This window comes from Chenopodium quinoa, unplaced genomic scaffold (genome assembly GCF_001683475.1).
Source record: "Chenopodium quinoa cultivar QQ74 unplaced genomic scaffold, ASM168347v1, whole genome shotgun sequence".
NCBI classification, from domain to species: domain Eukaryota; kingdom Viridiplantae; phylum Streptophyta; class Magnoliopsida; order Caryophyllales; family Amaranthaceae; genus Chenopodium; species Chenopodium quinoa.
In genome coordinates, this window is record NW_018742577.1 from 1,334,301 (window position 1) to 1,455,498 (window position 121,198).

The following is a 121,198-nucleotide window of genomic DNA, read 5'->3' on the forward strand; positions in this document are numbered from 1 at the left end:
TGGTTTGACTCGAAATTTGGGGGCTCGTTGTATTTGGTGGTTCCCTAGAACTACTACTACGGGTAAGTCGGCCTTTCGCCCTAGACCTAGATGATGGGTTGTTCGATGCCATAATTAACAATTAATTTTTTAATAAAAAGTGGTTAACTATAATAATAATAATTAATAACAACAATTTTAACAATAAAAATATCAATAATAATAATTAATAACAACAACTATAACAATAACAATAACAATAACAACAAAAATAAATAATAACAACAATTGTAACAATAATAATAATTAATAACAACAATTATAACAATAATAATAACAATTAACAACAATAATAATTAAATAAGATTATTCTAATAATAACAATAAAACAATAATAAATTTAAGATTAGTTTAGATCTTACAACCGTGCTTCAACGCTCCACTAATTACGATTACGAACTTTTTAATTTTTTCCGATATTAGGAAAATAATTAGAGAATTTAAGAGAATAATTAGAGAATTTAAGAAAATAAGGATTATTAGAGATTTAGAGAATATAAGAGATAAGAAGAAGAGATTGTGATTTTGTGATTTGGGAATGAAATGAAGGTGGGTATTTATAGAATTTATGGGGAGCAAATTGGAAAAAATATAGCCGTTAAGTAGCCGTTTATTTGGCTAATTATGCAACTAGCCGTTGCTTTTAAACGGTTATATGACCGTTGGCCCGCGGGCCAGCACGGCGGGCCCTGGCTGTGCTCGTGCCGGGCCGTGCCTGGGAATTCATAACCCTATCCGTGGCACGACTCGTGGCACGAAGTTCAACTTCCGTGCCGTGCCATGTTGGAGTTCGGGCCGTGCCGGGCTGCGTCGAACGGCGGGCCGTGCCGGGCGGCACGCGGGTCAACCCGGCCCGTGCCCTGTTTTAATGAAAGCGGTGATGAGTACGACCTCAACACCTATGTGGCCCCAGACAGGTCCTTCAGAACAAAGCACAGCCGTTCCAGGGATAAGAAGGAACGGGAAAACATCCAAGCTGTTCCAAGCAACCCAGCCGGCAACATGGTTGGGGCTGCCCAGGCGGCAGAGGATTCTGCTCCCATTACTAGGAACGAACTCATGACCTTCATGAATAGTTTCAAGGGTGAGATCCAGAACCTCATCCGGTCGGCTACTCCCAAGAAGAGTCAGCCGGCCAAGAAGCCTTCTTCTAGCAAGAAGGCTATTAAAGACCGGGGTTCCTACCCCTCATCCAAACCCGAAGGGGGAGGGCCTCAAGTTCGATCAAAACCGGCTCCGCTTCCCACAAGCGGAGCTCAGAAAACCCATCCGACACTTGCAGCCGGATGGTTCAAAAAAGATATTCTCTGACTCCCGAACGTTTCTCCAAGAAAAGAGAAGTCTGGCGTCTGCGTCGGCTTCAACGTCGACCTTTCCAGATAGTTTCCGTGACACCTCTAACAGGCGTTCGGGAACAAGTCTAGGGAGTCAGACGGGCGAACCATCCACCCGGTCTGGACCCAAAGTGATCCAACCTGGTCTGTTCGGTTCGCCGAATGGGCTGGGTGGATCCCTTTTTACCCAAACGGGTCCGTTTGGCAGAAATGTGCAGCAGCCGTTCCAACTCATGGATTGGCAGCAGCGCCTGCTAAACCTGGGAGAACAGCCCTCGGCGTTCTCCCCTGAGATAACCCAGGCGGCACAGCCGGCCAAGATAAAAAACGTGTTGGTAGGAGCCTATGATGGTACCTCCAACCCAAAAGATAATTTAATGGCTTATTTCAACCTCATGTACCTATAGGGGTTGGATGATGCCGTCTGGTGCCGATGCTTCCCGGCTACCCTGAAGGGCATTGCCCAACGGTGGTTTGGTAACTTACCAGTCGGCTGCATCAACAGCTTCAAGACCTTGGCGTACTTGTTTACGTCAAACTTCTCAATGAACATCCCGGCTAAAAAGACAAGCCTCGATCTGGGGGCAATACAGCAGGGTGACAGAGAAGGGCTCCGGTCGTATGTCAGGCGGTTCAATCTGATGAGAATTCAGATTCAAGGATTGTCTGATGAGGTTGCTTACACAGACTTCTTTAAAGGTCTGAAGGATGGGTCGACTTTCAAGTTTGACCTCGTCCGGAAAAGGGTAGCCACCCTCCAAGAGGCGTTAATGGAAGCTGAAGCCTACATACAGGTGATGGAGCTTTGTGCTGTAAAGCAGCCGTCGGATTTCAAAAAATCTGACAGAAGAGACAGCCGGCAACAACAACAACAGTCGGCTAAAAAGGAAGAAAAGAAGAGAAAGGAGGTCTGGGCCGCAGACCGATCTGGTCAGCCGACTCAGAAGCTCAGACGAAAATCTGAACCGTACGTCCCCAAGTACGAGTTCACAAAGGACTGCTCCTCCATCCTCATGGAAATCAAGGACCGGATGTCTCTCGACAAGCCGGCTGCTATGAAAAGTCCCGTAGGCAGCCGGGACAAAAGCAAATACTGCCAGTACCATGAGGATGTTGGCCATGACACTAATGGTTGCTATAGCCTCAGGCGGCTATTAGACCGTCTGGCTGATGAAAGGGCTCTAAAGTCTTATCTGCCCAAAGCCAAGGGCAACACCCTGGCCAAGAAAGGGCAGGCGGCAAAAGCTGTTCTTGCAAATTCAGAAACGGATGAAGAGACTATCTTCACAATAGCAGGAGGCTTTGCCGGAGGGGGTCCCACTATCCGAGGCACCAAAGATAACATCAGGAAGCTGGTTAACTCAGTTGAGGAGACCCAGGCGTCGAAAGACATATTTCCTGAGGTCCTTATTTCTGAAAAGGACTGGGGCAAGGTCAGACGGCCTCACGATGACCCCATAGTCATCGAATGCAAGGTTGCCAATCAGAGAGTTGGCCGGATCTTAATAGATACCGGGAGCTCGTCTGACCTAATCAGTTATCTGTGCTTGACCAAGCTCAAGTACAAATCCGGTAGCATGCACCAGGCGCCCCACCCGCTTGTTGGTTTTGGGGGAGGTGTAGTGCATCCGGTGGGGAGCATAGATCTTCCAATCTGGCTGGGTGAAAAGGGGGAAGGACGCCACATGGTGATTAAATTCCTGGTTGTAGAAGAGCTTGCCGCCTACAACATGATTTTTGGCCGTCCGACCCTCAATGAGTCCAAAGCTGTCATCGTTCCTTCTCTCATGCTTGTAAAATTTGAAAAGGACGATGGTACAGTCGGTTCCCTTAAGGGGGACCAGAGGACGACTAGGGAGTGCTATCTCTCTAACGTCAGACCCACTATGGGGGCAGCCGGAGACGACAACCCCATATACCTTGATAACTGCGATGCAGCAGTCCCGGCTCCAAGGGCAGCCGGTAAGAAAAGAAAGGCGGGCCAGACGGACCCTGTCAAACAAGAAAAATAGCAATCACTAGCCGGGGAAAGGTCAGATGATCTACGACCTCAGCCGGCTGGTGACTGCATTGATGTCGTCCTCGACGACAGCCGTCCTGACAGAGCTGTCAAGGTTGGGACGGTTGGTTATGAGCGGTTGGGTGCAGACCTGCTCCAACTTCTAAGAGAATTCAAAGACATCTTTGCCTTTGAAGTGGAAGAGATGCCAAGCGTCAACCCGGATCTAGCTGTCCACAAGCTTGCTGTGGATCCTAAAAAAAAGCCGGTTAGGCAGAAAAAGAGGGATCACGGTGAAGAGAGATCTCAGGTGGCAGCGGCTGAGGTAAAAAAATTGTTAGATGCTGGGTTCATCCGGCAATGCTACTACCCGGATTGGGTAGCAAACGTTGTCCTCGTGAAAAAGCCGAATGGTACCTGGAGGATGTGTGTAGACTACACGGATCTGAACAGAGCATGCCCAAAGGACAGTTACCCACTTCCAAAGATCGACAATCTGGTCGATTCTACAGCCGGTCATGCTCTGATGAGTTTCATGGATGCCTATTCAGGTTTCCACCAAATACCCCTATGGAAAAAAGATCAAGAGAAGACGACCTTCGTCACTGATCAGGGGTTATTTTGTTACAAGGTGATGCCGTTTGGGTTAAAAAATGCACCGGCTACATCCCAGCGCATGATAAACACCGTTTTCATCAATCAGATTGGCAGGAATGTAGAGGCGTACATTGATGACATGATAGTCAAATCCAAGCTACAGACGGATCACCTACTGGATCTCCGGGAAACATTCACCACACTCAGGCGGCACCGGGTCATGCTTAACCCAAAGAAGATTGTATTTGGTGTTGAGTCTGGGAAGTTTCTCGGATTTTTGATCGATCAAAGGGGCATAGAGGCTAATCCGGAAAAAGTCCAGGCGGTCATTGACATGCGGTCTCCCCGCACTGTGAAAGAAGCCCAGAAATTGACCGGTTGCCTGGCGGCGTTGGGAAGATTTCTCAGCCGGTCAGGTGACAAGTGCCTTTACTTCTTTCAGTCCATCCGGAAGAGGTCCAGATTTGAGTGGGGAGAAGAGGCGGAAATGGCATTCCAAAAGCTAAAGCATCATCTGTATTCATTGCCAAGGCTAGTGATCCCCCTTCCCCGGGAGGTCCTTTACATGTACCTCGCCGTCTCTGATCATGCCCTTAGTGCCGTTCTCCTCGCTGAGAGAGACGGTAATCAGCTACCGGTGTATTTCATCAGCCATGTGCTTAATAATGCTGAGCTCCGGTACCCCATGATCGAAAAATTTGGGTTGGCCCTGTTCGTCGCAGTCAAACGGTTGAAACCTTAATTTTTGGCTCACCCGGTGATTGTATATACAGACCAGCCGCTCAAGCGCCCAATGACCACCATCGAGTCATCCGGCAGAATGATCAAATGGGCTGTTGAAATACAGAGCCTTGAGATAACTTTTGAACCCAGGCGGGCAGTGAAAGGTCAGGCGTTTGCCGACTTCATTGTCGAAATGACTAGGTTGGTGCAACCGGAAAATCCTGATCAGGTTTGGAAGTTATTCGCAGACGGTAGCTCTACGGTGAACGGCTGTGGTGCAGGCGTTATATGTCATTCTCCGGAAGGGGACAACTTTGAGTATGCACTACGGTTCCGGTTCCAAGCCTTTAATAACGAGGCGGAGTATGAAGCCCTGCTAGCCGGTATACGCATGTGTAAGGCAGCAGGGGCAACAAAGATTGCCGCCTGCTCAGACTCTCAATTGATTGTTAGCCAGTACAATGGTGACTACGAGGCCACCCATCCGGCTATGATCAAATATCTGAAGGCGGTCAGAGAGGAGGCCGTGTCACTTGACGAATTTCATCTAAGTCAGGTGCCCCGGTCCGAGAATAATCAGGCGGATGCCCTTTCCAAGTTGGCATCATCCGCCTCCTGTGATGCACCTAAAACGGTTTTTTGGGAAGTCATTGAGAAAAGAAGCATCGATCATGACCCCATAGGTATCCTGGATCGAAGTGCCACTTGGATGGACCCCATCCGGGCTTACTTGGCAGACGGTACCTTACCGGATGACCTTTCTGAAGCAATGGCGCTCAAGAAGCGTGCTCTGAGTTTTGTTATGCATCATGGAGAACTTCTCCGGAAGGGTTATCTACAGCCGTTTCTAAAGTGTGTAACCTCTGAAAGGGGAAGAGAGGTTCTAGAGGATCTGCACGCGGGTTTTTGTGCCTCACACATAGGCGGCAGGTCCTTGGCAAGAAGAACCAGACGGCATGGTTATTTTTAGCCCACTCTTGAGGCAGACGCCATGGATTTGGTGAAACGGTGTGATAAATGCCAAAAGTTCGCCCGGCTGATACATCGACCAGCAACTGACTTGACAGCCATCCATAGTCCGGTTCCGTTTGCAAAATGGGGCATGGACATTTTGGGTCCGTATACGCCTGCATCTGGCGGTCGCCGATATATTTTGGTGGCAGTAGACTACTTCACCAAATGGATTGAAGCAGAGGCGGTCAAAGGCATAAAAACAAAAGACGTGATCTCCTTCATTTGGAGAAATGTCATCACCCGATTTGGGGTCCCAATGTCTATGGTCTTTGATAACGGACCTCAATTTGAAACGTCTGTCCTCAAGAGCTGGTTGGGAGATCAAGGAATCTCCCATTGTTTTGCATCCGTTGGCCGTCCTCAGGCAAACGGCCAAGTTGAGGCCTTCAATAAACTGATCTCAGACGGTATAAAGAAGAAGGTGGAAAGAGCCGGTGGACTATGGGCAGAGGAACTACCTCATGTCCTTTGGGCCATCCGGACTACTAAAAAAGGGGCAACCGGTGAAACCCCATTTCTCATGACATACGACACTGAGGCGGTGCTCCCCATTGAACATTATGAGCCAACGCTTCGCATCATGCTATATGATGAGGCAGCCAACTGGGAAGCCTTCGGCTTGCACTGGATGCTCTCCCAGAGCGAAGGGGCAACGCAGCTCTGCGCCATGAGATTTACCGCCTGAGAATGACACGAGCCTACAACAGCGGGTTCACAAACGACCCCTGAAAGTAGGAGATTTTGTGCTTCGCAATATGGAAGCAACCGGTAGGGCCAATGAACAAGGCAAACTGACTCCAAATTGGGAGGGACCCTACCGGATATTTGAAGAAGTACGAGACGACACATACCGCCTGGAAACCCCGGACGGTAGAAAGCTGCTTAGAACTTGGAATGTAGATAATCTCAAAAATTACTACTTCTAGAAATTGTATAGTTTTTGTATATTTCTATATAATTAATGAGAAAGATTTACTACATATAGTGCTTACATGCGCCATGTCTTGTGCTTAACACAAGCGACTCCCTTTACTTATTTCCCATGCGCCATCTTGTGCCCAACACAAGCGGGCCCGGAAAGTTAATGAACCAGCCGGTGACGCCCATTCGGGTGAATTCATCGAAGAGAACATCTCCCATTTGGGTGGAAAATTGTTCTAGTGATAAAAAATCAGGCGGCCCTAACCGCCTGGTTGATCCATAGCACCAAAGAATTGCGGGTTAGCATTCCCAAACATGCATCCGGCCCCCTCTTTGGATCGAGTACAATTTAAGGCTGAACTCAAACAGATAGCCGGTACCTAATGTCCCGCCTAATCAACTAAGAGAAGGTGGGAAGGCAAACATCTGGGTTAGGCCAAGAATCTATGAAGGGTGTTCTTGCGAAAACCCAACCGGCAATTGTTAAAAACGGTTGACAACTAGCACTTAGCTAAAGCTTTAGCATTTGCGCTATAGCATATGGATAGCCGCCTGGCACCATCTCGTCTATACCAGTCTCCTATCCAGGGGCAATTACCTACCCTAACCCCAACAAGTCATGCGGAAACACATTCATCCAAAAAGCATGCGGAAAAACATTCATGGTTTACACAAGGCAAAAAATAGAGTTGCTTGCGAAGACCCAGATGGTAATGGTACCGCCTGGGTTCTCTTGTCTACCCTCGCAAATTTCTTTGCCTACCTTCAAAAATTTCTTTGCCTAGTTTGCGAAGACTCAGACAGTAATGGTACCGCCTGGGTTCTCTTGTCTACCCTCGCAAATTTCTTTGCCTACCTTCACAAATTTCTTTGCCTAGTTTGCGAAGACTCAGACGGTAATGGTACCGCCTGGGTTCTCTTGTCTACCCGCGCAAATTTCTTTGCCTACCCTCGTAAATTTCTTTGCCTAGTTTGCGAAGACACAGACGTCAGTGATGCCGGCTGGGCTTTCTTGGCTATCCTTGTAAAATTATCAAAGCAAGAAAGATGCGACATTCAAAACATCCAAAACAGCAAAAAGGAAAAGAAGCAAATTCGTTCAAAACCGGACCAACCAGTTGAAATATAGCAGAAATAATCGGCATAGCCGGTGAAAATGTTAAAATTGTTTACAAAAAGATAAACCGGCACAGCCGGTGAAAATATTAATGCTCAAAATAGAAGACAATAGCAGAGTAGTCCGACCCTTCCGGCGCTATTACAAGATAATGAACGGCGCGCAGGCCGGGAGGTCGTTGCTACTCTACATTAACTGTTACCCGGTCGCCCTGACCTTGGCCCCGTTCCGGATGAGCTAGGTCGGTGTTGGGGACGGAGCCGGGAGCAACCTCATCTTCGACTGTCGTCTCCAAAGCAGCCGCTTCCGCCTACATTCGCTGGAACTCGGCTTCCACCCACTGCTCATACGGTTCTGGCCCCGGCTGGTCCTCCTCTTCAGCCAGAATGACCAGGTCTGTATATTTATAGGCGAGCTCCCAGACGTTGAAGTTTGCACCCGGGTGGATGATGGAGAACGCCCTCTTCATTCTTTTCTGGCAGTCCTGCTCATTCTCCTCTATGTGCCGGTTCTGATCAGCCTCTAAGGTGGACTGGAAATTGCGCTGAGCATCGGCAGCCTCCTTGACCAGGCGGTCATTCTCTAATTGCAGCCGCTTGCTGCTCTTCTCCGCCTGGTCGAGCCGCTTGAGGGGCTCTTCATGCTTTTTAAGCTCATCTTCAGCGTTATCCAAGGCCGCTTGGAGGTTATCGATTTTGAGCTTGGACTCGGAGAGGGCTCGTTGGAGGGACTTGACGTGATCTGCCTGTTGCATGATTATAGCTTTAGTTTCTAAGTCATGCACAATCATGGAATAGTGAGCAACGCTATGTGCGTCATCCGCAGAACGTTTGGCTCTTCTTACCTCTTCCTGTTTGCGGATGTAGGCCTTCTTAAGCCCCTCCACGCGGAGCAGTGCCTGCAACAAAAATGCAACCGGTATTAGTTGTAAGACCGGATGGGTTTATTAAAAATTATATGCTGGGTGGGCACTCAGTGACTTACATCGGCTAGGTCGACCATAACCCGGTCGGCGTTGAAGGTATTGATTCCAGGAATCGCCTCCTTCTCGTCCCGGGGGACGGCTTTCTGCATGGCCCGGACGTATTGAGCAGCGTCCGGCCAGCGTGGTGAGTTATCTGCACCAGAAACAGACGGTGAGAATGCTGCGTACGCTCCACCAACGGACAGCCGGCTGATCGGAGAATCTCCCGGCTGCGAAGAGGAGTACGATTTTACCCGCATGGGTATGTCGAGCGATGTGAGATCAAAGGGGTTTGTACCTTTTTGGGAAGCCTTTTGGCTTCCAGAAGCAGATGGACCGGTTGCGGTCCTTATTGGAGTGGACTCTAAGGCCTTCTCAGTGTTAGACCCGCCTGGGGTCTTTATTGTTTTACCGCCGGTAGTAGCCCGGTCGGTAGAAGCAGTTCTTGGCACCTTGAGTGCCGGTTCTTCTACAGACGGCCTTGGCCGGATCTGTTTTTGCAAGGAACGGGGAATAACACCCCCATCCTGAAACAAGACCACAAGCGGTTAGATGAATAACTAGCCAAAGCAACATCAAAAAGCCAAGCACATAGAGAAGGTCAGGCGGTCTAACCTTTTTAGCCGCCTGAGCGGCAAGTTTCTTCTCCAGATTCTCCTTGCGGATATCTGAAGCCTTCCTTGCGGGTGTCTTGGCGGAAGGTAGCATCTTCTTAGCTTCTTCTGCAAAACAAAAATACATCCGGTCAGAAATATGAATCACATTGCAATAGAGAAAAAGGTCAGCCGACAATAAATTAACCGGCTAGGGCTCGTAACCTTTGGTTTTCCACATGCTGCTAAGCCCGCAAGCGGATAAGAAGCACTCATCCTTGAAAAATTCGTGTTTGGGCACCCAGTTCTTGGGTACCCTTATTATCTCTCCGGATGTGAGAGAGGTAGAGGTCAGCTCGAAGAAACCAGAGTCCAGAATGGCCACCCGGTCGGTATCAGGAACAGGGGGCAGCCGACACTTTTGCCTCAAAAGCTCTGGCTTCCGGTTGTAGGTCCGGTACTCCTTGTTCTCCTCTTCAGACGGAGCTTTGACCAGATAGAACCGGTTCTTCCAATCCGACCATTTGGACGGCTTGTCCAAGGTCATCATATATTTGGGGTGAGTAGTCAAGGTATACCAGGCCCTCCAGCCGCCTGGGCTCCGGCTCAAATAGTGCATATGGGAAAACGCCTCCCAGCCGGGGTTGAGACCCTGCATCTCGCAGGCGGTGATGTACCCTAAAATATTCACCCAAGAATTTGGGGTGAGTTGCCAAATTCCAAGGGCATACCCCCTAAGTATGGCCCTGATTGTGTTGTGAAGGGGGAAGCGGACGCCGGCTAGGAAAGCCGCCTCGTAGCATCCAAACCAGCTGTTAGCGTTGGGCTGGTCATCCTCCCATACAACCGTCCCGAACTCCCCCGGCACGGTCATCCTGTACCCTTCACCAAGCGGCCGCCTGGTAATAAAGTCTAGAAGGGAAGACCGCATGAGGGCACGGTCCTTTAGGGATACGGCGATCATGAGAGGGTCGTTTTGGCTTTGCCACGAAGGCCTCTCCGCCTCCTCGCTATCCTCTGATACGGTTAAGTAGCTAGAGCCACTACTTTCAGCCCGTCCGTCATCGGAACCGGCTGGGGAGTTGGGAGCATCATAGGCTGCTCTTGGCTGCTCAGCCTCCTCAGCCGGAGAGGTCTCCTCGTTGTAGGAGCCCAGAATGCTATCGCTTGGGGTGGCGGGGGTACCGCTAGATGGTTCTCTAACCTCCCCGTCTGGGCCTCGAGTTTCAGGCGATAACTCGTTCGAGTCCCCGCCTCTGTAATTGGGGTCCATAGCTGTTCCCCTAATTCTGGCCATGGTGTCCTGCACAGACACGGAGTCGGTCGATACAGGCGTTGAAAAGGGGAAATTCCAAAGATCAGAGGCGGCAGATCCAGTTCTAGACTCAACCATACTAATTGACCGACTGAGTTCACAACTATGGTCCGGGTATGGGTATAAAGGGTCCATCTACCTATGGGACTTGTAAACAAAAATGCAAGCAAAAGACTCAAACGGAAATACATGGAAAAGCAAGAAAGAATAGAGACGGTACCTAAAGTAAAGTGTTGAAAACCTCAAGAAATTTCTTGGGGATGCTTGCGAAGACACAGGCGGTTTGAATACCGGCTGGGTTCACTGAGGTACCCTCTCAAAAATCTTTTTCTTACTTGCTACTGCACAGGCGGTCTGAAAATCGGCTGCTCTTAAAACAATGAAGTCTCCGAGTGCTCTGAATTTCAAGTGCCGGATGCTCTCAAAATTCAAGAAATTTCACGAAGTTTGTAAATGAGGCTTCGTGTGCTTCCTCCCCTATTTATAGGGTTTGTCCCGGAAGGCGAAGGGGCGCGACCCTTCCCCTTCTGCTTTTCCCTCTTCCTTCAGTTAGAATTTGAAGGGATTTCAAAAAAAAAAAAAAAAAAAAATATATATATATATATATATATATATATATATATATATATATATATATATATATATATATATATATATATATATATATATATATATATTTTCGTCAGCTCTATTCTCAGGTGCCACGTGGCACCTTGCCACGTCAGCACCTGAGAGGGGCAAATGTTTGGGGGTAAAATTACCCCAGCCACGTGGCCCAATGACAGCGCGACACGTGGCATTTTGCTATTGTTCAGCAGAGCTCCAATCCCCTGCTGACACGTGTCCTAGGAACCCTAAATGGGGAACCAATGCTCCCCACTATAAATAGTGGGGGAGTCCTCATTAATGGGACACTTACATTCAATTGGTATTTAATACAATCAAAAATACAATTTACACAAAACCCGAGCAATCGTAATTGCGGAATTCTCCCATTACGCGAGAAGTAATTACCCTTTTTACGCACTTTCTTCCTCCCGTACAATCACTGACTTGATCGTCGGAGGCGGAGCTCCACCCAACCGGAGTCTTCGTGGTTTTGCAGGTACAGACGGTCGAAGGGCATTCTTGGAATTGTAACTCTCCCGCAGGACACATCAAAAAACCCCGAAACAGTGATCATACAAATTAGACAATTAGGCTCGTTCTTTGATAGAGTCTTACTATGTAATCTGTATTACGGTATCCCTACCTTTTAAAAAGTATGGCATAACTCTTATTAATAGTGTTTGAATAATTATACCCTCTAATATGTTTACTAACTTAATTGCCCTCATTAATGTTAGTTTTCTCGATTTTTACTTCTTAAGAATAGTGAGCAGACATTTATACCCCTAAAAAAAATATTTGTTTACATATTTCCTTTCACTAATGCTACTAACAACTAAAATTGTGACGTAAGGTCAAACCGAAAGTGGTTCCCTAATATTACTAGCTATGCGCGCATTGCGCGTGTTAGCCACCCTAATTACCTATAAAATTATAAATAGTAGAAGTATTACCAATATTTTAATTTTATAGTTGACGAAAACAACGTTGTTGTTAAATTCGTGACAAACAAGCACACCCAAAAAATACAGTGGATTTTTACATTAAAAACCATCTTGATTTATTAATTTTGTATAAATGTCTTAGAATAATACAATTAAAACATAAATAACCGATTTATTAATTTTGTATAAATGTCATAGAATAATACAATTAAAACAAAAATAACCATTTTAAATCTTTTTGTCTCAAAAATGTAAATATAAAAACTTACTTAGATGATTTCTCATGGTTAAAACGTTGTTTTTATAAAATTTGATTATATTAAAATTAGAGTTTGTCAATGAACTTGAGGCACATAAAAAATAAAAATTAGAGTCTGTCAATGAACTTGAGGCACATTAAAATTAGAGTACTTTCATCGATACTGTAATTTCATTTGATAATAAACCAGTACTTGCGTAATTTTAGTTTTTTAATGGCCGGAAGAGGAACATGATATAGCAATCAGAATTCATGTCAGAATAAATCAAATTGTCAAACCCTTAATAGGCAAACATTTACTCCATATAATTTAATTCTAAGAAATTCGCAATTGAAAATCTTTATCATACCATAAATTTCTACAATTCTACTACATTAGAAGAAAATATGAAATTATGTAAATTGTAATGTTAGAATTACATATGCAACAAGTTTATACAATCTTCCTTAACAAACCTTCATATCAATTCCAAAGTTTCCGTAAATAACTAAATAAACTCTAATGAAGCTTCTCCATTTGGTAGCATGTATAGAAAGTTTGAGTTTACTTTTCGAATTTGATCGAAGTGTCAAGAGCAGGAATCAAATGAAGTATACTAGAGATGGTGATTTTTGTTCCAAGGATTAGTAACTTTGTATCGATCATTCCTTTACAACAGTTGTTTTTCTCTCATTAGAGATGTCATACCTGCCAAATGCCAATTCATCAAAATTATCATCAATGAAAATGGCAAAATCACTTTTTAAGAATGTAAAAAATTTGGATCCGGTCAATTGAAGTGGTTAGCTTAGTCCATCTGAAAAGATATTCCACCCATCTCTAAATAATAGGCCACATTTCTATTTTAGTTTATCACAATCTCGACTAACATTCTATGAAAAGTGAAGAATAATTATGTTATCTCAACTAACTTCCTTTCAATTGACCGTCGATCAAATGTGACCTAACTTTTAAAAATAGAGGGCTAGACATTTCACATTTGGGTTACAAATATGTAAACTCCAAATACACAAAGACAGTGGTAAAAAGGAGTAGAGATAAGAGTAATGATTCATAAAATTACCCAATCTTCCTAGTAAGTTGACACAACCCTGTCATTGACATTGCAAAATTTACGCTACACAAATTCCAGTTTCTCTGCAAATTAAACACAAAACTTAACATAAGAAGAGTAAGAGATATAGAAACCAGTATGAGAATACTAAACAGTCTTACCGGTGTAATAACCATGTCATACCGCGTCCAAATAAGTCCTGAGGCTGCTACGACTGTAAGCAAAAATCGACATGATCTGCCGTACCCTTAGACTATTGAATTGGGACTAAAAGTCTATGTAACATAAGACCAAATATGCAAGAATACTTTATATCATTAACAATGTGTTTGGACGATGGGATTTTAGTAGAAAGGGGAGGGGTCGAGAGTAATGCTCTCGCTTTCCCTTCCCTTTTGCTACCACATTGCTATCCAAACACGTCGAAAATAAGTGTTATATAGGCTAACCGATTTGCTGAGGGTACGAAATCGTCTCAGGTGGCTTGGCAAAATCCGCAATATTTGCTATGCTAAGGCCCCATTTGAACGTTGGTGCCCAGAAGTGAACTGTATTGTTTATATGATGGATCAAATACTAGTAATAATGAGTATTATAACCAAAATTCATTAACAATTAAGCAAGAGATTGTTATATAAGCATAGTACACCCATAAACATTTTGTTTAAATTTTGATGATTGATTTTCATTTAATCATGAAATGAAAAGCTAAAACTAATTTTGAATTAGTTGGTGCATGGTACGTCAGGATTTGTATAAAATATTTCACAATTAGGCACCACACTGTCACACCTTTTTATCAATAGTAAAAATAGGCCCATCATTGTTTTTTTTTTTTTTTTTTAAAAAAAAAAGGAAAAAAAAAAAAACACCATCAATAGTAAAAACAACCATCAATAGTAAAAAAATGGGATTTGTTAAACATCGCCCACAAATTACTACATAAAGCCCACAAAATTTACTTGGTTTGACAAAATTGTCCTTGACCTTAAAAAAAAAACACTCACACTCTCATCACTCACACTGTCATTGCTCATCTTCTTTCAACCTCTCTAAAAAAAAAAAAAATTTCAAACAACGACAATGTCGAGGCGGCAAGGCAAGGAATTGACGGCGGCGGCGGAGGGAAGGATGTCCCAAGGAGGAAAGGTACAATTTGTAAAAAAAAAAAAAGGGAAAAACCGCCGTGACGGCGGTGGGGCGCCCTGGCTGGACGCCCAGCCAGCGGTGGTGGCGCCAGCTGCAGACGCCGCCACCAGTAGGCTGGCGCCTGGGCTGGACGCCACAGCCACGATAGTGGCGTTTATTCAAGGCGCCGCAGCCGTGGCTGTGGCGTCCAGCCCAGGCGCCAGCCCACTGGTGGCGGCGTCTGCAGCTGGCGCCACCACTGCTGGCTGGGCGTCCAGCCAAGGCGCCCCCCCCCATTTTTTTTTTTTATATTTGTTTTAAAATATTGTTTTTTTTTTTGTGTAATATATTTTTGAATTGTTTTTATATTTTGTTGTTTATTTTTATAAAATTTTTCAATTTCGTTGTATTTTTTCTATGTTTATATTTTGTTTACAATTATTTGTATGTTTTTAATTTATTTGATTTGGGAGTGGTAGCTATTTATCGTATAAATTTTTGTATGTTTATATATTTTAAAATTTTGTGTAGAATTCACTGGGTCGTCATGGTGCGGGGAAGAATATAGAGCTTCTTAGTAGAAGCTATTCAGTGGAGAGGTCGGGGCATAGACATGTCAGATCCCGTGGTATTTCGGCCTCAGCTCGTAGAGAACGGATCCACCGTCGGGATGAGGATGACGATGACGATGATGATGCTGAGGAGGGTGACCAGGAGGAGGAGCAGGAGGAGGGCGCAGATGAGGATGAGGATGTGGACGATGGCAGTGGACCGTATGATGATTACGGTCCATTTAGTCAGAGGGTTGATGACATGTACGAGACACATATGGTGGAGGTGCGTAAGGGTAGGGGTGGTAGGTTTGTTAGTAGATCTGGCACATCATCTGCGTCCACTGTATCTGGGGCAAGCAGGAAACGGTCGAGGGCCGGTAATGATTCTTGGGTTGTTAGGAGTGAGGTGCCCGGTGGGCCTGTTGACGGGAGTGTGATTCCTAGCTTTCTAGGACACATAGTTGCCCGTATTTGGGAGGACCAGGAGAGGCCTTCAGTTACGGGGTTGTTGAAATGTCATACCCGGGAAAAGACTTGTAGCTTTTTGCGTACATGGGCTGAGGCCTGGCCGGCGGAGAGCGAGATGTTCGAGCGACTGGAGGGCACTGGGGTGAATCACGTTCCTGCCACCATGCACGATAAGATTGACAGTACGCTGATCACGACTTTCATTGAGCGATGGCAGGCGGATACAAACTCTTTCCACCTTCCGTTCGGTGAGATGACGATCATGTTACATGACGTCGAGGCCATTCTGGGGATTCGTGTTGAGGGTAAACGACTTTGTGCTGTGGCTGATGCGGATCAGACAGATTTGCTGGCGGAGTTGTTGGCGGTGGACAGGGTTGCACTGTACACCGAGGCGCTAGGTGTTTGGGAACACGGAGGTGTGAAGATCGCATCCGTGTTGCAGCGGTGTTTGTACCCCAGTGCACGTAGGACGCACGACGCACAGCTGAGTGCTTATGTTTTTCTACTCCTCGGATGTACCTTGTTTCCGGATAAGAGCGGCGGAAACAAGATCAGGCCACGCGACATAGTAGAGGCGTGTGACCCCGACAGTGTAGGCCAGTTTTCCTGGGGATCGGCTACGTTGGCGTATTTGTATCGCCAACTAGGATTTGCGAGTCGGGCTGACGCGGCAGGTATCACTGGGTGTCTGACTCTATTGCAGACCTGGATATACGAGTACTTTCCTGCATTGCGACCACATCGTGACCCAGTTCCTATTGATGAGGGGATGCCGCGTGCTTGTGCGTGGAGTCCGCGCTCGGAGAAGAAGTCCGTTGACCGCCTCCGATCGATACGGTTATTGCTGGACAGGCTGTCCCCCTTAGAGGTAACGTTTATAAATTGTTTCTACATTTTATTATTTGCACATATTATATTCATGTTATTAAATTTTATATGTTGTTATTGTACAGGTGAACTGGATGCCTTTCGGCCCGAACCCTAGTGTTAGATTACCCAGGACCCTGTACACGGGACTCATTCAGTATCGTGAGATCGTCGAGGCGTACATGCCCCAGCGTTGTCTTCGCCAGCTTGGATTTGTCCAAGTTGTCCCTCCTCCCCCGGCATGCCCGATGAAGGCGGTCCGACCTGCATCGTCGAGGGACTACGTCGTGCAATGATCGGATATCATGACCGGGACGTGGGACCAGTTTCCGATGGTGGCCCGCTTATGGACTGCGGAGTTGCAGCGGCCGCCCTCTGGGGTTACTCCCATGTGTGACCATTACTACATGGAATGGTTCAACCGGTATTCGCACCCGAGGTTGATCGCAGATCTCGACCACAGCGATGATGATTATGTGCCACCGCCTACTGCCACGGAAGCGGTATGTCTTTTATTATATTTATCGTTGTCTTTTAATTAAGTTTTATATGTTGTTATTGTATTTCATCTTCTGTTTTTTGTTGTATGCAGTGGATGGGAAAGATAATGCAAGACGTACAGAAACTCTCTCTTGAGAAGGACAGCATGAGTGCAACAGGGAGAGCTGTTGTTGATAGTCTGGAACAGACCCTTGCGCAGTGGGAGTCGTCGTCGAGGAGGGATTACTGATGGTTTTGTCATTTTATTTATAGAGCATTATGTTGGACATTATGTTGTAAGATTGTAACATTTTAGATTGTTCTTTTAGCTTCCAACTTAAACATATTATCAGTGCTGTTTTTAAATTTTGATATAACCGTTCGTGGATCCGCGCAACTTACCCATGCAACATATAGAATGCAGTAAGCAATACAATATAAAATATTAATGTTCTCATTAAAAGAGCAACGTACAAATAAGATTACAAATAAAGAATGTAAACATGAAAAACTAAAATGCAGCTAGGGTGTTCCATTCGTGGATCCGGTCATGATATAGCGCATCCCAACCAGTGGGAACTTGTACTTGTTTGTCTTGTACGTTGATTCGATCAAAATCACAAATGGCCAACACTTGATCATATCAGCACAATCAGGATGCACAAGGAAAAGATGAGTCACCTCCGCTGTATCTTCATCAGAATCAAACCAGAACAGGTAACCACGTGATTGTGCCTGGTGTAGCAGCTGCTGTATAGGGTTCCTTCCCTCTGACCGTTCAAACCTGAGTTGTTGTCTGACGTTGTAGATGTGTCTTCGGTTTGGATTAGGGGTGGCAAAAACTGACCCGACCCGAAAACCCGACCCGAACCCGACCTGAAAATAGCGGGTTTGGGTTGAGATTTTCGACCCGAAAACTTAAATGGGTTGACACGAACCCGACCCGAAATTAAATAGGTTAGGTTAAGGTTGAAAATCTCAACCCGAAAATGACCCACTTAACCCGAAATTATTTTCGAGTCAAAATCAGGTCGGGTTCAGGTCGGGTCAATCCGAACCCAACCTTAAAAAAAAGTCTTACAAAAAAAAATAAAAAATGAAAAAGAAACTAAAACTACTACTAGGCCAAGGCCCCAAACCCCAAGCCCAAATCTTTAAACAAAAACCGTAAGTGCCTTATATTGAGCTTGAAACCCTAACACTCACTCTTACTCTCATTCTCTCAGCCTCTTATCTCATCTCAGCCGTTTTCACATTTCCCTCTCTTAAAAAATTTCATTCTCAATTTCTCTGTTTCTCCTCAAAACCCTAACCCTAAATCGGTTCAAGCAATCAAGCTTAACGTCTCAGCTCTTAATAGATCAAAGGTAATTTTTAACTTTTAGTTAATTGTTTTTGTTTTCGTTTCGGTTGTTTTTTTCGATCTCAAGTTCTCTATATTCGATTTTTTTGAATGATCTCCAGTTCTCCAACTTCTCCTCCAAGCCGTCATCTTAATATGCCTAAGATTTTTGTTCTTAATTTCTATTTTTGATTTGTTTTTTTTATGGGAAAGGGTAGATCCGTAGATCGATAGATTTGTTGTTGACTTGTTGTTTAATTTATATTTTTGTTTTCTTTTTCTAACATTTGCAAATCAGATATTAAGATTAACATTTTCTGTTGTTGATTTGTTGTTCATATCCTCAACTACACTTTTCGGTTGATCTGCAATTCTCCATCTTCAAATCTTTCACCTTCATCTTCAAATCTTCCTCTACTTCTAAGGTAATTTTCTGTTTTACTTTTTCGTTGTTTTTTTTTAAAATTTTTTTTTATTTCAGTTTTTGTATTCGATTGTGTTGATGTTCTTGGTTAATAATTGTAATATGATAAATTTTTTGTTGATTTGTTGTTTGACGAGAAAAAGTATAGTGCATGTCTTTTTAATTTTTGTTTTTTTCTGATTTGTTGGTGATTTGTTGTTCTTGATTTTTGCTGATTTGTTGTTGATTTCTTGCTAATTTTTATTGCTTTCTTACTGATTTGTTCTTGCTGTTTTGGTTGTTTTTCCTGAGATGTTGCTAATTTGTTGTTCTTGCTAATTTGGTTGTTCTTGAGTTGTCTTTTTAATTTTTTTATTTTGTTATATTTTTTTTGCAGCAGTTATGGACACCCATCAACCCCTTGTACAACAGCTTTCTTCTGGGAATATGAGAAGATTCAGGAGATTGTAACTTTAAATACATTTGTTTCTTTTTAATTATGGTTTGTAATTTGTTAAGACTTTATTTTGGTATGTAATAGTTAATTAGGCATTTAGACTTCTTATACTTTATTTGGTTTTTATTGAAAATTTAAGTTTGAAAATTAAGTTTGAAGACATTAGGTAAAAAAAAAATCAGGTTTTATTAACGGTTAAGTAGTCAATCAGGCTAAAAAATCAGGTTATTCAAGTAAAAAAAAAAAAAAAAAAAAATCATGTCAAATCAGGTCGTTTTCAGGTTGACCCGAACCTGAAAATATCAGGTTCAGGTTGGGGTTTTCAACCCAAAAACTTAAATGGATCAGGTTCAGGTTGGGGGTTAGCTGACCCGAAACCCGAAAACCCGAACACGAACCCGACCTGACCTGATCCGTTTGCCACCCCTAGTTTGGATGGTCTTCTGGAAATTTCTCTAACACAGATGCTAATATTTTAGCAGGCTTCACTTGAGCATCACTCATTTCTTTCACAACTAGTTTCGCAGCAGGACTTAAGTCGCTCAGTTGTCGATGACCCTCTTCATATACTATCATCTCATGGTTGTGATACCCCCATTTAGAGTAACCAATCACTTCCCAACCGTCACGACTCCGTAGTTGTCGAACCTTTACTCTGAACTCACACCCACAACCTTTCCGCTTTGTATCAAACCGAGTGGCTGGACGAAAATCTCTTTCTTCTCTTTTGCGATAACGGTCACATCTCAAAATGCGATCCATTCTACCATCCCGTTGAGATTTATGAGTTACTACTACCAAGCAAAATCCAGCTGCAATTGCAACCTGTTTTGCCCAATCAATCGCCTGTTGAGCTTCTTCGAATGGACCATCATGTCCAAATATCCCACTGTAATCATTTCCGTCTCCACCATATTCCTGCATCAATTATATATTACAATAAATACATTTAACAGATAATACATTTAATTTCTATATTTACAGAGAATTAACACAAAAAAAAGCATAATTATATATAATCAAACTTAATTTTTATAAAAACCCAATTCGAATTTTCAAACTAAATTTAAAAATATACCATTTCGAATTTTCAAATTTAATTTTAAAAAAACCTATTTCGAATTTTCAAATTTAATTTAAAAAAAAAACCCATTTCGAATTTTTTTTAAAAATCATTTTCGATTTTTTTTTAAAAAAAAAAATAAATAAAAAACAACAACAAAATCAAAAAAGAAAAAAAAAATAATTTATAAGGGTGGCGTCTGCCAGGGCTGCCACAGCCACTGGACTGGCGCCTGGCAGGGCCGCCTCACCCAGTGGAGTGGCGCCTGGCCAGGACGCCAGTCCGGTGGTCTGGGCGTCTGGGCTGGACGCCACTCTGGTGGTTCTGGCGTCTGGCTTGGACGTCCAGGCTACGGTTTGGGAGTCCATGCTAGGCGCCGGAGCCACTCCGACGGTAAACCGTGAATTTTAACGGTGACTTACCTCGTTTTCCGTCGACGACGACGTACCTCCGGCGTCCCCCGCATCTCTGGCCTGCCCTCCAGTCTCCCCCGGCGAGCCAGTACGGCTCCACATTTTTTACACCGAGATTAATTCAATTTTAGAAAATGGGCATAATGGTCAAACCATATCATATTTGTGGGCTTTATATGGTAAATTGCGGGCGATGTTTAGCGTTTCACAAAAAAATAGGCACCAACTTAAATTCAAAGTAGGATTAAAATCGAAATAAGATTCAACAACTAGTTATATTAACCGTTATTGATTATATCTCATATTTGTAATACAATAAGAACAATATTTTACCTGGACTTATCACGAGTAATTAAGCATTTACACAATTACACGCTAAAAAAATGAACAGTATTTAGAGATGTAAAAGAAAGTGGAATAGAGGGGAAAACAAACTTGTTTTGAGACCGGCTGGATGATTCCAGAAAGCTTTAAATTTCGAAGACGCCATGATTTTCTTGCGCAGAGCAATTTTACAGATCTTTTCTTTTTCTTTTTTTCCTTTTTTGTGGGTATTTTTAATAAAAATTATTTTGTAGTGGATCCAATCAAGAAAGGGTGGCTAATGGCTATGCATTTATTATTATATATGTAATGAAGTTTGGCCACCAAGAACTTAGGTAATCTTTAATATAAATAAAAAAAAAATACTATTATTAATACTTTATATAGGAGAAAAAGATTCTCATAATAAGAAATTTGAATTCCGTTGAAGTATGGTTGTCAAAAAATAATGGCAAGTAAATAAAAGTAGTAAAGCTTTAAGAATTGACTAGGAGATAACTCAGATAAGAGTCGACTAAAGTCTAAAACTTATCCAATTAAGTTTACGTATAACTATAGTTTTAGAGGAATTATCAGCTTATAATAATTTGAGTCATGAATGACTCTAATAACACGTGTTAGTATTAAATTATATTTTAAATGGTATTATTATGATACCAAAATACTTATTCAGTGGTACCTTATTAGAGTCATTGATGACTCAAATTATTAGAGGTACAGAATTCCTCATATATTTAAGTGTAATACTGTAATTTAGAAAATGAATAAATATTGTGAGAATTTTATACCATTACTAGATTAGTGGCCGTGCGATGCACGGTAGTAATAATTTTTTTTTTTCTTATAATTAATTTGTGAAATAATATAAAAATAAGATAATTCATGTATAATATACAAATGCAATGCATATAAGAAAGATGAATAATAAGGCAAAATTTTTTTAAAACTACAATTGAGAAATAAAAAAATTATTTTTGATTAGTTGTGTTGAAAATATCTAAAAATAGTATACATCATATTACATTAATGATGCATGTTATTCCCAATAAAATTATCAATGTTGATGTCGTATGACTTTTTATTAATGAATTAGTTTAGTTTAAAAAAAAAAAAAAAACCTATACAATGTACTTCCAAAAAATAAGCTAAGTAGAATAATTATTTTTAAAAAAAATTTAAAGCTGACATCGACCTCTTTTATTAATATTTAATAGATTTTTTGAGGGAAACAAAAGTTATAAGTTGGTGAAATTATTATAGAAACCTACCAATTAGTTGTTGGTGTAGTGGTGATTGAGGCTGCACTTGGTAGGGAGGGCCGTGTGTTCGATACTCCCCAACAACAATTGGGAGGGGACTGAAACCTAACCACTCATAAATGAGCCCCGAATCCGGATTAGCCCAAAGGGTGAATCGGGTGGAATACCAAAAATAAAATATTATTATTTCATAAGATTTCAAATCAACACCATGAATAGAATTGTCTAATTTTTTTTTATTATTTTTTTTTTCAATTGAACCTCACTATTGTACAACTATATAGTGGTAATTTAATTGTTAATATTATATTTTTGGCTCCGGAATCTAAAAAGGGAGGGGGGGAGTTTTGGAGGGAAAAAACAGTACCAGGAAGTGACACATGTCATTTCTGATGTTTGTTTTAGTATTATGTTATTATGTTATTGATTGATGATTACCATAAGCAACATGACATCAGAGTTCCTAAGGTTTCGTTTTGAAGATTTACTAAACTTAGAGGACTTAACGTGGAAACCTTATCTAGGAAATATCCATTGGAAAGGTTGAAGGTAATGGGTATCGAACCCTTCATCTATGAGATCCCATTTTATTTTCATCATTATTAATTTGTCTGGATAAGGTAATTAAATTCCGGTGAATAAAAAAGATGGATATGATCATTTAATAAGTGCAAGTAAATGATTTAGGTTGCATATAATTATGGAGCTCTAAAAGTTGAAATACTTGTATTAAGTTAAATCCATAATGAATGATGCATAAAATTTTCATATTTTTCTAAATTAATGTCAATTTAGAAAATGTATTTTATGCTTTCGGGCTCTGTATATATTAGCCTAGATAACAATTTATCTATGTTGTCACTTTTTATTACCGATGTTGCTGACAATTACAAAGTAGATTTTATCAATTTATATCAATGGTCATTAGGTTTTTTCATCCAAATGAGTCAATAGGGCAATACAAATTACAAATGGAGGTGAAGAAATTTAAACCGGTTTGTGAGCTTGTCATACACAAACCTTCAGTCTTAACCATTAGGTTAAAACCTCATTGGTTATAGTCATTTGTCATTTAGTCAAGAATTGTTTCTGAAATACCAATTAGTAGAAAAATGACAATCATATTCTGATAAAAAATAAGGAATTCTGGCTAAAAATCTAACTTGAGCACCTATTTTTGCTAATCAGGCACAATTAGCTTTTTGATAAATATGTTATAGAATACATCTAGTACATCTCTGAAAGACTTAGAAATTCCCTGAAGCTCATCTAAATTTTACAAAGACACTCAAGATCTTGGAGATTGAAATTATTTCATACATGAAAAATTTGCCAAAAATTGCATCATTAGTTCCCTTACAAGAAGACGACTCTTTGAAGTTTATATATGTTACTGAACTGTAAAGATCATGCCACTAATACATTAAGTGATTCGAGTATCTTATCATCCAACTCGAACTTCATATCTTTCTTGTCTCTTCCAATCTTTACATACTCCTCATACCGCTCCTTAAGATCTTCCGGTAGGTAGGTAGTAGCCTGCCATCCGAGGATATCCTTAGCTGCTCTTGGTTCCGCGTAAAAGTGCTGAGTAAAGCATAATAGATTCACAAGAATGAGTTGCCACTAGAAAGATGGAACACAATTATTATGTCTATTAGAGTATTAGTGTAGTTATTTACCATGTTACGGAAAGGGAAGGCTTTCTTGGCATCAACTCCGACTGCCTTTGGATCATAATGCACGATTTTGACAGGGCGACCAGCTGCTTGAGAACAGAGTTTGGCCATTCCATCAAGGGTCACTGCTCGATCACTCACACAATTGAATATGTTTCCGCTTGCTGCAGATGGGTTTTCGACTGCTGCAGTAAGCATGGATGATAAGTCCCTTACATGAGTGATGTTAGTGAGCTGCATTCCTGAGCCGGGAATAGGAATTGGCCTGTCTCGGACAATCCCTGACATTAGACACATAAAATGAGATGCAATTAGAAAGTATTAGTATTAATCAGTTAATATAATTATCTTCAAATGAATCAAAGCTTTAAAACGCAGTGATAACAGGCTAAAAAATTGTAAGTGAACAGAACATAGTCTAAGAATATTGTCTGTCAGAATGAAGTAATGAACAAAATCAGAAGAATGTAATGATGAACGTACGATCAAAGAACCATTCTTCACAATCCTTGTTGTTTCCTGATCCAATCATATACTGAGGTCGGAAGGCTGCCCAATTACTGAAAGTTTTAGCAATACTCTCTTCTACTGCAACGTGCGAGGCACTAGCTTTAACAGCATCCTAAAACAAATTGATCATAGTTTGTTCACAAATCTTACTAAGATAAACAATTTTTTGTACAAACAAGTATGCAACAATATTTTTTATGGACTCGAAATGCAAACTTACGCCTTCAACATGAGGAGGCTCATCTGTAGGGTTATATATTCCAGCACTGCTGATAAACAAAAATTGTTCCACTCCAGAGCTTTTCGCCCAGTCTATCACAGGACTACATGTCACAGCTGATTTTATCAGTAAATTTGTTATAATTAACACAAACATCATTTTAATCGAAATTATTTGACAAGATTATTAGCTAAGAGTTCATGATCCTTGTCATAAATATAGAAGTAGTTTTGATAACGCATATTACTACATGAATACCTCACAGCTTCAAGGTCCTTGCCATTATTATCGAGCACCACATCAAAGGTTTCTCCTCCCACTACGCTCCCAATGTCAGCCGGATTTCCCCATATCGTTTTTCCTCCAGCACTTGTAATTTCCTAATCATACCATAATAAGGATAGAAAGTGTCACAATCAATAACTTCATCAATTCTAAATAGACTTCATTTCGAGTTGATCAATATGATCAACTCGAAATGCTAGTCAGGGTTGTATACTTGTATGTGAGGTGTGCCTAACACAGCACATGTACAACCAAATGTACCACATTATATATAACAGACAGTAATCTGATTAGAGTAAATAAAATATAAACATTCAAAGGAATTAAACTTAACAGAAAAGCGGGTGAAAGGCGGTTTTTTCATCTTGTCAGAGCTTTCATCTCCAACAGTAAGGACTGTGACTTGATGACCGGAACTCAGAAGCTCTTTAGCAAAGTAGAAACCAATAACAGCATGTCCACCACTATTGGTGTTAACAATAAGCACCCTTTTCTTGTCTGAAGCACTGGCATTAATACTGAAACTGCTACTGCAGACATTGCTGCTGTTTCTGAACATCAGAGGAAAAACAGCGCGATTTGATGAAAGTGAGGGACTCATTAGAGGGGAGAAAAAGGAGGATTTGGAGGAAGAAAAGCAGGAAGATGAAAGCGAAGATGGTGGGAGTGTTTGAGAAGGATTGTTGGCATTGATGTAAGATTGTTGAAGTAAAGAGGAAGAGATGAGGGAATTGGATGAAAGAGCAGCAACAAAAGTTGCCATTTTTTTCAGTGTTTTAGCTAGTTTCTGGTGCTAGTGATCTTGTGATAGCTAGCCCAACAACTTTATTAAAAGAAATTGTGAACTTTTTATTTGAATTGAAGATGGGAGGACTATCTTAATTCTTTAGGATCAAAATTTTTGAGAGGCTATATATGTGGTAGGAAATGAGATGGATAAGGGGCCTACTTATCCCAGTTATTCAGACCAAGTGAGTCACCTTAATACAAGTATATTGTACTGGGCTCTTGCTCTACCGGCCTGCTCGAAACGGGTTGGACCGTATAAAACTCCCCCTGCGGTCCTCCCCCGCGAATGCCCAGTAGTATATCGGTCCTAACAACTTCAATACAATAATGCAACGCGCGCTCATTGTGTCATCAACGTCTTTACTGACCAAACTAATCGAAAAGAAAAGCAACATCAATTACATTTTCTTTTTTCATAATTATATTCCATATACAAGAATATCTTATACTCCGTATTTGTTAGCATAGTTATCTTGGTAAACAATAGGTCATACTAAGCATAGGTTATGCTATTTGTCCCCTTCGTACCTATTTGTTGCCGCATTTGACTTTTCATGGTCTTGAAAACACGTCAATATCTCCAAATTCGTTTAGCAAAATTTTTAAAAATATCATAATGTAAGAATAGATATTGCAACAAATCCAACAAGATCTCACGAGTATGTATTACCTTCTTATAGGATAGAACAGTGAAAATTTGTGATCAAATTAAAATTTGACCCACAAGAGAGCAATGGGATACTGATGCACTTTTCAACTTTTTGATAATAATGAGTAATTACTTCGTATTGATCATGTATGTTACATATTGAATAACTTTGAATATTCAATCACAGAAGAAAAAAAAGTGTCAGAATGAATTATGTTGAGGTGGAGAGAGTCTGAATGATGGTCTTATGCCATGGATCAGAAAGATGCTCCACAAGATTCTCAATTGGACCAGCATGTGTTACATAAGCTTGCACAAATATGCCTAACATAGCTATCATCGCCAATCGTCCTGAAACACATTTCAATTCACACTTAATTTTCAGAATCTGTAGACAAAATCTATATTGCACAGACTCGGATTTGTGTGTTGTGTCCGACACTCCATATTTTATATAATTTTATTATGTATTTAGGTGTCGTGTCGTGTCAAAGTATCAGAGGATCTGACACGCAACACTCAACGTAAAAGAAAGTGTCGAAATAACATAGGATATAGTTCAAAATTCGAAAAGCTTATATAATTATTATTGAAACAAAATAAACATTAAGCATTGATATTGAGAAATTAGAACAATGAACTAAAACTTACCATTTTTAATTTCTTTGAGCTTCCAATCATGAGCGTTCTTTATATCTTTGGCTAGGCCAAGAGGGTTTAACAGGGGGCCACCTGGGTACCTGTTTTTCCAATTTATAAATCATCTAAGCCAAACCAGAAAAATTGTACTCATTAATAACTTTTTTTTTTTTTTTTTTTTTTTCTTTTTTACAAGAATAACTTTGATTTTTTGGTGCATATATATTGCTCATTTTTATACACGGTTTTTAAAAAGTTTGGGAAAAAAAATAATTGAGCTTAATGTGTGCACGTTGGTATGTGTATGTAAAAATAATTTAAATAATGTAAAAGAATGAGTGGTACGGTATAATGTATAACGGACGATATTATAACTTATTCCTTATAAGACAGTAAAAAATATAAAATTAATAAATGTAAATTAAACTTATTGAAATACCTCAAAACGAAAAATGAGTCGAATTTTTATAACAAATGAAATATGAAAGATGATTATAATTAAAATTACCCAGGTTCTAAGCCCCCAAATGCTGATTCCATGCCAAAGAAAGGACCATCAACTTGTGATCCAGGATTAACGAAGTCCATATACCTTTTAGTTTCCACAAATCTGGCAATAGTTTATAATTAGTAAGGGACTTGAGTGAAATCAATGCAAATGAAGAGTGCAAAATCTTGGTAATCTATTAAAAAGAACGGAAATTTCATGATATACCACTGAGTTTCTTCAAAATTCACCATATACCACACAACATTTTTTAATTCACCATATACCATTGAGTTTATGAACGTTAGCACAGAATACCATTAGTGGTAATTGTCGTTAGTCTTCCGTTAACGCCGTTAGTAATTAAGGTTAATTGTGCCACGTGGCTTTCACTTATTGGCTCTTATTAATATTATCTAATTAATTACTTAAATAAAGAATTAAAGAATAATTAATATTAATAAAATTGAAAATAAAAATTTTAAAAAATAATTATTAAAAAAAAACCATCAAACCAACCACAACCACCAGATCCTTCTGCCACCCACCTCTTACCACCGGCGAAGCTCAGACCCAATCAACCACCTCCCTTAGCCGGTTCCCCGAACCTCCGCCCGCAGCCGGCGTCGCCCCTCCCCTGCCATCACCCTCCCCCTTATACGACGATCCCCCACCTTGAACTATCTTTCCTTCAAACGAAACCCTAGAAAAACACATCTCCCACCCTTGAAACCCCAGAATCGACTCTCGCCCACCCCCGAAACCCATTCGCTGACAGCCGATTTGGGTTCACCGGCGCAGGGAGGGGGGCTTTAGACGCCGACGGTGGGTAGGGGATGGGATTTCGAGGGAGAAAGGGGTAATAATGCCAAACGGGTCTTCAATTTGATGCAAAATTGGTGCAATTGGGGTAATAAGGTGGAGTGGTGGTTGATTGGTGGATAAAGTAGGGACGGTTTAATGGTGGTGCGTCCCCTCCTCCCTAGTCTCACCGAAAACCCATCCCCCTTCCACAGCCGCAAGCCCACCATAGCCAACCTCGTCCTTCGCACCACCATCAAATTCTCTATCCTTCGTCGCAAGCCCGCAACCACCAATCCACCATAGCCAACCTCGTCCTCTCCTTCGCCGCAAGACCGCAACCACCAGTCCACCATTGGGGCAGGTGAAGGGAGGGGTAAGCAGCCGGCCGGCGGCAGGTGGAGGTGGTGGTTGGGGTTACGGTGGCCAGGTAGGGGATAAGGGTTTTTTTTTTCTTTTTTTTTTATTTTTAATGATTAATTAAATAATTATTTTAAAGTTAAATAATTTAAAAGACAACCAATTACAAGCTGCCATGTGGCACAATTAACGTTAATGACTAACGACAGTTGCCATTAATGGTATTCTGTGCTAACGTTCATAAACTCAATGGTATATGGTGAATTAAAAAATGTTGTGTGGTATATGGTGAATTTTGAAGAAACTCAATGGTATATCATGAAATTTCCGTAAAAAGAATTACCCCATTAAGACTAATTGGATAAATAACAAGGTTCTTGTGTTTGCAAAGTCGAATTTGGTTGCACCAGCCTCGTACCACACTGGCAAACTACTGATCCCTGTAGTTCGAAGCAACTGCATAGTGTAGAATAGGCTTCACGCGTTAGTGTAAGATGCATAGTCTAGTTCAAGAAATAATATTCCCTTCATCTCATTTTACTTGCCTCAATGACCTAACAAAATCTATACGAGTTAAAAAAAAATTAGTCAACGTGCAACAACTATGTTATTTGGCGAATAGAAAAATTACAATTCATTTGCCAAGTTTTATTCATCATCTACATTGTTCAAGTACTTACATCAGTGAAAAGAATGCCAGCAATACCAGCCATAGCAAAACGGGCATGAACCAATTCAGCTTGAACATACCACTTTAAGCTATTCGGGTCCTCTCCCAATCCAAGTGGGTCAAACCCAAAATCTCCTGCCAAACTATGCAAACCAAATCCCATTAGGAGAAAATTATAAATACAAATGGACCGACCTTTTTTTTTTGACAAAGTTTCACTCCAAAGAAAACAGACTAAAAACGATAATAAATAAACTGACGTTTCCTGGCTGAAGTCGCTAACTGGTGGGTAGGGAACACTGCATCACGAGAGACTTTCTTAATAAGACAGACGGTAAAAGCAGGAAGAATGTCTCTGAGTTGTTGATGGAGCCATACAGACGAAATATCCCTAGTGCGATTGTCCCCAAAAGCATAAAGAATAGCCACACAGTGTGAATTTGCAGACGGGTAAAACCCTGTTGAAGCGCCATTCGTAAAGCAAAAAGTCAGGCAAGCAGTTATGCTTGAAAGGCTGAAAAAGTAAAGCAGGCTTGAGCTCCACCCCCTAAGTGGCTATTAGTGGCTAAAGAAGAAAAACACCAACCGGTGCCATCACTGCATTGGAGTCCCAAGCACCATCAACCGTAAGAACCACAGTAGGTAATTCCTGACCACAACTCCGAAGAGAAATGGAAAGCAGTTAAGGACAAAATCCTGGAGGAATGGTAGAGTCTGAAGGAGGACTGAATTCCTTCGAAGCAGCATAACGTCTAAGCCAATCATTTGCAATTTGAAAAACTGCTGAAGGGGAGTAAGATGAATTTCTAAACCTAATGCTGTTTCTGGAAACCCAAATAGCCCAAGTGAAGGAAAGGGTTGAATCTAAAGTCGAACATTCCCGAAGAGCAACCATAGACGTAAGCAAAGACGAAAACCAACTTGGGAAAGGAGGAGGATCATTCTTAGGAATCCGAATACCAAGAGGACCACAAACCAATAAGAGACGACGAGAGAACGAACAATGCAAGAAGAGGTGATCAATTGTAGCATTATGACAGAAGGAGCACAAAGGGTCAATAGGTATGCCTTTGGAATGTAATTTTGCAGCAACAGGAAGCGCATCATGCAATAATTTCAACACGAATAGCTTCCATTTTGGCAGAACAGGTAACGCCCAAAGCTTTTTCCATCATGCGGAAGAAACAGGAAGACTCGAAGAGTAAGGGAGACTAGAGTGTTGAAATAAACATGCAAAGGCTGTCTTCGTTTAAAAATAACCGTCCTTGGTGTATTTCCAGTATACAAAATCATCCATAGGCTGCACAGGCCTTTCAAGGGCTAGAATCTTAACTGCTGTGGAAGAAGGAAATAAAGAATGGACCAAAGTAGAATCCCATGCATTAGTACATGGATCTAGAAGGGAAGACACCATGTTCGGCTGAACCAACCCAGCCATAGTATCCTTGAATCACACAGAAGTCTGTGACACCCAAGAATCCCGAAGAATACGTACTTGAGAACCATTTCCTATCTTCCATTGAAGCCTCAACCTAAGAGATTTAAAACCTTCCAATAAACCCCTGCATCCCCACAAAGGTCGTGTAATGCGGCCTGAAGAAGAACAGTGTACCAGTGAAGGGTATCTACCTTGATAAACGTGTGAGACTGGAAGCTGGGGATTCTACATAATTCTCCAAGATTGCTTAGCCAACAAGGCTGAATTAAAGAGACCTAGGTGTCTCATACCCAAGCCTCCCAACCTTTTAGGTGTAAAAAGAAGAGAAGAGGGAGTCATCGCAATTCCTTTAGAACGAGAATTCGATTTCCACCAAAACCGAATCATAAGATTATTTATTTTGTCACAAACAGAAGATGGAATCTTGAAGACCGAAAGAACATGGTTGAGAGAAGCAACCACAATAGAATTAAGAATTACCAATTCTGCAGCTGCTGAAAGATGAAGGGAGGCAAAGTTGCTTAACCGATAGGCAACTTTATTCACGAGGGGTGCAAATTGTTTACATTTACTTCTGCCAATATCCACTGGAAGGCCCAAGCACGACCCCTAAGACGGATGAACTTTCAGTCGCAAAACAGAAGCCAAATATTCTCTATAATCATTAGAAATATTAGAAAAACGCACAAAGGATTTCTGCAGGTTTATCATCTGGCCTGAAATGTCACAAAAGGTATGAAGTATGTGCATAATTTCTTCACATGTCGAGGGAGAAGGCTGGAAGAAAAGCAGAGAGTCATCCGAAAAGAAAAGATGTGTAATAGATTATTTCTTTCGGCTTTACGGATCTTGTAATAGAAAAGCAGGGAGAAGGCTGGAAGAATAGCAGGCGCCATTGAAATCTTAAGACCCCGAAATAAATTATTTCTTTCGGCTTTACGGATCATAGCCGAAAAGATTTCCATACACAAGAAAAACAGGTAAGAAGAAAGAGGATCTCCCTGTCGTAGGCCCCGAACTGGTCTAAAAATCTTTGCAGGATTGCCATTTATCATAATCTGATAAGAGACCGTGGAAACACATTGTTGAATAATATGAATCCACTATGGGGGAATACCAAAGGCGCGAAGAGATTGCCACAAAAAATCCCAGTTGACCCGATCATACGCTTTATTCATATCAAATTTTAAAACCTGTCTAAGTCGATTCGAAATTCATTTTGCAATGCATTTGTAAAGGACGTTACATAAGCCAATTTGTCTGAACTGAGAAGGTTGCTGAGGATGATCTACCTTGGGAAGAAGAACAAGGAACGGGTGATTCCATTCTCGAAGCATATGACCATGGAGAAAGAAATACTGAACAGCCAAAATAACCGGAGGGCCAACAGTAGACCAATGCGACTTAAAGAGGCCGAAGTGAAACCATCTAATCCAGGAGGTTTAGAATCAGCAATGCAGAAGATAGCTTGCTTATTCTCTGCAGCTGAAATTGGGACCATAAGGTGTTGTTTATCACCGTCCGAGAGTTGAGAAAGACCCAGGGACTCCCAATCGAAATCTGAACGGGTTAGCTGATCTTAAGAAGCACAAAAAATATCTGAGTAATAATCAAGAATAATTTTCTGAACACCCTTCTAATCATGAACCCAAGAACCATTCAAATCCAAAAGACCCTGGATTTCATTCTTTCGATGCCGAGCCTGAACATAGGAAAAGAGCAAGTGTGAATGCGAGTCGCCCAAAGCATCCCACTTAACTTTAGCTCGTTGTTTCCAGTATAAAAAAGCAGCCTGTGATTAAGCTCTTTTCTCATCTCGAGTAAAAAGCAACAAATGTTTATGAAGTTTGGATCCCAAGTTTGGAGCAAAAAGAGCAATAGAAGCATGTAGCTCGCTCCAATTGGCACCCCACAATTTCTTATGATTAATACTCCAGGAAAGCAATTTTGTCCGCAGCGTTTCAAGTTTCCTCGAAATGGAAAACATAGGGGATCTTGAAAAATTCAGAGACCGGGTTAAGGAAATTATACCCGCAACTTCCTTAGAAAGGAGACACCAATTATCTACTCTGTAAGGCCTACGCCTGACAGGAGGATTTTTTTCTTGCAAAATTATAGCAGCATGGTCTGAAAACGGTATAGGTTGGTGTAGAAGGAGGACATCCGGGTGATCCTGAAACCAAAGTTGTGTTGCAAATTCCTTTCCCAAACGTTCGAAAGTTGGATCTCCATTATTATGTCCATTTTTCCAAGTAAATGGGGGTCCAGAAAAAGGAATGTCCATCAAACCATTTTCAAGCTTCCATTCCTGAAAAGCTGATATCCCTGCAATTTTATCAGAACCTCCAACTTTATCAGAAGTATATTCTACTTGATTGAAATCCCCAATTAGAACTACATTTGGATATGATTGTAATAATTGTTTCAGCCTAGACAATAGATCGACCCGACAAGTGAGGCGACCCATACACAAACATTATATATTTTATTTCAATATAAGGAGTACAAACTTCACACAAAATTACATGCGATGAAACCTAAATAGGAACAACCTTAACCAAGGGAAAACCAAAAGACCACTAAACCACCACTAAGACCCTACGAATCCACACCACAAAAGCCATCAAACCTTAAAGGAGCTAGTTTTCCTACAACATCATTTACATCAACAAAAGTTTCCATAATAAACATAATAATTACTGAGAGGGACCGGACAAGGGAAGCCAAATAAGGAACTTTAGGGGAGTTCGTCGTTCCGATGCCCTACAGTTCTAGGCATCAACATTCATTGCCTTGGAGGTGACCCTTGGAGGGGGGCCATCGAACCCTGATCAGAAGTATCTGGCGAGGTCGAGTCTAGAAACCGGCTGTCCCAGCATCCCCTTGCGCTTCTTAAGAGGTTTGATACATGAGAAATAGCTTGGAGAAGCAATCGCTGGAGGAGTATGTGGTTCAGAGAAAGAAGTGCCACGCTTGGTAGGGCACGCCTTCTTCATTCACCCATTGCCACATCTTATCCTTACTTCGTACCATTTTTAAACGTAAAAGGGAGGGTTTCTTACCATTATTTCCAACTGAAACCAGAGGAGAAGCAGAGTCAAATTAAAGTTATGAGGTGAAGTCGGAGAATATTGAGGAGAGTAATCCATGGAGGTCGGCTTGTCGGAGTCTACTGTCATTTCCATGAGTGAAGATAAAACAGATGGCTGAGATTGTGAGAATTCGAATCCACCAGAAGAAGAATCAAGTTGGTAGTCGGAACTTTCAGGAGTAGCCAATGGAAAAGAAGAAGCAAGAGATGGGGTTAGAGAACCCAACTGTTGTTGATCTAATTCGAATTGAGGAGTGGATTCTCCTCCATCCCAATTACTAGGGCCTGCTCCAAAAGGATCTGAAATATTGGGCCTAAGGGCCCTAAAGGAGGAGGTGAGAAAATAGAGACTGGATTCATAGCTGAGTGACCCAGATCTTGAAATAAAACCCCATGATAGTTCGAATCTGCCTAAAGCCCAGGTAGAATAGGCCCACGTGAAGCTGAAGCTATGACATAAGGATCCGAAGTTCTAATTTGAGTGCGTGGAGGCCTAGAAAGAGATGAATAAGAATTCGGGTCCAGACCTTATTGCTGAGAAGTCACGTGACCATGGAAGATTTGATAAGGCAGCAGGAAGGGGACACGTGGAGGTATAGGGACTTGACCATGAGGAGTACCGTGGTTAACCCTCTAACCAGATGCCGATGTTTGCCAATTTCCCATGTAACTCCAAGAGTGACGAGGATTGTCTACATGAAGGACACGTGGACGATTTACATTAGAAGTCGGTGTTGGGTCGTCGATCTCCAGATCCTCCTTGATGCACCAACTAATTCCTAATTCACGCTGCCACACTTCATCTTTACTGTTCCGATACCCACTTTGCGGAGGACCAGGAAATAAACCCGACAGAGAAGCTGGAGGTTGTTGCGGAGGTGATAATGATGTCGAAGTTGTTGAGAAATTATCAATTATGCCACTAAAATCATCCCAATTAGAAGGATGAGAATCAGGAGGATATTCAAAGGGATTGTCTTCGTCATTATCTCCAAACCATAATTCCGTGGTCCAATTATCAGGATTAGGAGCAATACCTCGAATGGAATTAGAGTATAGAGAAACATCCGTTGGACCAAATAGGACACGTGCGCCACTTTCGTGTAGCTTACGAAAGCGGCGCTCCAAGTGAAACTTACTTAATTCGTATGATTTTGGACCGCTTCCACGACCGTGTCCGACAAAACCACACTTTTTGCAAAAGCGAAATATTCCCTCATATTTAAAACGGATCCAAGTAACTTGATTGCCATAGGTTGTGAAGAAACTACCCGCAATCAAAGGTAACGATAAATAACTAAAATTTTAACTCTAAGCTTAGGGATAGGGAACTAACCATTATGTTCCCTTCTTCCATAAGTAAGTCACCAACATGATTTAGAACTAAAGATGTGATCTCCGGAACTGAGAAGCGAATAAGTAGGCCTTGAACTTGAACCCACATCGGAACCAAGTGCAAATTTAAATTCTCAAGAACATCATGACCTCGTAAGCGTTGTAGGACCATAAGACTTCCTTTAAAATGAAGCAAACCGGCCACGACGATCCAAGTCCTCCGCATCGTTTTCATTTCCACAACTGAACACGAACTCGGAACCATAGGGAAACACCTTAACTATAGCCCGGAGATGCCAAAACCTTGAAACTAAACGTTGAACCAGAGCTACTGAAAATTTGCGGTCATCCCAGAATTTTCCAATAACACTACACTGCCAATTTATGTCAATTTCTTTAAAAGTAGGTGGAGGATATTCATAACTTCCTAAAATATGAGGAAAAACAAAGGTTCTTGGAAAGACTCTATCGGACATGATGATAGATTTAGGGAAAAGTTAGAAACTGAGAAAGGATAGTTATAAGCAGAGGAAAGGGAAAGCGAAGAAGAGAGATTCTCTCACCAGATTTTCTCTCACTAGAAAGCTTTTTTTTTTTTTTTTTTTTTTTTTGATCTGGACCGACCTATTTATATTCCATAAAAACAATGCACTAGTTATTAACCCAATTTTACTTTCAAGAGTTTCAACAATCAACGTATTCATATTAATACGTCTAATCTTTGGTCTAATCTAATCTAATCTTTTTTATTTTCCAAAAATATACCATTTTTTTTTTTTGGAACACTAAAATATACCATGTTTTTACATTAGTGTGTCTTAAAAAAAAATTATCAAGTGAAATCATTTCAACGTTCATTCTACAAATGTCTAAATTTCATTAAATTTTGTTAACATGCAATTAAAGCAATAAGTGAACCGCATCAGGTAGTTTTGAATTGATTGGTCAGAATCTTTCTGTTTTAGTCTTATCTAGTCTGATTATAACAAGAATATATTTTACAAAACAAGTTGAAGAGAAGTCATCTTAAGTACATGATAATGCAAGAATTTAGTTGATGTTCAACTATGAGATTAATTAAGCAAATTTTGGTAATAAAAATGATTATTAAGAAATAAAAAAACAATCTTACCTTCCATCAAGGTGAGATGGAGGGTCAAGGCCAGGAAGCCACGTGGGACGTGCTTGAGCTTGAAGAACAACTTGCCTAGTTAATCTATCATGAGGAGTAGCTAGTACTATTGATGAAGATTTGTACAAATTGTTTGTTAAGAAAGATGATGAACTAAAATTACAAGGTAGTTGTTTAAGGATGTTGTTTGCTACAGAAGTAGTTGCCATTTTTTTTCCTTGCTTAATGCCAAGCTACTCGAGCAATATATGCCATAAAAATGCTTCACAATTTACTTGGTGGCAATGAGATATATAATGGGCCCAACTTATCCTATGGTAACCGTAAGAGCAACCTATCCCGCCCTTATGGTTTTCAATTCCAAATTCGAGTTCGGTTAGCCATTAGAAATTTAACTTAATAAATCGTTAAATCGAGACCGTATCTAGAATTTTGGTTTATCGCTTTACTATTTACTTGGAATTTCATTCGGCTATGTTAATAAAGATTAACCACAATAATTATGTTGGAATTTTGGTTGAGTTGTTCCTCTAACACACAAGTTTAATTACTTCAAAAACAACTTGAAAACACATTTTGTCGGAGAAATAAATTCATTTATACACTATTTAAACAAGACCGCTCTTATTATAGTTTGGATATTAGAATTATGTGTGCACTCAAAGATTTTCCTAATCAAAAGAAGAGTCGTTTAAATCCCAGAGATCAATTAGGAGTTCCTCATGGAAGGGTTCAACCTTCCACACCTTCTACGTAACGAAAAAGGTGTATGAATCTTTAACTCAGCTTTTCATTTTTTTCAACAAATGATATGCTGCATTTTCGTTAACTATGCTACATATATTAAATACATGTCATTGGTCACTCGACGTTGAATCATTAACCAGCAGATATGGAAGCAGCATGCACTAACGTCTTCATCCTTATCTGCATCCACAAGACCACAATGTAACAGTTAATGAAAATGTGAAGGTGCATTTAATCACAAAAGTAATGCATGTTAAACGGAAAAACAAATGGATATCATGCATTTCTTAAACTGTAATAGCAATGAGGGCATACAAAGGGGTTTTAAGCGTTAAAGTTTAGCTTATAACAGTTTCCCACTGCCATCTCTTCTTTCAACCTTTCTGCATCTGAACCTCTCATTTCTGACAATTATCAGAGAACTTCTTTCTGATGAAAGATAAATGCTCTTCAATACACAATTGACAGTACATGCATTTAGCAGAACAAGAAATTATAATGATGAAAGACTGGTAATACATATGAAGTACGAAGTATTAAATACAGAGTATTGATTATTTCCCGCGTCATAGATTATATCGAACCGTTATAATAAATCCAATGACGAGTCGTGTAACTGTCAAAGTTTATAATCTGAACCTGATGCACCACCTGTAAACAATAACAGGAAGCAAAGCAGCTTCTTTCTAACCACCACAAGTCACAACATAAGTCAATTCCCTCTAGTAACAAACTACACCGACAAATTTCAAGAATTCCCTCTTATTGGGCTTTTTCTTCTACCATTTTTTCATCAAAGGAAAGAAAAATAAAAATACAAAAAAAAGGGCAGGGAAATTCTTCTATCATCAGCCTATTTCAATTTTCAATAAGCACAGTCTAACCCCAGCAGCACATCCAGCGTTTTAACATTGAAAAGGGTGCACATAGGACTAAACCCACATGATACACAAGGCTACCTTTTGGCTTCTCTTCATTAAACTACTACAATACTTCCTAGCCATTGATGCTGAAATTCCGGCGGTCATAGTCTTTGGGGACTCCTCTGTTGATACAGGGAACAACAATGAGCTCTCCACAATTTTGAGGAGCAACTTTGAACCATATGGTCGTGATTTTTTTGGAGGCGAACCCACTGGGAGATTTTCCAATGGTCGTCTCCCATCAGATTTCATCTCTGAGGCATTTGGGCTGAAACCAGTAGTCCCTGCCTTCTTGAATCCTAATTACAACATAGATGATTTTGCTACAGGAGTTTGTTTTGCATCAGCAGGAACAGGGTATGATAACGCTACGTCTGATACGCTAGTAAGTCTTCTAACTACCAAAAAAAAAAAAAAAAAGCAAACATTCTACTATAGCTAGAAATTCTTGATTCATAAAGTGTTGAACCTTCTAATGTGCCTAAATTTGGTGTTCTTGTTCCAAGAGTTCTAACACTTCTAAGTCTTACCTATATAAGGATGTAAAAAGCTAACATATTGTGCATAATTATAAAATGCAGTCTGTTCTCCCACTATGGAAGGAAGTAGAGTATTATAAGCAATACCAGCAGCAGCTGAGGGACTATGTTGGTGATGAGAGAGCTAACACAATTCTTGAAGAAGCAGTATACCTAATAAGTATTGGAACCAATGATTTCTTAGAGAACTACTATGCACGCCATAAAAGACGATTGGAATTTAGTATTGAAGAGTACCAATATTTCCTCATTGGGATTGCTAATGACTTCATTAAAGAACTATATAATCTTGGAGCTCGTAGAATATCACTCGGTGGCCTACCTCCGATGGGATGTTTGCCATTGGAAAGAACCAGAAACATCATGTTTAAGCGTCAATGCATAGAAGAATACAACCAGGTAGCTAGAGAATTTAATATGAAATTGGCAAATTTGGTCGACAGGCTAAACACAGAGCTGAAGGGAATACAGCTATTATTATCAAACCCTTACGACATTCTCTTAGAGATGATTCAAAAGCCATCTTCTTTCGGTAAGATATTTTCACTTAAAACTGAAAGGGCCCAGCCTGAAAAGTGTGAAGAAATGCAACAAACATTTTCAGTCACATGATATATCATGCTATTTACCCTTTCAGATACCAACTAATGTTTTGCAACAGCTAGCTGGCTTTAAACTCAGCCATTGGGCAGTTAAATCCTTAAAATCATACATAGCACAACATAATGCATTAAATTTCAAGCTTCATGGCTCACATTTTTCATGAAATCATCTTGCACTTCATGCAAAAATTACTTTTCTGTTTAAACCAAACAAAAATTTATAACCTTTCTTTTTAAGTAAACTTGCAAGAAAATACCCTTATCGGGCCTTATATATACTATAAGTCAATTCTTGGAATGAGTAAATAAAATGTAACTTTACAACTGTTTTATTATAAAATTTATTTTTAGGAGAATACAAATACGAGTAGTTATTATTTATTTGCTATGAAAATTATAAAGCATTATCATACTAATCTCCGTCCCATATTATAGTGCCTATTTCATTTTTCATGGTCAAACTTCAAAAACTTTGACTAAAAATTCTCATCAATATACACAAAAAGATATAATCATCTGAGATATGTTGTTGGATTCATCTCAATGTGTAGTTTTATAATAAATAATTTAAATTTCTATTAATACTTAATAAAAGGCATCGATGGACAAATGTACGTCTTGAAGATCGTGCAAAATAAAATAGGCACTACATTTTTGGACAGAGGGAGTATTTATAACTGCCAACACATTCAAGTAATTAATGTATATGGATGCTTAATTTCTTATTTTCAGGATTTGACAATGCAGACATAGGATGTTGTGCCACTGGATATCTTGAGATGGGTTATATGTGCGATCAACTCAACCCATTCACATGTAAAGATGCTGATAAATATGTATTTTGGGATGCTTTCCATCCCACTGAAAGAACAAATGGTCTTGTAGCTGCTCATCTGATGAAGAAATGGTCAACCAAGTTTCTATAATTGACAACAAGGTATATGATCCCCTCCTACAATGCAATGAGGCATCATGTGCAATTGTGCATACCACATTACATCAGAGTAAGACTGTATAATATAATTTTCATCAGACACCTTAATCCTTAGTTCCTTACTCCTTAGAGTAAATAATCCTGTTAATTCATTGTCTAAGATCCTGAAACAGAATCTAATTGCAAAAAAAAATAAAAAATAAAGAAAAGAGAGAGAGAGAGAGAGAGAGAGAGAGAGAGAGAGAGAGAGAGAGAGAGAGAGAGATGCCTCCTATTTCATTTCCACGCTTCCCAACTTTGACAAGCAAAATGATAAAATAAGTTTCTACTTATTCTGTAGATTTATGTTGATTGCAGGTTGGCAAGAACTTTCATATGCAGTTAACAGAATGTAAAGCAGAAAAACAAGAGCCTAATTATGATATAGTATTGCAACAACTAGCAGAGGATGGCATGAACCTTGAATACAGAGTGAACATCACTTCGGCTCCTTGGGAAAATGCAATTTGATCAAGGAAGGAAGCTCAGCTAAATCCACTTTTGATTTTCCAAGCAAAATACTCTTCAATTTATCATCACAATTAACATAATTTTTGTTTTGTGGATCCTGCATGGACACACTTCTTGTCAGCATCAAGGCAAACAATATGTCAAGAATCAAATGTACTATGATAATTGGAGGAGAGGAATCAACTGTTGTTACATATTTGCACCCCTCCTTTCTCTGTTATTTATTCTCTTCATCAGCTCATTTAACAGAAAAAACTAGGCAACATATCTAAGACCCCTTGATGTAAAGGAGAATAAACAGTTCAAATATAATGTAAGATGAAATAGGTTCCAAAGCATGAGACAATGCCACACTAAAAGTATACAAATTGTATATTTGGTACAAGGTAAATGAGAGGTAATGACTACTTGAGCATACTTTTGCATGGAAAGTCCTATTGACATGTTTATGATACTGCATCTCCACCCCAAGCATGTGTTTTTCTTCCTAAACTTTCATTACCATTTGGAACTACCTTCAGAGTAGGAATGAGAATTAACGTAGAAAATCGAATACTTGGAGATAAAAAGCAGTAACATTACAAAAATAAGAAGGGGTAAGAAAAAGCACAGACTCATTGAAATCACCTCAATTTATGACCTTTGACCAAATGGACCTAAAATATAACAGGAACTACTAATTGAATACCTAAAATCTGCTCCACAAAAGTATAGAATTCTTGAGGATAAACTACCACAGAACAAGCAGCTGAAAGTGAGACGATACACTAATCAAATGTTACATTATTAACAAATAATATCTTCTGACTGAACAGGATCTGACCATAAATAATTTAAGAATCTTCTAACAATAGGAAACTTTTAAAATTGTGAAAGTAAATCCCCTAAATCATCAGAATTAAATATCAAAGAGAAACTATTTGGTGTAACCTGGAGATTATTTGTTTTGATGTAGGACCAAACTCGCATGAAGCACCCCAAGCGAGAAATCTGAGATTGACCAACAAACTCCCGCAAAGTTGATGGGAGATTTACTAGATCAATCAAATTAGCAAGCTTTTTTGGATTGTCTATCACACTTTTCTTCAAACGCGGTGGTAGCATTTTAAACCTTCATGCCACAAATAAAGATAAATTAGTAACTGTCACCAGCATTATCTACTTCTGTTTCTATGCTTTCAAGTATGTAACAGAAAACATTTTTTTGGTGCAGATAATGATCTACTCAAAATATATACTTCTATACTACATCACAATAGCATACAAAAGACTACTAGATGCCTGTTACAAGTGCACATGTCCAATCAATAATCAGTAAGAATTGCCTAGACTAAAACCTTTTGATCCATCCTCATAGACCTTAGTAAGGAAGGTAAAGAGGGGACTTTTTCTTTGTCAATAACTAATTCATATAACATGCACTAGCAAAATATAGCATACAATTTAGTAACTAAGGTTGGACCATTTCTAGATAACATTTCATTTATACAAGTAGTTCACAACTTATATAATGAATTTCGATGTCAACTTCTTGAAAGTGGATATAGGATTATAGGTGTAAATTCATTTTCTCCAACTACAGGTAACAACCAGTTCTTCTATACTCAATCAAACCAAACTAACAAAACATGGGAGGTCCTCAATACCGAGTTAAATTGAATCCTCAATTACGAAACCTGATATGCCAGAAAGATACCATGTAGCAACTCTAGATGCTATCAAGACTTTCTGCGTAAACACCCTAATCGTCCTCAATCGTTTTTTTTTTTTTTTTTATTCCCCAATACCCCAAGTTGGAAATTTCTCCATTAGTTAAGCTTATAGTTAATCATATGGATGCCAACTAGTAAGTTTTGGTGGGACTTCGGAGTGAATATTGCTTACAATATCTCCTTTGTCGGTCTCTATACATCAAAATGATAATTAAATAACTTGAACCCCCCCCCCCCCCGTTCATCTTTCAGCTTACTGTCAGTAACTTGGAAAACCCATCTCAGAATTTGTACTTATACTCAATAAATATGGAGGAAAAAGAGAAAGATATCATCTTTAGTCAAATTCCAAGGTTTAAGACAGATTTATGCACATTTAACAAGATTGTAACTCAGAAAAACAGAGCAAATTCAAAGGGGACTTTTATCAAACACTTGTTGTGCATGCTCCTTATCACTACTATTTGGTATGTAATTTTGCAAACATGATAGTGATGGTTGATGTAATCGATCAACAAGCTCAAAAAATGGTTGTAATTTAGTGAATCATTCAATATAAACAAATAATTGAATTTTAGAGAAATTAAGGCTAAAAAAGAAGAAACCTGGAGAATAAATTTGGAGCGACGTTAATTGGGAAGAACAGCAGGCAATGAAAGAGTGTTTTTTACAAGGGTTTTGCGCGCAGCCTCTCTCCAAATTTGCTGACAGTTGAAGTGTCAATACCTTACTGCTAGATTTTATGTGTTGCGCGGTTGATATTCAATTTGTCGTAAAACATTGAAAAAAAATGTGTCAAAGATTAGTGTAACGATTGAATTGGAATGACAATCATGAAATAAAATGTGTCAAAAATTAGTGTAACGATTGAGTTGGAATGAAAATCGTGGAATAAATTTCTCAAGTTAGGTCGGCGCTAATGTATTAGTAATTTAGTACTTTGTATATGACTATATGAAACTATGAGAGTTGAAGTTTTTTGTCAAGTTGTAACATTAAGTCTTTTGTGAAAAGAAAAAAAAAAAATGAAGTTTATCGTTTTACTCCGTAGCATTCTATTCACTTGATTTCTCTTATTTGAATTTATTAAAGCTTTATAAACCTCATTTGCTCGGTAACATAGCTGGAATTATTGTAGTTGTTAATTGAGCTTTTACCTCTCTTGTTAACCCTTATCGCAATTTGTTTGGTGAATAGAACATGAGTACATGACATGACAACTTTAATTTCATATCTGAGCTTATTTTATGTGGTTAACTAGAGGTGTAAGTGAGAGCTTTGAGGAACATTCTTACTCAGTACATTCTAACACACATGTTGCAAAATTTGAGAAACTTATCCCCTTGATATCAATCAAACATCTGTGTTGCTCTGAAGAATAAATGATGCTCGAATTCAACAAATGGTGAAAGTTCAAAGTTGAAGTAGAAACGCAATAAGGACACAGAACATCTTAAAACATGCAAAAACTTTGGTGAATTTATTTTTGCCCAGCAACTTCAGCACAGGCATAATTTCAATCAATAATCCCTTTCTCCTCCAAAATGCTGAGTTGCTCAGCGTTTCTGTTCGAAGAATACTAGACCTCATAAAACGTACAACAGACTAGATTACAAGCACTAAAACTACAACCGGTAAACAAAAAGCTCAAGCCAACACACATCTGTGGGATTTTTCAAAATCCCAAACTAGAATCAAGAATGCGAAGATGTTTTCGCTTTAAATAAATCAATGCTTTCTCATCTGGCTACTCATCAGTTACACAGCCCCTTGAAGCTGACTGCACATTCTTGATATACTGAAAATGAAGGAACACAACTGTCAGTAAAATTACAGGAGTGTGGACTTTGTTAGAAGGGTGTAAAGAAATGCAAGCGATACCTTGTACAGTACTCCCCTGTTAGCTTTGTATGCAGGTGCGGTCCACTTTCTTTTTCGCTCCTCCATCTCTTCGTCCGTCAGCTGAACATCCATAATCTTTTTCCCAACGTCAATCGTGATGATGTCTCCATTCTGCACCAAACCTATTGGTCCACCCTCCTAAACATTCCGAAAAGTATAATTACATTAGATCCTACCATTTCTGTTTGTCTAGAACTTCAAATTTAGCAAACCACACCCCTCGAAGGATTGAAAATTTGTTATAAGAAAGACTAAACAATGAAAGACAAAGAATTGTGCATACTTGTGCTTCAGGGCAAACATGACCAATAACAAATCCATGTGAACCTCCTGAAAACCTTCCATCAGTTAGGAGAGCCACATCCTGCAACAATCCAAAGCATGGTTATGTTAGGCATAATTCGAGAAGAAATCTAATGTTTCAACTACCCCTTTGTTCTTTTGGGCTATGTTACTTAAACCAGGTATTGGTGTTAGACACTAGAACTGTGAACCTGTCCAAGTTCACACTCTGATATAATTTTTTTTTAAAAATTCCATGTTTTCTGTCCAGAATGAAGGGTCAACTGAGGTCTCAGTGGAAGGATCCAATAGGGATACTTGAGGCAAAACAAAGAGTCAGGTTAATATAGCTTTTGGCATTTTGTACCAAAATTCCTTTCCCTCCAAAACGGGTACCAGGAGTGCTTGTTTTATATTTTCTTTGATCAAATACTTACAGAATTACAACTACAAAAGGACACAACGCCCCAAGAGATTGAATACATAATTACATACGTGTAAATAAAATAACTAGATACAAAAGCTATGACTGTTGGAATAACCCTGACGGGGTGTTTGGTATGTGGAAATGGGAGTTGGGGAATAGAGAGTGGGATAGAGATTGGAAATTCATAAATTAATTGACAATTTCTTGTTTGGTGGATTGATGGAAATAGGTCGGGAATAAACAGCAATTTACAACATATCCTTACACACGCTTTTCCTCTTTCCTTCTCATATACTATAGCAATGAGGAATTTAACTTTTCTCTCAATTCCCATCCTCAATTACCTGCCCTCCATACATAATAAAATAGTGAGGAATGAGGTCTTCATTTCCCATTTGCCATTTCACTATCATTTCCCATTCCTCTTTAATAAACATGGGAAATAAGTTGAGTTGGAAAATCATTTCCCGTTCCCTAGAATACCAACCTCATTTCTAATCAAACAAATACCCCATTAAGTTATCAAAAGTATTTGAGGGGAATTTGGAAACTAAAACCTATTCTTTCTTTGACAGAAGATGTCATCATATCAGATGTAATACATAAGATATCATATGTGAAGGGTCATATTACTATCAATGATGATGTGCTGACCCAGAAATAAAGTGACATTAAACCTCGCTGATGACGTAAGCAAAGGCTGTAAGAGTCCGTTTAAGATAGAGATAAACAGTGAGAATATGGCTAGCAAAATGCCAACATTAACATTATTACCCCAAAGCTTCTAAGGAGATTGGGAAGAGTGAGGTCAAGATGATTTCATTATTTCAGGCACAATGCAAGCATGTAGATCATGTCAAAATACCTTTCCCAGTCCTGCTCCCATTATAGCGCTAGTTGGTGTCAACATTTCAGGCATGCCAGGTCCACCTTTTGGCCCTTCTCCTCTAATGACTACTACTTTACCCTGAAATATATTTAAATTAATAAGCAAGCAGCAAATATATATGAAAATTTTTGATCAGTCAGTCACTGTACGTGAACCAACAGTTGCACAAAAAGTACCTTGAAACTCTGGGGGTCTTCTGAAATAGCAGTTATCATAGCTTCTTCTCCTTCAAAAACAAGGGCTGGACCTGAAAGTTTATATATAAAAGTTTCTCAGTTGCATTATTAGGTCTAGTGAGAAAAGGAAAATCCTGTTTTTTCACAACTTCACATAGTTCTAAAATTAGAAGGCCACGAGATTTATAATAACCCAAAAAGTGTTTGGCTAGAAGGGAAATTACCAGAAAAATATAGTCCTTCCTTTCCTGTAATTTTTGCTACAGAGCCCTCTGGAGCAAGATTACCATACAATATCTGTATATGCCCCGTTTCCTTAATGGGGTTTGACAATGACCGTATTATTTGCTGAAACATATGAACAAACAGTTTAATAAATTATTAATAAGAAAATTTGAAGGATAAAACTTTTTACATGAATAGTGAATACAGCATGGAAGATATGCATCATACCTGACCTTCAGCCAAGGCTGGGAAGAGTCTGGCATTCTCTGCCAATGTTTTCCCAGTAACTAGACAAACAAGAAACACAAAAGAGCATGACTTATTATATAAAAGATTAACAAAAGCAAATGACTTGAAGCAAAAGCATGTCCAAGGGTGCAGGAAGAATTACCAGTGATGCAGTCCCCATCTAGAAATCCTAGCTCAAGAAGGTAGCGAATCACTGCAGGTGTGCCACCAACCTATAAAGATCCATCAAAAGAAGTATAAGTTACAATACTGAAAACAAAACAAAGCTCACCTAATAGCCCAAGTAAGGAAATTATCATTTGGCTACAAAAGTCAAAAGTTAAAATTCGATCAAGGTAAGGGGAGCTCAAATGTACCTTATGTAAATCTTCCATAACGTATTTTCCACTTGGCTTAAGGTCTGCAAGGAATGGAACCTGATCGCTTATCTTCTGAAAGTCATCAAGAGTTAAGTCTACACCAACGGACCTACATAGACACAAGAGGCCTATTAGGCACCAATTTCAAGCAGGCTACAGAAATTACACAGCAGCATATCTCACCTGGCAATAGCAATTAGATGCAAGACAGCATTGGTCGACCCACCAAGGGCCATCACCACAACCATTGCATTCCGCAGAGATTTCTCAGTTATTATGTCTCGTGGCTTTAAGTCCATTTTAAGCAGTTCGAGGAGATATTTTCCAGCAAGACGGCATTCATCTAGTTTCAGAGGGTCTTCAGCTGGTGTTGACGAGCTTAGAAAAAGAAGGGGGAATTATAACCCAAGAAAGAACAAAAGCTCAACTCTATTAAGTAAATAGAATACCTGTAAGGAATAGACATTCCCATAGCCTCAATAGCTGATGCCATGGTATTTGCAGTATACATACCACCACAAGCTCCTGCTCCAGGACAGGAATTACGGATGACATTCATTCTTTGTTCATCATTAATAGACCCGCTAACGAATTCCCCGTAACACTACAGAAGAGTCAAAAAAAAAATGAAAAATTGCACATTTGCACTTAAAGGTAATTGCTTTAGTTCAGCAACAAATTACAAATTTAACACAAAGCATTAGAACATATCATCAATAATATTCCCCCTAACATATACTAAATAATACTACTGCTACAGCATGAAAATCTCAAATGAGCTGCTTAAGTAGTAGAGTTAAGAGTTATAGCATGCATTTCCAGCAAAGCGCTGCCATTCATTCAAAGTCGAAAGACAGGGAAAGATAACTTGACAGCATGATAGTTGTGCATTAAGGTGACAAGAAATCCTTAAAATCCAGCACATTTATTCTTAAGAGGATAAAATTCATATTCAAGGAAACGAAGGTCACATGGAAAATTAGCTACATACCTGGAACGCATTAACAATGTCCAACGTATGACCTTGAAAATGACCAGGCTGCAAATCAAAATTAAAAGATAAATAAAAGATGGTTTTACAGAGGGGCAAAGAAAGATGGAGCAATACAAAGTTTCCAATCTCCAATCCTGACCTTGATCGTACCACCATAGACCATGATGCCTGGCCTATTAAGGCGTCCCATAGCCATGATTGTACCCGGCATCTGTAAACAGCACAATCATCAACAACGTATAGGCAGTGGCCCAACTTACTGTATACTTAACCAAACTCAAGATAGCATCTTATTAAAATACAAAGTACATGTATCAGCCTCAAAGAAGCAATAATATAATTTAGCAAACAACAGGATACAGGGACCCAATTTTAGAAATTGGATACTGAACACCTTCAAAATTTAAAATTCAAATGAGAGTAAACAATTTGCATTGAACATTTATCTCATGTGTCACATTGCCAAATAACATGATTCATCAGTTCTCATTTCCATCAAATGTTGAGCAACATATATGCATAAAATGCTCTAATTTCAATTTTATGCATCAAAGAAACAAACAATCAACACACGAATGAATTATTCACAAATTACAACCTCAAAGTAAGTCACTATTCAAAATTTTTAGGACTGGAAATTAACTACCAACCATCATGGTTAGGGATCCATTATAATAACACATATGTTTTAAATCCCACAGATGACAATACACTTGATATTGTAACTCAACACGAAACGAAGATACTAATCTCGATCATCATAGACAAGTTGATGACCAGAATAAGCAATACTTACATTTTTATCACATCCAGGGATAGAGATGTTTCCATCATACCATTGAGCAGACATAACCGTCTCAATACTATCAGCAATCAAATCCCGTGATTGCAAACTGTAACACATGCCTCTAGTACCCATCGAGATAGCATCACTAACACCAATAGTGTTGAACCTAAAGCCAATCATCCCGGCCTCTTGGACTCCCTCTTTCACTGCTTCTGCTAGCTCTAACAGGTGCATATTGCAAGTATTACCTTCGTACCAAACCGATGAAATACCAATCTGAGGTTTGCTCATATCATCTTCTGACAGTCCAACTCCATAAAGAACAGCTTGCGAGGCACCTTGAGACTTAGGTTCAGTAATGCGAGAGCTGTACTTGTTGAGCTTTCCCCCTGTGGATTCTGATGTAACAACTGTCTGTGGTTCGGCTGTTGGACTTGAGAGTGAAGCAACACATTTCAAAGGCCGATAGCTATGAGCATTTGGAGCTAATCGTTTTGAAATGCAGGGAGCAGCGAAGTTTGAACCCACATTCGGAACGACAAGAGCAGCTTGCATCTTTGTTGACTATTATAGCTGTATAGCAAAAGAGTAATTAGGTAAAGATATGGGAACAAACACTGTAATTATGGGGAGAAATTTATCAATGAGTACCAAATTACAACAAAAAAAAATAATGATTAAAACTTCGTTATTAATTATTTACAAATATTCCACCTGAAAAACTATAATCAATCAACCATTCGTTTCTTAGCTCGAATTTCGGGACTAAAACTAACAACCCATTTGGTAGGTGGTAACAGTATGCCAAGAACAACACTGTACTCTAGGTTGAACGATTAAAAAAAACGATTTCACACATGAAACAAAAACAATCAAAGAGAAATAAGCAACATTAAATGGTTGTTTAAATCAAAAGGGCAACATCATAAATTTAAAACAAACAAATTAAACAGCACTTTTATTCTAGGATATGATAAAATTGCTCAAAAATTAAAAATCTGAAATTAAGAAAACTAGCATTTCATTGGGTCTAAATTGAAAAGAAAACAGAAATTTCATCCTAAAATCTAACCTGGGTAATGCTAGAAATTGCTTAAAAATCAAAACTTTGAAGATTTCAGCCAAAAAAAATTAAAAATATTCTGTATAATACATTGAAATGAAGCTAAGTACAACTTATAATAAGGAAAGTAATCAAATTAATATAAAAAGTAGGAATTACCTTAATACTGTCGAACTCTGACCTCAGATAAACCCAAAACTGAAGGTTTTAGGTGAGAAAAATGGCGGACGTAAAGAAGCGAGGAGAGAGAGTGAGGGGGTTTAACACAAGTACACAACTAATGGAATTGAGTAATCCAACCAATTATTTACAAGTGAGGTTGGAAAGTGGAATCAGTTTTTGGTTGTTGGGCTTCAAGTCTTTTGACATTATTATCATAGTCCAAATAAGAATACCCATTATGACTTATGAGGTAGTCTATGCTAGTTCGTATGAATTACTTCCTCCCTACCTCCGTTCCACAATTATTATTTTAAGAAGTATGAAATTTCACAAATATTGCAATATTTTATAATTTCTCTCTGTCTCTATTTTATCACATGAATTTCTATATTTATATGCTGCAATATTAGGAGGGCGAATGGAAGTATTTTGTGGATAATAATAGTCGTTATTTTTAGAAGTTTACCTTTAATTAGGGTAGAATTATATTTAAGAAAAGATGTCTTTTTAGATTTTATTAGCTTATCAAATCATTTACTTTAGATTTAGGGGCCGTTTGGTTCGCAGAGGGGAATCGGAATGGAATGCAGAAAGGGAATGGAGGAGAATGGAATGAAACCCTCAAAATTAAGCATGTTGTTTGTTTACAAAAAAAGAATGGGAATCACACCACCATTGCACCACCACATCACCACCACAACACCTATCCTTCATTTTTTTCCACCTTCTCCAGCCACCCCACCGCCCAACCAACAGCCACCCCCAAGAACCCAGACCTCCACGAACCCAAATTCAAACCCACGCCACCACCAAGACGAAACCCAGACCTCCACGAACCCAAATTCAAACCCACGCCTCCACGAACCCAGACCATCTCTTTCCTTCGAACTCCCACCTTGACCTCGTCAAGAGCAACGGCGATTCTTGTGGGAATGGCGTGGAGGTGGTGTTCATCGACGTGTGTGGTGCGGGTGAGGGGATGGAGTGGTGGGTGCGGTGATTTTCGAAGGACGAGTGAGGTGGTGGGTCAGTTTGGTGGTTTTGGGGAAAGGGAGGTAGGATGGTGGGGTTATCTAGTGGTTTAAGGGTAAGGGAGATGGGATTTTTGGTGGTTTCCGGGAGGAGGGGAAAGGGAGGGCATTGATGGTGGTGGTTCGTTAGTGGTCAGTGAAGAGCTGGGGTTGATGGGGTTGGTGGTCAGTGAAGGGTTGGGGTTGATGGGGTGGTCGGCGAAGGGCGGCGAGGGTCAGGCGAAGGGCGGCGAGGGTCCGGCAAGGTGAAGTGAGTTCCGGCAAGGTGCATCCAGTTGATAGGGTATGGTGGTGGACTGGTGGTTGGGGAATGGGAATGCAAAAGGTAGGGTGGGTGGGGAATGGGTTTAGGAGATCTTTGGGTAAACCCAAAAATAAAATGGGGGAATGGGAAGACAAATAAGTGAAAACAAACACTAACAAAGGGAATCATTCCCATTCCCTTTCCCCATTCCAGCGAACCAAACGACCCCTTAAAGATTCTAAACACTAGGATGCAAACCCTATTCCAAAAAAAAAAAAAAAATCTAGGATGCATATCGTAATGGTCCAAGAACCCTTATTTATTTAAAAGATTAGGAGTTTGAAAACAAAAAGAAACATAAAAAATATGTAATTTAAAAAACTTCAAATATTCCAGTATTTTTCATTTATAATTAGTCTTGGTTCTTCTACTTAATTCGAGTTTTTGCATTATGATTTTATAAATTGCCCCAATGAAGAGTGATTCCTAATATTTTTATTTTCACACCTATATTTTTAAAATTAAAAGGTTATAATACTACTTCATGGTTCATAATAGTACTCCGTACTTCATATAGGATAACAAAAAAAATACTCGTATTGTTAATGAAAGGAGTAATTGGATTTTTGATTTTTTTTTTTTTTTTTTTTTTTTTTTTTTTTTTTTTTTTTTGAAGAAAGGGAGCAATTGTTGTTGGGATTAGATTAAGATAATATGAAGGGTAAATCGAATCAATATTGCAACCATATAAGTGGAGCTATGTCCATAGATACTGTTAAAAACAAAACTAGAATTAAGGTAAAAACTAGTTCTTACCCTACCGTTCATGTGAGATCGATTAAGAGGTTTAGTTCCACCTCTCCCCATTCCCTACAATTTTTTTTTTTTTTATCATCTCTTCTTGGACAGAAATTGCACTTCTTAAATCAACTCTAATTATCTCTAATGACAAAACAAAAGCATGAGAGAAACTCCAAGTTGCAAAAACGAAAGAACAAATATGATGCACTATACTATTACTGGTACTCAATATAAATTACAACATACAAAATAACCACTCTTCCCAAATAAATTACACCAATAAATAAAAAAATAAGAGGCTAAGTGCCATGAAGAAAAGCCAATAAGCTCCCCCAAATGAAAATAGTCAAGTACAGGTCGTAGATGCTGTGAACGAGCTAAGTACAAGAAAGAAACCAAAACATATTCATAGAATCTACATACATATGGATGTTGTAAAAGAATCATCACATTAAGTGCACAAAATGGTGAAACTAACTGTACTTCAATACGTAGTAGTATCTATTTGCATGATGAGGTCCTAATCGAGACTGTAAAATCAGTCTTATGCTAGCTCCCTCGACTCATTCACTTTCTCCGGAAGTGACAGAGGCCAGGGAAGAAGAGGCCAGCAAGAGAAAGCTTGTAAGGAAATCAAGGACCGTATAAGGTCAAAGAATCAAAGTTTGTATATAATATTACGCGCCAATGAGGATGTTCTTGTCTTTTAAATACCAACTGTTTTTCCGAGTAGCCAAAGTACTAAAGATAACTCGATACCAAAAATGAGTTGGAGCCAAGTCCTATCTAACATAAATCCGTAAACTGTGATTCCAGCTTTGTTGTTCTCAAAATATGTCACTGCCAAAATACCCAAGATAAAGATATCAGTATGTAAATAAATAACCCTGCAGACTGATAAATTTGATCACTTTCAGAAGACAGATAAAACTCGAGATTAAATTGTGTTAAAAATGAAGTAATTATTACTCTTACCTAGAGCTTGTCGTTTCTGGAAACCGATTGAGCTATAGGCATAAGCAGGGAGAAACTTGGTGTTGTCAACATCATCCTCCTCATCCCCTGCCTCATCGTCATCTGAATGACTGCTCCTCGAATCAAAGAAACCTGGGCTTCCTCCACTGCTGGTCTGGGCTACGGGTGTTTCAGTCTCAGAGGTGGTACCAAAGGACTCAACTGTCGCGCACACATGCCATTTCGCGGAAAGGGAGGTGATTGCTTGAGCTTTGTGTGTTATCTTTGTGGCACTTTGTAGTATTATCACAATCCCGGTCAATAGAGTAATGGAGCATAGCTGCACAATTCCAAGAGAACAAAGTACTCTCATTAGATATTGCTGTTACATTTTTATTACTCCGTATTCTAGACGGAGATTGACATTTCTAAGACCAAAACTTTCTGAGAAAATTTTCATAATAGCTAGGATCCGCGCATACCAACATGTTACCATTAAGTTAGTGTATGCTTAGCTAAATCAAAGTTGAAACTTAAGGGTTTTTTTTCTTCGTATTTTAGCACAAATAACGAGGTAGTTTCAGACAGCTTTTTTGAAAAAGTTAAGTATCGCAAAGGAAATATGGCAAGAGAGACATACTGCAAGTTCTCCAACTCTGAAGATGCTCATATTTGAATGGTTTTTGGTAGTGTACAGCAAGGCAGCAAATTGGCTCGAAGTGATTAAAACCAATGCCAATAAGATAAATGAACGATAACGATGGCTTATGATCCTCAAGTGCCTCCTAATCCGAAGGTGCTCCATCAAAACAGACATGACATCTGAATCTTCCTGGAACACGTTGGCAAAGTCCTTGAGCCGCAGGATCTGAAGGTAGCAGATCAGACGGAAGAGAATGCAGACCAGGAAGAAGACTAATGTCCGATAAAGCCATGATATCAGCTCCAATGAGCATGCTACAATGTCACTCAAAATGATGTTACCCAAGAACGGAATTTGGGAGGCACCAGAAGCATACCACCAGATTTTGTAGGCACATTCGGCTAAAAAGCATGGGAGAACAAAGACAGATAATATCTTCAGTGATCCCTGCATAAGCATAGGAAGAAAAGTTAATCAATTATCTCCATTCAATTAACAATTACATGATTATTGCGATGTTTAAAATTCCTAGGGCCTACCACTTAGCATGAGGCACCCCTAATTTCCAATGACAAAAGTACATTACATGTACTTGAGAAAACTTTGGTTTGCACTAGAGTATGCTTGACTAGAGCTAATCATAACATGATGAACCCGACCCATTTCGGCCTAATCAGTCATGTTGAACAGCTCTTAAGTGTTAATGCAGTGCTTTATGAGGTGGATCAGAAACAAGACCGACTAATATAGTAATCACATAAACCCACTAGTACAAGATCCATAATATTTCCAGACTCTTCTAGTTGATGATGATACTAGTACTATATCATTACTTTATGTCGGCTAATGCAAGATTAACTTAGGAATATTGTAGAGTATTAAAAAAAGGCTAATCACTATCGGTCCCAAATCATCAATTTTAATTAACTCATCTGATCCCGTAATTATGGAGATCAATTTATGTAAGGCATGGTGAATGAATACTCTAAGGAACAATAAGTTATGGTCAGGAAGATTTATTTCTACATCAAATAATTCTACACCTATATTAAGCCAAAATACCAAACTATTTTGGTTAATAAATCATGACACATCCAAAAACACATGACACACGCAAAAGAACATACACAAAGCATATTTTCTCCAAAAGAATGAAAGAGAGAAGGAAAGGTAACTGTATTGAGAAGACAGGCTGGTAGCCAACCTTATATTGACCAAAAGAACAAGCTTCACAAGAATCATAGCTAGACCATTCTTTATTTTCACGTTTGCAAATGCATAAATTCAACTATTAGTATTTTTTAATAACTAATCAATAAATATTTTTTAAAAATGATACGAGTATCTAAGAAGTTGAAAAGTATAAATAAATTAAGACAAATCTAACAAGAACCCACATAATTTGCTCTTAAATATAAATCACCAAAGTTAGTCGAAGTAGGGTGACAACAACAACTTCTTCGTTAAGGTCAGGTTAAAAACCAAACACACTGAGCAATCAGCAAATCAGAATTCCAGAAGTAAGGTAAATTTCAGGCAATCATGCTGCTTCGGATTCCCAACATTTCGATCACAAACACTAAGTTGATCGATTTCAAAGACAGCAAAAGATCAAAAGAACTAAGCATAATTCAATCAGAACATATTTCATAAAAAAGAAGGGATAAACTGGAAAGTGACTCTCATTAATGAATGAATCAAGAAAATCCAAATTTAGAAAGAAATCATTTTTATCACAGTAATTCAATTAGAATTATTAAGACTTTAAGAACCCTAATTATTACACCAAATATTAATTATAATCACCGAAAATACCAGCTCATAAAGTCTTCAAATCAATTATTATGACATCTAAAAATTGAATCATACCATATAATAATACTCGAATATACGGAGTATTAAATAAAATAAAAATACAAGAACAGGGGATCAAATCTAGAAACACCTACCCATGTCACAATCAAACCACATTTCAAAACAGTAATTCACAAACTAATTGATCATAATTTATGACATTTATCACATCCAATGTAGAAAAAATCCATTAAATTAAAGAAAAATAAGTAATTTAAACATAAAATTACCCATTTCATTTGACAATTTAACAAACTCAGAAACAGAGGATGAAATCAAGTCAATCTTTAAGCCAATGCAACCTTCCAGATTAATCACAAACCCATGACACAAATCAAATTTAAACCAATAAAACCCTACATGGGAACAATTATAACATAAATAAAGTACAAAATCACCCAATTCAATCAAAAAATCAACAAACCCAGAAACAGGGAATAAAATCAACCAACAAAATTAATCTAAATACCCAGTGCAACCAATCAAACCCAATTTACCAATCAAACAAAAACCCATTAAAAATCCATAATCAAACAATTAATCATCAACAAAATTAAGGGGAAAAAATACATACATAGACCTGGGTAGTGTAATGATGTCTAACAGAATCACTCTCATCAACAAGCTTATCAAAGAACAAGAACCTTCGAAGACCGTACTTCCGTACATACTGTGTAAGACAAACAAACGAAAGCGTCGCAACGGTGGAGAGAGAGAGTTGCACGACCGTGTCGTAAGGGCGGTCGTGCGTGGCGTCGCAAGAAGGGCAAGCGAGGTAAAAATGGGAGAATGCAGGGACTAGAATTGCAAATATAAGAAAAACGGACCATGATAAAATTGCTGTGTAAATGTTTGATTGATCAACGCACATCCATCGAAGGTAAGAACGAAAGCCGTGCAATTCATCATGGGCGTGCGAAAGTAATCGATTGAATGATTTTCTGGGATTTTGGGATTTTGGTATTAAGCTATGTGTTGGGGTTGCATCATCCCCCATTTTTGGGGAGAAAGATGAAAGAAGAGAAGAGGGTGTAAGAATGTTTATTTGGGTCTAGGGGGTTTTTATATGGATAGTTTAGTACTCGTAAGGGCTTGTTTGATAAGTGGTATTGTAATGTTAAGTTCAAGATGATTCGTGAATATCAAAATATATATGTAAGAAAAATTAATCTGTGCATACTTTAAATTTTATAACACTGATTGGTCATATGAATAAAATAACATATAAGATTATAAAATACAGTACCTAGTACCTATTACCGAGTACATTAGGTTGGTATGTTAAAAGAATATAAAGATGTTATACAGATAAAGAGTATTGTATTAGTGCAACATAAGAAATATGTTTAGGATCGAGATGTGGAACTCGATACCAATTCCTAGTTCATGATATTACAAACTAGCAATGGGATTGGAATAGTTTCATATGGAGTAGTTAGTTTTGATTGTCGTTCGTAACAACTCAATATGAAAAAAAAAAACACATAGAAAGTGATAAATTTATCTTGTTATTAGAACACTTACTTCATTACATGTAATTGACATAAATCGAGATTATTTCTCTACAATAATAGAATTTACAGCTTGGAGTTACATCTGTACCTAATTATTTTAAGAAAATTTACATCAAATTCTAGTAAATCTACAGTTTCTACCTACAAAATTTTGAAAGTTATCAACATGGTTAGCTTTGAGTTTCATCCACATATCGCCAGCACATTTACTATAGCGACAGAAAACAAGTATTCTTTGCTAATGTTAAGGTGGCAAATTGAAAGCGCTATTCCTATGATTTAGACATCCTTGGCTCATGAGTGAAATTTTTGGTGCTATTATAAACTACTTAATAGATTTTTGGTTACAATATTTGTGGCTTCTAAACTCGGCCTAAAGTTGATTGACAGAAAATATTTTTTTTGAATAAAATTACTTAGATTATATCTATGTAAAATTCGTGTATGTAAAGAAAATTTCTTTCAATTACTAACATAAAGCATCCATAAAATAAAATAAATAAATAAATAGTTGAATATCTTAACTAGGACCTTTAAAAGATATGGAATAACTTATTCTCGACCCTCTATATCACTTAAACTTTTTTTTTTTTGAAGAAACTATATCACTTAAACTTAAAACATGTGAATCAATTATAAACAGTTTAAGGTCTCCAACACTTTTTTGCATTTGACTAGATGCCTATCTATGATAATTAAGGGGTGATAAGAGTGAGGGATAGCTCAACTGGTTAGAGCTTCCCTCCCGATCCCATGAGATTTTGGGATCGATTCTCATTACCTGTCCTTGTGGCTCTCTAAACACCAAAAAAAATTAAGAAAAAAAAATTAAAAATTAAGGGGTGATCATTGGCTTTCTCACCAGGGATAAGTAAAATTTAGACTATCTTGTGGTCAAATGAACTGCTCCTATATCTTGGAATCAAAAGGCAACAAAAAGAGGAAACAAAATTTTAAGATAGTTGTACATCGATCACTTATTGTCCAATGTAATACAATTCATATATTGATTGCTTGGTTGACATCAAATTACATGAGCTAATTCCTACAAAGATGAAATTTGAGAAATTATTTGATTGACATAAGTATATTTCTCACAATAATCGGGATAATTATTTTTTTGGCTAACTATCCTTTCCATGTAAGTAGTATTTTACCTAAGAATTTCGAATTTTCACAATCATCCAACTAATTTTAGCTACTCTATATATGAAGAGTATTAGAATGAATTGCAAATCAAGGGATATTTAACGTGTCATGTACAATCAAACGACCACATACATAGTTCAAATCTCAATGACATACTTTTGTACCTACTATTCCATTACACCTATCATGCAAGTAATAATTGACTTATAAATTAGATCAGATCTCGCACCTACAGACCTACTATTTGTTAGGATTAGTGTGGAGATAGATAAATACATGGAGACATAAGGAGATTGCATAGAAGCTGCCTTATTGTTAAGGTTCGACCAAACTTGTGAAAAGTTCGGTCGAACCCGGTTTTAAGTCAGTAGGTGCACCAGTTTACATTTCTAGAGGAGGAGTGACCAAACCCAAGGAGGTTCGACCGAACCACCCCAGGTTCGACCGAACTCTGGGTAGGTTCGGCCGAACCTCCCTGCTCCCTATTTCGTCGCTTCGTTTTCGACTTGTGCGATTTGCTTTAATCTTAGCCGTTGGATTGTATTTTCTACCTAGACTATATATACCTTTTCTAAGCCTCTTTGTTGATTATTCACAAACATTTAAACACATAGAGAGGTTTTGAGAGGGTTTGTGAGGAGCATTTGAATTCTATACAATTCATGCTTGTAATTCTTGAGTTCATTCATCATCAATATTACTCCATAGTGCAAGGGTGGGTTTTTTCTCCCGGTTCTCGGGTTTTCCCACGGTAACATTGTCTTCCTTTTACTTGCTTTAATTCCTTCAAAGTTGTTCTTGATTGTTATGCTTGTTTGTTCATTGCTATTGTGGGTTGATTGCAAGTTAGTTGAACACTTTAATCCTTACACTATTTCCCTGATTAATACCAACCTTAAACCAAATCATTAGCCATATATTAGAGAAAATTAAATACTTAATCCCATACTCATATGATATACCACTAGCTACCTGTCCTTTACTCCCATGTGAGTTTAGTATGAAGTACTGTATAACCAATCGCTTTGTGGCACTTTGTCCATTAATCATATTTTGCAAATACTACACATCCCTTTGTTTACCAACTACAAATTTAATTTAACTACAAAAGTATGGTGATGCAAATATGTAATGCAACAAAAAACGTTTAATTTGGTCAGTAATATGTAGTTCCTCCGTTTCTAAATTTTTTTTCCAAATCCTTTTAGCATCGATCTTTTTTAACGTGCATTCTTTATACCATTCAATTACATATCTATTAAAATTTTAGGTTCGAAGTAGCATCCAAATTAAAAATAGAAAGAACTTTCACAAACAAAGGAAGTATGCCTGACACATCTAATCGATCAATTCGGTCCATATATCATGTTGTTTTCATAAAAGAATATTGAATAATATTGTAACTTGGCGCAATCAATATTCGAATGAACTTTTAGCAACGGAAGAAGTATACATGACACAGCTAACCAATTAGGTCCAACAACGATCATGTTATTTTCACAATAGAATATTGTGTACTTGGCACAATCAATGCCCGTCAAAAGTGCTTATATGGCCAACAATATTGTGCCACATCCTAAAATTGCAACCTTCACATTGATTTTTAAACAGCTAATTATTAATTAAACATTCTAAGCTAAGGCTGGCCCTTAAGTATGTTGACACTTGTGATCGTAGTAGTGTGACATGTCATAAAGATTTACATTATATTTTGTTAAAAGTGTAGTATCTAAAAAAAAATTAGAAAATACTTGTATATAGTATGTAGGTTTTTATGTGATTGCGGCCGATTTGTTGATAATTGGCACGTCATCACCTATTTTTGTCCTATAAATGGAGAGGTTAAAGAGTGTTTATTTAAATAGGTTTTAGTTTTACTTGTTATAAACTTAAAATATACTACGTCAAGTTGTCAACTTCATACTTCGAAAATAATAATGATAATTTAAGCTTTCGACTTTATTATCTCATTCTCATTAATTTCAGGAAAATTATGATGCGGCTTTAGGCTATCATATAATGAGTCAAAGTCTTAAATATGAACACACTTAAACTAAACTACGAAGTACCCCTCAAAAAAATAAAAATAAAAACTAAACTACGAAGTAAGCAGTAATTACATTAATTAATAACGCCTTCACCCGAAAAAAAAAATTTAATTAATGCGAGTAACGTGTAATTTTGCAAATTATTCCTAATCGAAAAACAAGTTAGAGAAAACAAAAGTCTAACAAAGGACGTTAGTGGTGAAATGTTTGAGAGTCCCTTCTCCCTGTCCCTCCCTTTTTCTCTCTAGGATTATATTTTTCTATGTAGGATATAAAAATTAGTGTTTTATGTGCCAAAATAGCAAAACACTCATTTTTGGCTTTTTATTTCTGACCCTTTCTCATTAATTTCTTTTGTTTATGTTATTAGTTTTAATAAAAACTGCACTTTTTGTAAATAAAGTAGATACTCCTATAGTATGAAACAATTTGTTTCACGGGTAAAGATTAATACAGTTAATTATTGGATTTCAATCCGGTGAGAAATTTCTTCACAATTAAAATATATTGATAAACCTCCTCGTTAAGGAGGCGGTAATTCATAACAACATGAAAGAGCATATGCAACAATGGTCGTCTTAGTTGTGTTGAAAGATTATTTTATTTAATTCGTTTGCCATGTATTTGTTAGATTTAAATCTCTTTATAGATGTATTATGATTTATTTATTTTTCCTATCAAGAATCAGTTTTTTTTATTAAAACTTTTAAAAAAATTAATAAATAAATAAATAAAAAATAATCAGAGATGAAAATGATGTACTTGAATAAGCTAGCTAAGTTCATGTAATGTCCTAGTGATAATTCATTGAATTCAATATCTAGCCAATAATTCATGTAATATTGGAATTAATGTTGACTAATTTATTGTCATAAATCAATCAATATTAATCATATTAATTATTGGATCAGATTAATATTAGTTAAACTGAGTCCATGTAAATATGTAATGTAGGCACCCTTCAAGATTGTGTTAGGTTATCAACATTAAGTAATCACTTACTTGACGTATTTATAGGTCCCAAGAAGTTATTAAACTTACAGATAATGAAGAATCAATTGATAATCAACCAGTCAAGACTTGCTCTTAGAATCATGAGAAAGTTGACCTATACACTTTAATGACTTTATACTTGAATAATATTCTAGAATTTGTGTTAATTATTTAATTTGTTTCATCAAAATAAAATTACCGAGTATATCCTTTTGCCGGTTTTGGTGATCATAACAAATTAGCTATAGCCTATAGTAGGAGAAAAGTTTGTCAATTCTTTGTATAAAATAATATATCACTTCTTTTTTTTCTTTTTTTGATGATAATACGTCACTTTTCTTAAGAAAAAGAAAGCAACAAATCACTACAAAATATTGGTGATTATGTAATCAATCTGCTGATATTTTAATTTGATATTTTTTTTGTGTTGACAAATGATTCATAAAGAGCCATATATTGCACAAGACTGACCAAAATAAGCTTGATAAAAAATAATTGATGACTTTACAAGTTTACATCGTAAGTTGCCACATAGTAAGATAACGATTTGAGGATTAAAGGCAACAAAAATGAGTTATTAAGAATACTTCAAAAGTACATAATCAAAAAGCTGGCTCAATGACTTTTTTTTTCTTTAGCTTTTTATGATTATAATGAATAATAAAATTTTCATAACATAAGTAAAGCAAAAGTGAGTAAAATTTGAAAAAAACAGATGATAGTGAAAAAACTTAGAAAAATGAAGGGAGTATTTACCAAAAACTTTAACAAATTTTACACAACTATTTATATACAACCAACTCGCCAAACCAACTAATATAACCATTTAGTAAAACCAGTTAATACGATCAGTTATATCAATCCGTTATGAGCGAATTACCAAACAGAGCCGAATTCTATAAGTTTGAACTTATTCATTCTGCCTAAATAAAAACTTGTATGATGAGAAGAAGGGAGGATAGTCGTAGATCAAACACTCTTGACTCTCCATATAAAATTGTAAACCTAAGAAAGCCACAAGTTGAATCCGTCAATGTTTAAAGTCAATCAAATATTTTGTTAGCACTAATTTTAGTTTGGCTAAAAATAAATTGACGGCCCAAGGACAACTAATGGTCAATTGACTTAAGCTGGAGTGTCGCAAAATCTATGCTCATTGCGGACTTTGCACATGGGCTGATGCTGAACATTACGAGCTTCTTTTGTTTTTGGCAACATAACATTCTGACTTCTATTTGCCAAATTACAGGAAATTCAGGAAAATGGCAGGAAAATTTTCTAGTCCTAGCATGGTACAGGAGTGAGACTCGATCACGAGACCGAAAGGGATAGCATTAACTACGGACTGAGTTATGTTGGGATATGCAATCCCCCCACCTGGTAAGAATAAGGAAGTGATGTCTTGCTTATAAGTGTCCACTTACCCCGTCAGATTTCTGAAAACAAGTCCGTACAGGCTAGGCCCAAAGCGAACAATATCGTACTACGTACTGAGCAACAACGTTACCACTTACCAACATTACATAATAAGAGTACAAGTTTGTATGTCAACTGAAGGCATAGCTGCTGTTTGCTGAAGCCTCTTTCAGGCAATAGTCTTTCCTTCATTAACTTAATTTATGTAGCAAGAACAAGAGAAGATTAAAGCTTCAGTTGCAAAAAATTAAAAACAAATCTTCCATTATCTTTATGTCATAACTCATAAGAATACAACACGCAGGCATAAGACTACAACACAAAAGCGTATGGTCATAAGATTACAACACAGGACCATACAGTCGTAGGATTACAGCACAGGATCGGACCATATTACAGGAATATGCAAGCCCATACTGCTATACAATTGCACTGATTACAGTATGACATAAGCCAGCCAAAAAAAAAAGCACATATGATATACCACGGAGAGCGGGGATGTTAATTACAATATTAAAAAAGGGGGGGGGTGGTGGTGGTGTAAGTTCTAAGAATCGACAATAGGAAGGAGTATAGAACATTATAAATACTGAACAAAATGGTCAAGCTCACTATACTGCAATGGTGCCTCTTTGTAGGAAGACCGAACCAAGAGTGCGAAACAAGTCATACATCAGCTTAAACTCTCTGTCTCTCTCTTCAGCCCGGCAAGGCTGCAACCCCTTGCTCACTCCAAATGGCAGAAAGGGAGAGATTCATGGAGATCAAGCAGGAGTTCGATATGAATCATTTGTTCTTAGGAGCCAAATCACTAAAAATTTGATTATTACTTCGTCAAAAATTGATGGTCTTTTTGAGCAAGAAGAGTACTAAGGATAATTCAACACCAAAAATAAGTTGGAGCCAAGTTCTATCCAGCATAAATCCATACAACGTAATTCCAGCTCGGTTTTTCTCAAAATATGTAACTGCCATACAGAATAAAGAGTGCAATATATAAGCTTCAATATCTATCTAGTTTCATAAGAAGTCATAAAAATTTCTGTTTTAAGTAAAACATTTATAAGCTTACCGAGAGCATGTCGTTTCTGGAATGAGATCGTGCTGTAGGCATAAGCTGGGAGCAATTTGGTAGTATCAACATCGTCTTCCTCAGATCCTGCATCATCGTCATCTGAATCTAAGCTCCTAGGATCAAAGAGACCTGCATTAGTATGGTTTGCTCCTGGTAATTCAGTCTCAGAGGTGACAAAGGAGTCAATCGTCGCGCAAACATGCCACTTGGCTGATAGAGCGGTGATTGCCTGTGCCTTATGTGTGATCTTTGTAGCGCTTCTCAGTATTATCATCAACCCTGCCAATAGAGTCACAGAACAGAGCTGCACCAGAAGTAGTATTAATAAATAAAATGGTTTCAGAGCATTAAGTAGTATTCAGATGATTAAAAAAGAGACATACTGCTTGTTTGGGTCCAATTTAGTCAAAATTGGGCCTGGGCACTAAATGATCCAATTAAAAGCCCAAGGTCAAGGTTCAACTCTCCAATTGCTCAAAAGTCAAAAGTCAGCCCACAAAGTAAGCCAATTGGGCTAAAGCCCAACCTCTCCAAGTATGATGAGGTATAAAAGCCCTCATATTAACACATTCAAGGGGAGAGTCATATTCTTACATCAGACACAACGACATCTCATAACATCACATACGAGATCAGACACAACAACAACACATGCATTATCTCATACACGGATTATTCCAACTCATATGCTCATTCTTGCATTGAGAAATACTCCACAAAAGCCTCAAGCTACAAACTCTCTTGCATAGTGTCTTCCTTTTTACACATTGTACTGACTTTAGCATCGGAGGGGCCTTCCTCGGAAACACCCCCGAGGCTAGTTTACGTGTGTTCACTGTGCAGGAAACCTTCGGCCCAACACAGCTTGGATCGAATCCAGTCTTCTCCATTTTAGTGGACCTTCGGCAAGGTCCCATTGTTTTCAACCGAAACAATTTGGCGCCGTCTGTGGGGAAGACTTTCAAAAATCTTTAAGCCAAATTCCTAACCAAGATCATCTTGCAATTATCTTAGCAGCCATGGCTAAGAACCGCAAGAGCAAAAGCCTCCGTCAAGGAGCGGGCGAAAAGCCTAAAACCCCTACACCATCGCCCTCGCCGGACCGGAACTCTCCCAAGGGTGCCGGCTCGGGGGGAGGATCACACAAGGAGGATTCCCTATCTCCTATAATGCATGACTCTCAATATAGGCCGGACCACTCTCGGTCTAGCAGGGGTCAGTCTGATCATAGGACATATTCAGTGTCCCAAAGCCAACCATCGGCTGCACGGCCTCATTACCACACTCGGCCGGGGACCCCTTTGACGGGGCCCAGTTCGGAGGAGGTGGCAAGAGCGCTGGCAGTACTCATGGAGGCAATGAGGGCACAGAATATGCCACCGTCTCGTGATCGAACTCCTCCGCATACCCGGCATCAGCGGAGGAAGTTAGACCATGACGGTGGGAAGCTTCCTTCCTTCCGGGAACTGGAAGAGTGGGAGGAGGATTCTTGGAAAAATGAAAAACAGAGGAAGAAGAACTCTCAATTATTTAAAGGATCCTCATCCTCAAGACCAGCAGCGCATAAGAGCAGCAGCTCAGCTTCTCGGCCAGAATCTGCTCGCCGGGAACCTGAGACTGCTCGCAGAAGCGTCCTTGACCGACTCGGCGGCCAGGAACCGAGCGTGCGTAGTCGCCTCACGTTCCCTGCAGCCGAGGCCCAGACTTCCCAGCCAGGGACGAAAACCACTCCTACCTCTCTGAGAGGGCGGAGCGCGGTCCCTTCGGCCAGGAACAAGGGCAAGGCCATTATGCTTTCCGCTAGTTCACCATTCGAGCAATGGATACTAGAAGAGCGCGTACCCACGGTTAAAATACCGTCGCATATCACATATGACGGGACCACGGATCCGAAGGACCACGTGGCCTCGTATGAGACTCATATGCATCTTTGCCCCAGATCCGAGGCGACTTGGTGCAAATATTTCCCAACCACTCTCAAGGGGGTCGCGCAAGCGTGGATCTCCAAGGGAGTAAGGCAAGGCTCCATAACAGGTTGGGATGATCTGTCCTCCAAGTTCAGGAGCAAGTTTTCCACGGCAAACCGCCGAGAGAAGACTACCGCAGAGCTCATGGGTCTGCAACAGGGGGAAACTGAAAGCCTCCGAGACTACCTGACCCGTTTCAGTAACGAGTCATCAAGCGTCTCTCAGCTGGACCAGGGGCTAGCTGTTTTTGCAATGCAGAATGGCCTTCAGCCAGGAAAATTCCTAGACTTCATGGTCATGCATACCCCGCAGACCTTGGAGGAAGCTCTTAGTGCTTCGGATAAGTTCATCCGAGCCGAAGAATGGAATAAAGCAAAAACCCAACCTCAATCCGGGGGAGGGAAACAGAGGCAAATACCTTTGTCTGAAGGCCAAGGCCATAAGGCAAAGGGAAAATCAAAGGCTCCGGAGCCATCTCCGGCCAGCGACCCAAAGAAGGACAGGTTTGCCTCATACACAGGCAGATACGAGTCCTACACTCCGCTCTCTCTTCCACGCGCCAAAATTTACAGTGTGACGAAGGAGGAGCAGAGTTACCGAAAGCCGAGACCACTCCCAGAGTGGTATCAGCGAAAAAATAAAAATCAGTGGTGTGAGTTCCACGAGTCTTCGGGCCACAACACTGAAGAGTGTATCCAGCTGAAGGACCAGATAGAAGACATGGTCCGGAAGGGATACTTGAAAAAATACATCGCGGATCACCGCGAGAAAAAAGAATCCGAAAGGTTAGCAAAGGACCCTCGGCAGGACCTTGATTTCCCTCGGAAAAACAGTAAAAAACCGGAGGGGAAATTCCCTCCGATCAATGTTATCTCGGGAGGAATATACTCTCGGAGGGAGCACAAGCGTCACCTTAGAGATTTGACTCACCAGGTGAACAACGCTGACATTCAATCTCCCCAGTCGCCGGTGCCGAACATGACGTTCACAGCCGCCGACTGCCGGGGGATTACGTTCCCTCACGAGGATCCGTTGGTGATCATCGCCACGGTGGCCAACCACGACGTCAGTAAGGTCCTTGTTGACGGTGGCAGCGGAGCAAACATTCTGTTCCGAAAGGCCTACAACCAAATTAAGCTGAAGCCCAAGCACCTTACGCCGGTACCCTATCCGGTATACGGGTTCAATGGGGCTTCAACTTATCCAGATGGGAAGGTGACACTTCCTGTCACCATCGGTTGCGATGAGGCAGCCCGGAACGTCATGATTGAGTTTTTGGTCATCGACGCTCCTTCAGTGTACAACGTGATTTTGGGGAGACCCATAATTCACGAGATCCAAGGGGTCGTCTCAACTTATCATCAGCTGATGATTTACGTCTCAGACGCCGGCTTCCCCGAAAGGATACAGGGCAACCAGAAGGACGCCCGAAGGTGCAACTACCTCAAGCCATCCAGTAGTCGCCCAGATAACGACAAGGATGAGGAGGAGAAAGAAAAAGAAAGAGAGCCAAGCACAAAAAAGCCGAAAGGCCTAAGTGCTTCGGCCCAAGGATCAGTGCCCAGAGAAAAAGGTCCCGAAAGGGAAAAGGTTGACTCTTCATCTGAGCCGAAAGACTCAGAGAGCCAGCCGAAGAACACAAAGACTGGGACACCTGCTGACATTGGCAGCAGACCAGATTCTGAAGAGTCCAGTCCATCAGCAATGGACATGGACCAACAGACTGAAACAGCAGAGTTGGCCGAAGGAGATGCTGAGAAATGTGTAACAATCGGGATGGACCTTGATCCTAACACCCGTTGTGAACTTATTCAGCTCCTGCGGGATAACAGAGATGTGTTTGCTTTCTCGGCAGCTGATATGCCCGGGATAAGTTCAGACCTCATCTCCCATAACTGAAGGGTCCATGCAAGGCCTCTCAAAATTGGGGATCTTGTCCTTCGGAATGCTGCTGCAGTTCAGAAAGGCCGAATCCATGGGAAGCTCTCAGCTACATGGGAGGGACCTTATGAAATTTATGATGAGCTTCAGCCAGGGACATACTGACTTCGGCAGTTGGATGGAACTGAGTTGAAGAATCACTGGAATGCTGATGTACTGAAAAAATACCATGTGTAAACCCTTCGGGGCAGAACAATCTTTGTAAGTACATTTTGAACTAATGACAGGCCTTGGAGCCGCCATTTATATAAAATTTACAACTGTTTATCCTTTCAAAATTTTCTTTGTTCTATCTACTCTTTGAGGGTTTTTTATTCAGCCTCGTCTGAAGCCTTCGCCTTCGGGTAACTGGGTTTCAGATTGCTGACAAAACCTGTCTTTTTAAAGAACACCGGTCTTTCAGCTGAAGTCAAACTTCAGTAAGACTTGTTCTCCAAAGACATGAGTCCATGGACAATTCTGGGATATTGCCTTAACTGAGCCTTGTATCCCAGAGAGCCATTATCCGAAACATTGCCTTAAGTTGGCCCTGTGTTTCGGGTATCCATTTTTCAAAGATAGCCAGAAAATCAAGGATAACAGCAACAGTTGAAAATTTTTAAACCAGCCTCGTCTGAAACCTTCGCCTTCGGGTAACTGGGTTTCAGATGGCTTACAAAACTCAGTCTTTTTAAAGAACACTGGTCTTTCAGCTGAAGTCAAACTTCAGTAAGACTTGTTCTCCAAAGACATGAGTCCATGGACAATTCTGGGATATTGCCTTAACTGAGCCTTGTATCCCAGAGAGCCATTATCCGAAACATTGCCTTAAGTTGGCCCTGTGTTTCGGGTATCCATTTTTCAAAGATAGACAGAAAATCAAGGATAACAGCCTTTTTAAATCAGCCTCGTCTGAAACCTTCGCCTTCGGGTAACTGGGTTTCAGATGGCTTACAAAACTCAGTCTTTTTAAAGAACACTGGTCTTTCAGCTGAAATCAAACATCAGTAAGACCTGTTCTCCAAAGACACGAGTCCATGGACAATCCTGGGATATTGCCTTAACTGAGCCTTGTATCCCAGAGAGCCATTATCCGAAACATTGCCTTAAGTTGGCCCTGTGTTTCGGATATACGTCTTCTTTAAGAACGCTGGTCTTTCAGCTGAAGTCAAATTTCAGTAAGACTTGTTCTAAAGAGGTTAGTCCCAGAAAGCTAATATCCCAAGCATTGCCTTCAGTTGGCCCTGTGTTTCGGATATCCAACTTTCAGACAGTCAATCTTCAGTAAGACTTGTATCCCAGAAGCATTGCCTTCAGTTGGCCCTGTGTTTCGGATATCAATTTTGAAGAAGTTCAGAAATTGCTTATTCAACTAAAGTCATACTTCAATTTCTGTGGGGGCAAGAAGCACGCAGTGCAGCTATGTTCGGCAGAGTTGAAGAAAAGAAACAGTAAAGCATTCAAAAATAAAGCAACTGAAAAAAAAAAAAAATTTTGAGCTACAAGTTCAATAATACAGTATCGGCAGCCGCCCACAAGCGGAAAATAACAGCTGCCGAAATACGTACATAAGCAAAAAAATAAAACTGCTGTACGACAAGGCAAGCTGAAGCAAAAAACAAGGCAAAAAAACTCAGAAAGCGGCAAGTCTAAAGTTAAGCACATGATGAACCGCAAGATTCTGAAGACGACTGCCCGAGTTCCTATGCTTCAGCCGGGGGATCAGACTGATCAGCGTTGAGTCCCATGATGGCCTCAGCCCCAGCAGCCGAAGAGGCGGGCTTTGCATTTTGCCGAGCCTCCCTTTCCCTCTGCTCAGCTTCCAACTCCAGTCTTTCAGCTTCCTCTTCGGCTTCCTCAGCCTTAAGAATTTCAGCTTCAGCTGGAGTTGCATACTTCATGTGAGGGTCTTCGGGATTCTGGACCCACTCAGCACATTTAGACCAGTCCAGCTTCGGCTCAGCATGAAGGCAGAGTCTTCGGCATACTCGGAATCCGTTTCTGAAACCCATCTCATATTCCTCTTGGGTATAAACACGGACCTTGAGTGAAGCCTCAGCATCAGCCAGCTTCTTCTGGGTCTCCTCCAAGTCTTCCTTGGATTTCTTCAGCTGTTCAGCGACTTTGGAGGAGGACCCCTTCAGCTCATTCAGCTCTTGCTGAATTTGGAAAGCCTTTGTCTGAGCTTGGGCCACTTCAACTTTCTGGATCAGCAGTTGATCCTCAGCCTCTTGGAATTTAGCTCTTTGAGCTTCAGCAGCAGCAGCAGCCTCTGAGAGTTGGACGTCTTTGGCCAAGAGCAACTCTTCAGCAGCCATTCGGCTGGCTTCAAGAGCCTCTAGACGCTGCTGCACTTCAGCTTGTGCAGCAGTTCCTTCTTGAATTCGGCTCTCAATAGCAGCCTTGAATTTGGAGACGTCCACTCCCATATGCTCCTGGAGGAATTTTTCCCCTTCCATCAGTGGGGGAAAAACCTCCATCTCCATAGCATCGCAGAAGGTTTTCAGAGCTTCGGCAGCTTTTTTACCGTACTCCTCAACCTCCTGCTGCTTCTCTTCAGCTGCTGCTTGCTTCAGCTTAGCAAGCTTAACTTCCTCTTCAGCCACCTTCCTTTCGTGCACAGCAGCGTCTACCCTATCTTGTAGGGTATCAATCAGCTCTACAGTGAGAGTCTGATTGTGCACGAACTGAAAACAGGAAGACAAAAAAAAAAAAAAAAAAAAAAAAATAAGCAATAAAAAAAAATAGAGCTGAATTTCGGAGGGAATGAAGGAAAATTACCTGCATCATCAGCAGTTGGTTAGACCTGGCTGGGTCAGGAACTGATCTACTGGATTCGCCCATCCCAGCAGTGGCCTTCAGCGACCAGATCCTTGCCCTGTCTACTTCGGACATGCCAGCAAAACTGCCGAAGTAGGCTTCAGCTCCTTCTCGGTTTTGACCCCATATGAGGTCCCAGATGTGATCTGGGATTGGAATTCGGGGGGCCGAGAAACCCATTTCTCCAGAATGCAGAGTCTGGAAAGAAGGGAAGGACGACGATGGAGCTTGATTAGCTTTGGTTGTCTCAGCATCGTCCTTCTCAGAGGAGTCAAGTACTATGACCTCCTCTTCTTCAGGGGTGAGGACGAAAGCCTCAACCTCTCTTGCGATATCTGCCGTGAAGCCTTCAGCACTTGACATCACGGCATCTTTATTTCCGTGCTCAGCAGCACTCTCCTTGATTTCTTCTTGGACCACTCCCTTAGGTTCGGGAGTCCTCTGATCCACCTCCATCTCAGGAGGTGGCGGAGGGGTCTTTTGAGGAGATTGGGGTGTTGGCTGGGGAACCCTCGGCGATCCATTGCCTTCCTCAGGTTCCCTTATTGCGACGCCGATGGTCATCGGCCTCTGCTGAAAGTCATGAGGGCCGATGATGGCCATCCTTCGGCGCCTTTTCAGAAGGGGCTGCTCGTCCATATCTGAGTCTGAAGACTCTTGTATTTGATCTTCGGGACGAACAGGAGCTTTGCCTTCTCTGTGTCTGTTACTCTCTTCAGACTGTAACAGACAGGGGGAAGAAGAGTGTGAGTAAAAAAAAAAAAAAAAAAGAAGAAAAGAAAAAAGTTGTCTGAAAGCTCACCGAGGTTTTCAGCAAAGCCTCGTCTTCTTCAGCTGCTCTAGCTGCAGCTTCGGCTTCAGCAGCTCTGGAGGACCCTTCTCCTCCTTCACAAGCCTCAAGTACCCGTGCAACCTCTTCGGCTGTGCGGGCAGCTTCAGCTTCCTCGTTCAGCAGCTGAAACCAAGGGTCTCTCTTCTTCCACCAAGGCTTCTGCCTCTGATACAGAGCAACAGCCTTGGTGGAAGAAGAGAGACCCTTGGTTTCAGCTGCTGAACGAGGAAGCTGAAGCTGCCCGCACAGCCGAAGAGGTTGCACGGGTACTTGAGGCTTGTGAAGGAGGAGAAGGGTCCTCCAGAGCTGCTGAAGCCGAAGCTGCAGCTAGAGCAGCTGAAGAAGACGAGGCTTTGCTGAAAACCTCGGTGAGCTTTCAGACAACTTTTTTCTTTTCTTCTTTTTTCAATTTGGAAGTGGGAAGAGTCCAGATGAACTTCCCTATGCCTCGGCTCAGTGATAGACGGGGCCCGTTCAGTTACAACTCGCTCTCGGTTAACACCAAGACGAGCGTAGTTAATACCAACGTTGGTCTCGTCCCGCTCTGAAAAAAGGAAAGGGAAAAAGTTTAGCTCAGGTATGGCACAGCATAAAAAAGCAAAGCGAGAGAAGAAAAAGGTAGTTAAAAAGCCTCGGCCCCAGCCGAAGAAGCTTACCATCCTTAAACTTTCGGCTGAGGCCAACAGCTGCTAGCATGTTCTCTTGGAAAACGTAATGCGTATCGGGGAGCCAAGTCTCCGGGATATGCTGCATTCGACCACTTCCCCCCGGGTTCGGCAGCTTGCCGAAGATATGTTGCTGATCCAGGTTCGGATCCGACCCGTTATCTGCGGGGGGACCTAGACTTCCCATTTCGGGATCAGGCTCAGCTAAGTACCGGGGAGCGCTGAAGACACAAGGGTGGCCCGGATCTATGGGTGCCCTAACCCAAATCCATTGACCTCTCCAATCCTTGTCTGAAGAGTCATTTGGCCACATGGTCAAATATTGGGGCCGGGACTCAATCCGATACCACCCAGAACCATGGCTTCCGTGCCCACTCTGAATATTTGGCACTAGCCGATGGAGCTTTCTGAAGCAGTGCAGGTTCGGCACGTATCTGAAGAACTTGCAGACCCATAAGTATGTCATCACCCTTCGGATGCTGGTGGGGGTTAGCTGACATAGGGAAATGTTGTAATGGATCAGCAAGTCTCGGACGAAAACGTCCAAAGGGAACCTCAGCCCATACTGAAGCTGTCTCGTGTACACCCCCACATACCCCGGGGGTGGACGATGGATTCTATCGGATGCTGAGGGCATTCGGCACCAATATCCATCAGCTTCAAAAATGCCGTAGTGCAACTCAATTTGCTCGGCAAATCGATATTGATCGGCGTTCTCTACCCACCATGAGTAGGGGCGGTTCTTTATCATGGCCGAAGCGACTTCGGCATTCTCCCACTCTGAAAACCCAGGGAGGATATCCCAAAGGACAGCGGGAATTTCATCGTCCCGTCCAGAAGCACTCGGCTCATCCGTTCTTTGAGGAGGAGCCGAGGAAAGGGGAGTCGCCCTAATCCCATCAGCAGGGTCAGACTCCGGCCTTCGACCATTCCAGGTCCCAATCCTATTCCTAGGATCGGGAATCGGCCTTGCTCTTCTTGGAGCACGGGCTCTACCTCTAACTCCTCTTGCCATGGACTATTTCGAAGAGAAAAGTCGAAAGAAAAGGGGAAGGAGTTCGAATTCGAAGAAAAATAAACTGAAATCAAAGGAATTTACCTTAATCTGAAGCGAAAGTTGCCGGTTTACGAGTTCGTAGTGGCAAGTCTCAGTTTCTAAGCTCAATGCTCGGGGGAATTTGCGAAGTTTTGATACGGATTCTTGGATTCTCTCTCGAAGAATTCTGGGTTTGTGTTGGTGAATAAGTGAGGAGAATGACGCGCCTCTGTTTATATCTCCAGGTACGGGATACGAAGAGTCTGTGCTTTAATTTCTCTTAAGTACCCACTAAGTAACCATTAAACACATGTCTTGTGATTAAACCGCCCATTATCCGTCCAACTTCCGCAAATCATTAACCGTTGTTATCTCATTAATTACGGTTTAAATTCAAATTTTTGGATCAATTAAATCATTTACTTCCCTCCTTTTCTGAGTTAAATCAAACCCGACCCGTCATCCTTCCGAATCGGGTCTGGGGGGCAAGTTGTTTGGGTCCAATTTAGTCAAAATTGGGCCTGGGCACTAAATGATCCAATTAAAAGCCCAAGGTCAAGGTTCAACTCTCCAATTGCTCAAAAGTCAAAAGTCAGCCCACAAAGTAAGCCAATTGGGCTAAAGCCCAACCTCTCCAAGTATGATGAGGTATAAAAGCCCTCATATTAACACATTCAAGGGGAGAGTCATATTCTTACATCAGACACAACGACATCTCATAACATCACATACGAGATCAGACACAACAACAACACATGCATTATCTCATACACGGATTATTCCAACTCATATGCTCATTCTTGCATTGAGAAATACTCCACAAAAGCCTCAAGCTACAAACTCTCTTGCATAGTGTCTTCCTTTTTACACATTGTACTGACTTTAGCATCGGAGGGGCCTTCCTCGGAAACACCCCCGAGGCTAGTTTACGTGTGTTCACTGTGCAGGAAACCTTCGGCCCAACACAGCTTGGATCGAATCCAGTCTTCTCCATTTTAGTGGACCTTCGGCAAGGTCCCATTGTTTTCAACCGAAACACTGCTAGTTCCCCGGCCCTGAATATGCTCATATCAGCATTAGGTTTGGTAGTCAACACCAGGAAAGTAAGCTGGCTCAGAGTGATCAATATTAAGGAAAATAAAATAAATGCACGGTAACGATGGCTTATGATCCTCAAGTGCCTCCTGATCCTCAGGTGCTCTATTAGAATAGAAGCCACATCTGAATCTACCTCAAAAACAGACGCAAAATCCTTCAGCCGCAATATCTGGAGGTAGCATATCAGACGGAAGAGGACGCAGACCAGGAAAAAGACTAAGGTCCGATAAATCCATGAGATTAGCTCCAATGAGCAGGCTACAACATCACTCAAGATGACATTACCCAAGAAGGGAATTCGGGAGGCCCCAGTAGCATACCACCAGACTTTATATGCGCATTCAGCTACAAAACATGGGATAACAAATATACACAGAATGTTCAATGATCTCTGCATAAACCAAAAAAAAAAAAAAAAAAAAATGTTAATTCATCATTACTACTATCAGTAATCAATTCACAATGACATTATAGTTGGAAGTTTGTAAATAGTGAAGAACATAAGAAATTTCACTTGACTAGTAGCAAATTTTTGTTGGGATCCTCAACCAGGCCTAGTTTGTGAAGCACAAAGTCGTAATTGATTGATCTGGGTTTTAATGGCCAAATGATTTAGGCATTCCAGCCACATGGATTCGTGTAGCTGGAGCCCTGGAGAAGGTACAAAGGCGTAAAAGAGAAATTAGGAGGTTAAAATTTAATCAGTCTGATATGACTCCTGGTTTCTGAAATAATCCGCTGCCATTGTGCAAATGCCAACTTCCAAGTTGTATCGACGGGATGGTAGGACATTTAAAGAAGTCTTGTGGTTTCGCTAGTATAAGCAGTAATAGGTTGAGTATATCCATAACTATTGTCTCCAAACATCGATGATGCATCGCTCATTAGGTCCATCTCCTTTAGTATGCAGCCAAAAAGCAGCACAATGATCTAATGGTCAGCTAAATATGCCAGAATGCCACTTTCGCACACAGTAATAACGTACCCAATTTAAGGCATTTAGCAAGAAATGCCTGTAGTAACTGAAGTAGCTACTCAAAAATTAAAGCCAAGTATGCAGCCAAAAAGCAGCACAATGATCTGTAGATTGCTGTTATTCTTACGTTTGTACTCCTAATTTACTTCATTTTTCTGCTTTTTATGTCAAGCATATTGCTAAACTAACAGTTGACCCCGTTCCAGCTAAACTTTTTCCTCCAAAGCATATATGACAAGAGGTTTCCAAACCCTCCAAGTATCAAACTTGGATCTTCTTTGGTTTTTACTATAGGAGTGTCACCTAAGACAACCACGACTATGGCCACTACGACAACAACAACAAAAATCTTGGTCCTTCCATTATACTAAACTCCTTATTCACATAAAAATCTTCTTTGTTTTATTATGAAGAATACGTCTTATCCAAGGAGTGTAACTCACTTAAAGCATATCTTTCTATGTACTCTAATGTGTAATGTGCAAAATACAATCTACAACAATAATATACTCCTTAAACAATTGCCAATTGGTCCATTTTCTGACTTTCCCATAAACTCAGAATAACAAAAATACCCACAAGGCCACAAAAAATAAACAAATTCACACCCAATTGAATCAACCATCAAATCTACAGCAAGGAATCAGATGCAGCAATAAATTTCAACCAGATTAAAATTAGTTACCACTCAAAGCCCATCAAATTAAAAGATTAAAACACCATAAAACTTTGAACTCAACTACAAGATCACCCAATTCAATCAATCAATAAACCCAAAAAAACCATAAAAGCTTAGTTATTTGGTCAAAGTCCCAGGAAGTCGAACTCTGATCAAATCTTATCTACGTCACTATCCCATTAAAACACCAAAAGTAACCCAAAAAACCAAAATCACCCATCAAATCATGCAATTCAACAGTCAAACCCCACCTCAAAAATCATCAAAAATACTAAAACATTAACAAAAATTATTCAAAAAATCCTCCAAAATTAGAAACGTACTTTGAGCTGGGAAGTATAATGATGCCTAACAGAATCACTGTCATTGTAAAGCTTATCAAAGAACAAGAACCTCCTCACACCAAACTTCCTCACAAAATGAGAAAGACAAAGAAACGACAGCGTTGCAATGCTTGACAATGAGAGCTGCACAACGGCGTCGTATGGTTGTCTATGCTTGTCATCACACGAAGGACATGTGAGGTAAAAATACGAAAATGCAGGGACTATGATTGCAAATATCAGAAATACAGACCATGATATCAATGTATTCAACCAATCTGATTGGTCCACGCACATCCAACGTAGATAAATTCGATAACTTTGCAATTCATCTTGTGCATGAGATAATACTCGATTAAAACACTTTTTTTGATTTCTGGGTATTAAATCTTCTTCCTCCATTTTTTTTTTTTTTTTGGTTTGTTTCTTGCAATTTTTATCTACTGTGTTTTTTGGGTTTGGTAAACAATTTATATGATAGGAAGATTGAATAAAGTTGTGATAAGTTGTGCTATTTTTTTTGTTTTGTTTTATATAGGTAGGTCTAATACTCTAATGTAACACATTAGCATGTTGTCATTTTCATCATTTTATAAAGAAATCATAATTTTGTCAAACTCATTATTATAGAAAATTAAAGGTTTATCTATCTCATCCGCATTAGATGCCACATGTTGTGTTGGAATGAGATACTTTGTAAATTGAAAGCAAAACTGGGGGTCATGGGAAGCTTGTTCTTTTGAGGACGAGATCCTTTCCACGGCTTAGGTGTCGTAACCCGAAAGGCTGAAAGTAGAAAGTAATAATGCAAGACACTGATAATTAATTAATTATAATTAAAAATATATCTTTGTTTAAACGAAATAGGTTGTAAAGATGAGTTTATGTCGTCCTCAAAGTGTAAATCATTTATTGGCAAATAATAATACTTAAATGCTTTACCACTTCTGAAAAAATATAGATGAAATTGATTGATCGGAGTTAACTAATGAAATGAACTACAAGCCGATAAGAAGGATAAAAAATATTGTTTTCAAAAGTAACTATAGAAGATAAGAATTAGTTGATGTTTTGGTGAGAGTTTAGAATTCTTATAAACTTTTTTAATTTACTCCTTTATACATACGAATTTTATATATAACATCATATTTCTATTTATCTTTATGATAAGATAAAATACATAGTATTTCTTATCAACTTAATTAGTAAAATTTCTTCATTTCGATCTTCCTAATTCCAATAATGCCTCGTACTTCGTAATGTTTCTCCTTATCATTGGTCTCAAAAGTCATAACAAGAAGGTAGAAAGGACCAAATCTAGCAACAATATTCACCCAAATCAATAATCAAGCCTCACCTAACACAATCTAACAAATGTAGACTTAAATCATACTCTTACTACTGTTATATTATAGTACCACTAAAGTTCAAGAATACAAGATCACTTTACACAATGTCACAATCTGATTTTACTCATTTAGAAACTCATATATATCCGAAATAGATAATTTAACGTGTTAAAGAGTTGATTATTTGATGAAATAAAAATTTAATTAAACTCGATCAATCAACTCATTCCAATAAAAGACGAGTAAAAATAATGTAAAAAACTATTTAATTCCAAGTGCTCATACTAATCATAATTAAATAAAAAAAAAATCTACAATCTAGCTATAATAACTAAGAGAATTAAGGAACTTACGTCAAGTTGTGAAGTGTAGTGACTCCTAACAGAGTTGCTCTCATGAACAAGCTTATCAAAGAACAAGAACCTCCGAACACCAAACTTCCTCACAAACTTAGACAAGCATAAAAACGACAACGTTGCAATGCTAGAGAGCGAGAGCTGCACGATACCGTCGTAAGGCCGATGGTGCTTAGCATCACAAGCTTGACAACCCAAATAAAAATGGGAAAATGCAGGAACTATGATGGTAAAAATGATGAAAACGGTCCATGAAAGAATAATATTGAATATAGTTGATTGGTCTACGCACATGTAACGTAAATAAGAACGAACAGTACATAATTCATCGTTAGCATGAGATAAGCTACGATTATATGATTTATTTTGGTGTTTGGAAATCAAAACTTCATCTTCTGCCATTTTTTTTTTTTTTTTTTTTATTTGTAGAATAAAAATTTGATAAGTGTTTTTATATTTGATAAGTAGATTAATATGTACAATGATTGAAAAGAAGGGAAAGATAGATAGTGTGAAATAAAATTTTGGCCACTAAAACGACGAATGGGACCCTTTGTTTTATTGTGGATCACAAAAGTTTTGGTGTATTTGGCAATTAGATTTTATGCTCTTATTTGGTTGTCTTTAGTTAATGCCGACTACTCTATAGTTTAATTAGATATTCTAAACTTCTTATAGTAGTTTTTGTAATTGATACTAGTTGTTCTCCTATCAATAAACAAAGTTGTCAAAATATAATCCGATTATTTCACTGTGTTTCAGGATACGAAATAATTTTAATTTGTAAAATAAATTTGGACATGTTTTGGTTTTAAGAACCAATACAAACAAGCACGTATGTAAGCTAACCTCGATTGTTATTCAAAGGAAATCTCTTCTAATACCTACGTTAGCGCTTGATGGTGAGTGTACAATAAGTAAATGTACCATGAAATCTTAATCTTCATTTAATGACTATTTATAGGCATTTATGCCTTGGTGGCTGAGAACCTTAGACAAAAAGGTTTAAGTTGTTAGAAAAGTCAACTTTACTGTATGTATTGGCTATATTAAGCTTTAAGGTAAGGTTGGTCAATATCAATAGTAATACAAGGCCTAATCACATGGTTTTTGATGTTTTATATAATTATCTTTTCCCTAGTCATCATATTTTTTTAAGTAGGAATAGAGTACACGGATCTAATGAACCCTTATTTCAGGGATAGACTACTAGAATCTAAAAGTCTCTCTGTCTCGGGAAAAAACTAGTAAATAGAAAATGAAAGAAAAGAAAAATACACTGAAAGCTAAGGTACGTTTAAAAATAAAAAATAAATAAATAAATAAATAAACTAAGACTAATATTAGGAATGTGAATTGAACATCCCATAATAGCGTATGCAACAATTACACCCAAGTGGATATAATAATATTTGAAAGTTTATCACCTTGTCTAATGCTAGTACATTATTGTATGATTTCTTTCGTATGGAAATCTGATTGTTGTCTAATGCTAGTTTCAACCCCTTGTAAAACATTGTATTGTCTGTATAATTTGGTTTTTGTGAATGTAAAAGTTGTATTAGAATTTGTTTGATGAAGTAGTATTTTTAAAAAAAAAAAAAAAAAAATTGACTAAAAGGTGCTGAAAGTTGAAAGAGTGTGAAAAGAATGAAGCAAATGTGAATTTTGTCACAATTAATTTATAAGAATCAATGTCCTTTTCTGTTAGATTTCAAGGAAAATTGGATACGTGATGTGTCTGAATTCATTTTGAGAAATGATAATAATTGTAGGAAACTTGGAAAGTACAGTTTCAACATTTTCTAAGTACAATCGAGTTGTGAGAAATGAGATTGAAAAAGTACGTAGCAATACAAGACTTCTCCAAAGGACGGCATTACAATTTACAACTCACAGCTATACAAGGTGGATAATGCATGTACTACGAATCCTACGATTGTGTGTTTCTAATCGGGATTTCACTTATCAAAACTTATGTACCCTTTTTTAGATCTAATCGTAGCTAGTTGATATTAATCATAACTTAATCAGCTCTTATATACTCTATATTATTATCTCAAATTCTAATTTCTAAAATCTTATAATTCGTAAAAAAAAATGAAATGGAAAATACTTCCTCCGTTTTTTTAGTTGCTTAACTTTGTAAATTATTGCGGATTCTTAAGAGTACAATTTTTGGAGATGAGTACCAATTTAAGACTAATCTATTTTGATAACCTTAATATACCTCTCAAATAAAATTAAATTGTTAATAATCAATTTTTAAAGTTTAGTTGTGCTAAGTTGAAAAAAAATAAAAAATAAAAAAATTAATAGTGATAATAATAAAATAATATACTTCGAAAAAAAACTTGGTTGTGCAACTGTACTAAACTGGATTAAGGTTTGGGGCCATGATTTTATAGTTCTTACTCTTGAGACCTGTAATAATACCCAGGCCCATCAAGCCTTTTAATGGCCTGAAAAAGGCAAGCCCAATAAGCCCAAAAAATCCAAAAAGTCAACCAGACTAACTACGAAGGCCCATCAGATTCAGATAAATTTACTATTTAGCAATGCCAATCGAATTGTAGAGCCCAAAAAAAACAAAATGTGTCGTTATATAGCAATGAATGAGCAATATATTGATTGTTGAACTTGTGAATTTCGGCTTATTTAGTTGGTTAAAGTGTTTATCTACATTAGTGTCCTTTGCAACATTCTCTATACACACACATACACACACAAAAAAGGTATTGAGCCTTCAAGGCTTCAATCCTCCATCAATTCTACGATCCCTGATTATTAGATTGCCAGGCCTAAAAGCTTTATTTTGCATATGAGACTTGAAAAATAAGAGTTTTCGGATTTGAGAGCGGATTGAAAATTAGTTGTTAATTGGGAATTCATGAATTATGAAACAAATTACTCATTTATTTGTTGATTGAAATATGTTAGGATTACATAGCATAAATACCCTCATTAATTTTCTTCGTCCCTCCATTAATGACATTCTAATACTAGTTTAAACGAGCCTTTCTTAAGACAATCAACATTTACTGACATCGTGCTCTAAGCAACTTGTCACATCAACCTTACACATATCATTTTCAAAATGTTGGTATGTCTCTCCTTTGATCTACCAATAGCTCAAGATCTTAATTTACTTTATACAAACCAATTGGGCTTATATTTTAGAACTAATATTCAATTTGTAATTATCCTTAACTCGTATTTGAGTTATTCATCATTGAATCAATATCAATAGTTTCTATAATTCATTCATGTGTAATGTTTGAGGAGTCATATGGTGATGATGCTTCAACCTATAATTTCTTTTTCATATTCAACCAATCAATAAATTATATACCATGTATGTAACATACCTAATTATTTAAGATAAGAGTGATGAAGTATAGACAAATGAATTTAATTATACGTAGTGCTAATATAATTTATTTGTAGTCTAAGCTCTTTAATTTTTTATTTCTCCATTGAATAAAATAATACTCTTATAACAAACAAAAGTTAATAAAGAAACATCCCTTATGACCTTATCTAGCCTTATCCAAGTGGGCAACTAAATCAGCATCCTCCTCAATCTAACACATATAATAAAAATACAAAAACTGCAAAATCATGTGAAAGAAATAATCACAAAAACGAGAGGATCATGTGATCCACATTATCCATTAATGCATATGCATGAAGCATATTCTTCATTTCTTCTCTATTATCCGATCCACATCAAGTGTACTTAGTTATAAGTGTACTTAGACAAGTTCAGATTACCATTGAATATTACTAAGCGAAAATTTTACCGATATTTTTTAAGGTGCGGTAAAGGATTTCGATCATACTTCAACTTTCATGTCTGTATAATTTGATGAGTGATACTAATGGTGTGTACTATTTATCTGATTTTTATTTATCTGAACTTATTAAAACTTATTTTAGTTATAATTTAAACTTGAGTAACCCTTATCATAACTTATTTTTCCTAAACTGAACTAATCTGAACTCTAAACTTATTTTTCCTGAACTTAATTTATCTAATCTTATTAAATCTGAAATAAATGAAAATAAGTTGAACAAAACAGGCCAAATCGAACTAATTACGCCCCCAATCTTTTTGTCCGTGATAAAATTCATTCCTAAGAGTAGTTAGTGGCGGAATCGAGGAGGGGATGGCGTGGGCCATGGCCTCCCCCTTGGTTTTGATTATATATTAAATGTAGCAAAATTTATGTTAAATGCATTATAGCTGAGTTGGTAGTAGAGTAAAGTAATCTATTTGGGGGCCACAAGTTCGAGACTTGCTCCTCACATTTTTGTAAGATTGTTTTTAAGTATTTCGTAGAGATTTTCTTTTACGAATATTTCATATACTCACTCTGTTTCGTAATAATCGCAACACTTTCTTTTTTACATTTATCTCATAATAATTGTAACACTTCCTTATTTGCAATGCATGATTTGTGCACCATGCACATGGTGCACCTGGTTAAATAAAATAAAAGGCAGAAAGAACATTTAGCTGTTTGAAAAAGAACATGCAGGATTTTGAAAAAGAACATATTTGTGTTTTAACAAAGAACATGCATTATTAAAGAACATAAAGACATTACCAAAAGAACGTGATAAAAACTTTATTAAAATTTTATGAAAGATTACACTTTAACGGAAAAAATCTTTACTAAAGATATCATTTCCCAAAAATTGTTTTTTCTCTCTCCAAAAATTAACTTTCCATAATAATTTTAGTTTTCTTTCTCTAAAATATTTTCAACTAAGAAAAAACCAAGATTTCATTTTCAAATTAAATTTCAATATTCAAAATATGTTAAAATAGCATAAAATATAATGTAAAAAAACATATAATTCATACCTGAAGAACACACTGATCAAACTCAAAGAACATACGATAATAAAAATTAATGATATATGATAATTCAAAAAAGAATTTATACGTCACTCGTTATCTCAAAGAACATATTTTGTATTATTGAAACCCAAAAATGTCTTTAAAATGTTTTTAAAATGGAAAATGTCCATTAAGGATAATAATTTAAAACTGAAAGTAGTTTAAAGGGAATAATTCCCTATAATTTCGCCCAAATTTTTTTATTTTCCACTAATTTTTTTTATTTTCCACTAATTTAATGCTAATTAGTTATGCCACATCACCAGGTGCACCATGAGCATGGTGCACTCTGGTGTATTATACAATTTTCACCTTATTTGATAAGGACCCACCACTATTTTATTATTTCTCTCTCATGCCACCTCTACTTACACTACTTTATTATTATTATTATTATTATTATTATTATTATTATTATTATTATTATTATTATTATTATTATTATTATTATTATTATTTTCTCCTACTAACAATTAAATATATCTAACTATATATTATATTATAATATTCATCTTTTGATCCCTACCCTATAATTTTTCTAAAAGCTTGTGCAACATTTTTACGAAAACGGAGGGAGTAATAAGTTAAACCACAACCCTAGGCATTAGATTCCCTTTTCCATACATTTTCATTAATTTTTTTAATAAAACTTGATCTCACTATTTTTTCACATCATTTGAATATTATATCTGTCCTTGAAATATTAAAACATTTATTAAGTTTGGCCCTTCTAATAAAAAAATTCTGGCTTCTGCCTGAGAGTAGTAGTCCTATCTTATCATCCAACACCTATGAATACCTTTGTGAATAATTGAATGTATATAATATATATAATTATTTAATATATGAAGTAATGTAGAGGTGGTGAGTGTATTGGTTTTCTTCCTTTCGACATTATTTGAGAATGAGGACAAATGAGACTATAAATGATTAGACTTAATCCTAATCAAATTTATGGACCGAATTAATTAATAAAGTTTCTAATTTAGACCAAAAATAAAAAGGTTTCCATTAGTGTCCTCCATCTTCTCATCAACAAAGGCCGTTCTTCATTCTTCAATATGATCCAATTATGGCCAAGATCGCTACAAGAGTGCAAGTCAGATCAAGTTTCATCAACCTTTGACTTTGAGCAATCAATTCTAAATTATATGCTCATCAACTTTGGTAAACAAGTTTAACTAATACTATATAATACTTAAATCCTACATTTGATAGTTGATGTGCGCTATTTTCTTGAAAGAAAATAAAATTTAGAATCATAATTTCATAAAGTTGTGACAAAAGAACGTTATATTGAATTATATGAAGATCAAATAAGCTCTTAATTTTTATTTTATGTTGTTTTTGTATTTAGAGCGCAATTTTTTTTTAAAGGTAAGGAGAATTCCCTTGCAAGTTGGGGGAAAATTAGAAATCCTATTTGCTTAAGGTGAGAATCGAACCCATCTCAAAGGATGGAAGGAGGCCTCCAACCACTAGGCCAGCCTTGTTTTTGTCTTTTGAGCGCAAACTTACCTGTATAATTCATTTTGTTATTTTTTAATGGGTCAAAAATCATGATAGTAACCTAATAAGTCAAGTTGGCTAATAAGCCTAACAAGTCTAGTTGGCTAAAGCCTCATTCATTTCTCCCTTATTTAGTAAGTTTACATATTTGAACCTAACTTATCTTTACTTAATTTCTTAAGTTAACTTGTATGCAATATTTGAAATTTACTCTTGATAAAATAAATGCTAATTGTAAGGAAAACAAAGCCCATCTTATCTAAATTTGATCACCCTCGAACTCTTTCTAAGCCATGAGTAGCTTTAATATCGACAAATAACTAACCCTACAAAGTTACACAAGTTTGACTAACACACTTTGTCACTAATTCTATACAAGTACACAATATAATGTATTTATGAATGACTACATGTATACAATAATATTTGTTTATTTTTTCTATGGTAAGGAGAATTTTAATTAGACCTCAATCCTTATGGGTTTTTGGTCTTAGGATTAGAAGTAAGAAACTTATCAAGTGAGCCAACACTTTTATTGGTACATGTATACAATAATTATTGAACAAATACATGTATACAATAATTTTTTAACTAATACATATATACAATACTAAGGCCCTGTTCTTTTAAACTGTTCTACTCTGTTCTGCCTGCTTATTTCTGCAGAAATCAACTCTGCTCTGCTAAAATTTGCTCTGCTCTGCCCTATCTAGAAGCTCGAAAAAGCAGGACCTAATTTAGAATTTCCATAAAAAAACATATTGAATCAGAAGTTAAAATATAAAGGAATAATTGAAATACAGTGGGAATTTTTTATTTTATTTTATTTTAACAGGAATAATCCAACCTTTTGTCCGTTCTCCCATATTAATCCCACCTTTTGATTATTTCTCATTAATCCAACCTTTACCCCCCCTTCTTCCCAAAATGAACCCAAATGACCAGTTACCAAAACAACAGGTCATCCCTTTCCCTCTCCTTCCTCTTACCATTTTCCATCATCCTCCTCCATTACCACCACCCAAAGCTCCACCTCCGTTCACCACCCAAAGCTCCACCTCCGTTCACCACCCTTGATCACCTTACACCAAAAACAACCACCACTACACCTTTGGCCACCACTAGCACCAAAACAACCACAACTACACCTTCCCGCCACCACCTCACTTCACCGTCAACCTACCCTATTTCCCCGTCAAACAAGTCGTCCCACTACTCCCTCCTTTCCCTGTCAACCAGCTAGCCAGCCACGTGCCACCCTCTTGCAATCACCCGCAACTTAGCCACCACCACCACCTCCTCTACCACTTAACCCACTTACCCAAACCCAGACCGGAAACCCTTCCCGCACTCCTACCTCGACTCAAAACCACTAACCTGACCTAGCCGAAACCATCAACCCACCACCACCAACCATTCTCTTTAGCTTCATTCTCTCTCATCTCCTTTCCATTATCAGTTTAACACCTCACCTCCCTTCCCCTTCCTTACCCACCAACCTCAACACACCATCACCAGATTCACCATTCCCTGTCGCCGCACAAACCCCCATTGACCGACAGCAACCACCACCAAAACTCTAACCCATACCATCCCTACCTGCCACGAACCACAACCACCACAAACTATAACCCACGCCCACCAAAACCTATCAACACCACGAACCTCACCACCTCACTAACCATGATGGCACGAACCACAACACAACCACTGCAAACTCCAAATCACACACAAATTTAAAACCCAAACCACCCCGAAAAACCCCACACTTACCTTTAAAAACTTCAACTATGGTTTTATTTAGTTAAATTTAACCTTGAAAACACTATATCTAGAGTTATCATGGTTAAATTTAACCATCAAAACCTCACACTTGAAAACTTTAATGGTGGTGATAAAATGAAACAAAAAGAGAAGAAAAAGAGAGGACGTATCAGCGACAATAACGAGAAGGGGTGGGTTGGGTGTAGACGCGAGGTAATAAGAGGGTTAACGACGGGGCGGCGTGGGGGCGGGGTGACGGTGGTTGTAATCTGAAGAGGAAGAAGAGTGAGAAAGGTTAGGGAAGGAAAAAGGGGAAGGAGTTTAGAGATTTTTTTTTTTCATTTTTTATTATTTTTAATTAAATATATTTTTTAAAATAAAAAATAAAAAATTGACCAATTAGGAAGTGCCACGTGGATGGGTAACCAGTTGAAAGGGTAAGGTGACCTGCAAGGTGTGATATGGGAAGATGGGGGGCAAAGGTTGAATTAATGAGGAATAATCAAAATGTGGGATTAATATGGGAGAACGGATAAAAAGTTGAATTACTCCTCTTAAATTTTCCTAAAAAAATTGCCCAATAAGGATAATTAACCAATGCCAAATTTGAAAGTTGAATGAAAAATGAAATAAAAAATAAAAAATAAATAATAAATAGAAGGCCGGTATTGGGAGGCGTGTAGCTTGGCATCCAGATTGGAGTTTTTAAGGGAGGTAGAAGCCACAAAACTATACATCATTCGCTCAACCAACCAAACAATATTATTTAAAAATTTTATAAAAACAACTTTAGCAATTTGCAGGTCAAAGTTGGCCAGATGTGCAATCCACTCGTTTTCCATCTCCCTCTATTTATTTATTTATGTCTAATTCATGGAAAATGAATTTCTGATAATTTTTGGTAAATAAATCTATAGTTTTAACTTCTAAGTTTCTAACCATATACTAGTACAACATACAATGATACAAGTGTATGCTTTTAATTCTTTCTTTCTTTCTTTCAAAATTCTTAAGAGTTGTAGAGTTGTAGGAGTAACACATTGGAAAGTTAATAAGCGAAGTTTTTGCCAACTTCCTTTGGCTTCCTAATTAAACCTACTTTGGTCACAAATCAGGATGTGAGCAAATACAAGTTTGTATTGGAGTTTTTGCATTTCTAGTAATGCAAATCGGAGTTTTACCAAGTGAGTGCGCAAGGAGCTAACGAGAGAAAGATGTAGCATGCAAGTTGGTGAGCCGTGCAAGACCGAGCTAGCAAGAGAGCTAGAGCTCGGATGCCCGCAATGGCCTGCAGCAGGTCCGAGCGAGAGCCTACTGCTGGCAGACTCTTGCTGCATTCTGAGCGAGAGCTCACCAGCGAGTGAGCTATAGCTCGCAGCTCATGAAGTCTACGGCAAGGCTGAGCGATAGCTCACTCGCTAGAGAGCGATAGTTCACCAGCCCTGCCGTGGGTATGGGCCTTGCGTGAGGCTTGTGCTGCTTATTTCCTTTTCTTATTACTCCTATAAATACTACTCCTTGGCTATTATTTCCATCATACGTTATTTTCATTATTGAAATACCCTAAACACTCAAACACAAACCTACCTTTTGAGATCTGAACCGTTCTTGAGTACTTCCATTTTTTCGGGCTTAGGTGCACGAATTACGAGGAAAGTTGCGTTAAACTTGAAGGGTGTGCGTCATTAGAAAACTTGTACCGGTTGGTGGCGTATTTCGCTTCTAAGGCAATAGATTTTGTTCCGCGACGTGATTGAGAGTTTGAGATCATCAATCTCGGAAAGTTCTAATTGTTTATTTATTATTGATTTCAACAGTTTTTTTACCAACAGTTTGGACCACTTTTATTGATTTAACTAGTTTAAGTCCCATGCAACGCACGGTTTTTACTTAACCTAATCATGAATTACTATGTTAATTTAACAATAATTTTTTTGAAGAAATCAATATTTTAATTGAAACAAATACTTGAATTTCTTTTCAAAAAAAAAAAGGATTAATACCGTTTTTTAATCCCAACTTTCACCAATTTATTTTTATTAATCCCAACTTTGGATTATTGCTCAATAATCCCAACTTTAAGGTGGGTTATCATTCTTCAATCCCAAAAACCGGTTACCGGTTGAATAGGTTAATTTTTTATTTTTTTTGTTAAAGTGACACGTGTCACAACCACTGGTGGCTGCGTGGCTGGATGTTTAGATTTTTTTTTATTTTTTTTTTATTTTTTGACCAATAAGGAAATTTTTTTCTGTTTTTTTTAAACAAAAAAATTGGTTCAATAAAAAAAAAAACCATACAATGGACCACTCACGTGGCGACACGTGTCAGTAACCTACAATAGAAGGTTTTTGACTTTTGTTGACCGGTTTGGGTATGAAGAATGATAACCCACCTTAAAGTTGGGATTAAAAAACGGTATTAATCCAAAAAAAAAAAAAACTAACTTGAATTTTATGTTATATTGATATCAAAAGTTACTCGTATTGATCATTAAACATTTAAAAAAAACACAAATTTCATGATTATAGGATTTTATATATTAAGAATGAAAGTTAATGTTATTTATAACCTGCAATTTTTTTTTTTTTTTTGAGGAACCGTACAATGTAATTATGTACTTATATACTCCATATATATGTCCCTATTTTGTTGGCACGTGTTTGACCGGCACAATATTTTATAGAATACTTTGACCGGCACAAGTGTTTTATACAAATTTAAGTGACTTATTTTTTGTGACAATTAATAATCAAATTTATTTTTATTTTTATTTTATATTTATAGTTATTGAATTGTAGTGTTATTATTATTATTATAAATAAATCAACAAATATATACTAAAAGTTAAAGTGTTAATCCTGGTTGGAGCAAAAAAACTTTCAAAGGAAAAATACGATGTAGAATGATATGGAGTACGGGAGTAGTACATTATTCTAATAATATTACCTTATATACATAGTATATGTAGTTTATTATAGAAAATACATATTATAAAATGTATGAAAGATATGTTAGAATATTTTCATTGAATGCATATAGATTATATTTAGAATATAGCTGCCAAATTAAAAGTTAGATATCATAGGATGTATATATTAATATGCATGAAGATTCGAAAAAAAAAAAGTAAAAGTGGCGGGAAATTTTTTAATCAGAACATGGCAAGTTCTATCTCAGATTCGTTTTTAGTATTATATTATTGATATTATTGATTATATTTAAGGTGAATTCAATTGTCATGACTTATAGTATTGTGTGTTTAATTTATAATGAAAGCACCATTCTAGATGCTCTCGAGTCTTGATAACACAAGCTTTTCCTTATTTTAATACTTTTTGTTTGTTGAAATTAGTAAAAGTAAAATGAGTTTTGAATGACAAATTTACTCATTACTTATATAATTTGTGTGTCCTTAGCCGAAGGACGATAAATTTCAATATTAGGTTCATCATTACAGTAAAATGTTTTTTTTTTTTTTTTTAAATAACAGTAAAATGTTTTGATCACAAGAAGGAATTTCAAGTGGAAGGTAAAAAAAAAAAAAAACCTTGATTGTTTGACTTTCAACTTATTTTGCATAAAAAATTAATTATTTTTTTAGAAAATATTAAAACTAATAATCAGGTATTTAACGTAGTTCCCGTCCAAAAATAAAAGGGTATTAATTATTTAACGTAATTTCTTTTAGAGCGACTCCAATGGTTATAGATAGGGACTTGCTTGCAATATTAAACAATCCCTAACTACTAGCTTGACCGTTGGAGCAAGAAAATGTAATTAGCTTGGTTAAGCAAATTAGCTTGGCAAGAACTTGCCAAAATAAAACAAATTAGAGTAAATATTTTAAAACATAAAAGCGTAAATTAAGGAGGTAGGGTTCATTTTAAATATTAACCTAATAGCTAACAATTGGAGCTGATCAAAGTACCTAAAATGACAATTAGCTTAAAAGTTCATGTGGCATGACAAGCTAATTTAATAATTAGCTTGCCATTGGAGTTGCTATTAGTAGATAAGTTGAGGAAGCTTGGATCAAAAAAAAAATGATCAAGAAACTAAATCCTATTGTTTATAAGTCTAAGCTACTTTTCAATTTTTAGTAAGAACTTTTAAATTAACAGTTCGAACATGTATGTAATCCTATTTTTTAGACTGTGTGCTTGTATATTTTTGGAATCAAACCATGATTTTTATACATTATTATTAACATAACACATTTTTAATAAATACGTCAAGTTCTATAAAGCGTGAGAGTATAATTGAAAATACTTATATTCTTCCTTAGATAAGAAAGAACTTATTCTTACATTTTTTTTTTTCCTGTTTTTCCCCTTTCCAATTCAAAGAATTTAAAACCTCTTCAACATATTTTGTAATTCGACATGGCCCTCCAAATTCTCCATGAACAATGAATATCACTAGCATGTTGAATTGATATATCAACTAAGACCATAACCAATTCACCACCTAGTTAATTTCTTTTCTCAATCCTCAATACACACATTTACAACTTAGAAAACCTATAAATTCTCACAACCTAAATATATACTCATTATTTAGTGGTTATCTTTACGTGTATCACAAACTCACAATACATTGAATAAAAAGGCCGAAACGCGTTATTAGTGCCCTTACTCGAGTCTAACAACGTATTGCTTACATAAGGTTTTTTTTGGATCTTTTGCCCCTTGGTTGTTACAAATAGGTTTTCTCTAACAATATAGATTGTGTGACAGGTTAAATTGAGTTTCTCATAATAGACCGTTAGAATACAATATGAAGAAGAAAAGGGATTCTTATTTGCATGTTTTTCCAGCAAAATATTATATAGATTCAAATTAACTGTTAAAAAAGCAAGACTATTGAAATATCTAAACGACACATTTAATAGGTGGTAATAAAAATATAATGACGCGAATTAATCTTTATATAACTTTATATGGAAATCATAGCCAATGATGTGTGTTACATAATTGCCCGTGCATTTACCTTGTGAGCACACGGTTTGTATGTAACTTTCTAAGGAAATCGTAGCCAATGCTGAGTATTGATCCGTACATAATTGCCCAAGCGTTTACCTTGTGCAAAAAATAGGTCTTAAAGTAAAAGATTTTTGCTCAAACATTTAACTTCAATTTCGACTAGTATAAAATACTTGCATCTACAAATACATGTATTTTTCAAGTATGCCATGGTCGCTCTTAAAAATCAATAGGAGCAAAAGGTTAGCTTAACAAGCATAAACCAAAAAGTAATGGTCGCCAAATTGCATGATTAACAAGCATAATACATCAAACGCATAATAAGCACTCAAAGTGCTCGTCAAAATTCATACTGAAAGGACACGAAATCAACTCATTCAGTCGACAACTTGCCTTTGAAGATATATGTATATGGTCCAAAATTATACTTCACAAAGCACCTTGATTGTAACAAAACTTACGCAAGCGAAAACATTGTTTATCAACTTTGGACTATAACAAATTAACAAGTAAATGTAGCCAAGCCAACACAAAACTTCAATAGATTTTGATCTTTGCTATACGAAATACTCTTCATCCTAGGCCTTTTTCCATTTTGTGCGGTATCCAAAACAAACTTTTGACCATAGTGATAATTCATTACATATTAATATAAATTATAAGTTGATTAAACTATACATTAAAACGAATATAACAATGTTTTTAGATTGACTGCGAATATTGAAGATAAATGAGTATTGTATTATGGGGCGCATAATGTATAGTGATGAAAGATTGACATTTGCTTATGCACTTCTCCCAATTTTTTTTAGTTGCATCATTTTTGTATTTGCGAAATTCTAGGCAATTTTGGAGTAGAAAGGGAGAATAATAAAAAGACCCAATGTGATAGAAGAGAAATAGAGCGATTTTATTAACCAAAGGGGAAAGTGATACATCTAATAAAAAAAGGAGAAACTATTTCCGTTACACAAAATATGAATAGAAAAAATAAGCATCGGAAGAACCAAAGAAAAAACCAATTAAATAACACGTCAAATATAAATTATTCTAACAAATTTCCAGCTGCTAAATTTGTTCACATAATTTAAAAATCAACAACCAGAACCAAAAATGAGAGGTGGATGACAAAAATAATGCACCAAAAACAATAAGCTTTTAGGTCAAAATGTTATCTAGTAACACATTTAGGTAGGTCTAGAATTTGATATAAAAAATCCAACATTCATACAAGTGATACAACTACTATGCCTAACCAAAGTTTTCATCACCTCACCTTCCCTAGTTCCCACTTCCCACCCACACATTACATCCAAAGCTCATAATGGCACACTCACCAAAATTCCATATATGAAGGGTTAAATGAATCTAATAGATGGCCTTATCCCTTTCTCTTCCCAAAATGCCCCTCGATTTTTTCCGAGGATACCAAAAACGCCCTTAGGTATGCCAAATTCAAAACCAAACTTGTAAAATATATAGCAAGGATAAACTAATCACTTAACCTCTCTATTATAATCAGGACACTGCCTATTATTAAACCCAAAACGCTACAAAATACGTCAAATGCATAGCCCAATGTCCCAATGTCCCAATGCAAAGAGGAAAGTTAAACAAAGCATTAAATCCCATTCTCTCTACCAAAACTGCCCCTTGTTGAGCCAATTACGCCCCTAAGTACGCCGAATGCATAACCCAATGCATAGAGGAAAGTTAATCAAAACGCTGAATCTCATTAATTTTTTTCCGCTACCAAAACTGCCAATGGTTCAGCTGATAACGCCCCTAAATACGCTGAATGTATAACCAAGTCTTCTACAAACACTAGAAAAATAAAAATCATAATGAACACGACGAAAAAAGGTAATGAAGAGGCATCCAGAATCCTTCAATCTTCGGTATGCCATGCCAGGAAATAAAAAGTTTTAATCAATGACGTGAAATAAAATTAGCCTTTTATCAGCAAAAAAATCTTATCAAGAAAGATTCCTGTAAAGAGGGGTGATATGATTACTCATCTCCACACCTACAAGCAAAAGGATTTTGTGCAATTAATCATAGCAATCTAATAAAGTCTGCAAAAACCCAATTCTAAAGAATACACAAAAAAAAAAAAAAAAAAAAAAAGAGAAAAGAACAAAAACTACAGGGCAAAGATGATGAATTGTAAACCAAATGTTGCACAAAAGATCCCAAAAGGAAGACCCAAAACACAAGCGTCTAGTTTTTCTATCAAATGTTCAAATTAAAGGCATCTTCAAAGAGATTTTCAGTCAAGCATAAACAACAGAATTCGAGCTAAGGAAATTTTTTAAAAAATTCACAAATTAGAGTACAAGAGTAACAAGACCATGAAAATAAGGAAATAGAAAATTCATAACCTAGACTAACCAACATCGCCCTCGGCTTAATATCGATCCAACCAACATGAGTACAAGACGAAAATGAGGAAATAGAAAAATCATAAACTGGACTAAACCAACATCGCCCTCAGATAATATCGATCCAACCAACATGAAAATTAAGATTCAATACAAAGATGAAAAAATCAAATAAAACAACAATCCATGGAGATTACCAACCCTTGAACGTGTTCAAAACCCTCTATTGAAGATAGAGAGCAGAATGAACAATTCCATATTGAATTAATGCAAGATGTAAAATGAAACATATTCATCATCTGTAAACAACAAGAATCACGCCGGAACGATTTCACCTGCTAAAATATGCATATTACACAAATACACAATGATCTAGTTTTGAGCTTTTAGATGGTTAATTAATCCTCACAAACACAAGTGAGAAAAGGTTCAAAATGTTCAAATCAGCTTCAACATTTGATAAACAGAATAGGATTATGTCAAGCATAGTAGCATATACACACAAAGGTAAGATAATTACAAGTTCATGAACAACTACAGCAAAAGCAGAAACTCAAAATCGAAATCAAGAACACAAATAACGAAACTCGAAACTCCATCATCAACAACAACATAAAAAATAAGAAATTTTGTTTTCTCATTCATTCTTGATAGAAATTTCCTCTTTATCTCTACAATACAAGTGATGAACAACGAGGGGGTTGAATGAAAAGCGGGAGTATTAGCATTGATCTTTCTAAACAAGACCTAAAATACCCCTCCCTCAATTTCATCAGATCTCTTTTTTCTATTAGTAATACAACTCTCTAATCTTCAAACCCCCCTTCAACAACAAACACCATTTTTGTAATTTCATTTTCTCTCTCCTCTGAAACCCCCAGATCTCATATAATCACTATTTCCCCCCTGAAATCAAAGGGGGAAATTTTTGTAACCAACCCAAAAAAAAAAAAAAAAAAAAACGAAAAACAAGAAGCTACAAGTTAATCTTCTCCCAATATCATTCATATGATATAACATCATACCATATCATATATTATATATTATAATATATGATGATATATTTTCATACCCAAATTTCATTTTTCAATCTTCCCCATTTTTTTTACTGTTCTTCCGCATAAAAATTTCAAAGAACATAAAATTAAACCCATAACAGAGAGAAATGGAAGAAATAGAAAGAGAATCACTCAGTTTTTTTTTTTCTTCATCATCAAATTCCTTCTTCCCAATATTTTTTTTCGTCATCAAATTAATACCATCATTTTTCTTTACCGTTAAAGACAAAGTGCCGTTGTCGGAAAATCCTCAAACCCGAGAAAACACCCATCAATCTCCGGCGGCGGAAGATTCAGATCGAACGGCAGAGGCTGCTTCAAAACCACCTCACTATTAAATCCAACGGCAGCAGACGAAGAAGCAATATCACCATCCACGTCATCAATCACCGACGACGACGAATCACAATCACTCCGACAATCCTCCGCCGCGGGCGCGTGAACAACACGCGCTTTCACTGGCGGCGCGTGGCGAATCCTAATCGCCTGCGACGCGCTGTACGACTCAACCGTACTACTCATCCCACTCGACGCTGGCCGTTGGATCATCTCGGCATCGCTGCAACCACCACCACCGTCGGTTCCATGATGATACGGGTCAACCAAAACGGCGTCGTTTCGGTAGAACGGAGAAGGGTGGTTTAAAACGGCGTCGTTTTGATGGTGGTGATTAGAGGAAGAAGGTGGGAAGTTGGTTTTAGCTTTCGGGCCACGGAGTTGCCGTGCGGCCTTATCGTAAGCCCGTGCAGCATCTTCTGCAGAATCGAAGGTTCCTAACCAAACCCGGGTTTTTTTCCACGGGTCACGGATCTCCGCCGCGAATCTACCCCACGGCCGTTTTCTCACTCCTCGGAATTTTACATTTGAGCCGTTGATTCCCATCGCCGGCGGTGTTGGATCCAACGGTGTAGATCCATTCTGGGTTGGAGTTGTTTTCGCCGTTGATCTTCCTCTTCTCATGATTGATTGGATTTTCGAGGAGGAGGAGAGAGAAAATGAATGAATAATGGGTGGTTTTACAGAGAGAGAAAAAGGAGATAAAATGGAAGGAAAAGCTAAAAGCTTTGTCAAATAGTGGGTGAAAAAATTGGGGGATTATATTGAATTTCAAAAAAAAAAAAAAATTGTGGGTATTTTTTATATATTAAAAATAAAAATGGGAATTTTTTGCAGTGATTGTTTGTTGCAGGAAGAAGAAGGTGGTGGTGGTTGTAACAATGGCAGTTCCTTTTCTCTCTCTAAAAGGAAGAGGAGGAATGTGTGGGTAGGAGGATGGAAGGCATATTTTCTCTCTCCTCCTCTCTTTCCTTTTTTTTTTCTGAGAGGAAGTCTTTGAATCTTATTTTTCTTTTTATTTTTGGTTGGTTTAATAATTTTTATGAATTGATTTAATAATTTTTATTGCGTTTTGGCATTGTTTTTGGTTTGCTTTCTCGAAATCTCTACCTTCTCTTCGCTTGCCCCCACAAACCGACTACTCTACTCTACCAAAAAAATTAAAATACGGTTACCGTGTATGATGTATCGATCATCACTGTATTTGTACTTGTGCTTTTGGAGGTAAAATATTAATGTTTAAGGTCAAAATAATGTGATGTACCATGTGCGAGTAACTAGCATTAGTTCGTTAAAGTCTTAAGGGGACAGAGAATTCGAGATAGTATGTGTTTGATTTGAGTTATTTGACTATGCTTTACTTTGTAATTTCCCATTTTTTTTTTATAATAGAGCTGATAGTCGGCTCTCATTTATGATACACCCGCCAAATTCTTATCAAAAAAGGTAATTATATTGACAGTTATGAACGGAATTTTCATAACAAAGTGGATATTCAACTCTCATTAGTAAGATACCCGCCAAATTCTAATATAGTAAGGTGATTATGATTCGTCTGGATATTTTCATAACAAAGTACATTCTCAACTCTCATTTATCAAACACTCGCCAAATTCTAATAAAAAAAGGTATTATATTAACAGTTATAAACTACCACTACGATTCTACGACAATCAACTCTCATTTATGACACACCTGCCAAATTTTAATAAAAAAAAAGGTTATTATATTAACAATTATAAATCATCAGTACGTCAATCTCTATTTAAAGAGAAAAATAAACCGTGTTTTTAATTTTTACACTACAAGTTCTCTGGTAACGAAGTTATATTATCAATCACCATATGTATGTAATCTTTTATTGTTTGATCTCTAATTATGTACTAAAACCTCGCTTAAGTTTGTGTAAGTCTTAAGGGAACAAAGAATTGAGATATGTATTCCATAAAGCTACATCTGAAGGTTCACCAACGGTTCCCAATATAACATAAGCAAACCCTAAAAGAAACCCTAATCTCTCCCTGAGGAATAGCTTTAAACCGACTAAAAACGCATCACTCGCTAGGCAAAAGCTCTGAATATGGAACAACAAGTTTCAGATTCATTAGTTGTTCATAAAACGACCACAACTTTTCCGTTTTTTATTGGAATTAGGCATATGACCTATCGTTGCAAAGTTCTTGGAACATCATATAACCACCTCCAACTCAAATCACCTCAAGATTACTTCTAGATTGAGAGAAATGTGCATTTGGAATCGGTTCTTAGCTATTTCACCAGGTTTCAAGTTGCAAATAACATGAACAAAAGAGGTCTAACATTTATGCACCACCAATTCGGTAACCCGTAATCGTTTTTTAAGATAAAGTATAGACTGTGTTTTTAATATTTACACTTTTCCTATTTTCAAATAAGGAAATTGTATTCTCAATCACCTTTGGTCAAAAATATTACAAAAATAATAATAAGGGTAAATTGCAAAATAACACCACAAAAAAGACACGCTTTTGATAATAACACCACAAAAAAAAACCAAAAATTTGATTTCACCATCACTTAACGGATCCGTTAGTGGGACCCCTTGAAGACACGTGTCAATTGTCTACTGATTTAAATGAATAAATTAATAAAAAAGAAATTTTTTTTTTAAAAAAGACAAAAAAAACCTAACCCCTAACCCAGCCCAACCACCACAACCGGCAATCCTAACACTCACCGCCGGCGACCCCGACCCACAGCTGATCCCCACCGCCGGCATCTCCAGCCTATCTCCAGCACCCGAGCCGACCCTGAAACACCTTAGCCGACGTTAAAACCCATGGAAGCCGAAAACAACGATCGAAAACCACTGAAAATCGATCTGGGAAACCGACCAAGAAAATGGACCATGGGAACCCTTCACCCTCAAATGGGCGAAATCGACCATGGAAACCCAGAATGGTCGATTTCCATGGCCGATTTGGCCGTTTCAAGGGTGAAGGAAAGGGGGGTTTGCGCGGTGGTCAGGTTAGTTTTGCGGTGGTTTGATGGGCTTGGGGTGGTTTTCGAGGAGGGGGAAGGGGAGAAGCAGTGGAATCGGCGGTAATAGGGTGGAAGTTGGACTGGTTCGCCGGTTTTAGTGGAGGCAGGAGGTTCCGGCGGCGACGGTTGGGGAAGGTGGTGGAGCTGGCTGGGTTAGGGGTAAGTTTTTTTATTTTTTTTATTAATTTATTCATTTAAATCAATAGAAACTTGATATGTGTCTTTTTTGGCTTTTTTTTTTTTTGTGGTGTTATTATAAAAGTTTTTTTTTTTTGTGGTGTTATAATCAAAATCGTGGCTTTTTAATGGTGTTATTTTGCAATTTACCCTAATACTAACAATAAAAAATAATAAAAAAAAAAAACTAGAAAGGAAAGGGGAAGTATATGGCAACATTAAGATTACCACATTAGGAAAGTATTTTGTCAATTGCCTTCACTCAAACCGGTTAACAAAAAAATGCAAAACAAAAATTACTACGCATGTATACACGACATTTGTACAAAGAAATTGAAGTTTTGCATAAGAAGAGGTACAACCGAATCGATTAGTATAACAAGTTCTCACAATATCTTCTAGTTACGGAATAGTTACTACGAGTATATATTCATGAGAGCGAGGGATAGATCAAATGGTTAGCTTTCCTCTAAATTTCAAAAAATTTGAGAATTGATTCTCATCACCCGCCCTTTTAGCTCCACACACACATATACACAGAGAGAAGTAACGGAGGGAATATTTATATTACTCTGTATCTGTATATGAGTCAAGCAGTCAATAAAGTCACCGAGAGTGGTTCATCTTTGGGGCTAAATTTTACAAGTATTTCTTAAAATGGAACTAATTTAAGTTTCACTTGGCTATGCCAATGATCCATTTTTTTTAATTGTTATTATAACTTCTTCCGTTCTTTTAATATCGCATTACTTGCCTTTTAGGGAAGTTTCACAAATATTGCATCACTTCCATTTTAAGACAAAAATAGCTATATTCACACTGCAAATATCTAACATACCCTTACTTTTTCACACTTACTTTTTATTTTATCTTTACATTACATGGACAATTGAAAAATAGCTATGTTCACACTGCAAATACCCAATATACCCTTACTTTTTCTCTCTCTTATTTTTTCCCACCACCAAATTTTGCCTCCAAAACCCCTATGATGCAATAAAAAAAGAACGGAGGAAGTATTATTATTATTATTATTATTATTATTATTATTATTATTTGCTTCATATTTCAATTTGACTTACATTATTTGCGTATACTAGTTTGACACTTTAACTTTTGTTTCGTACTTATAATATCAACTTAAATTTATACATTAAATTTTTCTAATATTATGCACTTATATATTATAGTCAAATTAGCTCATTAGCAAACATGTTAAGTTTAATTATAATGGTAAAGGATTTTAACCTCTAAAAGTTGGGAGGATTCGATGTTATAACTTCTTGGTTACCAAGTAAGTCCCCAACTAACTACGCCAAACTTTGTTTGATACTCCGTAATTCCATATCCAACATTATCATAGTTGAAGGGAAGTTAAATTTGACATCAAATGGGAGGTAATTCGCCTCCCATCCAAAGACGTGTGACAGAAAATTGATGTTCGATTTGGTCCATGCCCAATAAAAGAGTGCCAGTGTGTGTGTGCTATGCAATTAGTAATCCAATTTTAATCAAGATTAAGTGCTGATTAAAGAGTAAACGACAATTATTGGTGGTCAATATACAGCTTGCATTACATTCTTTCCTTCATTTTTCACCCAATTAATGATAATGTCACTTGATTTATCATCAATCTTTTCTTTTCATGGTCCTGTTCCTTTTCGAGCTATAACTTTTAAGTTTTAACCCTTCCGATCTAAAGTATAATTAGGAGTAACATTGTTCGAAATCGATGGATATATAATACCAAGGAATTTGGCTGTATTACTCCTTCCTTGGATAAAAAATGTGCTAAATTTGATGGATAAATAATGTGTCAAATTGAAGTGAATGTCACTCGAAGAATTGAGTTGAAATATCATGATTACCCTTTGGTATGCAAGGCGAATCTATTTTTACAATACCACAAGATATTGGGCGTTAAGGTTAAAACTGAAAATAATACTTTGTATTTCATATGAATAAGTCGTAAGTGAACTAACACTTTGGGAAAACTTTTAAAATAGAAATCTAACCTATATTGTATTTAGAGATGAAAGGGCTCAGAGGACTAATATTAGGGATGTCAATAGGGTAGGGCGGGGCGGGGTGGGGCGGGGCGGGGCGGATGTTGGTCTTCCCATCCCCATCCCCATTTAAAATTTTCATAGCCATCTCCATCCCCATCCCCGCGGCGGGTGTAAAATTCATCCCCATCCCCGCCCCGACGGGTACAATTCCAAAACCATCCCCGCCCCAACCCCCACTTGGATATCTACCCCCACCAAATCCCCGCCTAATCCCCGCCTCCAAAATACATAATCATTCATAATTAATTAAGATTGCAAAAAGAAAAAAAATTATTGTTAATATTACGTTTTTTTTTTGTTTATAATATAAGTCTACAAAGTATTATATTTACTATTTTATTTTACATAATTTTTTAATAAAATAGTATAAAAGTATATAATTTTATTTTTAAAAATATATGGATATGGGGATGGGGCGAGTACGAAATGGGGCGGGTGGGGATGGGGCGGGTACGAAGTGGGGCGGGTGGGGATGGGGCGGGTACAACCTAAAATCCACGCCCGCCCCATCACCCATGGCGGCTATGGTTTTTATCCCCATCCCCGCCCCATCACGCGCCAAAACCAAGACCTATCACCGCCCCAACGGGGCGGGGATGGGGCGGGTCTCCTATTTGACCCGCCCCACTGACATCCCTAACTAATATACATATATTTACGGAGTAGGTTTTAAGATTACATATTTGTGGTTGATGTATGTGACTTTCTCAAAAATAACTATGAACTTTAATCAACAAAGCTCTGAAGGAGTAGAAGTGGATGAGATTTGAACTCGTAATCCTTTTGTCATGTTAACTCTTGATACTTTGTTAGAGAACCAACTAAACAAAAAAACTTAAACTGATAATTGAAACCCTTGATATTGGCTTTATAATCTATCAATACTCTCCCTCTAATGTTTTGTTCTTCAGCTCTTTACATTTAGAAATTTTTTGTGAAACAAAAAAAGTCAAAGTAAGAAAAATAAAAAGAATACGATCGGAAGGAATTAGATAGAAAAATTATTCTTACAGTTACCAATTGAGTTTAGCATGAAACTTTATTCAGTTATTTGAATTTGTAAATGAAGTATCAACACTTTAAATATTCAAATGACACAACGAGGCTGCATGAGAGACAAATAACATTCTCAAAAATGCAATTATATACGAAGTATTATCTATGAAACGAAGCACCATACTCAATGCTTCCGTATTCACCCTAATTTGCCCATGTAGCATGGTGTCCTATTTGGTTGTTGTCACAAAATTGGCGGAAAACTTGCATATTTCGAGCACTATATGTCTATAAGACTATAAGATCGAAACATAACGGCATAACTTAAAGAAATCACGAGAATATGCTTTAAGCCATTCCTATCAACATTAGAAATTTGATTGGTATGTCACCGTTAAAATAATGTTTGTACAAATTAAAATCCCTTAAATTTGTATATATATTAATGTGGACATCAAAGTATAATTTATTAATTAATTTGAATCATCATACTTTTTTTAACTAATGGGAGTGACCAATTGGAAGAAAGTGGAGTTGGTTTAGGTACTGGATATTCGTTTTAATCTTCTAAAGTTGTATGTATCCAAATTCCACACCCATTTTAATCCACAAATTTTGACTCAAATCTTATTGCTTAGTGTAACTTTCATTTGTGGCTTACGAAATCTCTTGAACTTATTCTGCAAACTAAGCCACCGCAAAAATATTATGCAAGCTAAGCTTCTGACCAAGCATATACTATATTTCTATGTGTGTTAGTGTGTATAGAAGATGATGTTTGATAAACTTTATTGGGTCGAGCACAAGCCCACATTGAAGGAGAAATTGACCACATCTAAGCTTGGTAAGAGAAAATTAAACCCACTAGCGGAATTTCATGATCCTTTAGCCAAAATTATAAGCTAGTATGTAGAATAGAAAGATTTGAAGCTCTATTTTCATCCCCACTTGACCCTCTATAGACTTTGGAGCAAGTAGTCCAACAGTTTTGTGATTACCTCAAGTAGCTTAGAGGACATTTGACCTCATGTTGGAAGTCTATAGAGGGTCAAGTGGGGATGGAAATGTGTATCCTATCCAAAGTGCAAGATTAAAAGGTATCAACACACATGAGGGGGAAGAGAGTTGAAAAATAACATACATGTGAGTTGAGATAAGTTGTCCCACATTGAAGAAATAACAGAGGTAAAATAGCTAGCATAGCATTAGTTGGATCTCTACAGCAGAGGTGACAATTGCGTCATTCAGATTGGGGTCAAATCGAGTCAATTTTGGTATGTTCATATTCAAGTTGCTCGAATATACAGATATTGGATCGAGTGAGGTCGGATCGAGTCATTTTCATTTTATAGTCAATATGCTTATATTATTAATATAATCGACCATTATTATTAGAAACAATGACTGTATATAAGGTTGGATTAGATCGGGTTGGTTTTAGGTCAGAATTAAATTAGTGATTTCAACTTTCAAGTATGAGCTCGGGTCTCAATTCAGATCTTTCGAGTAAGAGAACTAAGTATAGGTTGGTTTTATTGTCAAGTCTTGTCTAGCTCCACGCTTCCACCTATCAGTTATCACCAAATAATTTTAAGATGAAACCTTACTTAGCTTAGACAACCCAATAAAGCTTGTTACATTATACATTACTTAACCTTATACGAAGTAATTAATATATAAACAATTGGATATTTGAAAACCTACCTAAGACATTCAAAAAACTAAGAAACAACTTTGAGAATCATGCATCCACTTAGCTGTGATTTCTTGTTAAATTTAATTATTAAAGGCCCTATTAGCAATGGTCCTCGGTGATCAGTACCACCCATTGTATTTGTTAACTATTCTCTCAAAATGGTTGGTAGGTTTGGTCAATTGTATTTGTCGGGCTTCTGCCCAAAACCCAATAAAATGAGAACTTAATTTGTTAGAAAGCATTGACTCTAGTTAGTAAAATAATTTGTTTCAAAAAAAAAAAAAAATTTGACAAGTCATTGATAGAATTTATAGACTTGTCACATTATAGAGATTGTATTGCACCAAAAAAAACATTATAGAGATTGTAAAATTGAGAAGCAAATCTTTAACGTTTAATTTGTTAAAAAAAAGTAGGATTAGGACTTTGATTATCCAATTTTACTCAATATACGTGAACTTAGTACTTACTATTAACCATGGGATGGAATGTTAATTAGTAATCCTCATTCACCAATCATTTGTAATGGACACTTAACAAGATTGGTTACTAAGCCATACCATATGACCATCTAGAGTTTTAGTGATAGAAGATAAAGTTATCATACCATACATATTGGTCTTAACCGGGTTTGACTTAGTAAGGTTATTACTCTGAATGGTGTGGCGATTAATTAATCATACTATATGACGATTTGAGCTGTAATTAAGCAAAACAAAAGAACTTTGACAATGTGTATATTCACTTCACAACCGATATATTAACAATAAACAATATTATTAATCAAAGACGTATAATAAGCACCATACAATAAGCAAATAAGACAAATATAAAAGAATAACAATAATTAAAGAATATCTTTATCAATAATAATGTTTTAATATTTGTTTCAAAAATAAAAAAATGTTTTAATTTTATAAATAACCAAAAGGAAAAGTTAGTAAGTTTTAAGTTTGGTTAACACATGGCAACTTAATTAAGTGGTCAATCAAAGCCTGACATAGTGACATGTGATATTTAATAACTGTATAAATGACGAGGGATATTAAAAAAAACCTGAAAAAAAGAGGCGTTTAAATTATTCAATATTTGTTTTAAATAGTTGAAGTGTTGAACCTTAAATTATATAAAACATTTCCGTTGTGAATTCAAATACATATTTACTCGCACTACAAGTACCTCAAATGAGCTCTTGGTTCTCTCAAACAAGACTCAACTATAAAATTGTAATCCAAAACCAAAGGTAGTCACGAGTTGTGTCATGCATGCTCAAGCAAGCTGACACATAAGTCTACCCATCATGCTCACGTTGGACTTGCGCTAAATTTAGAGAATGATTTTCATCATGCACGTCTTATGACCGACCAGAGCGCCTCTCATCTTGTGCCAAATTCGTGATGGGCTCGTGCCAAGTCAAGCCATGTCGAAACTCTACACAAAACACTTTAGCCCAAGCTCTACCCAAAACACTTTAAGGGGCCGTTTAATTCGCACAGGGGAATCGAAATGGAATGCAGAAAGGGAATGGAGGAGAATGGAATGAAATCCTTATAATTAAGCATGTTATTTAATTGTTTTTTTTTTTTTAAAGTCAGGGAATCACACCACCATAGCACCATCACAACACCCTTCCTTCATTATTTTCCACCTTCTCCAGCCACCCTACCCCACCGCCCAACCAACGGCCACCCCACCGGCCGCACCTCACCCAGACTCATACGAACCCAAATCCAAACCCACGCCTCCCCCACGAACTACCACGACCGAAACCCAGCCAAGCAACCCCACGAACCATCCACGACCGAAACCTAGCCACGCCGATGGATCTGGAATCGAAACACTAAACCACGACCGAAATCCAGCCAAGCAACCCCACGAACCATCCACGAAATGAAACCTAGCCACGCCGATGGATCTGGAATCGAATCACTAAGGCGGACATCCGGTGAAGTGTGGCCTTTGGTTCTGGAGGAGGGGAGGGTTTCTTTTAAGGGTTATGTGTGGGTGGGGGAAGGATTTCCGAATGGGAGGAGGGGAGGCGAAGGGCGGCGAGGGTCGGGTGAGGGCTGGGGAGCATCCGGCGAGGTGCAGCGAAGTCGGTGAGCATCCGGGCGAGGTGTAGTGAACAACCAGCTGATGTGGGTATGGTGGTGGTTGGGAAAAGGGAATGGGAAAGGTAGGGGGAGTGGGGAATGGGGGTGGAATAATTTTGGGTAAACCCAAAAATAAAAATGGTGAAATGGCATGAAAAATTGTGGCTAACAAACGACAACAAAGAGATTCATTTTCTCTCATTCCCTTTCCCTTTGTTTGAACCCCCAACCAAACGCCCCATAAATAAGACGAGGAGAGCATAACCTTAGTTTGGAGGGAGTGAATAAGATAACTCTATTGTACTCGTATGAGTTATTGGTTCTGTCAACGTAAGAGAAAGTCAGCTTGTGGTATGGGGCCGGGTGGTTCGGAACACAGATTTACAGAATTTTAAAAAAGAAAGAACCCAACAAAGGAAATGGGCCCCATAAAGTGTGTATTCAACTCGTAATACTCGCCAACATAATATCACGCTTAGCCTGCCCATAATCTTCCACGAGCTCTAATAAGCCAACCACAGCCTGACACGTTTTAGGAAGACTTTTTTTTTTTATTTAAATTAAAGTTTGTAATTGATGAATTAATTATTGGTCTGAGCAAATTACGAGGAGATTGATGTAAGATACGGAGTAGAAATACAGTGAGTATTTGAATTTATCAAATACTCGTAAAAGTAATGTTGTTTTGGACAACAATAAAACGTTGACTTACTTGGTAAGGTCCTTATCTCAAATCCCACAGGTTAGATGTTCAAATCCTATCAAGTGTGGGTTTTTAGGGGTAGAGATTCCCTTACCTTACTCTCTACTTTCAAGTGTCTGGCCCGTAAATACTGGATCAAAAAGGGCATGAGGATTTTAGTTTGGTCAGAGTCTTCTTTCTAAATTTTTTTAAAAAATACTCCTTCCGTGTTTAAATAAATAAAACGTTTTGACTTTCATGGAGTTTTAAAAAGGTTAGTTGCATTTTATGAAATAGTAGGTATTGGGGTTAATTGTAAAAGTTTAAAGTGAGAGAAGAAAATAAGGGGTTTTGCGGAGACCATTAATACAAAAAGTAAAAAACGTCTCATTTAGTTAAACATGGGGGAGTAGAATATTATTAAAAAAAAATATAGAGATAAATTACTAAAAAAGTAAATCGAGTGTACGCACCCTTATATTGCTCGATGTGCACACAGAGTAATGTTAGTGTAAATCGAGTGTACACAAAAGTTTTTGTTGCTATTAATGGGCGTATCTAATTGTTGTTTTATGTGACCCTTCTCCTTACTAAAAAAAAAAAAAAGTTGTTTTAAAACCAGTTCGATAATCGACAACTAAGGCCCCGTTTACTTCACCTTATTTACTGAACTAAAATTATTTTTATTGAACTGAAATTATTTTTGCTGAATTTAAATTATTTTTACTAAACCGAAATTAATTTTACTGAACTGAAGTTAATTTTACTGATTTTCTATTATATTTCTTTTTTAAGTTTACTGATTTTTATTGAATTGAAATTAATTTTACTGAAGTGATTTTTTTTTTTTTAAGGTGGAGTGAATAGAGACTAACATGACTGATGCTTACTACCATAATTTCATTCCTAATTTCAAACACACAAAATATACTCGTAATAATGAGGCCTTGTTTGGTTGCACTTTAATAATGGGGGAAATGCAAATTCATGGAAAATGTGTTTAAGAGTAGTTGTTTAGTTAGCAAAAATAATGTAGGAAGTGGAAATTCCTACAAACATGGGAATTAATTTCCCACACCCTACCTTGGTCATTCAAACTTCCCATATGTATATTGGGTGAAATTACATTATTGTCCTCAAAATTTTGGGAAAGTAGTTAAAGTTATTATAATACATGGGTATTACATAAGTTAACCAAACAAAACATAGGAAACTAATTCATGGGAAATATGATTTTCTATATGTCAACCAAACACAATTTTAATTATAAATTTGTCCTATAGTAATAGAGTTGTAAGTTATATTATGAATGTGTGCTAATTTTTGCTGGCCTCAATTCATTTTAATTAAATTTCTTATTCGTTTTTTCTTAAAAAAAGCGCTACATATACTGCAACAAAAAAAAAAAAAACCTCAAAACAATCAATTTTAGAAATGAAAATATTCGTAATATAAGATCAACTTTGAACATCGTAAACCATCCTACTTTGCGATCTAGGCAATTGATTATCACTTTAAAAGTAGTTACCATGATTAATTGATAATTATTGATGAGTAGGATGTAAATTTGTAAATGTAGTTGTGAGTAGTTGCATTGTCTAGTTGGGGAGATTAGAGAGACAATTCTTAGGGTGGAGTTGCAATCACGCTAAGCGAAGTGCTTTCCACTTACTTCTACGGACTAGAGACGGGAAAATTGAAAGGAGAAAACGATTACTCCATTTTTTAAAAATGAATTTATGACAATATCAATTAGTTTCAAACGGGATGATTTAGCTAAGCTTGTTGTAGTTGTTACAATATGCTCAAAGTGTCATAATATTTTAACTAGCAAAAGCTATTTGTAACTATCATAAAGATGTAACGAGCTTGGTTAATAAAGTCTTGAAAAAAATACATGCCTAGGCGCCCACCAATCAGCTTACTACAAATTGCTTAATCACCTAAGAATTTTCTTAATGATGTGTGAACACAAAAGCAAGATGCAAAACCAAGGGAATAAAAGAAATCAAAATTTTCAGAAATAATTCCTCAAAAAAAATAAAATAAAATTCAGAACTAACGTTCTGTTAGTTATTGGGCCACCTTTATGAATTGGTGACTAAGATTAAAACTACAAAAAGGAAATAATGTACGAGGCCCATTATTCCATTAATCTACCTTTTGAATGCATATTAAATTTGTACCATCATAGAATTTATGTACTCTTAAGCTTAACCCATCATGGAGTTAAATGATGGTGGCCTGGTGGGAACTTAGAAGAACTTTGTCCTCCTAAAGTTTCATCGTACGGATTCTAATTGTACGGGTTATTTTCATGGGTTGTATCTTGCAATGTACGACTAAGGCTACTAACAAGATTTAAGCACATAAGCAAAGAAATAAACTATGATGTATTAAAAAAGTTATACTCATCTTCTTTCCCATTTTTTGTACCATACGGCCGATATGGGTCATGGCTAAAGATAACCAAACCTAACCGGTGTAGTGGTTAAAGCTCATGCTCAATGACTTTAAGGTTATAGGATCAAACTCATTAAAAAGCATTTTGGAATAGATTCTTTTACTCTTTCCTCACTTTCAAGAGCCTGAGTGGGCTAGGAGCACCTTCGCAGCCCAGCCCAACTAAAAGAAAGGTTGATGACTGCTAGTGCTACAGCCTAGCAAAAATTGAGCAATTCAGATGGACAGAAGAATTAAGATGATGATAATAATGATCATAGTAATTCAATGGTGAGTTATTTCAATGGAGAGAATGAAATTGCAAGACTTGTGATACGGAGTACAAAAATATAATCTGCATTTTCAAAAGAATTGTAAATGAAAGGTTGTTCATAGTAATGATGACGACACTCTTCAAAGGATTTTCACTCTCAAAATACAATATTAACATGTACTCACATAAGGGTGTATATATATTGAGGAACAAAAACCAAGCTCAATGATCCTTCTTTTGAAAAGATTTACAGATTAAAAGAAACCAAAAAAAAAAAAAAATCGCGAAAGTCAAATAAGATCTACCAGTTACTTCCAGCAGATCGGAAGTTATGTCTGACATCAACTTTGGCATTACTTCTTACATCTTCTCATTGTATATTGAGGTATATAAATTTTCTATGCACCTCCCCATACCATTATAACACAGAAATATACACAGTCATCAAGTGAAAAACCGGATAAACAGATATACACGTCAAATGAATGCATCGAAAGGTTGATAGCAAGCCTCAGTGCAAATGAAAAGGTTGCTGTTATACTAAGTTTTAAGTAGCAAACATTACCACTCCACATAAAGCAACACCCCTTGCACTACAGGTCGAGACTTGAAAGAACTTCAGATAGATTAAGGCCCATCCTACACAAGATTCAAACGTAAATACTACTAACACAATATAATGCAAGACAAATGAATCACATGATTTACTAACACAAGATAACACAATAACCTCACAGCCATGGTGTGGTAACTTCGGCTAAAAATACTACTACATACACGATCAAAGACTTACAAGTCTACAATGTAGTGTGGGCATTGCTCGAATATCCAAAATTTGCCATTCTAACACCTCACATTTTTCATCAGATAACCAAGATGTCACATTGAAAACATATCCTATTATCGAAATTTCATAGAGTTTGCCTCAACACTTGACTACAAGAGCTCAAACAACTTGAATATGGAGTATTTGATGCACAAGAAGCAAATTGAATGTATAATTTTACTTCGAATTTATTTTTATAAAGCTAGTTAAAAACAGAGAACCAAACTAACCAAGAAATTCTTCACTGAAAGAGATTTGATTTACCACAAGCTACAAAACACAAACATAATATAGTTCATTATCAGCCAAAGCCAAAAATAGAGCTCCAGATACCCTATGATAAGTTGATAACTAAATTTCATGATGAAGCAAAACCTACAAGAGCTCAATGACCTCGATTGACTTACTGTCTGCAAAACTACACAAAAAACCAGTTTCAGATCAAAGACTAAAAATAGTAAACCATTGTATAGCAAAAACTAAAGTGCTCTAATAAACTTGAACAAACTGCATGATCGACGAGGTCAGTTTAGCAGCAATAGCTACAATAGGAGCAATCTTTGAAGTCTTTCCTACACCACGAACAATAATCCTGCTTCCCAATTCTGCTATGACACCACCACAACATGTTCGATAGCGAATTCCCTTCATCGAAACCTTTCAGATTTCTGATCTTGTTCAATGCATTTTTGGCATCAACTGTGGCTTCCAATGCGTAAGCATAGCCCTTCCAATCGTCACTAGCATCCTCTCTTGCCAAAGACGGTGACACCCAATCGATAACCTCTCTAACGTATCCAAGATCAGAAAACAGAATCTCAGTTAATGCAGGCATCAGTGGCCTTACTTGTATTCCCACCCTACATTCCCCGTTCCCTGCATCAGTGAACCACAACTCGTCTTCTCTCTCGTATTCCCAAACTATACCAACCATTTTATTCTCCTCAACGAATTCCCCCTCATAACCTGTCCTTCCTTAACATGCCACCATGTCTTAGCTGCTTCGATCTCAAACGAAGCAAGTGTCGAGCCAATAGCCACAAGATGATCATCACCAAACACCTTACCCAACAGTGCAGCTGAGTAGTAAGCATTGATAGAAGCACTTGGATTTTCGGAATTCCGTTCATGATCATCATTCAAATTCCTCGTCCATGAATGCAGTTTATACACATCAAATGACCTAAGCTTAGTGTACTTAGATTTCTCCCCTTTTCCCAAGCTCATATAAGAGGCTACTAGTGCATACACTTTCCTCTTAAATTTCATCCCCCATTGAACATCAATTTTCGAAAGAACCGCAATAGAAAACACAAAATAACCCAATGCATAAACATGATTATTGTAAAATCCAAACCCATCATCTGCCTCCGGATCAACAGAACCATGTTTTGATACAACTCCACCCCATTTCTCATCATACAAAAACGCATTTTTTTCAAAAGAACCCACTAACCAAGGTTCAATTGAATCTCTCAAAAACTTCCTTATCCCTGGAATCACTTCCAAACAATTCACTTCTTCAGCAATCAAAGCCAATCTAGCAGCCCTAGAAACCTGCATTGAATAGTAATAAACATTTGTTGTCGAAATCGGGTTCGAACCTAAAGCCCCAACATCTTTCCATAGTGCAGTAACAATTTCTGGGTAACTTTCTTCAGGAATTCCTCTAATTGAATGCCAAGAAATTGGAATATTATCAACCCTCAAATTCCATCGATTGCCAACAATTCCAACTAAATCACCATCTATGCTTTTATACCTAAAATCATCAAGAACTTTAACCCCAGAATTATAAACTAAAAGCAGCTTAACATGTACAAGATGTGCTAACATCAACAATTCACCCCACCCCTTTTTCTCCCATTTGTAATCCAAACTAAATGGGGTTGAAAAGACTGCTTCCCCATTTGTTGGATAACAAGTGTTGTGAAAATCAAGAATTTCCTCAAATTTGTTTGTTTTTTCTTGAGGAATAACAGCAATTCTAACTACCCCAGAAAATGATTTTGAACTTTTGAAATGGGTATCATCTTGTTTTTCCAGATTTAACTCAGAAGACGAGTAAACAACCCAAGTTTGATTGTTTTCAAGTTCAATTCTGTGTTTCGTTTGAGAAGAAGAAGAGGAGATAGTTTGAATTGCAGAATTCGTCGCAAATAAGAGAGGCAAAGGTCTAGAAACTTCTAGAGTGACATAAGGGCTTCCTCTTGCAAGCAAAAACCTAAAATCAGAGGCTAAGAAATCAACAGTAACAGTCAAATCGCTGAACGCGGACACCAAATGAGGAGATGATTGTGAAGTGGAAATGGTGAAATCAGGGGAGAAATCCTGGGAAATGGAAGAAGACGACGAGGTGAGAGATGGGTATGAGAGAGAAAGTGAGGAGAGAGAAAGTTTGACGAGATAAGGGTGGACGAAGATGGGTTGATCGCCATTTTCTAGGGTGAAATTGGTGAAGAAGGAAGTGGTGGGAAGAGCAGAGGAGAGGAGTTTTGGGGAGAAGAAGTTAGATGGGTTAGGGGTAATGTTGGAAAATGCAAGAGGGAAGCAGAATTGAGAGGTTGAAGATGAAGGGGTTTCGAGTTTTGGTGCCATTGTTGTTAATGGAGGTTTGGTAGTTTTGTGAATTTGTGAGAAAGTTTAGCGGTTAAATGGTGTAAATTGAGAGGGTTTTAAGAATTATGGTGATGATGGTGTTTTGAATAGAAAGTTGAATTTAAAGCTGAAAATTTTGGGGGAAAAGTCAAAAAACTGAGGGAGCCCCGTTTATCTGGACCTGATCAAACGCCGGGCCGTGTCGGGTTCGGGCCGAGTTGCTGTGTTTTTCCTGTCCATGTTGGCGGGCCGGGTCAGTATTTGGGCCAGAATGTTGCTGCCCAAACCCGTCCCAATCGAGACTATCAGACCATTCACCACTAGCCCAAACTTGTCTAAATTTATCAATTTTAATTATTTTTTGTAATTTAAAGTTTGCTAGTGCATAAAACTATAAATTTTAATTTTTTAAAATTTTAACTAAACTAGTACAAAAATGTTAAAAAAAAAATTAAAAAAAAACAAACCGGCACCCCAATCACCCTCCACCACTAGCCCTAACCACCTCCAACCAACCCAGACCAGACCACCCCACCCAGACCCCGTACACCCACCCCCACCCACCGTAACCACCACTCCCCCCACCCAGAATAAAAAGACGAAAAAATTCATAAAAAAAATGAGAGGATGAGAGGAAAATCAAAATACAGCAAAATGGAATATACAAATAAAAAAAAAAATCTAATACACAAATTGAACGGACGAATTAAAAAATCTGGAAATTAAAAATCTAATACACAAAAAAACGGATCTAATACACAAAAAATTAAAATCTGGAAATTAAAAAATCTGGAACGGACGAACAAACCGATGAACTTTAACCTTCGTTGCTCGGTTCCGGAGAAGCTCTGCCCGCATCTCAAAAATTCCGGTGAAGCTCGATCTGCTCGCATCTCTACAAAATTCCGGTGAAGATCTAATATACAAAATTCTGGTGATGCATAACGGAGAGAGAAGATGAGAGGAAGAGAGAAGAGGAGAAGAAAAGAGAGAAGAGGGAAAGGAGATCGGATGGAGAACGAAGAACGAACCGGTGAAGAGGCGCTTCAATGGAGAACTCAGAGTAGGCTTTAATGGAGGAGAGAGAGAGACGCAGCGTTGTGTCTTGTGTGGAAGTCTAGAAGATTGAGAAGGAGAAATGAAAGAAATGAAAACTTGAGAAAGAGAGTAAGGAAGAGGGAGTGAGTGAGTGACAGCTGCTGAAAATCTGAAATGAAATAGTTAGGCTGTTTACTGTTAGGGTTTATTGGACACCTCATTTTTTCGAGCCAGGCCGGGCCAGACCTGCTGCCCAAACCTATCCAGAATTTTTTCGGGCCTATTTCCCTTGCCCAAACCCGCATTTCGGGCTCAAAAATTCTGCCCAAACCCGGGCAAATTCCGGGCCGGGCCATACTTGATCAGGTTTACGTTTATCTCAACAAAATATCTCGCTCAACATGATATATATTTTTTAAATAAGTCAATATTAATGGGACCTATATTTGATAAAAAGTTATTAATAACTTATTGATAGAAATGTCACTAGATAAATATGGAGTACTCTTTTTTGTTTATCATGAAAATAAATTTGTATTTTATCGAAAAAATTAATCTTGGATTGAGCAACAACTATACGAGTAAAAAAAATTGCCTCATTTTACACTCCAAATTTCTCTATTATTATTTGAAGTTACTTATTTTACGAATTTAAAAAATTATTTCTACTAAACAAAACATATTTCTATATTTTTTTTTGTACCAAATACTCCATCCGTTTCATAATATTAGTCCCATATGAAATCAATCACATAAAATAAGGAAAGTGGAATATTTGGAATCTAACATTAAAGTACAAAATAATTCATAATTAGTTTACCTTATTTAGCAAAAATATTTCATTAATTTAATGAAGATGGGTTTACCTTATTTAAGTTTTTTGATTTTTTTTTGGGGAAAGCATAAGTCATGATGCATAATTCAAGATAGAGATTTCTTTACTTAGAGCCATGTCATCAATCCACAAATTAATTCCAAAAAAATTAAGTTAAAAATGAAACATATTCAATATGGGTAGATCTTTTTGAAACGCTCAAAATAGTATATGAGACTAATATTAGACCATTTCCATTGGTGAGACTCAACTTTGAGTATTGAAATACAAAACGCGAGTTGTTTTTTACCTCCAATTGTGATACCCAACCCACTTCTCAATTTAGCAACTCATGTGAAGTCTAATTTTCCAATGGTGAGACTCCCTAAAGTATACTAATGTCACTTTCAATTTATGGCCCACCTAATTCATATTGTAAGTTTTTCAAAAAAAAAAAAAAAAAAAAACTTAAATAAATTACAAAATATTTTATAATATTGATAAAGGGCCCACACTTTTTGTCAAATGAAACTCAAAGTTGAGTATCTAAACTTAGCAACTTTCTTTTGGAGTTGCTAAGTTTAGATACCAACTTATTGGTATTCTTTGCAAAAAATACTCTCTCTCTCATAAAAAAACTCTCTCAAGTCTCACCATTGGAGATGATCTTATGAAACAGAGGGAGTATTTTTTTTTTAAAGGTGAAGAAAAGAACATGACAATTTATTAACTAGCGTATTAGATGAACACACTTTGTGAACATTTTTTTTTCGTATGTGCTCGCGCGCGCAAAGGAGGGTAATACTTTATGAACATTATGCATTGTGGTAAAATCAAATTTTGGTGTTTTAAGGGGTGGTTATTTACGATTTTTCCTAATTTCAATATGCGTTTTGAACAAATTATACATTGTGGTATATAGACAAACATGATAGAATTAAGTTATAACATGATCAATTTAACAAAAATGGAAGACTATTAATGGAAGACTAAGCCGTAAACCAAAATTTTTTTTAGCTAAAAGTGTTGATTACAATGTAGAGATGTTATAAACCCAAAAGTTACCAATCTATTCTATTACACTTTCTTTGTTTCGTATTAATCGCAACACTTTTCTTTTACATGTGTTTTCATATTAATTGCAACACTTTTATATTTGAAAAGGATCCACTATTATTTTATAATTTATCTCTCCCACTCACTCCACTTTCACAAATATTTTATTATTTCTCTTTCCTATGAATCACACTTATACTACTTTTTTTTTTTATTATTTCTCTTTCTTACCAACAATACTTTATTTATAAAAAATCCTCTTTTAGGCCCCACTCTATAAATTTTCTTAAAGTTTGTAAACATCCTAATGTTACGATTAATATCTGCTAATGTTATTAGCCATTTCATGGAAAATGTACAATCAGATGAGGCCAATCAAAGCACAATTGAAGTGAAGAAGGATAAAAGAGGACAAAGATCGAGGAAGGCAACCAAAGCTAACTTTATGCATGTAGCTAGGTTTGTTCAGAGCTGTATAAGATTCAAATTCATCCCGTTTTCCAAATTGAACTAACAACCACAATTGTTGTCAGTCCTTGGAAATAGATGATCCATTGCATACGCGATTACTTGAAAAATTATAAAGCTATATACTCCCTCCGCCTGCTATTATCTGCAACAAAGGAGTATTATTTATGAGATATAAAATATTCTTTTGTTGCAGATAATAACGGGCGAAGAAAGTATATATATATATGCCACCTTAGTCCTAAAAAAAAAATTGCACTAGAATGTAGTTCTTGATAGAAGTTTTAATTCCGTTCTAACCACATCATACGGAATTACCATAAAATTAGAGCAGGGATTCCCAAGCCTAGCCGGATAACCAAAAGTGAACATTAACAACCTAAATTTAATCCAATATGACTCATATATCACATTTTGTATTAATACTAAGTCTTACATTGTTTCTTATTTTGTTGGAGCAGTTCAACTTGAAACCAATCACCCAAATTAAAGCCGACTAATTGACCCGAGTTTCCATGCTCCTTCCTTCCCTTGCCCAACCCACAAACTGCTTCAGCAGGCAATCCAGAATAGTAAAAGAAAACAGCCTCCTCAAAGCTAGCGATGCCACCACTAGACAATGAAGTAAGACATGCAAACAAGACACAGTATGAATACCTAGTACGAAGTATATTACTATTAACTTATTAAGTATAAAACCAATCCCAACCTCTTCGTTAGATATAAAAATGCCACTAAACATTTATTTATCATGCAGTCTTATAATGGCACTTTATAGTTTAAAGACTTTATACTACTCCCTCCATCCCTAAATATAGTTTCTGTTTGACTTTTTACGGTCTTCAAAATATGTCTTAAAGCGTCTATATCTTTATTTTCGTATGCGTAAAAAATATAAAAACTTGATATTGATAAAATATATAATGTGACGAATCCAACAAGATCTCATATGAACATATAATCTCTCATAAATTAATAGGAATTTATAGTCAAAGTTTTCAAAGTTTGACCCAAATAAGTCAAATGAGAACTATACTTAGGGATAGAAGTGAAATAGGTGAAAGAAAGTTTTGATAAAAAAGCACTTGGCAAAACTCAATAATATGAGCTAGGGTCTCTGTAAACCCATCCACAACATAAAAAAGATGTTGAGTACAATTCTTGGACAGAAATCAACTCAACTCTGCTACTCGCTGCAGCATCAACTTCAGCTCAATCATCCTCAGTAAGACAGTAACACAACGAATTTGAATGGTGTAAAGAACCTAATTGTGAAGCTTTCAAATGAAGGATTAACAAGTATAAATTCCGGTCAATTTTGGTAGAAGATAACATCACAATAAGATTAAATGAAACTGATTTAGGATTTATTAATAAAAACCATAGAATAAATATTTTAAAAACAAGATACAGTAGTTATCATGAGATTCATGACTATAAAAATGTAAAATTTTTACTATTGTGAAACTAAATATTAAAATGAAATAAACAAAAATAAGATTTCGTTTGTATTATGATCAATTCTATAGGAACGAAGAGAGTAACATTCACCTTTCTATGTTCTTGTACATTATCATAATTAAAGAAAAGGGCACAAGTGATTCCGCCCAAGGTTGAATGGAATCAGCTAAATACATATTATCTGGTAATAGTGGTAAATCCGGCATTTCAATCTTCCTAGCTTCTTGAGATTCTAGATCGCAACAAATCAAGAAATCTGATATTGGTGATGAATAGCCAAATTGAGCTTGTAAGATGATATTTCGCCCATTTATATTAAGCAAGCTACTCTAGTATACATGCGATTCCATTTATGAATAAAGCACGTATCAAAACTGTTACACTGCTCGAACTTATTATAATGAAATAGTCGAGTCCAAGACTTATCCATACCGTACTCCTTCATCATCCATATATCCAAATTATTCATAACTATGCACAATTTTCCTCTTAAAACGGTCAATTGTGGATGATTGTTACGAGTATTTCTATCATCAGGAAGGGATATCTCATTGACAAGCAAAAAAAAAAAAAAAAAAAAAAAAGGGAAATTCGAGAAGAAGGAGAAGAGTAAGCTGCAAAAGAGGAGGGAAACTATTTATACAGTTAGAGTGGTTGGGTGGGTTAGTTTAAATAAAAGGAGGGAAAGTTAAGAGGGAAAAAAAGGAGGGAGTTTTTTAAGTTAAAAAATCGAAAAATGCCAAAAATAGATTAGGATTAACGTTTGTTTAACGGATTGGTTACTGTAGATGAGTGTGTGAAACCTTGGGTGTACCGCTGATAAACAATAGTTAAGTAGGTGTACCATTGATAAACGCTCGAACTTTGGGTGTACCATTGATAATTCCCTTTTAAATTTTTGAGATTTTATGATTTTTGGTTCGCTGTTTTGTTTGTTGGTTTAATTTTAATTTCAAATTTTGTCCAGCTATTATTTTGAGAATTCTGAGGATGATTTCCCACTCCATTACTACGCTGACGTTATCGATGATGATTTCCCACACCATTACTACGGTGGAAATGGCTTCTTGCCTTTTTGGACTTGGACTACAAATGATCCATTCTGACTGTTTTTTCCATCATTTATTTGCTCGGAGAGAACCGTAAGTGACATACATACTAAACATTTGAACATTTTTGCTAGGCCTAGTTCTTGTAAGAAACTCTAAGTCTGTTAATGAAGTTGTCTTGTGCATATAATTAATTTCTCTTTTTCATTTCTCTTTATTCACTAAAATTCTTTTTTTTCAGAAGCATTTTAGTTATTGTTTACTTTGGATCCAGTACTGGATTTTCTAGAAATTTCATAATCCCTGAATTCCAAAGTCTGTTAATGAATCTGGGGGGGACTAATTTTGTCGCTGATGAATCTAACACAAAATTTCTAAATATCACTTGTAATGTTTGCCCTGCTTCTATATCTTAAGTGATTTGGCGCTGTCTCGATGAATATGATGCTCTACTTTTTTTTTTTTTTTTTGAAGAAACAATTTTAATCTACTTCAAGTACATACTTGTGTGAATAAATTGTTGATTGTTTACCAACTGTGAAGAGTGTTTTATTTATTTCCCAATTCTTCAGCATTAATCCAAATATTGTTTCATGTGAATGAATTGGGAATCTTGTAAGTTGTGACATTAATTCAAATTTTGACCATACGTTAAATACCAACTGTTGTAAAAAGGCCATTTATCCCTGAATTACTTGTAGAAGACTAGAAGTCACACTGTCATGACAAAAACTCTCCATTTTCCCTAGTTTTCCTCAACTATCTACTTCTACAAAACCATCCAAGTTCAAACACAAGATGAACAATTCTCAAAATTTGAAGATGGAGAAGAACAACCCCAATTGGTTGGAGCTTCCAGATGAAGTTTGGGTCCTAATCCTATCGAAATTAGACACAATTCAAATAATCGAAAATGTTCAAAAGGTTTGAATGTTGTTTCGTACGCTCTGCAAACAACCTTCCATGTTCAAGACAATTTATATGACGCTTCCAGATGGACCAGATGCTTATATGGGCTTAACCTTTTATGTTAATGCGATGACTCGATATGCGGTTGATCGTAGTTGCGGGTGTTTGGTTGATATCTATTTGGAGAGTGTTTGTGATGATGAAACCTTGATGTACATCGTTGAAAGGTAATGTCATTTTGTGGGTTGCTTAAATTTTATTCTGGGTGTTTACAAGTTTGCATTTTTTTTTTTTAATGTTTGATTAAATTTTGTCAATTATGTTAGTCAAGAATTGTGAGATATTAATATATTATGGACATATTTTGGCTAATGTTTGTTTTTGTTGTTCAAGAAAAAGATAATTAAGATATGATGGAATTTTTATGGTGCTACCCTGTTCTTGAACATGGTGACTTATCTTTGTGCATTCATTATATGATGTGCAAATGTGCAATTTAAGATTAAGATGTGCTAATGTTGTGAGAGGGAATCTAAAAACTAGGTGTTTCGAAATTGTGAGTGCTTGTGCTACACTACAATGTTTGCTACTTATGTATGTACAACTAGTACAAGTAAAATTTTATTGTCTTTATGGCTCGTTTGATTTGTTTGGTGGTAATTAGAATGAATTTATATGCATTTAACCCTTGCCCTCCTCCAAATGTCTTTTTCATCATGATTTTTCATTTCATTTGATTATCACTATAGAGGAAGTTATTGGCCTTATATAGGTGGTGAGGGAAATTTGTGAAACAAAACATAAGTTTAATTCTTTGTACTAATACCTATTTAATTCTTTGGCCGGTTATTGCAACTCTGAATTAATTTTGAATAGGTCGAAGAATCTAAAACATCTACGACTTGGGCATTACACTGGTGTTTCAGATGGAGTACTGATTGAAGCTGTTAAAATGCTCCCTGCACTTGAGGAAGTGGCGATTATCATATGTTCTTTCTCTGTGGATACAATTGAAGCTATAGGCCACACTTGTCCTCCTCTGAAGTCATTTACTTTAAATGATATTGCGCCTGATTATGAGTACGCTGATGCTGATAATGAGGAAGCATTAGCCATTGCTAAGAGCATGCCTAATTTGCGCACTCTTCAACTGATAGGAACTTTTATGACAAATGAAGGCTTGAAAGCAATTCTTGATGGATGCCCTCTTCTTGAATCTCTTGATTTACGCGCATGCTTTTTCATTGATTTGTCGGGAGAATTGGGCAAAAAATGTGAGCAGATCAAATATGTGCGACAACCTGGTGATTCCACTTCAGACTATAACCAAGTTTTTAGCGATTTAGAGCAGTTCTCTAATTAGGATTCGTATGATTCGGATTTTGATTGTGGCATCTCCAGATACAGTCTACTTTGGTGATTCCCTGCTTGTACTTTATGATTAGTGGATTCTAGGACTGATGTTTTTAGCTCTCTTTTGGCATTGTTCGCTCTACATTCTACAATCATGTTTGCCTCTTTTATCTTAGGTTACATTTCTTTGAACTCTTTCCAGTCTGGTTTTTTTGCTTCAACAATCGTGTTTGCCTGCTTTTCTTAGGTTATAAGTATATAATTGCAACCATCATACCCTGGTTTTGTGCTCTTTGTGGAAATCATGCAAATTGTGCTGAGATTGGTAGAAGGCTATAGGTATGTGCAATGATTTGGTAGTGTTTATTGCTTAGTTTATCACAATATTATATATCAATTAGTGCAATATAATTGCTAATGTTCATTTAGCTCTAAGGTCAGGAATCAATCGAAGCTGTCTGCTAGACATCATCAGGATTCAGGGTGCTAAGAAGCTCAAAGTGCTTGAAAAAACTTGCTTGTATTGTATAAACTGATGTGGGTTGTCTATATATTTGCCTATTGATTTATCTAGCTAATATAGATCAGCACACATATAGCATGATTTTTTTTTTTTTTTTTTTTTTTTTTTTTTTTTTTTTTTCATGTAGATTTTTCAGAATTTGTTCTGTGATTGCAGTACCTATGAAGCTTATTGAGAATTTGTGCTATAATATGTGCTCTATCTTTATTTCGCACCATTATGGTCATGTAACCAATTTGCAAAAACTGTCTGATAAACTAAGGCCTGTTAATGTTGCAACAATTTCCACACATTATCTAAGTTATAACAACTAATAATGACACAAACATACTGATGAATTTGGAAGATGAAAATTGAGAGGTAAATAAGATCCTTGGACCTTGGTGGTGTGCGGAGATCGACCTTGGTGGATTATATTCACCCTTAGATAGTAGCTTGATTGCATTTTTATTTTCTTTTGACAACCTTAATTCTTAAGATCCAAATGACACATAAATGTCTCGAATTTTCTAGACCCACAACAATGATCTGATATTGATTAGTACTTCCTTAGCTTATACGAAGTATGAAGTATATTACTAGCAACATACGTTTTTTGACACACAGTTTAAACGAAGGTTTAGAGTGTAAACAAGCAAATTAATCAAATTAAATTAACACAGATAATTTATAGTTACCCTTGGTTTAGTTTGTATTTTAATCATTTACCCTGTATTTGATTTTCTCCTTTACATGCTAAATCTCTTTCTTAAAATTCTTGGCAAAGGGGTTATTGTTGCTATACGTGACCATATAATTTCATTAATCTAGTCATGCGAAATTTTGTAGGAATCGTCTCACTATATAATTTATTAGTATTAAATTTTTATAATTTTATAGATATAAAAATAGAGATATATACGTTTTAAGACATGTTTCAAAGGTTGTAAAAAAATCAAACATAATTAAAACATTAAAATAGGAAATGAGGGGGTATATGCTTAACAAATACTCGTACGAGTACTCCATAACAATATTGTAAGTTGGATACACATTTCATAGAAATATTTAATTTTTGTGTACATTAGGAATTTTCCCGCAAATATGGGCATGCACCTCACTCTTTTGTATTCCCTCCGAACCTATTTTTTTTTTATCCCATTTTACTTTTTACAATCTGA

At 37.5% G+C, this 121,198-nt stretch overlaps 10 protein-coding genes and 2 long non-coding RNA genes across 16 annotated transcripts; 2 read left to right on the forward strand and 10 right to left on the reverse strand.

Annotated features, from left to right (window-relative positions):
- Positions 1–12,752: 12,752 nt before the first annotated feature.
- Positions 12,753–21,410, reverse strand: LOC110720892 (mitochondrial pyruvate carrier 3-like). Its single transcript, XM_021899975.1, has 5 exons — positions 21,097–21,410; positions 13,933–14,031; positions 13,645–13,697; positions 13,493–13,566; positions 12,753–13,116 (listed from the first exon to the last, which is right to left on the reverse strand). The coding sequence occupies exons 1-5, from the start codon at positions 21,149–21,151 to the stop codon at positions 13,071–13,073; spliced, it is 327 nt and encodes a 108-aa protein (XP_021755667.1). The 5' UTR covers positions 21,152–21,410; the 3' UTR covers positions 12,753–13,070.
- LOC110720893 lies at positions 17,819–19,295 on the forward strand. Of its 2 annotated transcripts, none has more exons than XR_002511366.1 (2): positions 17,819–18,750; positions 19,126–19,295. It is a non-coding gene; the product is annotated as an uncharacterized LOC110720893 (long non-coding RNA). The 2 variants fall into 2 exon arrangements; XR_002511367.1 differs by having other exon boundaries at positions 19,129–19,295.
- Positions 21,411–23,418: 2,008 nt separating the features above from the next.
- Positions 23,419–25,818, reverse strand: LOC110720894 (chloroplast stem-loop binding protein of 41 kDa a, chloroplastic-like). Its single transcript, XM_021899976.1, has 6 exons — positions 25,273–25,818; positions 24,912–25,033; positions 24,654–24,756; positions 24,407–24,545; positions 23,927–24,204; positions 23,419–23,831 (listed from the first exon to the last, which is right to left on the reverse strand). Exons 1-6 carry the CDS (start codon positions 25,699–25,701, stop codon positions 23,652–23,654), a joined length of 1,251 nt encoding a protein of 416 aa, XP_021755668.1. The 5' UTR covers positions 25,702–25,818; the 3' UTR covers positions 23,419–23,651.
- A 535-nt stretch (positions 25,819–26,353) lies between these two features.
- On the reverse strand, positions 26,354–36,601 carry LOC110720895 (photosystem I chlorophyll a/b-binding protein 5, chloroplastic-like). The gene is made up of 6 exons (XM_021899978.1): positions 36,330–36,601; positions 29,344–29,476; positions 29,007–29,119; positions 27,524–27,625; positions 27,028–27,116; positions 26,354–26,727 (listed from the first exon to the last, which is right to left on the reverse strand). Exons 1-6 carry the CDS (start codon positions 36,536–36,538, stop codon positions 26,588–26,590), a joined length of 786 nt encoding a protein of 261 aa, XP_021755670.1. The 5' UTR covers positions 36,539–36,601; the 3' UTR covers positions 26,354–26,587.
- A 250-nt stretch (positions 36,602–36,851) lies between these two features.
- On the reverse strand, positions 36,852–43,359 carry LOC110720897 (upstream activation factor subunit UAF30-like). Of its 2 annotated transcripts, none has more exons than XM_021899981.1 (4): positions 42,902–43,359; positions 41,515–41,703; positions 40,534–40,681; positions 36,852–37,256 (listed from the first exon to the last, which is right to left on the reverse strand). In XM_021899981.1, the coding sequence occupies exons 2-3, from the start codon at positions 41,686–41,688 to the stop codon at positions 40,553–40,555; spliced, it is 303 nt and encodes a 100-aa protein (XP_021755673.1). In that variant the 5' UTR covers positions 41,689–41,703; positions 42,902–43,359; the 3' UTR covers positions 36,852–37,256; positions 40,534–40,552. The 2 variants fall into 2 exon arrangements, with proteins under 2 accessions (XP_021755673.1, XP_021755672.1); XM_021899980.1 differs by having other exon boundaries at positions 36,858–37,256; positions 41,515–41,695; positions 42,902–43,356.
- LOC110720896 (GDSL esterase/lipase At4g26790-like) lies at positions 37,268–40,546 on the forward strand. Its single transcript, XM_021899979.1, has one exon. It carries the CDS (start codon positions 38,575–38,577, stop codon positions 39,148–39,150), a length of 576 nt encoding a protein of 191 aa, XP_021755671.1. The 5' UTR covers positions 37,268–38,574; the 3' UTR covers positions 39,151–40,546.
- Positions 43,360–43,749: 390 nt separating the features above from the next.
- LOC110720898 (dihydroxy-acid dehydratase, chloroplastic-like) lies at positions 43,750–50,005 on the reverse strand. The gene is made up of 15 exons (XM_021899982.1): positions 49,809–50,005; positions 48,596–49,159; positions 47,939–48,010; positions 47,797–47,844; positions 47,255–47,409; positions 46,989–47,183; positions 46,803–46,914; positions 46,589–46,658; positions 46,426–46,484; positions 46,197–46,320; positions 45,973–46,043; positions 45,773–45,874; positions 44,482–44,562; positions 44,178–44,336; positions 43,750–44,094 (listed from the first exon to the last, which is right to left on the reverse strand). The coding sequence occupies exons 2-15, from the start codon at positions 49,139–49,141 to the stop codon at positions 44,044–44,046; spliced, it is 1,845 nt and encodes a 614-aa protein (XP_021755674.1). The 5' UTR covers positions 49,142–49,159; positions 49,809–50,005; the 3' UTR covers positions 43,750–44,043.
- Positions 50,006–52,048: 2,043 nt separating this feature from the next.
- On the reverse strand, positions 52,049–56,470 carry LOC110720899. Its single transcript, XM_021899983.1, has 4 exons — positions 55,913–56,470; positions 53,482–53,931; positions 52,863–53,181; positions 52,049–52,727 (listed from the first exon to the last, which is right to left on the reverse strand). Exons 1-4 carry the CDS (start codon positions 56,333–56,335, stop codon positions 52,594–52,596), a joined length of 1,326 nt encoding a protein of 441 aa, XP_021755675.1. The 5' UTR covers positions 56,336–56,470; the 3' UTR covers positions 52,049–52,593.
- A 6,225-nt stretch (positions 56,471–62,695) lies between these two features.
- On the reverse strand, positions 62,696–78,154 carry LOC110720900. Of its 3 annotated transcripts, XM_021899986.1 has the most exons (5): positions 77,552–77,620; positions 75,850–76,018; positions 73,813–74,262; positions 63,531–63,837; positions 62,696–63,426 (listed from the first exon to the last, which is right to left on the reverse strand). In XM_021899986.1, exons 1-5 carry the CDS (start codon positions 77,593–77,595, stop codon positions 63,293–63,295), a joined length of 1,104 nt encoding a protein of 367 aa, XP_021755678.1. In that variant the 5' UTR covers positions 77,596–77,620; the 3' UTR covers positions 62,696–63,292. The 3 variants fall into 3 exon arrangements, with proteins under 3 accessions (XP_021755678.1, XP_021755676.1, XP_021755677.1); XM_021899984.1 differs by lacking the exon at positions 75,850–76,018 and having other exon boundaries at positions 77,552–78,154; XM_021899985.1 differs by lacking the exon at positions 77,552–77,620 and having other exon boundaries at positions 75,850–77,523.
- Positions 78,155–84,465: 6,311 nt separating this feature from the next.
- On the reverse strand, positions 84,466–87,595 carry LOC110720902. The gene is made up of 2 exons (XR_002511368.1): positions 84,817–87,595; positions 84,466–84,701 (listed from the first exon to the last, which is right to left on the reverse strand). It is a non-coding gene; the product is annotated as an uncharacterized LOC110720902 (long non-coding RNA).
- A 6,117-nt stretch (positions 87,596–93,712) lies between these two features.
- On the reverse strand, positions 93,713–95,542 carry LOC110720903 (ethylene-responsive transcription factor 3-like). The gene has a single exon (XM_021899987.1). The coding sequence runs from the start codon at positions 95,115–95,117 to the stop codon at positions 94,377–94,379; it is 741 nt and encodes a 246-aa protein (XP_021755679.1). The 5' UTR covers positions 95,118–95,542; the 3' UTR covers positions 93,713–94,376.
- Positions 95,543–109,690: 14,148 nt separating this feature from the next.
- Positions 109,691–111,367, reverse strand: LOC110720681 (endo-1,3(4)-beta-glucanase 1-like). The gene has a single exon (XM_021899735.1). It carries the CDS (start codon positions 111,365–111,367, stop codon positions 109,691–109,693), a length of 1,677 nt encoding a protein of 558 aa, XP_021755427.1.
- Between the last annotated feature and the right edge of the window lie 9,831 nt (positions 111,368–121,198).

Coding starts and splice junctions, on each gene's coding strand:
- LOC110720892 (XM_021899975.1), bottom strand. CDS start 21,151: ATGGCGTCTTCGAAATTTAAAGCTTTCTGGAATCATCCAGCCGGTCTC. Junction 13,698..13,932: donor TTCGTACCCTCAGCAAATCG/GTTAGCCTATAT, acceptor TTTTGCTTACAG/TCGTAGCAGCCTCAGGACTT. Junction 13,117..13,492: donor CAACTTACTAGGAAGATTGG/GTAATTTTATGA, acceptor GGCATTTGGCAG/GTATGACATCTCTAATGAGA.
- LOC110720894 (XM_021899976.1), bottom strand. CDS start 25,701: ATGGCAACTTTTGTTGCTGCTCTTTCATCCAATTCCCTCATCTCTTCC. Junction 24,546..24,653: donor AGCCTCCTCATGTTGAAGGC/GTAAGTTTGCAT, acceptor AATTTGTTTTAG/GATGCTGTTAAAGCTAGTGC. Junction 23,832..23,926: donor CCTTCCCTTTCCGTAACATG/GTAAATAACTAC, acceptor TGCTTTACTCAG/CACTTTTACGCGGAACCAAG.
- LOC110720895 (XM_021899978.1), bottom strand. CDS start 36,538: ATGGCAACTACTTCTGTAGCAAACAACATCCTTAAACAACTACCTTGT. Junction 27,626..29,006: donor ATCCAATTAGTCTTAATGGG/GTAATTCTTTTT, acceptor AACTATTGCCAG/ATTTGTGGAAACTAAAAGGT. Junction 26,728..27,027: donor GCTCAAAGAAATTAAAAATG/GTAAGTTTTAGT, acceptor AATGTGTTTCAG/GACGATTGGCGATGATAGCT.
- LOC110720896 (XM_021899979.1), top strand. CDS start 38,575: ATGCAGTCTGTTCTCCCACTATGGAAGGAAGTAGAGTATTATAAGCAA.
- LOC110720897 (XM_021899981.1), bottom strand. CDS start 41,688: ATGCTACCACCGCGTTTGAAGAAAAGTGTGATAGACAATCCAAAAAAG. Junction 40,682..41,514: donor TCAAAACAAATAATCTCCAG/GTTACACCAAAT, acceptor GTGTCCATGCAG/GATCCACAAAACAAAAATTA.
- LOC110720898 (XM_021899982.1), bottom strand. CDS start 49,141: ATGCAAGCTGCTCTTGTCGTTCCGAATGTGGGTTCAAACTTCGCTGCT. Junction 46,915..46,988: donor CATCTAATTGCTATTGCCAG/GTGAGATATGCT, acceptor GTGTCTATGTAG/GTCCGTTGGTGTAGACTTAA. Junction 45,875..45,972: donor AAGACCCCCAGAGTTTCAAG/GTACTTTTTGTG, acceptor AATATATTTCAG/GGTAAAGTAGTAGTCATTAG.
- LOC110720899 (XM_021899983.1), bottom strand. CDS start 56,335: ATGGGGGATGATGCAACCCCAACACATAGCTTAATACCAAAATCCCAA. Junction 53,932..55,912: donor ATTACACTACCCAGGTCTAT/GTATGTATTTTT, acceptor ATGCTTATGCAG/GGATCACTGAAGATATTATC. Junction 53,182..53,481: donor TCAGAGTTGGAGAACTTGCA/GTATGTCTCTCT, acceptor GGAATTGTGCAG/CTATGCTCCATTACTCTATT.
- LOC110720900 (XM_021899984.1), bottom strand. CDS start 77,956: ATGGCAGAAGATGAAGTTTTGATTTCCAAACACCAAAATAAATCATAT. Junction 63,838..73,812: donor TCAGGGCCGGGGAACTAGCA/GTGTTTCGGTTG, acceptor CTTCTGGTGCAG/CTCTGTTCTGTGACTCTATT. Junction 63,427..63,530: donor CCAGAAACGACATGCTCTCG/GTAAGCTTATAA, acceptor TCTGTATGGCAG/TTACATATTTTGAGAAAAAC.
- LOC110720903 (XM_021899987.1), bottom strand. CDS start 95,117: ATGAGAAGAGGAAGATCAACGGCGAAAACAACTCCAACCCAGAATGGA.
- LOC110720681 (XM_021899735.1), bottom strand. CDS start 111,367: ATGGCACCAAAACTCGAAACCCCTTCATCTTCAACCTCTCAATTCTGC.